Source organism: Aythya fuligula, chromosome 4 (genome assembly GCF_009819795.1).
Source record: "Aythya fuligula isolate bAytFul2 chromosome 4, bAytFul2.pri, whole genome shotgun sequence".
In the NCBI taxonomy this organism is placed as follows: domain Eukaryota; kingdom Metazoa; phylum Chordata; class Aves; order Anseriformes; family Anatidae; genus Aythya; species Aythya fuligula.
This window is the reverse complement of record NC_045562.1, coordinates 5,366,775-5,510,953: the sequence shown is the minus strand read 5'-3', so window position 1 is coordinate 5,510,953 and position 144,179 is coordinate 5,366,775. Positions and strand designations below refer to the sequence as shown.

General features: G+C 41.5%; 1 protein-coding gene and 1 long non-coding RNA gene across 2 annotated transcripts; both read right to left on the bottom strand.

Annotated features, from left to right (window-relative positions):
* Window positions 1–66,362: 66,362 nt before the first annotated feature.
* On the bottom strand, window positions 66,363–110,900 carry DKK2 (dickkopf WNT signaling pathway inhibitor 2). The gene is made up of 4 exons (XM_032186342.1): window positions 110,590–110,900; window positions 72,429–72,579; window positions 71,027–71,176; window positions 66,363–70,511 (listed from the first exon to the last, which is right to left on the bottom strand). The coding sequence occupies exons 1-4, from the start codon at window positions 110,845–110,847 to the stop codon at window positions 70,261–70,263; spliced, it is 810 nt and encodes a 269-aa protein (XP_032042233.1). The 5' UTR covers window positions 110,848–110,900; the 3' UTR covers window positions 66,363–70,260.
* A 1,904-nt stretch (window positions 110,901–112,804) lies between these two features.
* LOC116489286 lies at window positions 112,805–122,907 on the bottom strand. The gene is made up of 3 exons (XR_004253265.1): window positions 122,847–122,907; window positions 120,316–120,373; window positions 112,805–112,959 (listed from the first exon to the last, which is right to left on the bottom strand). It is a non-coding gene; the product is annotated as an uncharacterized LOC116489286 (long non-coding RNA).
* Window positions 122,908–144,179: the final 21,272 nt, after the last annotated feature.

Below are 144,179 nucleotides of genomic sequence, written 5' to 3'. Positions count from 1 at the left end.
CAGCGATTCTTCATGCATTTTTATTTTTCTGTAAAAAAATAATAATGTAAAACTACAGAAAAACTTGTTTTACTATGAATTCCCAATCTGTTTGCAGAGGTTTACCTGAAACAACATAAGAAAGGAATGGAGGAACATAAGTTAGGACAGAAGACTTTCAGGTTGCTGTAGATATGAGAAGAGAAAAAAGTTTAATGATTAATCTAGCAAATCACTAGTTTCACATTGGAAAGTGTCCATCTTTACAAAAGTTCTGATGTTTGGGGATGAGATTATATCACTGGGAAGTCTGTCACGGGGAGTTTATCCCTAATTCCTCCAAATCAGCCATTAATTGCTGCCTCAAGCGAGAGATTTCATATCTTTCATCTGTTTTTTATTTCTCTGTAGAATTTAAATGGTTTTGCTGTCCACTTGCATGCTTAATCTATCCTCCAGTTTTATCAGACTTTTGACTCATTTTTGAAATGTTATTTGTTAGCCTCTATTTTGAAAGGAAATTATGCTGGTGTGGTTTTGTATATTGTGTCATGATTGAACTTCCTTTGAATGTGGTCCTCAATACCAGCTAATTATAGCCCTAAATTTGTCCACAAACATGGAAGTAGCGATCCCTTGCAGAGAAGGATTTGGGAAAGCTTCATTCAGAAAGCATGAGACATAATGTGCAGTACGTTGGAAGCTGCCTGTGTGATTTCATAGGCAGCAACTTGTTCTGCATGGTATGTATTTGTTTATTTTTAAGAAAAATTCCTTGGATGTGATGCACTGGTTTCCTGGATGCTGCGTATTGGTGTATGCTGTAGAATATGACTGTGCAGTTAAAAACAAAACAAAACAAAAACAAACAAACAAACAAAAGATCACTCTACTGTAGGAAACCTAGTGATATGAATCCACTTGTGGTTTTTTGTTTGTTTGTTTGTTTTGTTTTGTTTTTGTGTGTGTGTGTGTTTTTTGTCCTCTCCCTTGTGGAGGCAGCGCACAGAGAATAGTAAAGGGATTTTCCTTCCTTCCCCAGTCTGACTGATGCTCATTCTCTGTTGCCATGGGCAGCTATCATTCACAGGGGCTCTGTGTTAACCTACAGGAGAGGGAAAAGCCTTGAAGAACTTTGTGCTGTTTGAGCAGCCACCTTTCTCTTTACTGTCATTTGGCAGGTTGCTTTGTACTCATGTAGTCTAGAGGGTTTTCCCATCCTGTTCTATAGCATCTAGATTTTGTTTTATAAGGCCTTTAAACACTTCAGCTTAATATTTTAAGGTCTCTGAGGTATCTGTGTATAAGTTTTTAAAGACTAGTGGAACATAGATGCGAACAATTAAAAAAGTACTCAAGTTGGTAAGGACTCTGAATAGACAGCAGTTGCGTCAAATTGCAGCTGGGATGGATTTCTCACAAGTGTGGAAATATCAGATGAGGACAATCTTTCACTGGACTATTAATCACTTGCTTGCTTTCCTGTGTCATAGACTGCAACACCTCATTTGTTTCGATTCACTTAACTTATCCTTGCCAGGATATACGTACTCCATAGCTGCTACCTGATACGCATCAGATAGCAGTAGGACTTCTTTGAAAGGTGACAAGTGGACAGGTGAAAAGTTAAATAGCATGCACTGATGTCCCTAGAAAACAGAGCAGAGAGCACAGCTCACCATAAATCTTATCCAGAAAGAGCTGTGCGTGGCCTTCTGAGCTACTTGCATCCCCACAGGCTGCAGATGCAGGGTGCAGCGAGGGCAGGCTGCCACACAGCCAAACCTCCCCTGCTGCTCACCCTGGCTCTGCTGCCTGAACTTGTGCTGGCTTTCACTTTCACAGCTTCAGGCTGGTAGGACTGAGTGGTATTAAAACCCTGCCAGCCTGAGAATCTGTTTCTTCTTCCCCACTTTTTTTTTTTTTTTTTTTTTTTTTCTCTCTCTCTCTCTCTCTCTGATTTAACAATAGCTCCACACAACAGATGCTTAGAAAGTGTATCATGTCAACATCTTGGTGGGTCTCTTCCAGGGCTTCTGTGTCTCTACAGCAACCTGAAGATATATGACCAAGCTTCAGGATGCTGTGACGGAGGCTGCAGGTCCTGCCGACCATTTGAGCACGTGTGCAGCACCACTAGTTTCTAAGGCACTGCAGCCATGTGCTGAAGTCCGTGCTGCTGCGTCAGTGCTGTTGCTAGCTAAATTAAATTATCACAGCAGCAAATTCTATAACCATCCTTCTGTTTGAATGCAGAGTGGAAAATAGTATTCAAGAGAGAGACAGTGTGCTACCAAGTGGTTATGACGTTGCTTTGTTCTTACTAGTGCAACTCTGTTTCCAGAATTGAGATCCTTCTTCAAGGGAGTAGTAGTCTCCCTTAGTAGTAGTCTCCCTTAGTCGTTTTGCAGTAGTCTCTGCAAATCCATAAAATATCTGCAAAAGTTTTTTAGCATAAACAGTAACAAAAAGCAGCCAAAAAGATTATCTTCCCATGCTTAACCAGACCTTTTGAATGAATTGATGCCAGAATAGCCTAGTGATTTCCAAATGTAAGTTACAAGGAAAAAAAAAATCGAGTGTTTGCAAAGCAGAATAAAATTCACTATTTAATTACTCTTTTCATTCTTTAAGTAAACATTAATATTTCATATTCATATCCCTTTATGCCAGTGATTATAACTTGCATCACATTCTATGTATTTGTAAACAGGTACAGACTGGGGGGCCAGAGGCTTGAGGGCAGCACTGGACAAAGTGTCAAAGAGGGCCATGAGATGCTGAAGGGTCTAGAGGGGAAGACACATGAGGAGCAGCTGGGGTCCCTTGGTTTGCTCAGCCCAGAGCAGAGCAGGCTGAGGGGAGGCCTCATGGCAGCCTGCAGCTCCCTCAGGAGGGGAGCAGAGGGGCAGGCGCTGAGCTCTGCTCTCTGGGGACAGCGACAGGACCCGAGGGAACCGCATGGAGCTGGGACAGGGCAGGGTCAGGCTGGGGGTTAGGGAGAGGATCTGCACCCAGAGGTGGCCGGGCACTGGGACAGGCTCCCCAGGGATGTGGCCACGATGCTGAGCCTGCTGGAGTTCAAGCAGCTCTTGGACAGTGCTCTCAGACACGTGGTCTGATTTTGGAGTGGTCCTGTGTGGTTGTAGGAGCTGGACTCAGTGATCCTTGTGGGTCCCTTCCAACTCAGGATATTCTGTGATTCTGCTTCAGTTTCTGCCTTGAAAATGATATTGTTCACACTAAGACTTTGGTAGCAGAATAAAGTTGATAGTGGGCTTGTATGCGTGATGTTTTCAGGCATTGTACTGGACAGTCTTCTGAATGCCTCGAAGAAGGATTTATTTCAAAGTAAGGCAAATTAGTCCTTTAAAAAATAAAATGAAAAACAAAAGCCAAAAAGTACATACTAAACATTACTCTTGCTTCAGTGAACCCTCGCTATTTTAACAAGGCCTTCATTTCTCTCACTGCTGGAATCTGTCTGCCAGTACTGTCAGGTCCGCACCCTGTCTTACAGCTCAGCTACTTCTTACCTCTAGCAATTCCACCCCATCAGCAGCCCAGCCCTACTCCTAATAGAAAGCATGTGGTATTGGTTGTGTCCTTGCTTGTCTGGCTTGTTATATGGCTCACAACTGTTAATCTGGGCACCTTGTCCTCTGACCACCGTTGGTTTGACCCCTGTGTTGCTGTAAAAACAAACAAAAAGGGGAGCGAGCTAACAACCCTGTTCCTGAGCCAAGGCACCAGCAGATGTTTCTGGGTGATTTCTTTGCTCTCCCTTGGCCAGTGGAGACCTCCAAGGCTGTGTCCTCCTGCTTACTGTGTACATGTGCCAGAATGGTGGGAAGCTGGGAAATTACGTGTTTGTGTAAGGAAATGTTTGACCACAAACACTCGAGTCTTCAGAAGGGCTGTCCAGAGTGTTGTGCTTTCAGACTCCCAGTTCAAGACTCGTGCCAGCACAGCCTTCCTATCTGATGCTGCTCTATAACCTTTATCAAGGGATAGAGAACTACAGCCTAAAGAACTGCCTGCGCTCACTGTTGTGCATCTCCAAAAACTTCCAAAAGATGTTTCTTCCTCCTCTAACAGGGTCTGAACTAAGGCCCTTTCCTAGCAAGGCAAATTTAAAGTGACAAGATGTTTTTCATTTTTACTGTTGACATGTGGAAGTTTCATTCCAAAGCTTAAAACACATCATTCTGAAGTCACATAGGTGTCCTTTCCAAAAATATCTCTTACTGACATTAATACTTCTACCCACATTTTTTTTTTTTGGAGTCTCAGGACACTTCCATTATTTATTAATTAATGCTGTACTGGGATGTGATGCTGCTTGTGTATCTCACTGGCTTTCTCTCCTCCCTAAGTTTGTGTAAATCTTGTTGTTTTATAACTGGGGAGAATTAAATCTGCTATTGAAATGGGCTTCCATCCATCCCTAGGAGTGCCATAAAATTTTAATGTCTTTGTTATTTAGTGTGCTGAGTAAGTCAGGAATAATTTTCTGTTTTTCACAACACCGGACAATTTCTTTAGCTCTGTAGGATCCCTATTCCCTACAGTGTTCCCATCTCCCCTAAATAAACTGATGCTGTCTTGTGGCTGCAACACTATTCTTCCAGAGACAGACAGTTTCACAAAGTACAGTGTGTGTGGTTAATATTCACGGCACATACTTCATTCATAATTTATCATTAACTTACTCATTTTAATTTCTTCCCCATGGGGTCTGAAACACACCAGTGTTATCCAGTTTCTTTTCTCTGCAGCTCTGGCCATCTGGAACAGTCTTGCCACGTGTCTTCACCTCAGCTACGCTTTACCACTTCTCAAAACACGTAAATAAAAATTATCAGATACAGGGTTCTAAAGCTTAAATGTGGCTTAATTTTGGTGGTCACTAACTGGTTAGGAAGAAAGCTGAATATCTTTTGGCCAGGAGGTTTTGAGTCCTGAAGAAGGCTTAGGCAGATGCTCTTATGTGTTTAACAGCTACCCTAGTGTGTGTTAGTGAGCTTTGGCATGCATCAGCGGCTCATCTGCACTTCCCATGTGCTGGTGCATGTTGTGGAGCAGTCTTACTAGCATGTGAACTGGATTTCCTTCAGTTGCAAGTAAATCAAAAGTACATTCAATGTGCTGCTGGGAATTCAACCCGTGGGACCAGGCTATGGCTACTCTTGAAGTAAAAGCCCCTGAAGTACCAACAGCGGGGATATTGTGTCTCCAGTACCAGTAGCTTCACTCTGTAGATCTGCTTCTATTATGCTATGCTACTTGCTTACTCCATATGCTTATTCCTGAGAAATACTTACACCAATGATTTCCTACTACTTCCTACCTACTGAAGACATTTCAATGTTGCTTTGAACAGAGGAGCAAACTTGGAGAAAGATTTGGCTCCCCCTTGCTCCTCTAGCTGAAATCATTCCTGTTGGTACCAACAGCACTTAGCTTTAAAGCACCATGATCTTTGGCTTCACAGTATGTTTGTTCTGTGTACCTTACCTGTTTTTTTTTTGTTTTTGTTTTTTTCTGTCAGCAAGGCTGATTTGAGGATACTTGATTTTTTTCTCAACTGGCAAGATGATCAGTCTGATGGTAGGGTCTTAAAACCTTAAGACTATTTTCCGGTAGAGGTGTTGGTCCTCACTTCTGGCGTCTTAGGAAGGACAAGCGGGATTTTGGCTTTGGCTTAGCAAAGTCTGTGACAATGTGCTGCAGTTCTTCACCATCTGTAAACCGTATCGGTCCATGTAATTACATGTTTTGCTGAATGGCGTCTTCCTCTATGCTATTTGATAATTAAATTTGGTTCCTTAAGACCTTCTGAGCTACACACGCATAAATCCCATAAGGAATTGATGCCACTACACCTGTGCTAGTTCAAAAACACACCAAAGAGTGCTTTCTTTTCCTGCACAGCTCACCCTGCTTGGGATTCCTCCCAGCTCCCGTGTCACATAGATACACTCCAGGTCTTTCCTCCCCTGCTTTGCAGAACAAAAGGTTTTCACATACCTTGTGTTGTTGAAAGTCCTGTGGTGGGACCTGAAGAAGCACAGTCACAGTGCTTCCTCAAGATGAAATAAAAACTCATTTGGACGTGTTTGGGAATGCTATTATAATATTGGCCAGGAGATTTCATTCTCGAACTTCTGCAATATACCCTGGGCTCTCCTTCGGTGGCTAGTAACAGTATTCATAAGTTGTACATAACTACCTTTTGTTTCCTCTTGCTGGCTATAATTTTGTCAGTATAGAATCTCTATTTTAAGGCTGTTTTTTGCACATGTGGAGCTTTATTGGATGATGACACTTCTGGGGCATACTTTGTGATGTTTCTGCTGTTGCATTGTTTTTTGTTTGTTTTCTTTTTTTTTTTTTTTGTGGAAATCGAGGCAAAAATAGGGGTTTCTGTAAATGGGAAAATGACACTTTTGCACTTCTACCTAGTTGGAAGTAGAAAAAAAGGATCTTTTATTAAAAAATTAGTATGGTATTTTTTGGAGCACGATGAATATATGTACTAAGACACTTATGGATAAAAATGCGATGTCGCAAAGGTGCACAAGAAGACTTCAGGGAGACTATTTGCAAAGGCTATTTCAGCCAATGTAGGCACGGTAATGCTTCAGGGATGCCTAACGGTTATGAACCTTGGAGCAGCCAGCATTTTACAAGCACCTGCAACACAAGTCTCATTTCAAATTATTCTTGGTCTAATTGAACTAGCGAAGGGGGTGGTCGCTGGGAGTGCCCAAGCACTGCTGTGTGAAGACCCCCAGATGAGCTCATTTACTCGACACAGTTTAGCTGGAACAGGTCTGGAGCACCTAGGGAGGAAGAGGATGAGAGCAAGGTTATAGAAACCTGGGGAGGACCCAGCATCAGGAAGAGGAACGAGCAAATGGTGTTGATGGTACACGCATAGGGAAGAAAACGGATGGCCTACAAATGCCAAGTTGTAGCCAGAGGAGGTCCTCAGAGACTAGTAAGTGCTTTTGGGACAGCGCAAGGAAGAGCTGTACTGGAGTTTCTCTTCTCGGATTTCAGCCTGCTAGTAATTGACTGCGTGTTCGGTTAGTCTGCAGAGGAAAGCGTGACCCTCTGCAAGTGGGATCGGGGCTGGTTTTTAAGAGGGAGAGAGCTGTGGATGCAGCTGGAAGAGGAAGTGCGATGGTTACCGGCTGCTCATCACATCCTTCCTCCCAGAGGTTTTCATCCCCTCACAGCTGCCAGCTGAGTTGGTCGTGTGGATGACCCCACACCTGGTTAAGCAAAAAAGGATCTAGGCTAGGTTAATTAGTTTAAATTGTACGCCTTTGGTAACCTGTCTCCTTTTGATTGAAAGTAGCCGGAGAAGAGTCCAACAGGCCAGTCAGTGGGAGGATAGCTTCTAGCAGCAGCAAGCTGTGGGAGACAGTAACCTCTTCAGGGGCAGCGGTACTTGAAAAAAAAATTAAGAAATAAATCCTTTATGGATCAACAGCTGCCATAGATGTTTATAAACAAGGCAAAGGAGTAAGGGGTTACTAGGCCAGGCAAGAGAGGTAATAAAAAAATAAAATGATGGGGTAGGGTAAGGAAAGAATAATTAGGGGGGGAAAACAAAGGTTAAAAGTAGGGAAAATAATCCATGCTTCATCAGTTCTGCAAAGAGAGCTCCTGGGCGTGAGGGAATTAGAATGTTCTTGAGGCTTTGTAGACATGCGTGGGTCTTTTCTTTCTTTTTTTTTTTTTTTTTTTTAAATGTGGTATGTTAAAGGTGACTGCATTAGCACAGCAATTGGAAACAATTACAGACTTATTTGGAAATGCAATAAAATTTAGCTCCTGTCCTCTGAAAACTCAAATTTCAGACCAACTTCTAAGTATTTGACCGTGCTTAGGCATTCTATTACTATCTACCTGCTCCCTTTGCTAGCCTTGGAAAGCTGTTTTTCATTCTTGCCCTGTCCTGCAAAGCCACCCCCTGCTCCAGAAAGGCATGTAATGCCATCAGTAGCCTATCTAATCACGGCTGCTCAAGAGTTAATTACCTCTCGAGTATAACGAGCCAAAAGGAAGGGGATCCAGCTCTGTTTTACTCCCTGTGCACACCTTGGTGGGTTTGAATCATTACAGTGCATCACAGGGGAGTTGAGCAGCGAGCTGAATGAACCTTTTCTTTTTTCTAAAGCTAGGAATCTTTTGTCAAAGTTTTAATCAATTTCTACTCTGTGATTTCCCCTCCAAATACCTTATGTGCTAAAGGGACCTATTGTATTTATTCAAATTGGACATTTTTACAAGAAAAGCTATTAAGAGGAAGGGCTCAAACTCGGTCCAATTTACCATGTATCCGGAGGCTTAACCAAAACTATTATTACATGAAAGAATGGAGGAAATTAAGAACAGGGCCTTCAGAATGCCGAATGCCAGTACAATTTTTTTTTTCTTAATTTTCTTTCTGTCTAATTAACTCTGTCAGGAGTTTGAAAACAATTAGGCACTAAAAAGGAAAAAGGGTAAAATAGTCTTACCTAATTCTTCTGTGCATGGTAAATACTTCCATGCTGTGTCACAGGCATCTTTTGGGCTTAAACATATAAAATAAGAAATAAAGGTTAATGAATTGTAGCGGTGCGTCTGGAAAAATCTTGTCCTCTTGTCCCCAGGTACTGAAAAGTATAATGAGACCCTCCTAGACAGGGACATGTAAAGGTCTGTAGGCTGTAGAGGTCAAGGAGTAATGTGTTTTCGATGACATTGTTCAGAAGAATATGACCTTAAAAGAGCAATATTTCTTTGGGTCATTCTTTCCAAAGGCATAAAATGGTGAGAAATGGTTTTTAGGACACCTAAGGTATTCTCTTTTGTGAGGTTAATCACAAAGGAAGTTAAATCAAATAGAAATGATAGTGTCTTGAGAGCATATAACCTCATTGTGTCATTAGGTTTGGTTATTACCAGGTAGTAAGCAACCTGGTTTACTTGGTAATGCTGTTACTATTTCTCCCTTTCCCCCCATACCATTTTTTTGCAGTCCACGCCTCCTGCAATCTCAACATCTGCATGCACTTTGATCATAGCATAAAGATTGTAGGCTTAATCTAATTTAATGAAAATTGTAGGGGACTTCTGCATGGGTAATGATGAGAGCTGGTAGAAGAAAAGTCTGTATGTTGTCCAGGAGTCAAAAACATGCAGTATGTTTGAATGCCTCTGCTTTTAAATTGATGAAGTCTGTGAAAAATCTCATTTCCAGCAAGATTTTAATTACCTCATGAAAATCTGCCTCTTTGTATGAAGTTCCAGCTGGATATTGAAAAGCAGAAGAGCCTGAAATCTCCCAGCACAGTCACGACTGCGAGGTTAGGAGGCTGTGAGTTTAAACTCATATGTAGCCCTGCACTTACTCCTTTATAGCAGGAGCAACTGAGTATTTTCTCCAAGAAATGCACGTCTCTCTCCTGTATGAGCCACAGTGGCTTCTGGTGTGACAGAGTGCTTCCTACAGCAACGCTCTTCTGCTACTGCTTTCTGGAGCACTTGTATGAGGTTCTGTTATGTGGCCTTTGGGGCAAAAGGAAACGTCAGAGGTATTAATGTTCACCCGTCAGCAGAACATCTCTTGTCCTATCCACATAAACTAAACATTTTGAATACATTTGACACAAGTGTCAAATGTATTTTTTGTGTTTTTTTTTTTTTTTTTTTTTTTTGTTGCATAGAAGCTTTGGTTCCCTTGCCTTTGGCTGTTAATTTGGAGCATTATTGGTTTTCTATTTTGGCTGGGTTGAGCCTGCTGTTCCCAGGCATCGTAGGTTGCAGGTTTCCTATGAAGCATTCTAGGAAAAATGGGAAAATAGAAATTGTTTCAGCCAGTAATGTGACAAGGGAAAGAATTACGTGACTTTAAATCTTACTGCAGCACTACTGTGTGTTAAGGACCACCATTTTTGTCTCAACCAATGTCTTCCACTTGTGTGCTTTTCTTGTATAAGGAAGGACTGCAGGACTTAAAGGAGTGAGTGGGCTCTTCGGTCTCATTTCTACAAACTCTGCTTTTAAATTATGGACTGATAACACACCCTGAATAGATGATGTGCTGCAAAACAAAACCAAGACCTGCATCACAGTAAGGGTCCACCACATGGTTCTCTACTGGGTTGGCTGCAAAGGTACTGAACCCTATATTTTTTTCTCTTTTGTAACAGGTGTCTTAATTTTGATTCTTAATCAGTGTGGTACCATCCTGGTGGTGAACTGCTTTGTGGCATGCATAAGTTGTGAATCTTGCCAAGAGAAGGAAATTATTCATTCTCTTCTCTAAGGAGTTTTATGGCCTAAGTACAAGAAAGAAACAGGCAAAGGGAGGGATACAAGTCAGGAGCAGATTGATAGGATGTTGACAGCCAAGGAAGCTGCACAACTGTTCTTTTTTAGTTTTCCAATTTTTGTACATTTTGTGTTAGAGTGACGGTTAGGGTGGAAAAGAAGAGATGTGAATTTGGGAGAGGCTAAATGCTTAATTCTGATCTTTCTATTCTTTAGTTGAGACCTGCTTTAAAAGGCTCTTTGCCTTTAAATAGATAATGAGAAATGTTACCTCTACTTCCATTTTGAAGCAAATGAGAAGCCCCTTGCACATGTTTGATTTGTAAATTAATTTTAGGCTTGTGATTACAGCGAGGCTATAGATATTCATAATCACAGGCCATCACTGCTTAAGTGATGATATTAAAATAATATGGCCTTTCAGAGTAACCAGTTGTCTTTCTTTGTAGCATCCTTGTTTTGGCTTAGCAAGTAAGTATTTTAAGACAGTATTTCTCTGTCTTACTCCTGTCTAACAAATGGAGTGCAAATAAATGAAGAACTTACACGAAAAAGTTCTGTTTGCTTAACAGAATAAATGCAGTCCTGAATTGCTAACTAGGTGTCAACAATGTTCATCTAAGTGTGAATAATAAAAGCAAGATGAGAATATTCTGACAACTCTTAATTGACTGGTAATCTGTAAATCTTTCTGTAATGTCCAGTAACATTTTTGTCTCTGTTTTAATCATCAGTTTGTAATTCTTTATTGACACTGACTGCCAAAACTAGAGCAGTGCTTAATCATTCCTGGGTCTTTACTGACACACACACACACACAAAAGTGGAGACTCCTTACAGGTTTTTCCTCTCTTCTCCTTTCCCCATATGATGTTTGAGGGTTGCTGCTTGAAATTTCAATTGTAGGTATTAGTAACCTCTGTGTAAAACAGATTGATCTCATTTCTTAAAATAAAGAGAAACTGCAGAAATAAATAAACAAGCAAATAAGCCCAAGAAATAAGAAAGCCTGCTGTGGATCTGTTGTGCTTCTCAGCTGAAGAACTCAGTCATTCCTGGCCTTTGACTGCAACTGCCTGTGCTTTATGGAATGAAAAAGGCTTGTCATCTTGAACTATTTGCACCTCTGCATAATATGTGAATGATCAAAGTATATTGCTGACTTTACCATGTACCTCCAACTCTCTTTCAAAACTGTCACAAAAATTTTTGCTCTTATGGCTAGCATCCAAAGAAAAAGTGCAAGCAACTTTTATCCCCAAACGACTGCTGTTTTCCTGGTCTATAATACTCCATATCAAGTGATTTAAGATTCTTGGAAAATAAGTCTTATTGTTACAGCTTCTACAAAAATTATATTTATTGCATGAATTCTTAGATTTGACTCTTAAAAGCTTTTAGAAACCTGCCAAATCACCTCGGGAAAAAAAAAAAAAAAAGAAAAAAAAATAAAGTTTTCTAACTGTCTAACTACATCAGTGACAACTGACAGCTATGGGTCAAAGAATAGAAGGACACCCGGGATCAATTATTGATGCCTGAATTTGATTTTAATCATCTTTGCATGTGAGTGTGGACTAATTTCTTTGTCCTCTGTACAGATGTTTTCATTGGCTGCTAAACAACACTGTTGTGATTTATGAGAGGTCATAACAAATTGTTGCAAAGAGGTTGCAAGATGTTTCTGCAGCTACTCAAATCCAAAATTCTTTTCCTTTATCAACGTATGTGTGGGAAAGGTGTGCCACTGCATTTCATTTCTAAGTAGTATGTACATATACTGTGGCTAGTAGTGCGGGTTGTGAAAATCTTCCAACTTCTGACTTAGCATACAAGATTCAGATGGCTTAAATACTTTTGTGATGTTAAGTAGGCTGTTACATGAGTCCATGAAGGGATATAGTGGAACTCATAACACCTAGGAGTCTTCCTGAGTGGTTTTGTGTAGGACCACATTCAACAGTCCTATATTTGCTAAGTTTCATCACCTGTATTTTTGAAAAATAGGTGAAGGATCAATGGTATATGCCAGTGAGGATGAATTTGAGTTATTTTCCTCTACTCATACTCAAATGTATTTTTTTCTCTACTCATACTCAAATACTCAAGTATTTCCCAAGAACAGGGATTGTGTGTGTTCCAACCTGTATGAAGGATGTTCTATGTATTTTCTGCTAAATTCTCATGAGCAGAAAATTTTCTTTTCCTCCAGTTCTGCATGATGGATTGCTCTTGCATAGTTTGTGCCTCCTTTCTCTACAGCCTCTCCATTGCCATCAATATGTGTACTCAGTAAAAACAAACCAAGAGGACCCAGGAGAGTGAACTGCATGATTAACATTCACCATTTTTTTCAGAGTTGACATGGATTACTACTGAAGTACTGTAAAATTATTCTCACTAACTTGGTTTCACTCTGTCCCTACACATATAAAAAGAAGACAGGATCTAATAACTTTGTACACATATTTTTAAATACAATGGCCTGAAGCAATCATGGTCTGATTGCAAAAGACCCTAGTAAAAGTCTGAAAAATAGGAACCCATCCTGATTTTAGCAGATCCATAAATCAGTACATAAATAAATAACTTGACTTACTTTTCTATTCCAGGTAGAAAGCACTCAGCAACTCCTACAGATTATTTGTCATGTAGTTTGCTGTTTTCCTTTAAAAATATTTGCAGGCTTGGGTAAATTAAGAACGAACTGTTGAACATTTACTGAACTTCTTCACCATATTTGCTATTCTAGATATTTCATCAAGAGCTCCCACAAAGGAGAATATAAATTACTTCTTTTTTTTTTTAATTTTTTTATGAACATGCTTATTTTCTTGAGCAGACAAAGTTCAGGGCTTTACTTAGCATTAAAGTTATAGCATAAAGCATTGACATATTACTATATTTTTGAAAACTAGAGAAGTTGTGCCAAATACAGCGATGAGAAAAAGAAACGTCTTCAATCTGAATTCACCAACTGGAAAATAAACTCTGTCTGAGCGGCTCTGATGGAGAAACAATCCTTACAAATGGAAAATAGTCTTTGTTCTTTTATTGCATTTAGTTTATAAGATGAACAAGAACCAATAGGGCAAATAGGGAATCTTAAGCAATTCCATTTGCTTTATATTTATAGTTCTACAAAACTAAAAATCCCTTCCTTTGGGAGGATTTATACAGTCTCTTACCATCCCTAGAGCAGCTATATTACACAGGATCTTACCCTTTCTTGGCAAAATTTGATGTGCCTTAGTCCAACAATAAAACACAGGGTAAAAGCAAAATGAGTGATTTCTAGAGAATTTGATTCTGCAATTAATAAAGTATTATTCTAAGAAAACCACAAGATTTAGGGCTCCTGCTCTAAAATCAGAACTAAAACTCATGTTAGATATCAATTTAGCTTCCACAAATGTTAGGTCCTATTATTTATGAGGATTACAGAGCCATATTTTCCATTATTTTCAACAAACTTCCTTATTTATGGATTCAGCTTCTTTATTCTTTCTGCCAACCATATAACTGCAAGAATTCCACTGTTTTGACTTTTTAATTGGCAGCATCTGATGTGTGGCATAAAATCTAGGCAAAATGGCAAATCCCCTTTGACTTAGTGACCAGGGTTTCACCTTATAGGTGCTAGGTCTGGCCAGATTCTGTTGCTGCTATAACTTCTTTGGTGCTGTGCAGGTTGACTGCCCACCCTGTTTGGAGGAGAGTGGGGATGGAAAAGCTAATAATGATGTGCAGCCCCAAACATGCAAAGATGATGCAAAAAAAAGCCATGGGAATGGCTGATCTCTTCCTGCAAGGGTGTGACACTTGTTCAGAGGCACGACCTTGAGGAATTTGTGGAGCCCTTTCTTTTGGAGTTTGAATGAGTTGGAAATAGCACTCTTTCTTTACCGTTACTCATAGCTGAAGCTGGCCCTGAGACGGATGGTTTCTCTTAGGTGTGGATCTTGTTACTGTGATCTATACATATGATACCTTAAGACAAGATAACTCCGTGTTGAACATACTGTAAACCTCTCCAAGTATGAGCTGGTAGTGGTGCAGTTTATGAGCAACATATGTTAATGGTGCTCTGTGATATGTGTCATCTGCCTGGGGTTTGAGTGCTGTTTGAATTGGTGCTTTGTATCGATCTGCAATTTTTCCCTTTTGAAATATCACCATTTCTGAGGCTGTGAAGCAGCAAAAATGTTGGTGTCAACAATTTTACTCCTCTAAGTATCATGTTCTTTCTGCTGTTCCCTATTAAGTACTCTGACTCTTCAAAGGCATTCTGGCCCTTTTTTGAAAGAGGAACTAGTTAGAGTTTGATGACCCATTGAGCATGTTACTAAATTGTTGCATCCCAGTTAATAGATTCCTTGAATTCCCACCAGTTTGTTGCACTGAAGATCTTGTTCCAGGCAAAAAACACACTCCTGATGTGCAAAGCCAAGAACTTACTGTTAGTATAATTGAAGTCTTAATTGTCTAATCAGAGGATTGTTACTATTCCAGTTACAGTAATGCTGACTCTTGAACTTCAAATTAAATCCAGTTACAATGATGTGTGCACCAATTTTCTAGTATCTGCCCCTTTCTCTAATGTTACATTTACTCTCTGGGTCCTAAGGTCATTGGTTTCAATCTTGGTGCCTAGGGAAGTTTCTGGTGAGTTGTCTGCATCCTGAGTATCCCGAGTCCCTCCTTCAGGAGAGTTTGGCATGATAGTGAGGGTTTCTCTCTCCTCACTTTAGGATCAACTTGCAGGTATTTTTGTTTGCTGACCTGGTCTACACCTTACTCCTTCTTCATTGGTCTGTAATTCCATTTGACATCAGAATTTACTGTATACAGTGTTTTTGACTTATGTCAGACGTGTTCTTTTTATCTCTTGCTTACCACTACATCTTTTTGCCCAGCTTCCAAGACCACTGGTTACCAGCAGCTTATGGCCCCGGGATCACCCTGTGCCCATGCTGCTATCCTGTGCCCACCATGCTGTGTTGTAGTTTTGATTCCTGGATGGTACTTGTTATTGCCAGCTTCTGTCTAGATGTAAGCCCTACACCTTAGGATTTTACAGACCTTAAGGTAAAGGTGAAGCCAAGTAGGTAATGGTCAGCAGCCAGTCATTACATTAATTGCTCTTACGACAGAGTGAGCTCGGGTGCAGCTCCAGGCAGGCCGAGACAACACCAGGCCCAGACCGACAGGTCCTGAGACCTTCACTGTTGGCATAACACAAAACCTGTGACCTGTTGCAAGCAAGGACAACAGCATATTTACTGAGCAGTGGGCCCACAGAACGGAGCTGGCAAGTGCCAGAACTGGTGGCTGGGGTCACTGAGGGAAAGCTGGGTGAGGAGGAAGAAGCATGCAGCCACTGCAACACGTGAGGAAAGAAATAAAGCATTTGTTTTTGGATGTCTTCAGATATGAAAAGGTATGGATATGATTGAGAATTACCTTAGTATAGGAGCTTTTCTGGTATGACCTTAGTTTTAGCAAACAGGATGTTTGATATATCTCCGTTACAGGACTCCGGGTTAGCACGGTGTAGGCCTACATGTGGATAAGTGGTTTATACCAATTACTAAGCAACAGCTGGTTCCCGAAGATTTAAAATCTGTCTTCAGCATGCCTTGCTGCCACCCAGATCTTCCTGGAGTGCCTCCTCCTGTGTTTTCTGTGGGAGGCAATAGCAGGCCTGGGGTTTGCTGAGGCTTCCTCCCGGTTGGACAGGGAGAGCAATCCCCACAGGTTCTGCCCACCAGTGGTGCTAAAAAAGCACCCTTTGCTGAGGTGAAATACTTTAACCAAGGCAACAAGTGAGACTTACAAAGCACTTCACACCTGTATGACCTCTGGGTGTTATGGCTCTTTATTTTTATTTATTTTGTTTTGAACAAAATACTGTCTTCCATCAAAAATGTGATGAATACACATGTATATAAGTCCCCTTGAAACACATGCACACCCATGTGCACAGAGGATATGAACTGCCCTTCTGCCATGAGGATGATACCTCATTGCATTTAGCAGTCAGTCATGCTGTGTGATAGCACTAAGATGCAGTTCGTTAAAAGGAAATACTAATTGCTGTTTCCTACTGGTGATGGCATAAAGATGAAATAACTGAAAGTGGTTGTTTTAGAAGCTGTTTTCAGAGCACAGCTATAGAGAACGGTCAAACTGAGTGGGGTTTGACCGCTTCTCCTGAAAATGCCATTTGGGAGAGGGTTTGATTGTATGCCTACTTGATCAAACTGAGGAAGGCTCAGGTAGCTCTGGTAGGAAAACCTTTCAGCCTAAAGAATTTGTTTGTGTGCCAGGATCTCCTCTGCCTCACATAAAAGACTAAGCAGAACATGAGGCAGTATTCTTACAAATACAAAAGGTATTACACATATTTAACGCTTTGGGATTGGCGTTAGAGAAAGAAGCCCACACAGAAATCTCTTCTGAACACTGCAAGCAAATTCCTGAGCTAGTAGTGACAAACGAGTGCACAGAAAGAGCTCATCAATCTGCATATTGCGTGGGATTTTAAACCCTCCTTTTCTGCTGGCCACACTCAAAAACTGTGCTAGAAATAAACTGTGTATCATGTACATTTATTTATTTTTCACAGCTTGCCTAGCACCTCTCCCAGGGAAAAAAAATATCTCCTGAAAACTAGCTGACCATGTTGGTTAGGGAAATCTCTTCAGCAGCGCTGGTTTAATCAGTCTGGTTTCCAGCAGTGCTTCAGCCAGAATGTGGTTAGCCTGAAGTTATTGCAGCTGCTGTTTGAGAATAGCAATAGGAAAGGATTGTCAGTAGTTTGAAGACCAGCTTCGTATTCTGGAGACCTGGCTGAAACTCTCTGTTTGGCCCCAGACTTCCTAAGTGCCTCAGTTGCCTAAGAGCAACAGTACTTTTTTACAACCAGGGTTTGTGAGGAAAAATAAAATTATTAAATGTTCTGAACATTTGATTGAGGAAAGAAACTGTAAAACATTTGATTACAAAATCTTTTTATCTGTGGAAAAAAAAAATCTTCTTGTGTATGTAGCAGTGCTTCTTTTTGTGTTTGCATTTTGTTTTATTTTCTCTCACTTGACTGTCTTTGCATTGGTAGAATTATGACCAAAAATTGACTCACGATGGACAACCTAGTGGGATGGTGGGGTTCAAAACATTCAAAAAATCCAGGAACTGGAATTCATCGCCACTAAATTATATGCCCCTTTCAAGAAATACTTTGAGCAACATGGGAACTGATTAGACTGTTCTTTAATGAAGAAAATCAAAGATGATGAGTTCTATAGGCAGTATTGAGCTAGTTGTCAGTAATTAGCTTCAGATGAGATTGTTGTCTTTAATGTGTCTTGACTATTCTTGGATGAGTTGGAACATACGATGAAAGTGTAATTACAGCCTTTGATTTTTTTGGTGAATGTCTCAATGACTTCCTGGAGAGAGTCCAACAGGTTGTTTGGCCAAGTGGTTTGTGGGGTGGTAGCCAGTTGCCTATATAAATAAAGGGAGAAAAAGAAAGCTCCTTAATTGTTCATGCAGTAAAAGGTCTCCTCACATACATTTTATGATGTGGTATTTTACATGCATCTAAGGAAAAGTCAATCCAATGAAGCAAATGCTTTTTGTCTTTTATGTGGATTATGTTATTTGTTGTATTTTTTATTGTATTTTTTAAGGTCCAGACCTTTTAATGCTAATTATTAAAACATTAAGTTCAGTGTGTCTAGTGTGAGGAGAATGAACGCTTCAAAGAATACAGTCTGTGAAAGTGGATTCTGATAGTGTGTGCATTGGTTTTGTGCTGGTGCAAGTACTGCTGCTTTGGGGTTACATCAGTCCATTGATAGTGCATATTTTTAAAAACAATTATATGTCATTTTGATTCGAATGTTTAAATTTTAGTGAAGCTGTAAGCAGTTTTAAGAGAAGATCTTGAATTTAAAGGCACGTATATTTTCACATTTCTCTGTCAGATTCACATTTAATCAAGCTTTTAGGAAGATGTAAGTTGGAAGGTATGGACTAGGTTTGAAAAGTTGTAGAAAAAATATTTTGGAACCTGGGAAAGGTAAGGGCAGATACGAAACAGAAATAGCCTTATACCTGCTGTGATCAGGTGGAAAGAAACAGGGCGTATTATCCCAGATTCCCTCCTGCAGATGCTCTATGGAGGAAGGAAAGAGATAAAGGTTTCCCATGGGTGAAGTACCTTAGAGCAGCATCAAAATATCGGGGAGGTGGGTGTCCCCAGTGAGGTGCTGAGCTGCCAACTGTCACCTTGTTGGGAAGGGCAACTTCATCTTTTTTTCATTCATTTTTTTTTCATCAGTAGATGGAGGTCTGGAGAAAACCCCCAAGCTTAGTTATAGTTTAGGTGATACCTGGTGTGTACAGGTAAACATGCCTCCCATGCTCATTTCTCCTTGCCTTCTCTGATAGCCATACCTGACCCCTCTCCTCAGTGGTACAGGAAGAACAGACAAATGCTGAAGTAATTTGTTTAATCAGGGTCATTTAATGTCATTTTTGCTCCGTGTTATCATAAACATCTTGGTCTGTGAGATAAACCTCTTGACAACAGATTTAGTGCTTCTACTCTGAATCACACACGATTAAAACAGTGATACAATGATACTTGAAGTCCAGGTTAGTAAGTGCTGGAAGTATTTCAGAATGTCGTTTTACATCATAAAATGATGACAATTTCTCAATTTAAACAAAATTGAAAGACCTCGTGGAAATCGTTCATAAACCTTATTTTTATCTCTGATTTTTTATTTTTTATTTTTTAGTACATTTTGAAAATTGACATACCTGAGCTATTCAGAGCAGCAGATACCTTCCCACAGCAGCTGCTGTGTCTATCTGAACAGTTTAGTGACAGAGGATTGTTCAGTGACAGAACTGCAAACTCCTCACCTTATATTTGCAGGTGACAGTTTGTGGCAGCACGGATATGGACAAGGATCTGGGATCAACAGATTTGGTTACATTTTCATTCTAAAAGGCCTGGTATTTTCCAGAATTGTTTGGTAGTGGAATTTACCTTGGGTGGATCAGTATAATGATGATTATTATAATGATCTTTTCAAGGATTTCTGGTGCATTTCAGAAACCCAAAGATACTTCCATTGGGCAACATCTTTTTCCTTCCAGTAATTGCTAGGGCATGGGCAGAAATGGGAGGGTGGGTTGGGGATGATACCTGGAAATCTTTGAAGAAAATTGAATTTTGCATGGACTTAAGCTCAGTACCATTGAAAGTCTTGCGTGTCAGCACACAAAATGGCCATCTGTTGTGCTAGTATGGCTTTAGCTTTATGAATTATCAATGGATTCAAACCATCCTTGGTTAGTTAAAGTTGCCAGCTGTAATTAAGAAAAACAAAAGCTAAATCACTGCCCTTAGGTAAAAATCTGTGGCCTTCTCCTTGTCTTCTTCCCCATACCCAGCCTGCCTTTTCTTTTTCAAATAAACTTCCAGTACTGTATTTCAGAAAATCTTTGTATAGCATGCGTACAGCTCTGAAATGAATTATCTTTGGGTTCATACTTCATAGATATTTCAAATTACTGTCACCTCAAACAGATGCCAGAATTGAAGCTTTTTGTCTGTGGGTGACAGTGACAAATGTAGAAGCATGCAGGTGAGATACAGAGGTAGGGATTAGGGAGAACAATCTATATGTCAGTTGCATCTGTAGAAACCCCATCACTTATATAGGTAGAAATTTGAAAAGCTCAAAAAAAAATAAATCTCTGAGATGCCAGTTTTGAGCACTGTATTTCAATCAGCCTAGGGGATTGAGGTGAAAAATGAAATGAATAGTTGTATCATTTTTCTAAGACTTTCAGCTGGTAAAAGTGGGAACCCTTTTTGCTCCTGTTTTGCTGAATATATTTATTGGACTTTTAGTTAAATGAGATTGTAATTGGGGAAAAATATTTGCTGTTGTATATTTTTTCTCATAATGTTGCTCTTCCTGTATGCAATAACAGGCTGACATGAAACTTCATTTGTGCAAATAAATGACCTCAGAATTCAAATTAATAATGCAGTCAAACAGAAATGCAATTTAAAAGACAAAGCCTTAACAGAATGCTTATACTGCATACAATAATTAAGTTCATGGAAAAAAGAAAAATCTTACAGTAGATGCAATCACCAATGTTAAAATTGTCCTTGTGTGGGGTGGGGAAAAACACACTCATAAATGACTAACTCTATGTGTTTTCTCTTGGCCATGTATGTCATGTTGTCTGTGCTGAATGTCTGTCATTTTTCTTGCCTCTTTGACTGGAAAGAGGATAAATAATGCCCCCTCCGGTATGAATTTCCATTTGCGTGTATTTGGCGTAACACAGGAATCCTAGAAATGAGAGAACATTTCTCACACATCTGGAAGATGTCTCAATTATCACCAATAACGTCCCACTACAAATGGCTGAACAAGACAGTAAGGCACTGTGTCAAACAGTCCAATTCTTTCTGCCATTAAATGAAGAACCACCAAAAAAACCTGAGGTCGTTACTGTTTCTGAAGTCCTATTTCAAATAAAAGCAATCAAATTTGGAGTAATGGCTTGTTTCTAGCTACAAGTTGGCTTGACTTTAAATTGGTTTCAAGAGAGTTTTATCCCCTGTGCGTAAGCCCATACGTAATAGATTACGTATTCTGTAATAACGCTGGTGTTTATACCCTGGTGATGTTCTGCTAAAATGTGCCTGAGATCTTATGGCTGCCTTTGGTGGAAGCCAGTCAGTTCACAGACTTGCTTGGCGTCTGGGAAATATTCTCCTTTCAAGATGAATGGAGCCATGCCTAGCGTTTCTCCTACCCTGCGAGCAGGTGGCTAGCACATTGGTGCAAAATGTCCAGCCAGGCTGCTGTCTTCAATTAGGATCCATTCAAATCTGACTCATCTGTTGCTGTGAGGCTCTTGTCAACCTGGCTGCTTTCAACCCGTAAGTGTTAATGTGGATTTACCACAGCACAGTTGTCAATCACTCACACCAACACCCTCATGGCAAGGACACACTCCTGAGGCTTCGCTGTGGAGATGGGACTCACCCAACCTGCGAGACGGAGGACCGTGATTTTGCTTCTTTGCATCTGTTCCTTTTATTTTCCATGGACTGAGTAACAATTTACCACCCAAAGAGATGAAGGGGTATATCCCATGCCTGTTGTGTTTGGATACCAGCACAAAGATGAGATGGTCTGTGGTGAAGTCTTGTGGTTTAGGAAATTGTACTGCATATTTTATTTTTCCAGCAGGGTAAATCAAAGAAATAAATAGCAAATAAGTGATTAAAAAAAAAAAAATCATTTTCCATTACCAAGGTCATACTTGGAGTAATTTATGAGCATGTCTTAATAAGGTGCCCTCCACCCCCCACGCAGTTTGCTGCTGTCCCGTTTCCAAGAGGCAGAAAAATGGGAGCCAGTCGGTTTTGTGGACTTTTAGCTGTTCTCGGGAAGCCTTCTCACTACTGCTAGCACCCCTTCATTCCTGGGTAGATTCATCGCAGCTGTTTGTGGCACAGCTTCAGCCACTGCTCAGCCCCCGCAGTTGAAAGCATGCCCTTCTGCAGCCCAAAGGCAAATTAGTCCATCAACTTAATTCTTATGGGATTGTGGCTCTTGATTACTGGGCTCCTGCCACAGAGGTGATTTAATACCTTCTGAGTCTATGTGGACCAGGGTTGATGGAAGGTCATATCCCAGCTCAGTGAGAAACATGCAAGTTTTTAGTACCCCCCCCTCCCAGTTTAGGCTCTGGTGACACTGATGCAATCCTCACCTTTTTTTTCCTTTCCTGTTCCCCACTTCTGGCTCTTGGAGCTTTCTCTAGGCTACAGATATGGATGGTGTGGGAATAATGGGCAAGTGTGCATGTGTGTGCACGTACACGTGCATGCACACACACATTTTATGCCTTATAAGCTTCACATTACCTATGTGGAGTACTTCTGCATGAATGAATAGTGTTAAATCAAAACAGGCTGCGAGAGGGGAACAACAGGAAATGAAAGAATGGCTGAGATAAGGTATGCGGCTACATCAGCTGGTTTAATGAAAATGTTGCTGGTACCTCTCTCCATAGATGCTTTGCCTTGCTTATATCCTTAGCTCATCACAGCGAGAAGAATGTGGTGAATGAAAAGCCCACGGGGAGGTGGATTTGGGGGGAGAAGGTTGCACAGTGAAAGAAATGCTACCTGAGCAAGCATCCCAACTTTCTGTACCAGTCAGAAGTGTCACACGCCTGTGGTTGCTTATCGTTGCCTTTAAGCCCAGGTGTTGCTTTAAGTTATGTTAATTATTAGTATAGTGCTCATAGAGGGTGAAGTTGAGGGGCCTGTGGGCCATCACTGCGTGCTCTGTCCTGCTGCAGAGGTTGCTGAGGGTGCAGGCATTGGCACGTTGATGCAGCACAGGGTTATTTGTCTGCTGAAAGCAACCAGCGGTGGTTCTGCCGGTTTTGAGGGCCTGTCTATAGCCCTGGTTTCATTTGTATGACACCTTTCCCTTACTGGCTACATGAGGGATAGAATTCAGGTGTTTTTCCTCTTGTTGGATCACTTGAGTACATGCACACGCAGAAAAATGTTGTCTTTTTGTTGTTTTACTCGGTTCCTATCTGCCGTGGTTTAGCTTGTGTCGGTCTAGGTCTCTTGGAGATGGAGAAGGTGAGATAATATACTTACTCCCAATGAAGCAGCAAAACCACTTTCAAAACCAGAATTTTTAGTGATCTGTATTTATGTCGGGACATGAGCTTTAGATATACGGGAGCATAAAGCTTTCATAAGCTTCTGCATTTTGTGCGGCAAATGTTAGAAGACAGAGCCAGTTGAAGAAATACATTTCACATTGTACGCAAGGGTGGGAAAACCCAAATCCTGCTGACACAAAACATATCCTGCACACTTGCTTGTTCCCCTAGCAGCAGGATGAGAGAGGGAGGGAACTGCACATGACTAGCAGTAGACACACAGCTATGTCCTACTGGAAGGCACATTGCTCTGAAGAGGCCATTACAGGGAATTACACCCACGTGGAGCAGGGCTGCTCACCCCAAAACTTAAGGCACTTTCTCTGTCCTAAGAGGGACAATAATGGAACTAAACCAGTAAGAGCAGAGTATATAGGACTAATGGACAAAGTCAGAATGTTTGGAAGACCTACTAAGGGATAATTCTGGGCTTCCCTTAGTTGCCTTCTCCACCTCTCCTGTTCTCCATATAATACAACACCATTTTTTCTTTCTACAGCCTCTTCCTTGCTTGTTCTTGTCTTTAGTCTGCCTCTCACTTTGGGTCTGCTTCAACCCAATGTAATTATTATTGTTTAACTGCCCTCTCTGGTTTTCTACAGAGTGCTGTTTTCTGTCCAGAGCTGTTTTTACTCTGTTTTACTCACTTTTTACCCTGAATGCCTTGCACAGTGGGGTCCGCTCTAGTGGTGGGGCTCCAGGGCTCAGTGGTAATGAAAATAATAAGGGCATGATACTTCAACATCATTTGCTTTTATGTAATTGTCGGTAATTGGGTCGGTGTAATGGGCAAAAAAAGGAGACCGACTGCCATGTTTTGATACTTTGAGTCTGCTTTGTGGCAATTATCTAGCAAAAAAACTTCGTTAATGCAGGTTATGTGGAAACCGCATGGCTGACAATATAATCAGACCCAAAACAGTCAATCTAATGGCACCCAGACGCACCACGACATCACTGGATGATGTGACTGTGTTTGTGCAATCACTCCTTCCATCTTAACGCTCCTGTGACCAAATAGATTTCCTGGTGATCTTCCTTACTGTACAAATTCCTGGAGCTGCAAAAGCTTTTTCCCTTGGTGTAGGAATGACTGGTGCACCACGGCATGACTGTGAGATGGGAGAAGCTGCCCAACTGGGTCTGTAATGTGCTCTGTTTGATTTCCCATGCTCAGTGTTGAAAAAAACAGCTCTTGGCGTAGCCAAGTCTAGCTAAGAGAGGTTTATGGTTGCTTTGTGTGCCCAAAGGCCTGGAAATTATGGAGAAAAAATTCATGTAGCAGTGAGTCTAACCCAAAATGACCACAAAAAAACATTTTGTTATATTGCTTTTGTGTGCGTGTGTAAAAGATAACCATATCAACGTTTATTCTCACTTGACAGCTTATATCATAATTATCTCCTAAGCTTACTCTTCTTAGGCAGTTAAATAAAAAAATAAAAACTGAACTCAGTTCTGAGTAGATGGAACAAAAGATGAACTGATTTTGATTTGATTTGGGCTTTCAGTTTGATGTGTGCCACCTCTCAGTCTTTATGTGTTGTCTGCTGGGATGTATTTGCATTTTTAAGCAATTAATCTTGAATGGTTATTTAATCTAAATTTAATTCAAATTTACTCCTAGTATTTAAAAAGATCTGAATCCCTATGGCACCGCTATCTGGAGGGATTCCATTTTAAAGTTTAAAGTCCACCTTGGTTAACTCAAGTTTCTTTCGGGCAAGTATGGATATTAGTGACTTGAAAATGTGTGTTAGATAACCGTGTCTATCCATCGTTTTGCACTGGCATCCCTCAGTGACTTCCTTGAGAAACTGTTACGTGGGGGTCCCCTTTGGCTCACTAGATCTACATTCTTATGCATGCTTAAATTGTTGAATCTAATACTAACTGAGCAGAGTATTGTGTGATAAAACATGCAAGATCAAACAGACTTGCAGGAACTGAAGGAGAGCTGTTCGTGTGGGAGTGGGATGAATAAAAATTGGGAGAGGGCTGTTAGGACCCATTTGTGCCCATACCAACAGTGTCAAGAATGGCTTTTCGCCTGTGCTAGTGTTAATCAGTCTGCTTGCAGAGAAAAATTGGAATTCTTTTAAACCTTTCTTTTCTCTCTCTCTATTATTTATTTATTTATTTATTTAATTTCCCCTTCAACTAGGCTGATATAAGCCACCCTGTTTTAATGTCCTAACCATCTGTTCTCTTATTTGTTCTGGTAGCTCTGTTCTGGTTTAAATAAACATTTTATTAGCTTGGCTGACCATAAGTGTATGCAGTCTTCCAGAAGAGGCCTTGGTAGTATCTCCTACCCGGACACTAATGTTTGTTCCTACTGGAAATTCCTCAAAACGTGTCCAGTCTTAGATGGCATAAATGGCTGAGGGTCGCCCTCTGTCTGGGAAATGTAGCCAGATTTTTCTGGCCTCTGTCATTTCCATCTGAGGAGCTGTCATAGTAGGAATCTGCACTAATTCTGTTCCCGATTTTCTGGTCTATTACATCAATTTTTTGTATCATGTCTTTCCTTAAGATTACTGACTTTTTTTTTTTCCATTGTATACTTCAGCCCTACACTATATTTATGCTCCTGGCAAACTCACTAGCCAATTTTTCCTGTTTGTGAAAATATCATTGAATGAAAACCCATTGGCTCCGATGCTGAATTCTTGAGGAGCTGCTGTAGTAACCTCCTGGTAGCCTCATACTTTCAATACTTCCACCCCATTAGTAGTCATGTCCCCTATCTGCTTTTCAATTCTGGTGCTAATCTCTATTTTTACCAGTTGAATTAATAACTTCCCGTATGGCACCACATCAAGTGCTTCAGTGAAGTCCAGTGGATTAGATTTTCAGTGTTTCTTTTGTCTAGAAAATGAATTACCTTATCAGATAAGATAAAGCGTGCTAGCTGTCTGGAGCATGTTTATGAGCTTGGCGAAGGAGCCAAAGGGATGGGGCTACCATCTGTGGGATTATGACTTACTGTCGTTGGAGCGCTCTTACTGATTCTTGGATAAGAGCTGTGCTAATAAGCACCTCAAATGGAATGCTTTGCCTTTTTTTGTTGCTGTTGCCTAAATGTTACCTGTAGCTTGCTTTTATTTCCTTGTTAAATTTTTATCCTTCCTAACATTGTTTTTCAACCCTTGAAGTTCATTTTCATGGAGTTTTGTCTACTCCGTATTAAACTTGGATATCTGCTGGCAATGTGATAGTATCTACTGTGTGAGTGGAGGAAGAATATGCTAAATGTTTAGATGGATTTCCTTCAGTTTACTGTACAGCAGGAAAAGTTCCCTATTATTATTACTTGACCATAAAATAACTACTAAAAACCACTTGGCTCCATTCTCCTGGTTTAATTTCTCTGATACTCTTTATAAAAATGAGGTCTGTGAAAACTTCTGCATCATCTGGCCTAATCATCATACCCTAAATTTTACTACTGAAGTGTTTATTAAGGGGCAGAGCCGTTACTTGTCCTGAAGCTGCACAGTCTTTGCTGCTCAGTCCTTTAACAGGGAATGTCAGTCTGTTAAGACTCCGTAAAAGAGACAAACGTCTACTGAAAATTTAAGAGAAAATATTTCCATTGTGTATTTGTGAATCTTTAGTAGCTGCTTGCAGTTACCAGCTTGATGGTAACCAAATACCATAGAATCATGGAACAGCTCGGGTTGGAGGGGATCTTAAAGGTCATCTAGCTCCAACCCTGTGATGGGCAGGGACACCTCAGGAAACCTTAGGTTTTTCTGAGACAAATATAATTATGCCTTTGCTCGTTAACACCACTGTGATACGGCTAATATTCAAAACTCAGGGATGGTTTTTCTGAAGAATGGGGCCAGTTGTTACATTGGTGAATATTAGTCTGGATAAATTAGATGTCAGTGATTCTCTCTCATTTTTAATCCATGATGAAGTGGTATAGTGTGGTCCAAGCTGCTGGATTCCTTTTTGAAAGGACTATCAGATTTTCCAAAATCTTTCCAAGTTTTTTGAGTAACATTCGCATTTTCATGGGAAAGCGCTAATGGTTTGTGCAGGGGATGAAAACTGAATGCAATAGAATTATCCTCGCAAACGCAGTCCTTAACACTCCGTGTGCGTCAGCTTCAACAATGGGAGCATTGAGAGCTCCTTGTACAAGTGTTAAGTGTGAAAACCTACTTGGCTTTTGCAGAAGTTTCCCCCTCCGTCCACCTCCTGAGATTCAGAAGCTGACATCTGTTCTGGTTCCTTGACCGTGAGCTTGGTTGAGGTGCGGTTGGTGAAGACTCTCATTCTTTATCGTTTATTCCTAGTGGTAGGCTGTTGAATACAAAAGCACATGCACTTGTCCATGTGACTGAAGGCTAAAATATCGAACCGTAGAGAATCATTAAACTTGAGAAGATGTAATACTTAGAGGTAGACTTGCATATTTGAGGCTGGAAGGTATCTTTCTGTGTGTATGTGTGTGCTTGTTTGTTATGGGGAGGCAAGTTGTACTCCTCTGGACAGGTTCCTTACCAGATGTTTCTTGCTACATTGGATGATTGAGGAACCAAAGTACATCTGGCTATTAAAATATCTTTATATGGTTACATGATTTATTCGGAAAGCATGGTTGGAACTAGTGAGTTTACAGCTATGTGAATAGCTCTTACCAGTATCTGGATACAGATAGGAAGCTTTGGAACTTAAATTAGACAGCAGTGCTGTGCGGTGCTCTGCATACTTACGAGGCGTGTTTGTTTATTTTTAAGATTATTACATTCAGGCAGCCTTCTATTTACTTTATGCTATTTTGGTATTTTTGCTGAGAGTCAGGGGACTTAAATAAACCCAGGGTCTCTATGGATTATAGTTATGTACTGTTTTATACATGCTGGAAAGCCATAAGCCTTCAGGCTGAGATAACTGCGTAATAAACATATATTTTATGAAATGATTCCTTTAACACATGTTGCTTGAGAAAAAGCGAGGCAGGGGGAGACCATTCACCTCTGTCTGCCACAACAGTCTTCTACCAAAAATAAATTTAGAAGACCTCCAGTTGTTCTCCTGGTTTTGGAAAGAGATGATTTTACCTGGGGTTTCCATAAGGTAGCAAGGAGCCCTTCTGAACAGGCTCCCTCTGAGAAGAAGCATCTCAGAGCATACCCACGGCTTCCTCTGCCAGCTCTGGGCTTGCAGGTGTTTCACCTCCTCAGCTTTGCTCAGTCCATTAGAAAGCAAAATGCCATGTCATCCTCACCTCCTCTGAGCAATTTCTGGATAGTGTTCCCATTCTGATGGCTGGATACTATCAACCAAATATCCTGTAGTGACTCAGTAACTGTATATGACATATAACAGCTTGCATGGCCTCACGTATCACAGCATTGCTACAGCTGCAAGGGTGTCGTTTTGCCTTGCTCCAGCGAAGAACCGAGTAAAAATGTTGACTTTTTTAGCCATTGTAGCTAAAATATGTTGCAATAAGTAGCTAAAGTTTTAAATAATAATAATTATTATTATTATAGCTTTGTTTCTCCTACAGATTCAGGTAGACCTCAGTGCAGCTGTTCAAATAGATATTTTCCTTTAAAGTACCTTTTTTATAAATGGAATGGCTCGCAACTTATTCATTTCTAGATGGTGGTTTAAATGCTGCAGGCAAAGAAATGCTCCTTCTGACCTTTTTTGCTTTTGATATTATATTCAGCCTTTGTCATAAATATCCACTTGTATTTCTTTCCTCTCCTCCTCCTCCTACTTTAAGATGTTTTTAAGAAATTCTAAGCTTTGAAGCAGAATTCCTGTCCCACAGATTAAATTCTAATGAGTAACTTAAAAGATAATCTTTTCCTTAAAGAATAGTGAAGTTTTACTCTTCTGAATTAAAATTTCCTTCATATCACAGATCGTGTCCTCCAGTGCAGTCAATCTAAAACTATAAAAGTAATTCAAACTCTCAAAAAAATGAGGTTTATCATTTTGTTGCCAAAAAATAAAACTAAGTAGCAAACCTGAGAATATTTCATGTTTTGACTAACATTTTTCTGAAATAATGCCCAATTCACAAATGGAAAAAAGTATTTTGGCTCATGCTCTCTCGCTCCTTGGAGGAATGTGTTTCTTGGTCATAGGACAATGTTCAAAATAAGCCAGGGACCCTCTCGGTGGTGAGGAGAACAGATGTATCGTGACATGCAGCCCAGCCTCTGGAGGAGAGCACTGGTTGGTGACTTTTACAAGGCACGAATGCATACAGATGAACAAAACCTAATATTTTACCAACATAGATTCGCTTCTAGGTTGTCATTTGTTATGCTTTCTAGTGACCTATTGGTATTTTCCCATGGAAAGCTGATAGTTTTTGCAGAAATATATCCATTAGTTGGGAAAACAAACTTCTGTCAGAGAGAGTTTTAAGGCTGAATGAATGTTTTTCCACTGGAAATGTTGTCTTTGGGGGAGTCAGCCACCAAAATAGCTACATTTTATGCTGGCTGAAGCTTGTCTACAAAGGTAATCCCAAATTAAAGGGTAAGGGCAAGGAATATCCAGACAGCACCATTGTGATGTATAGCTCAAACAGCTTGCTCCAGCAAACAGAGCGCTACATTTGGAGTATTGTATGGCTTTCTTAGGTTTAGTGAATGGGAGATTTCCTTGATTGTTATTTTTTATGTGACTTTTGACGGTCAGTTTGTTTGGTTTATTTGGATATGCAGGTTTTGTCTGTTACTTTGTGTTTGAAATCAAAACACATCTTTTAACAAAAGTAGAGCATGGGATGCATACGAAAACCTGGCGCCAGATGGTTTGAGAAATCCAGAGTTGTACACATCGTGGTTGCATCACTGTGGCTTCTTGGCAAGATGATTTCAGGGTGGAATACCCCCTAGGCTGAAGTCCAGGCTTTATAATGTGTGTATTCCTCCTAAAAATACACTTTTTTGATACATGAAAAATAGACAACACAATCTGTTAATTCTGCTGGTTTCTTTATACTCTTTGTACTCTTTAAATGAGTTTTACTGAACCATTTTTTACCTTGGTGTTCTCACATCACCCCGATTCCTGGTGTAGCAGCTCTGTATGAGCTCCGTGCATGAACGTAACTGGAAGCCACATTTTCCCAGCATATTGTTACTACAGAAATGTGTGTGTCCATTCTGTGCTCATTCACTGTGGAGCATTTCTCACTTCTTTTTTTTTTTTTTTAATTAATTTTCTTTAAATTATGTAGCAGTGTTGCCAGTTCTCATTTGGTTCATCTTATGGGAGGGGAAGGGAAGAAGAACAAGATGATCTTACACAACCATCCATGCAGGAAAGCAGTAAAAAATCACTCTCCAAATTTGTGTAGCTATGTATGTCCTAGATTCCCTATGTATGAATATGTTTATACATGCAACCATTCAGCTTTCTTTGGACAGGAGCAAGCATTTGCTGCTATTGCCAGTACTGTGTCTTATAAATTTATTTAAACTATACTGATGAAGAGCAACCTGATTGCCAGTATAATTAACTGCTGGTATAATACATCCCTAAGCTTGTTACCTTTGTTGGGAAAACATTTATGTAAAACAGCTTCCAGACGTGTAAAGATTTTGTGGTTGTGTTTCAACCACAGGAAAAAAAAACACACAGTCTTACAGGTTAAGATGTATTCAAATGGCTTTAAAAATGCAAGATATGATCAAGTGCCTGTTCATGTTATAAAACATGTTGAAAATATTTTGTGAAGTATAACCTCTGTGAAGCTGGTTCAGTTCCTCTTACAGTATTTATGGACATGCTGGGTGGCTGCTTGCACAGGTACTTGTGTTTTGGCTGGGCTGAAGGAGTGGCATGGTGGTGGGGAGTAGCAACAGCCACAGGTAGGATGGCTTTGTACAGCAGCCCTGTGCTGATGGTATTGCCTTGAAAGCCTGGATGAAGACAGCTGCCCCCTCTTCCCTGCTGGTACCCTATTAGGTGGGACCCTGGCTTTCAGCATCCAAAAGCCTTTGTGAGTGCAGCATTGACTTCTCCGCTCCGAGTTTTAGTCTTTCAGGCATGGAGAAACATCACACCGAGTGCAGGCGTGGGCTCAATTTAAACAGTTCATTCATTTCACGTTGTAATAACCTGCTCGTGCCCTTGACGTTTCCAGTGAATAGAGAATTGGGACATTATCAGTGACTAGTGAGGATGAAAGGAAATACTTCACCTCAGCTGTGGAAGCACCAGCATCTGTTATATTTTAGCTGTTATCTTTGGCCGGGGACCTATAACTGATCTCACAGCTGAGACAGGAACCATATGCACGGAGAAACTCTCTTTAACCCTCTCCTCGCCCGTCACTCATGGGTGCTCGCTGCATGTGCTAATGTGAGAGCCATTAACACTCCTTCATCAGGAAATGCCACCTAATAGGCAAAAGGTTAATGACCAACCAGAATATTTCTGATGATGGTGCAGGAAGAGATGCTTCCTTTGAGTGATCACACAGCAGCAATACGACCAAAGGGCTTTATCCAGTTGTTCAAGCATCTGATGTACACTGTATGTAGCTGTATCAGCTTCTTTCTTGCTGTGTGGTTTCACCTGGTGTTCATCTTCACTGAAGAGATTTATATGCAGCAATAATATCAAATTAATTGACCTATTTAAGGTGAAACATGGGTGAAAGGCAATTTGTTAGTTTTAATGGTATGTTGGTGGTTTAGCAGGTGGCTGATGTGTTTAAAATTGATGAATTGGCGAGGAAAGTGTTTGAAAAATAAGAAAATCGCATGGAGAAACCATGAAACATTATGTTAACGTCACTAATAATTTTTGGATGCTGTGGCTGTCAAATGGGCTGTGGAAGTAAAAAAAGAAAAAAAAGAAAGAAAACGAGTAAAAAGAAACTATTTTAATTAGAGAAAAAATGTTTTATGATTTTGTGTTTTTGTACTTCTAACCATTTCTCACACCATAGATTTAAGGAAAAAAAAAATCTGCTCACCTTTAAACCACCCTGTAATGTCAGTCAAGAAGGTTTTTCAGCTTTTAGTTCTTAATACACAGATGAAGTTATCAATGAGCTGTACTGTAGGAGCTCCCCAAGAACTGATTTGGGACAAATGGGAGGGGGGGGGGGAGAAAAAAAGAAAAAAAAAAAAAAAAAAAAAACACAACAAAAACTTGAAAGCTCTTTACAAGATGAAATTAATTACCAGTGATGGGGTTTTCTTTTTCTGTTGTAGTTTCAGACCAGCATTGCATGCTGTCTTGAGGTGACACTGTACAAGTCTGTCTTAAATGGTCAGGGAAAAAAATAAAAACAAAAGCCTAAGGCGAGCCAAAGCAAATATTAATCTTGAAACTATGAACTGATATCCACAATGAAGTAACTTCTTTGGCAAACACCTGCAGTTTTGGGTATAGTGTTCATGCTTATATTGAATAAGGAAAAAAAGGATTTTTGATAATTGGGATGAGAAGCAGTGATAAGAAACACACTATAAAGAGGCTTCATGTGCAGTGAATTAAGAAGTAAACTTGTGAAATTTCCATTGTTATGATTGATACACTCTTTGGAGTGACTGTGTAATCTCTATTTATACAAGTGCCAGATTAGATGCCTCGTTTTTGGATGCCTGTAGCCCTTTGCTAGCTCTCACAGCTTCAAGAAAAGCTTTCGAAGCTATTGGTTAGCGTTGTCTTGTTTGGAAGATAACGCTGCATGTTCCCAATATATTGTTCCTTTGTGTGCCGCTAGAAAATATCGTTAGAATTTTACACATTGTACAGGCTACGAAACAAGCATTATATGAAGTATTAACCCATGTATTACTTTTTTTTTTTTTTTTTTTTTTTAAGTTAAACTTAAGGCAAAATGTGCTTTCCAGGTGTTCCCCTAGTAAAGCAAGAGACCACACTACCTGGCATGCTAAATGGCTTTCTGATGATCAAAATTCATCACTGGCTCTCCTTGTACTTCGGAAACAAATTAGGCAGTTTCAGATGGTACAAAAGACATTCCCAGTGTAATATTAACGGTAGTAGGGAGATGTGCCTGCTTTTCAAGTAGGCTGTTTGTAGCCAGTTTCTGCTGACAATAACCACATGAGAAAATCATTTTTAATGTTATATTTTAGTATTAACTATATATGAAATTCAATGCGTCAAAGAAACTTTCGTTTGTATGGCTCCTGCAGGACCGCAGGAGAATTAAGGCAAGGACAAAAAACAGAAACTGAAAAACAGAACAAAACAAAAAAGCAACCAAAAACGCAAGTAGCCTATGCAGCCAATTCCCCGCTCCTCTATTTCATTTTGTAAAGATGAAATAACCCTTCTGCTTAATGTTGCCTAACACTTCCTATCAGAAGGTGCTTTTAGTAGAGATTCTTTGTTGACCCTAAGACTTCTGAGTTCCCAGCCTTTTCCTTATTTCTTGCTTTCCACCCTCCTTACCCGAGAGTAAAATTTCAGGCGAATGAATCCGTTTGTTCCAAAATTTCATTCAAGAATTTCAAGATTGGATCAAGATTGAATCGTTTCAAGATTGCATTAAAGTAAAACTCATTGTTTGCTTTTTGTTCAAGTGACTGATTCAGCTGCTGACTGAGAGGGTGATCTTTCAAGAAACCACTGGACGTAGGAAACAAAAGCAGAACTATCAAGCTCTTTCTCTGCTGACACCCAGGCAGTCTGGCAGCGAAGGTGGAAACTGCTGTACTGGAGCCCAGACAAGTCAGGGGGGCAGACAGAGACGGTCCCTGGATAATAAGAATATTCTCTCTGTTCCTACTAATGATTATTTTTAAATGGCAGGAAATTTTAATGTGCATTTGTAATTCAGCAAGGGAAAGGGGCTGCTGTGTAGATGTATCAGTGTGACAACATATTACTGCAGACCTTTACTACCCTTGCAATTATAAATGACTTTCATAAATGGATCCAATGTAATTAAAAAGTTATTCTCAGATATTGGGCAAGAAGTTGAGGGCTGAACCATAAAGAGTGCCTAATACCCTTTGAAATCAATGAGAGTTAGATATGTACTTTTATTTATTTTTTTTTACTGCAAGTCTCAGTTGTGTCCCACCCTGATTAGTCCTAAAATGACATCCAGGGAGCAGGCAGGAATTTAACTTCAGCTTCTATTAAAACTAAATAAATAACGTAACTACTATTTACAGACACGATTGTTCCCTTTGTTCACTGTGCCAATATATAGCTCACCTAAGCCTTAGGATTAAAATAAGTGATCCATGATACTAATTAGCAGATTTATAAATCATTCCGTATGATCAAGCCATTCATAATTTTCCTGTCACATGCAGGAAGGTGTGTGCAGTTGCCAGAAATGTATTACAAGCATAATGAAAACAAATAGTCCAAAATGCTGAGAAATCAAACAAAGTCTTATTAAAAATAACCTCAGTAACAGATCCAACAAAGTAATTATTTGCACAGTTCCTATAGCCCACAACACCTGAAAATTAGGTAATGCTTAACATATGTCAGACTGTAGGCCCAAACCCAAAGTCAATTGTTGAAGTCTTTGCCCTGGAGGAAAACCATAAATCAGACAGGATATTAGAAATGGTGGCTGCCTAAAGCTGCTCAAGAATCAGGACAGGCAGAGGGACTCTTAGCTGGCAAGGACAACACGGCAAAGTGCGTGTGCCTTGGTCGGAAGGTGTATGAAAGCGTTGTTCATCATCTGGTCCCAGCACCTGTTGAATAGCTGTCATTGTGCCTACGTGCATTTGTGTACAATGAAATGAATGTCTTCTAGGTTTTTTATAATGTTTTAACTTCAAATGATCTCTTGCTGCAGTTCAGCCTCCTGACTTTGAAACCGTTCTCCGGGGATAAGTTCATGAAAGGGTTGAAATGTTTTTAAACTCTATTAGTGGAAATGTTTTGTTGTTGTTCTCGGTGATTCTGACTTTGAAGCTAGTGACCGTCAGTGTTGAAAAAGTCAGGCTGGTTTTGAGGAGAAGAATGAAAAACTTTACTCAGCACTCATTAGACCACATCTAGAGTACTTTGTCCTGCTTTGGGGCTCTGGGACAAGAAGGATGTTAACAGACTAGAGCGAGCTCAGTAGAGAGCCACCAGGATGGTCAGGGCACCGGGGCAAGAGCCCCAGGAGGAGCGGCTTGGGGACCTGGGCTTGTTCACCCAGAAATAAAGGCATCTCTTGGGGACCCCAGGGCAGCCCCAGTGCCTAGAAAGAAGCTACTGGGGAGATGCCACCAGGCTCCTTAAGCCTCTTCTCCGTGCCAGGAGAACAAGGGGCATAAATTAAAGTGGGGCGCGTTCCCATTTGACACAGAAGGTATTTTTAAATGAGGGCAGTCAAGTATTGGACCAGGTTGACTGGAGAGGGTGTACAGTCTCCATCCTTGGAGGAGAAAGGCTGGAGAAAACCTTGGACAATGTGGTGTGTATTCAGACTTGGATCTGCTTTGTGTGGGAAAATGACCTCCCATACGTCTTGCCATCCTGAGTGGCTCTCTGATCCCAAATGAGGACAGCAGAGGAGAGAGGGGCAGCAAGGAGGGGGTGAACAAAATGACCAGTAAAATTTGCACGCCTTGCTAAAATCAAGTAGTTTGATCTGTTTATTTTACTTCATAACCGAAAGTGCAGAGTGACATAATTGCTTCTGACCATGACAATCCCCAGGCTGTCACAAAAATTGTAGCTCAACAAAGTTTAGCAGTACGTAATGTCATAATGCCTTGCATTTGTGCAGATCTCCTATCCAGTGATCTCTAACCCTGTACAAACTCCACTAACGAAGGCTCAATGCAGTCCTTTGAGGCAAAGTATGTATTGCTGCTAATTTCATTTCTGCAGATGCAGCTTGCAGAAAGTTTTCCTGACTGAAGTTGTGCTGGGTTAGGCTGTACGTTTATCTAGGATCAGGGAAACTGGACCAGATCAGGTGTAATGACAGCCAGCTCTCCACTGAGCAAGCATGGACTATACATTGTTCTGCCCATGGCTGAGCAGCTGATACGTTGCCTTTGTGCTCTGTTTTACCAGAGAAATCAGCAGTGGCTGCAAAGCACAGGTCTCTCCACTTCTTGACCGTTTTCCTTGCAACTGGAAATAATGGGTTAAACCTCAGCTCGTTGCTCACTGATGGCCTGACACAGGCTGGCCAGTACTGCATGGATAGAGCAAGGATAAGGTCTCCTTTTCCTCCAGATGCTCACAAAGGAGTCGGTGGGTGCAGTTTACAGCAGGCTAATGGCAGGTGACGTTATCATTTCCCTGTTGTGGGCTTCTACTACAATAATACATTTAGGCTGTTATCTATCAAATTACTATAGCATCTCTTTGCCTTGGCAGATTGTCTGACCTCTCTAGGATATGTTTTGGTTGCCTAGATCTGAGACCAGTGTACCCATCTCCACACACACATACACACACAATGGCGTTGTGTTCAAAGCATCAACAATTTATGTATTTTGTTTAGCTGTGTTTTGGCTTAGGTCTTGTGGACAGAACTGCTAACAAGATTTCAGAGTCTGAGTGATTCTGAAATTGTTAAAATTACCTTGTGCTCAAATTTCAGCTTTGCCAACCATTACATTAAAATAATCTTGTGGCTTGGCCTGGAAATGACTTAAAAATCAGAGACAAATGTAGAATCTATTGGCTTTATTTTTTGAAGAATAAAATTGACTTTAAGTCTGTAACTGTGCATATGCAGGGTGAACTTATTTCAATTTCCTGCTGCTTCTACTTGCTTATACAACAACACTCCAAAAAAAAAAACAACCATGTAAGTCATACCCAGCTGTGGCTTCCATGCTAACAAAAGAACAACTGCTGGCTGAGCAGCCCGGCAATTCAGCGAGAGGCACTCCTGGGGCATCGGCTTCAGTCTCCAACTTGTCAAAGTGAACCCTTCCTTGCCAAACGACCAGTGTGTCTGTGTCTCATTTTCTATTTGCTACCTGAGTTTCTTGGGTGTAGGGGAAAGGATTCTTTGCAGCCGGATGGTTGCAGTGCAGGCTTTGATCTCAGAATGCCTCTTCTGGCTAATTTTGAGCAGATTGTTTCTTCTGAAGCTGGATTGACCCGAAGTAGGCAGCACATGGAGCTGAAATTCACTGTTCCACACCTCAACTTAGCACCTTAACCACCAGCCTACACATAGATTTAAAGCCCGTGCCAGAGTGAAAAACCTCAAACAGGCAATGTCCGATTTGGCTGTGACCAAATGAAATGTAACTAGAGAAGTTCCAGCGAGTACTATTCACTGAACGACAATGCCCACCAACTTGTGAAATGATTCAACTCAGACTGTGTCCCTAAACTGTGAGTGGAAAGGTGATTAAAATCTGTATATTTCTTTGATTTGCCCAGCCAGTTTGCATTCCCTAAAAACAGCTGAATGATTTGTGCAGGGGAGGTTGACCTTTTCCTTAGGTCCATGACTGCCCCTTTAGAAGTGGCAGGTATGCTTCTTTATTGTTGTTTTCGTTGTCCTCCTTGAGCAGGGAAAGAAACTAAGCAGAAACCACACGCTTTTATCATTTATTTTATAAATGAATTGCAATTTGTCCCCATTTACTTTCTTTCTGTAGAAGAAGTCAGTGCAACAGTCCTCCAGTCTTGTAATACCGGCACCAGCCTGGGTGAAACCAGGCTGGTGGTGTCTGTGGGTGGGCTGGCTGGAGCCTGCGCTGGTGCAATGGGGACAGAAGTCTTTGGGGCTGCCCCGGTCGAGAGCCGTAGCTGGGTTCCCATCTCATCCCTTCCTTCCCCTTGCTTGCCTGTTAGGCTGAGCCTTGGACCCTTGAGAAAAGCCCTCGTTCTCAGGGTGAGATCGTGGCGCGGTGCTGTCGCGGGGAACGTTACCATCTGGTGTCAGCAATTCTTGTCGTCCCAACTCTTGGAGCAATTCATTTTTTCCGGAGACTTGGGTGGCGGGATTTTCTGTGGCTGATTTCTTTTGTCTCCTTAAACGCTCATTCTTCATTGCGAGCCTCATGGGCAGCGGGCTCTCCAGCCAAAGTGTGTAAACATGGAGGGGGGCTTTTCCACTAGCAAGCTTTTTACAATAGATGTCTATTATTCAAAATAAGGGAGGCAGTTTTATAAGGCCTGTGAGCGCACATTTCCCAGTCTGCTTCTCCTTAAATTACCAGGAATGCAAAAATAACCAATAGTTTGACCTCTTAAATCTCAAATTGGATAGGCTTACCATTAAAGGACGTTGTAAATGTGTTTCCCATTATTTAGTTCATTTGGTGTGTTCAGCAGTGAGCTTTTGGATGTTTTTTGTTTGTTTTGTTTTGTGTTTTTTCAAATTGCTTGCAAAAAATCATTTGATAACTTTCTTGGAGTTTGATTAGGTCCTCTGGACCTACGATAAGAGAACCCGAAGACTGTTTGCAATGAAGGTTGGGTGGAGCTGTAACCATGACATTCTTGCTATAAAAATGAATGGCTGCATATTCTGAAGTCTGGGCGTAACAAATGTGGTGACCTTCACAAGTAAGATCTATCCATCTTTTAGATTTGGTGACTGGAAACAAAGATTATACCAGAGAACTGTCCCAGATTGAGGCGTGCTATATACAGTTCACCAGAGATCACTTTCCTACCTAGGAAGGAAGTAATTTTCCTTGAAATTTCTGCAGAGGGGTGGGATCAGGAAAAATTCTGAACGCTGCTCTGATCTTATTCCCTCTTAAATCAATGATTGTCAGAGATATATCTCTTCTCATTTTTTCTTTTTTGATTAAGGTTTGTTGGTGGTGTTTTTTTGTAGATTTTTATAACTTGCAATTAGCTTTTTAAGAAGCAGAGGTCCATTCGCTGCAGGCGTTTCAATATAGAAGTAATGGCAGTGAAGACAATGCTCTGGTTTTGCAAAGTGTCCGTAAAAAGATATTTACAAGAGCACTTGCAACACGTTTCTGGCTGACACCGGGCTTGATTGGAAATATTTTCATTGCTTTTGTATTTTAAATCTTTTTACTCCTTTTTTTAGAATTTTTCGGTCTGCAGCCGTAATAAATTGCAAATGGAACAGGAAGGGGTTCTGATGGCACAAGGAGTTTCAAATGTGTTGTTGAAACAAAAACCCTGCCCTTCATTTCAGATTGATCAAGCTCTTTATAAAGAGAGGAACCGCGTGTTGTGTCTGTGCTGGAGGAAGGAGTTGAGAGAAATCAATGGGCAGTAAGTTTGGTCCTATGCTCAATGCAGGGCATAGGTTGTGATCGTGTTTTGGACCATAAAAAGGCTGGATTCCTGTGAAAACTTGATCAGCTCCTCAGCAGTTACTTGCTGTTGGTTAGTTAAGCATGTCCTAAAACACTTGCAGAGTTAGGGCTCATCTTTCTTGCCTTTGTGGGTGCATCTAGGAGGCTGCCAGACGAGGAGGGCAGCTCTTGTCCTTACTGCTGCTCCTCTCCTGTGGAGAAGACAAGGGCAGCAGCTTTTCTGTGGCTGAAAGCTCCCTGGGTTTCAGAGCAGAAAGGCGACTTCATCACGTGACTATGCTTAAAAATATTTAATTCCTGTAATGTAAGTGCTGCCCAGTTGGCTAGGAGGGCATCAGTGCAAAAGGCGACCTCCTGTTAGCCAAGCAGGCTGTGCTTTGAAAGTCCAGTGCCTTAGAGTGAATGCGAAATTAAGTCCTGATTTCAAAGGAAGAGAAGAGTTTACCTTTATTTTTCATCTGGGGGGCATATAAAGCAGCCTGCTGTCAGGCAGAGGAAATGAAAGAGGGATGAGATAGACAACTGGAAGTGCAGGTGGTTTTACTGCTTTTGTGATGAAACTGTCTCCTGCCTTTGTTCCTTTAAGGCGAGCATGCTGTACTGCATGCTTCTTCTTTATTTCAGTGCATGCAAAAGTAAAATGTGTTTCATTAAAATGAGCTTCTAAATGTGTTTCATTAAAATAAGATTTTGAAAAATACTTAGATGATGACTAGATTCTCAAAGATAGTTTAAAGAAATGTGCGCAGCATTCTGTGAACAGATAAAATGTCATCTGTAATTCTTTGGATATATTGCCTGTAATATACACTGTCGTCCTCCGTTTAAAGTCTTATCAGTAAAGCATATAGAATAATATTGTTATCAGTAACAGAACATTGTTCTAAAATGACTTTGTCAAATGAAAGGCAGGAATAAATAGTATTTAATGGGGCAGCTGCTTTTAATGGAGATATGCAAGCAAAACTCACGTAATAAATGTTCCTAAAATTTTGTTGGACTGTGTTTCTAACTTCTTTTAAGCTAACATATCTAAAGAAATTGTAGAGCAGATAAAACTAAGGGCTCAGGATTCCACTTTAAAGTGGTTCCATAGGTTGAAAGGCTACTGATAGCTCATGAAGTAGACTGGAGTCCAAGATGCTGCCTAGAAAAGACAGATCCCTGGAGTGGGTGGATACAGCAGTGGCAGTTCATGGGCATATACGATACAGAGAAAGGTGCTTTGCTGTCACAGCCTTTTCGCTGGGTGTTCTCTGTGTGCTTTTAGTCAAGTCTCGTGTATTTCCTATTTATTCATAATTTGTTTGGACTGTAAGCCCTAATTACTCCATATTTTACCATCACTTGATGTACAGCAAAATGCAGAACAAAATGACTGTCCGTGACCCTAAGAATTTATCATCTTTGCTTTAGACAAGGAAAAACGTATGCATACAGTGGAGGAGAGTAAGAAAAGAATATTTGTCTACGGGACACCAAGTGGTCTCAGCATGCAAGCAACTTAACCCTTGTGAAATTATTTTGGGAGAGCCATCTGTAAAAGAGAGATATGAGCCTTGCTACACACATGTACTGAATCCTGTGTAAATACCAAGGCTTTGGTGCAGGATGGCTATTTGGGCAATAAATCTTACTGGAACACCTCTTGTAACAGCTCAGATGAGTAGAACTTGGGTTTGCTGAAAGCTGCTGAGGACAAGGTCTGTTGTACGACTGGCACGTGGCTAATTAATGTCAGGTCTGTGCATGTCTACTGTTAGTTCAAATTCATCACACAAGCCCCAAAGTGTATTTATATTCAGATGTATTCATTGTCTTGAAATATTTGCTCTGGATAGGGTTATTGCCTATGGGAGCTTATCATGTACCTCTCTGTACCCATTTATACTGTCCTCCAGGGAAGGAGGAGAGCTGCGTTTCAGGGTCTTTGCCAGACTGGTTTCCACGTTGAAAGAAAATGCTAAACAGTGGGAAAACAAACATGTACACAGAAGTGATGCATATGTTGCTAAAAGAAGATCAGATTTTTTAGGTTATAATTTTATTTTTTTAAAATAAAGAATGGCATTTTTGTTGTTGCAAAAAGAAGTGAGGGAGTGGGAGCAGGGATGGTGTGTAATTGACAGTGGGAAGCCCTAAATAAAGGCATTAGAAAGTAGATTAGTGCAATGTCCAAGGGAAGAACGAATGGAAATGAGTTTTTGGGATCACAACGAATAAGTGCACTTCAAAGCATGGCACCGATTCCATCTGAGGGTTATCTGGCGAAGCAGTGAGTTCCCGTTCCAGCCTGAGCAGATTGGTTGTGATAACGTCCCTGGTGACCTGTGAAGCTTCTCTGAGAGTGGGAATGACAAGAGGGGGTGAGTGACCTACAGCGTCACCTGCGGGTGCTTTCAGCGACGGATGCTGATGCGCAGCGTCCTGGTGGAGAGGGGGAGGCGCAGCTCACACTTCTGCCTCCCAAAGTGATTCCAGCCAAATGTCTGTCATTATCAATACAGCTGTCATGCTGATCCTTACGGGTAAGAGCTAATGGTGGGTGTTCGTTTACTTTATGGAACTTGTGGGGGTTTTTATTGCTATGTGTTTTTTTTTAAAGGAACTACTCGACAATTCCCTTTATAGCCAAGCAGCACATTAGTGCACAGAGTAATAGTGCAATCAAATCCTTCTACGAGGCAGAGGAAAGCAATGCTGCTTTCTTCTAGGAATTTAGCAGCATCCAGTAATCACAGTGATATATGCTAGGTTCATGCGTTCTCCCAGGGAGGGAAGGCAAGGGAATAATAACAGATGCTAGGCTGGGTATCGGTCTCTTGTGATAATAAAAACAACATTGTAGGTTTCAAGCGGGGAAGGCCTGAATGCAGAAAGTGTTGGAAGATCTGGTTGAAGATTAGTCTTAAACCTCACGTGGGGGAAAGGGAGGTGAACTCTTTTCCATAAATCATCCGGATACTTAATTTGATATCAAACATGAACCTTAACATGTGTCATATAATCTGGTTTAATACACATGGGTCTTATTAAACCGGTGTGAGCCAAGGACTGTGCTGATTTAGACAAGTTTGAGCAAGTCTTTGCAAGGCAGAAAATGTACCTTCAATTAGAGTGCTTTCATTTAGAAGTAGAAGTTTGGACATTTGTAGCAATTTTAGTGGTTTTCCTTGTGAATGGGCTGATCCAGTGCTTGTCAGTGTCCTTGGAAAGGCTTCTCTTGCTTGGCAGAGGGAGACTCACCCAGGATTTCGGTGCTTATCGGAGGCAAGGTGATTCGGCAGAGAGAGAAGCTCCACAGGAGCATCCACGGACCCGAGTCCAAACTGGGGTATAAACCTGGGTGCTGTGAGCCCCTCTCCGCTTTTTCATTTTACGACTAACCCCTCTTGAAGGGCTGACCATTTCAGACCAGACGGTGAAGTCTTTGGTTCTGAGTGGAGGGGGAAATAGTCCAGGTTTGGAATAATGATGCTGTACCTCTGTGACTGGTAGCAAAAATCAGCAGGTTGAGCAGAACTATGCCACTAAGGCTCTGTTGGTCTGCATTGTCAGCCCTGCTTCTCTTGAAAGACAAGTCAGCAGTGAAGTACTGAACCATCAGCCAACATGCAGATCTTCAAAAACAAGCAGAGTAACTAAACCAAGCATACAAAGAGTTCAGCCTTGATTCAGCTGAACTCGTATTGGTCTCATTGCAGTCATGCTGGTGCCATTGTACATAAATTGCACGGTGTGAGTTAGGTCAAACTCTAGTTCATTGTGACTTTCTTTTTTTTAATTAAAAAGTTTGAAAATACATTTGGAAAGCTAAACAAAATTAATATGCAAGAAGACATGAGAAACTTCTGAGACAGAGTGAAAAAAGGGAGGATTCAATCTGTAAAATATTCTGAAGCATAAGATGCGTATAAAATATTTCTAAAGATACACCAGTTTATAAAATTGTGTCTCTAACAGCTTAAAATTGAAGTGAAATCAAGGAATAGAGGAGCAGCAGAAATCCTGCAGGAAGAGAATTGCTGCTTGCGGTTGAATCTAGGAATTTTCAAGCTGCCCTGCTTAAGTCAAAGGACAGAAATAAACTTTTTCATACTCTGACATTTTACAGAATTCCTACAGGAATGCTCATTTAAACAAACACCAAAATGATGATGATTCTGGCACGCTAGAAACATCTTAATCTGACCTGTGAGAAAAGATTCCTGAAGGAAGCTGGAAATGACAAAGATCTTAATTTGAAGGCAGGAAAATTCTGAACTTCTGTGACCGAGGCAGAGGGAACTCAACACTTTTTAAAACCATTTCTGTGCTAAAAATATGGATGATTTATTGCCATTGTTAGTTGTAAGGAAACTTTAATCTTCTGGGATACCAGATTGGTATTTCTGATTTAATCAAAGCAAACACACAAAAATAAGGTTATGTCTGTACAATATATTTGATCAACACTATCTTTGTAGTGTTTGAAGCTTCATTTATTTTACTTCTGACATCTTGTAAGTATTTCAATCCTTTGCATATTTTTTTTTTTTTTAATTTTTTTGTAGCATCTACAAAGCTCTGTTTCCCAAGTACTGATCCTAGTGAATAATTTATCTTGTGGCAGGATGCGATCCAGAGCCTAACTGAAGTAAGGGGTACGCTTGTGTGGACTTCAGCTCCAACTGAGTCAGACTCAAGGTATTGCAAAACTGAGCCTTCGGCAAGCGTTTCGTAGTGGCTTGGAAATGGGAGAAGGATTAAAAGTGATTTGCTGTTATCTTTCCTCAGGCAGAGCATTTTTCTTTACTTGACAAAAAGTGACTTTAATGGGACTTTTGATAAAACAAGGTATTAACGTCAGGATTGTAACAAAGTCTCATAAATTAATACAAACAAAGGTTGGTGGTATTTCTTTTTATAAGCAAGACATTGTTCTGTGATAGGATGTGGAGCTGCTTTAGTTGTATCACTTCTTATTGCGAGTAGTCTCACAAACACCATGCATAGGGCTGGTGAGGGAATGGCTGTGTGGTTCAAGAAGGTCTGAATGGCATCACTCGTGTCCAGCTAACTCTTCACAGTTTGCTTTTGTTTAACTATTTTCACTGAAATGGAAATTAAAGTGAGTGTACTGTGCTTAGTTGGAAGGTCACTGGAATAGCTGCTTCAGTATTTTCCATAGAAGGATCTGAAGATGAAAATACCAGAACACAAGCATAACATTAACACTTTAATTTTAGAAAATTCAGTATTTTTTTTTCAGTTAAGGGGAAAAAAAGTTACAAGTTGCCTTAAGTAGGAGAGAATATTAAGGTAGTAGGTTGATTTTTGAAGCAACAGTGATGATTTAAAGCAACTAGGATGCATAGTCTCCTTGATTGAAGGAGAAATACAACAGGTGGCTTTCTTCCTCATCTTTATGGCTTTTTTATTCACTGCTGTGTGCCCAATTGCTCTCTTTCTCCATGCACACATGTTCTTTCTGTGCTGTTCCTTCCATTTCCAAAAATGTACAACCTCATGCTCACTAATTTCCTTTCAAATATTCTGCTCAGCATTGCCATATATAATTCCCCCTCTACATCAGCTTATCTGAGTAGCTTTGCAGATACCTTTTTTGTCAGGGAGGTCTGCATTTTTCATGTAGAGATATAAATTTTCAGTGAATGCTTAATTCTTTTTCTTAACTGAAAGCAAAGCAATCATTGCACACAGCAAGGTCAGTGGAAGAGCTCTGATGAAATCACAGAAAATACACAAACTTTGTGAAAATTAAAGGAAAAAGTAGATTGAAAAGTTACAAGAATATTTAAAACTTGCATAGAAACAGTTTCTTTTTATTAGATTTATATTACACATTTCCAATACCTTAAACTTAGCTTCTGAGAGGTGTTTTTGGTTTTGGGGAGGGCTGTTAAGACTGTTTTAGTCATTAGTGTTCCAGTTATAGGAAATCTTGTGTAGTTAAGATAATATATATGAATATGAAATTGTATATGACACCTAACAGTTGTAATTAAGGTCCGATATATTTTTTTCACTTTCTTCCCTTCTGCACAGAAAAAAAAAAAAAAAAGTTACACTGAAGGTACTTCGTTTTATAGTGGCTGTTAGAAAACAACAAACCTTGCAAAGTTTAGTTCATGATATGAGAAAAAGCAGCAGCGGTAATAGCTTGTAAGATTTTGTTCATACAGTGGCTTTGGATTCTTTTTTCATGCTGATCATATACCAAGGTAACTGTTCAGAGGAAAAATTCTTAGTTTTTATGGGTGCAGGCATCTGGAGAAACAGATCCACCAAATAAAGTTCTGGATCTCCCAGTCAGTGGCAGAATTTAGCTTATCTGTCTTGTAAATATTCTGTAGGTGATGAATTACACTAAAATAGAAAAAGAATAAATGTTCTTGACTGAGAGAGAGAAAAGGTCTTTACAATAAAAGTACAAGTAGATCTGGTTTGAGCTGGTTAATCTGATTCTTGTTACAGAATATGTTACACGGGAGTTTGATTTGTATAGAAATATTGTATTTTTGATTGTGCAAACAGTCAAATTATAAATATATACCTTATTCCTGGTATTTTGAATGGAGTAATTATGTCCTTAATATAATGTCCATGCTTAGTTGCACTAAATGCACGTACTTCAGTTTAGTATAATTTTGAGCAGTCAGAAATATTGCTCCAAAATCCTTTATTCCCATAACTCATGGAAAATGTGATCCATGGGAACAGATTTTAACTAGTTTACATACATGTATATGCATTCTATAGGTTTATCACATTCATGACTGTTAATTTCCTCCTCAAAAATCTTCCTATTGTGAGAAACTTGATAAAAATAATAGAGAACAAGCAGTCTGCTCTTTAAAGATGCTCATTTTCCTGGATGTAAGATTTTCTGTATTTAACTTCCCACAATTACCATTTTGTATTAATTTCAGAACAACGTCAAGTCAAATATAAGACCTTCAGACCTGCAAATGTTAAGCAAAATATTGGCATTTAAAAAAATCTTAGGCTACAAAGTGTATTGAATAAAACCCCAAATTTTCTGTACAGCTTTTTACCACTTTCTTTTTTAAAGTCTCTATGGATAGACTTGTATTCTCAGGCATTCTTAAATCAACATCTTCCTTAACTGCACATGGATATATTACAACTGCTCGTATCCTTCTGGGTTTTATATGTAAAAACTGCTATTAACACACAAACACACGCACTCATAAAGTGAACAGAATGCTCAATTTGGAGAGTCACGCTGTAGAAGCCATTCAGAAAACGTAAGTCCTTTTTGGAGAAAAGACATTTGGGTACAAATATAAAGAAAAACAGCCCTAGAAATGTAAGTTATAGGAAGGGGAAGCAAAGGAATTGCTGCTTGGGGATTATTTCTTAATTTGTATTCACGGTGTTGAAATATTTATAAAATATTTCTTCTAAAATCTAGGTAACTGAAAACTTTTATAGCAGACCAGTAATCTCACTGAATTTTCTTTAACAGTGTATTTTTTTTTTATTTTTTTATTTTTTTTACTAACGCTGACCTAAGGCAACATAATGGTTGACTTAATGTAAAATCTTGCATTTGACATTTTAAATAATTCATGCAAAGTACAAATATAAGCAATTTCGGTAATTTGTTATTTTTAGTTATATGTAACCAACGTTTCCCCCCATAATTACACTCCTGAACAATTCTTTTCTGGTATATGCTTAAATGTTTGATAGTTAGATGGATTTGGATTTGTTATTTATGGTGTGCATGCTTTTTCCGAATTGTCTAAATTATGTTGGATACAATTTTATATCTTGAATGGGGAAGCTGCAGCATGCATATATCACAGGTCAGTAAAGTTAACAGTTATTTTATTGAGTTCAAAATTGTTCAGCATGCCGAGGAATGCACAACGTTGCTGTGAAAATGAGTGGATAACGTCTTTATCTCATAAATCCCATGCATGGTTTTTAAAAGAGGGGTTCACTCTCTTTTCTCACCCCACCGATAATTTTATTCCTGTTTCCAATCCCAAACTGAATCTGTATCGATGACTCATCATTAGGGGAATTTTTCTTCTGCTTAAATTTAGCGTGTTGGGGAACACTGTCAGTTTACGTGAGCTTAAATTCTGACCTGTGGTTTATGTCCCAGTATTGCTACTTTTGCTTGAGGCATAAAGCTGAGGACTAGAAAGGCCACAACTGGGGAAAATACATTCCTATGCAAATTTGGACAGATAACTTGTTCATCTTTCTGCTTCTCACTTAACTTGCAAAAAAAAAAAAAAAAAAAAAAAAAAAAAAAAAAAAAAGGAATTAATAGCACTTACCCATCTCAAACCTTTTTTGAGTAGCACTGCATTAGGAAATCAATAATAATATAAATAATTAAAAAGAAAACAAACAACAACAAAAAAAAACCACCACAGTATTTAATCCATTTGTCTTCTGGAAGTAGATTCAGATAAAAGCTCTGTAGACATGACTTTGTTATAAAGCCTTCCTTTATGTACATTATGTTAAAGCACAAATCAGGCTTAGTGTAATCATCCATTGGCATATATAGACAGCACGCATCACAGCACTAAAAACACCTTTTTATTTAAACTTGTAAGTGCAGTAACAAATATTTTTTCCTGCAGTTGCTTCTGCGTTGGAGGCGCTTGCAAATTTGGAACAAAAAGCTTCTTTAGGACTTGATCCAAACAGATAACAGATTATAATGTTGCTTAAAAAAAAACAAAACTGTCTATAACACAGTTGCCAAGTTTGAGAAAGAGCCCAGTTAAACCTATTTAAGTCTTCTCTCATATATCATTAGAGATCTCCCATTCAAAATCTCCCCATTAATGTTATTTATGGACCATTCAAAGTAATATTATTTTATGTTTGGGGGAAATAAAACTTTGGGGATTAAATATTTTACTTGTCAGTGTTCATTCCAGTAAATGTATTTTTCCCTAGCTAAATCTTAGAGTTCTTAAGATAATAGCTTGCACTTGTAAATACTTGTATCTGTGACCCTGATCTCTCCTTTCTCATCAAAAATGAAATAATTATATTTCACAAACAGGTCAGCCAGGTAACCTTTGCTACGCTGTCCCACCAGTTCTATTTTGGTTTTGCTGTAAACTGAAGCTGACTTTTTACAGTGAAATTAAGAACACAGCTATGAAGAATTCACTCCTTCCAGCAAGATGCTGGCTATGAATTCATGAAAGCGAAGGTTAATTTGGTTTCATGCCTCTCTCTCTTGATCAAGTCCTGTTGGAATATACGTTGACCCATAGGTGGACTGAACACAATTTCTTCTGGTCTTAGATTTTGGAGGGAGAGTGGCTGGCCCAATTCCAGGAGCCAACACCCAGCTCCACGATTTTGTAGGGAAAGCCATTCTCTCCATCTCCAGCCCTTCCAGTTACTTTGTGAGGTTTGCTGAGTGAGTGGCAGTTTTGGTTGTGATTGTTCGTTATGTATGATGATTTTCTATCTCCGTCAGAGACTTTATGAACAGAAAAGTGTACGCCTGCAGTACGTGGGACGTGAACAGCCAACTTTGTGTCTCTGACGTACATCAATCTTACTGCTTGTGCACTTTGCAGTGTAAATTGGCCCTAGAAGGTGGCTCTGGTGAGCCCACCAAATCCATCCTGGGACTGAATCTGTGCATGCTGTGTGGGGCTGATTTTGGTGCATCAACTTTAGCACACCTGGTGTAGGTTACCTGCCTCTGAGCTGCAGTGTTGGTCTGTATGTGAGCAGTGGAGATTTCATGAGGACTGAATCTGACAGCCGAGAGCCAGGACCTCAGACAAGCTTGCCAGACACCTGCAAACCCTGAGCAAACATCTGATGTCTTCTGGGTGGTGAGAGGCTGTATGCTGGAAAGCCTGGACGTAAGGTAGCTGTGTCCCACACACCTATCCACTAAGAAGCAGGCAGAGAACATCCACGTGTTTTCTACATGCTTGCTGCCTGTCTCGCTGCTAGCTGAGGCTGTGCAGAGTACCAGACTGCAGAGAGCAATGCGTGTGACAGCTCTTGGAACAAATGCACTTTTCAGTATTGTTAAGGGCAGAATCATTTCTGGTGGCATGAGCATGGAAATGTCTTCCTTCTGCAAGCGTTTGCTGCTATGTTGACACGCTTGTCCACAGCTGGAGTTGCAGAATTGTTGTTTCCTTTTTGTCAATGTAATTTATTTAAAACAAAACCCTAATTTTTCCTTGAATGATGTGGAAGGTTCTTTAGACTTGTACCAAAACCAGAGGACAGAGCAGACTTTGAAAACAAGAGCTAGTTAGAATCATAGCTCGGGAGAAGGAATATTGTTCTGCATTACTGCTTTGTGTTCCCAAAAACTGTTTGTAGGGGAGGTCACATTTGAGCTGGTGGCACTTCTCAGGCACCCGGCCTGCCAAGCTGCAGATGATGAAGGACCGTGGTGCAGTGCTGTCTGGTTGGTGCTGTCAGGATCTGGCTGAAACACACTGATGGAAGTTAGTGGGGAGGTAAGACAAGGTCAGAAATGTGTTATCCCAAACGGGAAAGAACATCTGATTGGCACCTATATGCTGGAAAGATCTTATGGAGGAAGAATTGCTTCATATTGTATTAAATTTTCCATGGAAGAGAAGTAGGAAGCAGTTTCAATGAAGGAGTCATTACGAAAAAACAATTGATTAGAAAGTCTAACTTAAACTGTTTTTTGTTTGTTTGTTTGTTTGTTTGTTTGTTTTTCTGAGACAAAATCAATATTGCCTTCTACAGATAAATTTCTTCAAGGTTACTTAGTCCTAGAAGGGGAACACCAATGGACCTTCAATTTCAGGCCAGTTTTCTTGTTCATTTTGTACTACTACGTATTTATCAAATAACAAGAAGTGAACAGGTCAGAAAAACATTTCCAAGCAACGTGTGCACGCAGAGAAAGGAGGCAGTTTCTGTCTGATACCTGTGATTAATCATACAATGCAAGGGACCTGTGCTTAACACCCACCAAATCGTGGGTTGCTTCATTGACGTGGAGTAGATCTGTGAGAGTGCACTGACCAGTATAAATTCTGGGTTGATTTAATATGCAGGTTACTGGGAGAAAAAACTGTTCTTGAGCTGGATAGGGATCTTTCATCTGTTATGTTACTATATATAAGACCTTTTTCTCCTTGCATACTGTGAATGTATTTCACATCATGACATAATGCATCGCGTTGCTGTGGGAACACAATAATGTTATTTTGGTTGTCCTAGGAAACACAGAAACAACACCTGATAGCGGCTGTCATACCAGTTTGGATGGATAGATGATTTTCTCTTCTGTCCAACAAAAATGTTCCATCCTCTACCATACCTGAAATAGCTTCTTGTGATGATGATTATCTTTAAGTATCCATTCACACAACGTGGGCCAGGCACTTCATACTTGAAAATACTCCGTCTCTGTCGTAAGTTGGTGGCACTGGTCCAGCAAGTCACTTTTGCCCTTGCTTAACATCAAACCTGTGAGAAGTCCCATGGAAATCGATGGGACTGCTCATGTGCTCAGTTAACTGCGTGCAAAAGTGCTTTGCTGGCCCCGTGCCGAAGGAGAAGTAAACGGCCGGCCTTTGGTTCAGAAAGAGTGCGGGAGAAGTTGAGAGAGGTGGTGGCTATCAATTTTGTTTTGCAAATGGGAAAGGATGTACTGGCTGTTTGTGGGTTTCCATGATTCCAGCAACTCAGTAGTGAAGAAAGTTTTATCGTTTGGGGGGAAAAAAGTTGGAGGGTAAAGTTGAGGGGCAGCTGAAGGAGAACTGGATGCCTTACACCAAGGGAATGTGTGTGTTGGTGGGGTTGTTGAGATTGTTTTCTGGGTTATTTTAGCAAATGTTCAGCTTTTGTCTGTTCTGTGGCTCTTCTGTGAAAAGGAAAGCAACAGGTTAACATCATTATTATGTTATTTGATTAGTAATGAAGGCTTGTGCGTAAATTGTAGCTTTTTGACCACATGCACAGTTGTGGATGAAGCTTTGATTTTTCCCTGTCTCTCCATAACATCTATTTTCGTAGAGCCCTATGGCTGAATAATTATTTTATAAATAAACTTGGATTAAATTTATAATGCTGCATGCATATATCAAATGTGCAAATAAAACTTTTCAGTAAAATCAGGTTCATGCTCTATTATGCATAGAGAAAATTTTATTTTGTTAGAGCGTAGTTTGTGTCTTATATACTCTTGCTCATATGTCCGTACATATTTACTCACATTCATTCTCTTATGACTGTATTTGAATGCCTGTGGCAAAAGCAAAAGCCAAGCTTTTCAGCATGTAAGAGTATGTTTAGTCTGTATTTATACACGGACCAAAGTTCCTGGAAGAAAACGTTGAGAGGTTCAAGCATGAGCCCGGTATAATGATAAATTCTGACTCCCTGTGGATTGCTTAGTGCTGAAAGAAAAAATACCTTGGAATCCTGCTGGCCTTTTCCCAAAGGCCCTGACCCCAGGTACTCCCAGTTACTGGCTCCAGATAGCAGTCAGTGTCAGTAAGAATAACTGTTCTTTATTCTGTGTAAAGCCTTGCAATTTACCCAAACAGCAATGTATGCCTGTGAGATAGAGGCAGGGAGGAAGAGGGGGCTGGACTTGCACTTCATGAAATAGATTTATTTATTTTTCTTTCTGGAAGTCACTCCTTCCTTTATTATTATTATTATTACTATTTAGCATTCCTTTCCCCACAACCGCTGTTGGTTTTTGCTTACTCTAGGGCAAGCAGTGTGTGAAACAGACGATGGACTATGCAGTAGCCAAAGTATAATACTTGGAAAAGATGTTAAGTGTCTCTGAGAGCATTTTTCACTAGAAACAATATTCAGTGGGGGCTTCATTCAGGTAAAGAGGCCGCTAGGGAAGAAAGGGGAAACCAGAAAGCAGTAAATAAAACCTAGTATTCTTACATGCTCTGTTTGCTGGAGGAAGGGCATAGCTGTCTAATTCTTCAGAGATGGCTTGGGTGTGGTGGACTTTTCTGGCTCTGTTCTCGGTGGACGCGGCGTTGGGTGTCAATAGCACGCAGAGCAGCACATCTGCATTTTCTGGCCGGGGATGGTTTATTTCATTGCTACATCCGCTGGGGGGGGAGTAGAGAGAGAGTGAATCTGCTCCTTAGGGGAGGAAATCCACTGAAACACTTGTGCCAGAGCTGTTCTGTGCTCAGTGCATAAACTACATAACGCTCAAAGCTCACAGTTGAGCGCTGACTTCAGTTCTCTTCCATATTAAATGAATTTATGTAGGGTTCTTCAATAACATGTTTTAATTTTATGGCGTGAGTGTGAGAAAGGAATCTTCAGAGGAAAAGCGAAGGCGTTCAGCAAAACCTGCGGACCCGCATGATGCTCTCCTGCCTCTGTGGCTGTCTGGAGGACGCGGCGGAGGGGCCATTGAGCCTCGGTGCCGGTGCTTCCTGCAGAGCCGGGGGACCTGCCAGGGGATGACTCAGACCACCTGAATGAAGGGCCGAGCTTGCTCCCAGGGCTGTCAGGAGCCCAGCTTCCTAATGTGTAAGCGCTTGCTGTAGAAGCTTGTAGGAAGCGTGGATTCCTCTGATATTTCTCAGCCGCAGGTTTGAGTCTGAAACTGGTGGATCCATACACATGTAGTAAATCAGCAGAGCTCAGTGTCAGGTTTAATTGGGGATGAAGTTTGCTGGTGCGGACAGATCAGTTTACCACTAAGGCTAAATTTATTGTGGGGCTTATAAATGCATAGACACAAGCGGAAATCCTAGTGGCACTGAAGCTATGGGCAATATTTCTGTTGACCTAATGCCATGGTGTATAAATTACTGGGCTTTAGTCTATGCTTCAGTTGCACAGAGATTAATTTCATCTCCTGTCAGCTTGAAGGGGCTGGAGGTCTCACATCTCTGGAGAGTACTTACTCTCTCTTCCTTGCTGGCCTTCCTCGATAATTTTTCTGACTTGTTTTCTCTCTTCAGTAGATTAACAACTATACTGTGCCATCCCATGAGATTCCCAGCACTTTCATTTTCTCAAAGACCAAGGAGCTGTCTTTGTGTCATTCAAATCTCCTTGAAGCAACTTCCTTCTGTGCAAAACTTTCCCAGTAAAACAGTTTTCTTCTCTGGTGTGATGCTCCTATTTCTTCGGTTTTCTTGCATGCTTGTCTGGTGAATGAGATGTGACAGTAGTATTTCCATTTCAGTCTTTCGAGGCATAAATCTTTATCTTGCGTCTTGGTGTCATGCTAGATATAGTTATGTTTCTCTGCTCCTATTTTTTTTTCCTTTGATTTTCTACAAAAGCAACTCACAGTGTCAAATCATAATGAAAATGAACATGTTGTCCATAAAGAAATATTATTCTAAGATAGAATCTATGCCCGTTACAATCAAAGGAAATCTTTACCATGGTATATTGGCATGAAAAAAGATCCAAAGATTTTTATGATTTATAACCCTTGTAATAGAGACAGATATAGTCAAAAATACCATTTGATGTCATAAGGCCTGATCCTATGTATGACAGCTCTCTTTCTTCGATGTATTATTTTTGGGGCACTTGATTAGGAAAAAAATATCGGCCAATCTAAACAAGCTCAAGAACAAAGACCCAAAATGTATGAGATGAAAGAGGAAATTTAGTCCCTAATAATAAGGTATGATGAAAATACGTACGAACTCAGTGATGATGAAAGGATACAGTGCCTCAGTACTTCTTGAAATAACATAGCTCTCTTAGCAGAACAATGTGTGTTCCTTTCAGTGGTCAATACTGCTGCCATAATCATTTCAACAAAACACTGTTAAATGTAGGGCATGAAATTTCTGCCCATTTATTTCAAAGTCATTTAGTACAAACGCTCTGGGTGAAGTCCTGACCCCATTAAAGTCAGTGGCAAAACTCCCACTTACTTCAATAGAGCTAGGATTTCACTCTCTATAGCATTTTGCTTTTGTTTTTCTTTTCAAGTAGATGACAAAACTTAAACTTTGAAAACAATGTAAGCATAAAGCCAAAAAAAAGATCTGTTTTTAATGGGTAACCAAAGCGCAATACACAGTTCTGAATTGCTGCTTAGGAGGTTTAGTTCAGAAAAGTTTAGTACTCTTATTTTGTTCAATGAAATAACTGAACATCTACATCATACTTAAGTGCATACTGCTATTTTCTTTGGCTTCACGAAAAGGTGTGCTTCCTTTGTGGACATGTATTCATCCTTGAAGCAGTGAAAATGAAGATTGCCTCTTGGGTAACTGATATGAACTGAGCTGAATTTGATCTTAGTCCCTTGCAAGGTTTCTCATCTCCGTTTCTTTCTGCACTGCCAAGTAGTGCATCCAGTAGGAGTTGACCTGTAGAACAGAATGGTGCTGAGGGTCTGATGGTCCCATTTTAGAGGTGAGCTTTAATTTGCTCCCATTAGCAGTTGGGGCACATCTGCAGCTTCAGTTCCATCCAAAAGGCGTCCAGCTTATACACTTCTCCAAGGTTGTTCTTGGATGTGAACTGAAGCATGGTAAGTGCATCAAAACCTTGCTCCTGATCCAGACTATATAATGAATGCATGTGTGATGGCTGCAGACACACCTCTTTTTGCCTTAGAGAAGTTTTCTTTTCTTAGTGGTTTTCTTTATGTCTGTCTTGTCTTTCTTTCCTAATCAAATTACTGTCATCTTATTCTACTAATTTTATCTTCGTGCTGTGATATCTTCTCTTTCCTGCATAATTCCTTCACTGGTCTTTCCTTGACCATTTGGGTTAGTGCCATATCTTTTATCACAGAGCAAGGAAGGAGGCATCTCTTTGTACCATAAGGCAGAAGATACATGATCTGCTACGTCATTGTCAATTATGGAAAAAAATAGGTCTAGGCTGTAAATTTGTCTTCTCTATTACTGTTATTAGAAAAGCATCTGTCTCCGTTTTCACATGTTTTCTGGTTTTTGGAATGATGATGACCATTAATGAGCACCAGAACTTGGCTATTACACTGACAAAACGCAAGGCATTGACATGCCTCTAAGGTGGGTGGGTGAGGTAGGTAAACAGATAGGAATACAAGACAGCCTTTGTTGGATATAAATAAAGCTTTGTTGGATATTTATTAAAATTTTTGCAGTTTGAATAGTCTATAGGTTACTAAACTATAGTATAGTTTATATAGTCTGAAGGTGAGCATAATTCAGAGCAAAAAGCAGATCTGCAATAAAATGTAATGGTGGTAAGCGAAGGAACAAGTTAAAATTAAGGAAAACATTACAATTTACACATATAAAAGCAAAGTGATGTGATAATGATCAGACAATATGAAAGACCCTGTAGGAAATAGCTGCTGCTGAAAGCAAATATAAGCAAAGCAGAAGACCCCCGTATCTCAAGCCTGAGACTGACAGGAGAGCTGCAGGTGGTCTTCAAGCTTTCTCTGCCTGTCTGTCTTCTACAGGCTCATGTTGTCTTCTGTCCTTCCCACAAACTGGGAGTTAGTAAACTGAGTATTTCCTCACCCATGGGAGAAGAAACCTGAGATTATCTAAAACGAAGAAGAGCCTGAATGAATTAGCAGTGATGAGCTGAAGGCATGGTACTTGCAGATGAGTTTAACAGTTGGGCTACTTAGCAGCGTAGACGTGTATTTATAGCAGTGCAGCTAAAGGCACGATCACCTGGGGATTTAATGGGTTTTTACTCACAGAAGTTTGCACTGACAATAATTTGGCCTCGATCAAGTATTTGTTTTACAGGTAATACAAACTGTAATGGGTAACTCATTAGAGTGACAAGGAGCAGGCTTCTTACTTGGAGAGAAAATTCAGAATATGGTGAAGGCACAGGTCCTACCATCCTCCCGTCTCAGGGTATATCCTTCATGAGTTGAGGTACCTCACTGTACCCCACCTAACAGCCAGGAAGCAGCTATTAGCTTATCACTATAACTAAAATTAATATGGGATGAGAATAAGCAATACACCGGGGGACTCATTATTTGTCTTCCAGATGCAGGGGGTGAAGAAAATATGGGAGTAACTGTTTGCCTTACAATAGCTGTATTCTGATGGCCACAATCCAGGCCCTGACTAATGACTTTGAAATGCTGAGGACAGAAGTTAAACAGGCATCTAGATCCTGGACCCCGCTGGGGAACCCCTGATTAGCGTGTGGAGGGCGAAAAGCAAGGGAAGCACTGAAACTTGAAACCAGGCCAAGAGAATAAAACCCAAAGGGCTTGTGGCTCTTGCAGGTAATAACAGGGACTGTGTCCATAAGAGGGTAAAAGAGACCATCCAGAGCAGGGTAAACCACGAAACCAGAAGACTTGAACAGGCAGATTGAGGGGTCTGGTGAGAGAGGGTTCTTGCACATTTTGGCCATGGCTTAGGGAAGGCACAGGCACCGAGTGATGGATCTGCACCGAGCCTTGCCGATCCAGGCACCTCGGTCATTGCTGCATCAGAACGTGCGGAAGAACGATGGTCGGTGCTAGGGGAAGCCCTGGAAAGCCATAAGTGCCTGTTCAGAAGTCCAGTGGGTAAGAACATTACCAAACCTGACAAACACTGCTGGGAGTCTGTTTAATAGCTTTGCTGAAGGAAGTTTTCCAGGTTTCCAGAATGCTGTGCTCTTCTCATGCTGTCTGATTTTTCATTGTGCATCTTTCTTTCTTTGACTTACAGACAACTGAACATAAAACCAGAGATTTCTCCAACTCTCTGGCAGTCTCTGCTGCTTTTGGGGGCAAAAACTCGGTAGCATTCTGGTAATCTTTGAATTTTTCCCCACATATCTTTAAGAAGAGGTGTTTTTTAAGTTTCTGTTGTAGAAGTATGTGTGGATAAGCATATCCTTGGCACAGCTGAAATCATCTGAGGTATTGCTGTAATTATTTTGCAAAGGTTATCTAGATCTTGGTGACATTATTCAGTTTAAATGTGCTATTGAGCAACAAAATGTGTGAATCTGGGAAAAATGGATGTCTGGGTTACGTTCTATTTTCTCTGTTTGTAAGTAACCATTGTAGATGTACTGTCTGAATAGTAAGGAGAAATTCAAAGCTTAAAAAAAAAAAAAAGTAGGGAACATTAGAAATGGAAGCATCTTATTAGGCCATGAGTGAAGATTCACAGCCTGTGCTATGTGTGTAGACATCTATCCCATCTGAGTCAAATGGCTAATGGTATAAAGTTTCTACGTGGTGAGACCATGGTACTTTCTATAGGAGTGGAGCTTGAGAAAACATCTCCTTGCTGCCAGAAGCCTGTGGAGAGGACGTTTCTGTGCCTTTCTTCTTGCAGAGGTTTCACTGTTGGTGTTATTTATGAGAAACCCACCAATGCCAGGCCTGATTTTGCTGGACAGTATACAAATGGTACATACAGTAATAGACGGTTTCCCTGCCTTGAGGAGATTTTACATAAATACACAAAATGCAAAGGAAAGGGAGAGGGGTAGAACACAGCTATCAATGTTGTGATGATAAACGATATGCTAATACTCCATTTTTGGCAGGGAATTGTTATTTAGGGATTAGAAAGACAAGAAAAAGGGGAGAGTTGTGGAAAACAGAAAAGGGGAGGAGAGGAAGATAAGGGCAGCTGTGGAGTAGAGCAGAGGTGAAGGGACTGTGAGGTGAGAGTGATACAGGGTTGGATTAGAGGAGACCGTCTCTGCAGGACACGTTTCCTTTGACTTTGTGTTGTCCAAGTGCCTGGTTTCACGCTGCAAGGCAGGGAAATTGGCTTTCCTTCTCTAAGCCCTCGAGAAGCTGTTCTCACAGCCTGAGTGAGAAAGCCTGAGCCTTTTGAGTGTAAAGGATCTGTTTAAAAATACTGTTTATTTTCCTAGAACTGTAAATTCAATTAGATCATTATAGTCATTTTAATATGATCTCATTCAGATATGTGAAGATTAGTTCAACTTACTGCATGTATAGGGAAAACCAGAGTAGAAATCTAGCCCTTGACATTTGGTATATAAAGTTTAATTCATGTAGAAGTTAGAGATTTTTTAAGTGCTAAATACAGATAGTTATTTGTTGGATATGTATTTTTAGATTATGGCTAAGAGCAGGCATTGCCCGAGAACTGCTAAGTAACAGAATTCTCTCTCTATACATTTTATTTTTATTTTATTTTTGTATATTATGTTAAAGTGGCTGTCTTTCCCTACCTAAAAGCTCAGTCTCCCATTGGTGTCCATGCAGAGCTGGGTCCAGCTTTGTCCCAGAGCTCCAGGCTCAGTCAGTAAATACCAGCAAACGAAAGCTGGTGGGTAGCCTGGCTGCAGCCTTCCTGGTTCACAAGTCTTCCTTCCCTTTCAACCACAGAGTACATGTAAGCAAACACTGAGAAGAGAACTGTCCTGAGGCACAGCAGCTTTCCAAAAACTGAAATATAGCAATTCCAAAGAAAAGTAGCCGGAAAAGCTGACCCTGAGGAGAAATCTTGCCCCTTTAGAGAAAGGAGTGATCATTTTGGTGAGACTTCTCAGTTTCTAATGGTTTTTGCTAGTACAGAAAAGGCTGATAACATTAAGAAGAAGTGAGGGAGGAAGTAGTTACGTTTTTATTCTACTTAGAAGGGGGGAGGGAAATGACAGTCATATGCAAGAGGTCTTTCAGTGCCCAACTTGGGTTTTTAAGACTGGCATCACTTTATGGTCAAAAGCTGTATAGCATTCACTGCATTTATGGGCAGCAAGTACTGGCTTCCTTTAGACCTTGTTATATTCCATATAATTTAATGAGTTCCTGTTTTACAAAGCTTATTTTGGCTTACATTCTTTCCCTGAGCTGGTAGATGAATGTCTCTTAGTGGCCATACGAACCAGCCTGGCAGGCACGGCACCAGATAGGTGCTGAGGCATCAGCTACCAGGCCCCAGCTGCACAGCATCCCTGAACTCCTGCAGGGTGACACCTGTATGGGTTCGGCACCCTCAGGGCCATCCCTTTGAGCTGGGAGACACCTGCAGATGCACAACCCCATGTAAATGTGGCGGGGCTGAGCTCTTCTGTCCCCAGGAGGTGTCCACAGGCCTGCAGGCCCAGCACATCTCCCTGAGGGCTGTGTGATGGCTGTGAACAAGATCACGTCGCCTTGCCGAGCACGGATATGCTCTATCCCTAGGAGAATTTTGGGGGGTTTTGATAGGAGTGTGGGAGCACACAGCCCCTGAGGAGACCCGTCCTCGTGGGCCGTGCCACCTCACTCAGCAGCACCTGCGGCCCGACTCTGGCATGCCAAGCGGCCCCTTGGAGAGGCACCTGTCAGGAGGAAAGAAAGGATGTGTCTCCCAAGCTTATTTCCACCCTGGGCCTCATTAGAACAAAACGAGGATTGCCAGTTGGACCAAAGCTGAGCGGAGCTGGGAACTCTCCCTCTCTGGGAAGGGGTCCAAGACCACCGACCACCGTGCGCGCAGAGCGTTTTACCAGCACATCATCAGGACAAGCTGGATTCCCCCGGTGGCGGCTGGACCTGCACCGGGGTGCTTCAGGTGGAAGGTCCCAGGGTTTAAAATTGCCTTGACAAAGCACCCTGCTCTTACCCCGTCCTAATTAATGGTCCTGTCTAGGCCCTTCTCACAATCGGCTCCGCCGCTGGAGCTGGCCAAAGCCTGCACCTGTCCTCGCTCCCCCTAGCAGCCTGTTTTTAATTCACAGCCCCGGAGTCGCCCTTCCATTGTCCAGGGTTAGGTTGCTGCATTTTCCAGGCAACAGATTAGAAAACGAGATTGAAAAATGAGTTTAGCATATGACTGTCATGCATCATTTATTTAAAGAAAAAAAACAACTAACTGGAAGGTCCATCTCCTGCTTGTTCGCCTTGCCTATCTGAGAAATGGAATTTAAATTACCATGTTGCTTTAGGAGCAGTTTGTAATCCCACTGTACCAAAGCCCTTGGTTTTTCATGGGATGGGAACAGCAGATAATCAGAGTTTCTGCAGTTAGCAGAAGTGATGGTGAGTATAATGGCAAGATATGCTCTAAAGCATTATTGTTGGAGGTGGAAGCATCCAGCTGCAGAACCAGCCATCCTGCCTGGCTGGAGGACACACCAAAGGACTTGCTTGTATCAGCTTGCTAGGATCTGCAGGGTGTGTATCTTCTGATACCCACAGCTTGGTTCACGTTCCCACTGAAAATGTGCAGTAGCTTCCCAGAGCCTGTAACAGGCTCATATTTACAAGGAGTATGAGAGTTTTCACTTTTAGCTCAGTGTATTACTATCCTCTTTTTAATTTGTAAACTAATATATTTTTTTTTTTTTCTACTGCTGGCACCAGGCATGCTTTCTGGCGTAAGATCCCCCCAACATGGGTGTTTCGTGGACCGCAAGTTGAAACCTACTGTCATGTGAGGCAGGGCAGTGCTGTGTTTTCATTTTGTTTTAGGAATAAGGAACATAATGATCCTGCTTGGTCCTTGGCTCTAGATCTCCAAATATTTTTCTTAGTATTTGACCCTCTCTTCCTTCCTGCTCTCCTCCATATGCTGCTTAAACCCCGCTCCCTTTTGTGCACCAGAGGTACAATTCGTCTACTTTACCCATACCTTTACCCCTCTGAAAGCTATAGGTCTGATGTTAAATACTTTACTAAGTGGAGAAAGAGGCAAGCAGCAGACAGACATCTACAGGAGCAGCCTCTAGAATGGAGCAGGCTTGTCTGTATGGCTAATTTTGCTGAGAAATCTAAATTTCAGATGGTTAAAATTAACTGAAAGGAATCTTGTGCCAGGTCTCCTCTTTGACTAAATCCCTTATTTAGTATCTACATTTTTTGAAACATTAGAACTAACAACTATAACAATGTAGTGAAACTTCAAATTCCCAGGGATAGCCAAAACTGCTGTTTCTAGAGATAACATATTTTCTGACCCTCATACCAAACAGAAGAAAGAAAATTACACTCCATTTCTCATTGCTGATGAGAAATCAGCAATCAATTCTCATTCCTCAGAACTGTAACATTATTTCTGTGATGGATACTTAGAGAGGGAGAACCAAAGTTTACAGTGTTTGCTATGGCCTGAAGAAATTTTCTAAATATCAAGGTTGCAGTATTATTTTTTGCAAACCAGATGCAGCATAGGTAATGAACACTTCACTAGTATAAAATGTATGTTTATCTAGAGCTGAGGAAACATAATAGTCCACAATCAAAACTTCCTTCTACCTTCAGATGGAAGAAATGACAGAAAATAATTAATCTGCACAGGTTTTCCTGCCAGCTCTAGCTCTGATGAGCTTTAAAGTGCAGCACGTATCTAAGTGTCTCCACAGGCGCAGGTTTAAATGTCAGCAGTGTATGTATACAAGACTCAGCAGATACAAGTATGTAACTGCTGAGCATTTTAGCAGTTACCATGCTTATCCCAAAAGCCAAAGCCTCACTGATTTTCTTAGATGTAAAAGCCTCCAGCACCCTCTGTACAGATGTCAAAACCTCCTGCTACCTCTCTTTAGCTAGTCTTTCATGCTAATATGTCCTTTCAGCAAAAAGGGCCGTGTTACAAAGACTGTGAAGAAGATTGAGAAGTGAGTAGCTTTCAGTGCAGAAGTACCTTGATGAGGAGAAGCTAGGAGGTTCTAGATATTCCCTTAATCTGGCAGAAAAAGTCCAAATAAAAACAACCAGAGACAAGCCAGATGTGTTTAAGTAAGGAGCAAGCCACCCCCTCTCTTGGTGACTTCCAACTGAGAGGACATTGAAGGAAATACAATTTGCGCATGAGCTCAGATAGTGCTTTAGGAATATGTTCATGTCTGTGCTTAGAAGGGCTAAGTGGGTAAAATACGTTAACTTACTATGCATGGGAATAATGTGATAACCCAACATTTCCTTCTGATGCTCTGAATTTTAAATTCTGGTGTGATGGTTACCTTTTCTGTCTTGTTATGTTATAGCACTTCATCATCATCTTCACAGTAGTTTTCCTCCCAAAATAGCCAGTTAACCCTTAACACCCAAGCCCAGATCTACTTATTTCTTGTGAATCTATTTTCCTACAAATGTTTTCTACCCCTGCAATATTCTTGCTACTGATCTCTGAAGTCTTTTCAGTTCTTCAGTGCGTGTTTTCTGGTTTTATATTTTTCAGGAAAGGTGACCTGCGCCACATGGTGACACGAGGATGTTGGATAATATTACACAAGTGCTGCACCTCAGCTGCTCCCACTGACATCTATGGGACTTTATGCCTATGGGATCATCGGTAAGTCAGGCTCTGTATACTGTAAGTGTTTATGTTTCAGAGAGGTGTTGTAGGAAAAATACTCAGGCTGTACTGAAAGAAACAGGAATTTTAATGTTTAGTTCAAAATGACCTGTTCCAAAGTTCATCTCACATTTTCTTTGCTGTTTGTGTTCTCAATTTGTTAGTGCTCAGTAGAAAAGAGAAACAACAGATCTGCTCTTTCTTCTACATTTCTTGCAATTATGCTGATTTAAATTCTGCAATTAAGCAGTTGGAGGTGAAATATTCCTGAAAGATTCTGCAAATTCTAGCAGGACTTTTTAAAGGCAGAAATGCAAATCAGTATCCAAAAATAAATTTAGACTTGAACTCTTGGATTGAAAATTACCTTCCTGCGTTGTTTCTAGGACATGTAAAATTACTCTGACACCAGCAGAGGAGCCCATTAAATACATGACTGGTCATGTATAAATGAACCTCTTTGCTTGGGCGGGGAAGACAGTGACAAGGAAGATGACCTTTATTAAAGGTAAGACACAATTTAAGTAATTCTGTCTTTTGTTAAAATGTTTTTATGCAAAGCAAAGTTTTGTCACATGAGCATCTTCCTATATGCTTATTTTGAAAAAGTGTTTCACCAGTGGTGATAATGACCATTAAAATATGAATTATATTGGTAAGAACTTAGAGATTTATGGCCTTGTGGTGGAAACTGCCTTTTTATATAACTAGTTATTTTCAAGAAGTAATTATCACGGCACACCCAGAGTGAAACTGTGTTGCTGTAAATGCTGAAGGGTATACAGCAGTGGAATGCATACCTTGATGGTGATTTAACAGCCTTGGTGTCACTCAGGCATTCAGCTGAGTTGTACTAAAGTGTTTATGTACTTATAGTTTGAGTCATTAGGATAGACTCTGTACAATACAAGGCAAATACTAAACAGTTTCAATCTGTCATGGTTCACTTTTAGTCTTCAGCATTATCTTTAGGTGGAAATTTTCTTCTTTTGATTTCTTCTGCTTTTTGAAGATGTATTTATTCTGTGCATTGCACGATATGGTCTGTAGTTGCAGTTGCAGAATGATGCATTTCTACAAAAGGTTTTGATAAATGATTCTCAAAATGTTTGAAAGTTGATACTTGAATAAACATGAAGATTTCTGGATACTGCTCTGAAGTATTTAAACCTTTTGAGTATAGACTTTGAGCTGCAAAATTCATGAAAACAGGCTCTGCAATGGGAATTACTTTTGTAAGATTCTAGTTATCAAACCAGTGATAATATGAGAACTGTATTTTGGTGTTTCCTCATCAGACTAAATCCAGAGGTGCAGAGAGATGAAAAATAATCTGACAAATTCACAGTTTATGATATACTTTGAGATCTCACTGGACACTAGTAGTAGAGGGAAGGCCTCTCAACCAGTAGTTAGTTACAGTCATCCTGATGAATTTCTAATGGGGATCATTTTTGACTTGTAGACTCCCACAGACGTTGAACTCCACACAGGTTAGAAGGAAGCTCCAGGATATAAACAGCAGCTTTCAAGTAGTTCAAAACTTGAATAGATTAACTCAATAGTTTTGGAAATTTAACGCAGTATTATCAGTTAACAGCATTCTGCTTTAGGAACAGACAATGTTGCCCCTTCTGAACTTATCTCTATAGAAGAGTTAAACATCTTTTGAAACAGAAGAGTCAATGCTTTTTTTGAGAGCATACACATAGATATTTTCTTTTATCATTATCCATTGTTCTAAAGAACCATTGCTTACAATATCCTTAACTGCTCAGATAAAGAAAGAAGACACTACCCAAATCATTTGGGAGTAGATTTTTCTAAAGTTTTCCAAAGCTTTGGGCAGTCATTGGATTCATTAATATGGGATATTCCAAAATTCCTTGCAAGTTTCTTCCAGAGCCATATTACTCATTATTTTCTGTGTGTATATATATATATTTATTTTTTTACAACTCCATTAAAGATTACAGTCTCTAAGGAAAAAAACATCAATATCTGTGAGATCTAGGCTTACAATTTTACTGAATTATGGAACGTTTGATTTGTAGTTGATTTTTTAAAAAAGTTTGCAAACCTATTGAGTGAATGTTGATGAATAACGTACTCTCAAAAATAAAGAATAGCTTGTAAGAAATAGAAATCAGCTACGCACATCATAGCAGTTGCATAGGTATGCATTTCTGATTTGTTGACCACTGCTCAGACAAATTTTATAACACCATTGGAGAATTACATCATAAGGTTTGCCAAGGACTCTAAGACTAAGATTTGTGCCAGGGAGTCTTGTTGTGTTAATTATGTGTTCCTTCCTATTCCTTTTCTATATAGAATTTTCCTGAAAAAATAAAAAAAAAAAAAAAGCATGCTTCTTAAAATGTTAATTTCCTCTAAAAGATTATTTCCTCTGCTTCAGGAAGTTGGCATGCAGCAAACCACTTCTAAATCAAGCTGCAAGCCGGTACTGTAAAAAAACAAAGAGTTTATTGGTACCAGACATTTGTAAATAAGTAATTGACACTCATGCTATAACAATAAGCAATTCCAAAAAAAACAGGGAGCTGCCAGAATAAACAAGTTTGCAATGAGCTCCATCCAATGCTGTATATCCATCAGGGTCAGTCCCATCAGTGGTGGTCAAAATAATAGCTCTGGAAGCAGCTGGAGTTCTGCAGCGCAGAAGCCCTCTCCTGTTTTTGTCTTTCTTCCCTCTCTGCAGTTTTCTAGTAGGATTCCTAGGCATGGGCAGGCTCCTAGCTATAGCAGTGCTGTCTGAACAGTGGTTCAGAGGGTTGGTGACAAATTTGAAACCTCTGGAATCACTGGGGTTTGGATACGCAGAGAACCAAGGTGAGATGTGTGCCTGGGGCACAGTGGCTCAAGGCTTGGGATTTTGAGGGAACGGAATCGCTCACCACTGGGGCAGCGCTGTGGGGACAAGGCTCAGGAGCAGTGCAGGATGTGTTTGTCCTTCCTCCATTCTTGGTGATTGCACAGGGATATGGTGAAAACATGGCTTTTACAATAGCATTTAATTATTTTTTGAGGCAGAGTCCCCTTCCGCCCACATTTCAGGCTTTTGGTTGTCTCTCTCCCATCCACCCTTTTCAGTGCTCTCTCCTTACCTCCTGCACTTCTGCCTTCAACAGGTCTCTGAAAAGCTGGCAGAACCATGAGAGGGGCCACAACAGACCTTTGCAGTTTTTCAGCAAATGACAATAATTATGCTAAAATTAAAAGTTAAATGTCACGTAAGAATGCGTGTAGGGTCTGCGTTGAACCGTAGGCACTCTTTGGTAGCCATGGACATATTAAAAATGTATTAGATGATGGGGCACCTGCGCATAAAGTTTCTGTTCAACGGAGAGTGAAATGTTATAATCTAAATAGGTGATGGTGTCTACACAGCTCTTTTAGAAAATAAATTTTTGAGAGTTAGAGGATGGATCTCAAGGCTCCTAAAAGCCTTGGCTTGGTGTACCTGCTATATGATGAGTTTCTGTTGGCCTTGACCTTCAAGATACTTTTTTAAAGTGTTGTTACTAGAAGGAAAGACAACTGGAAGGGATGAAAAGAAAATTATTTGATAGAATTTAAGTCTTTGATTGGGGGGTGAGGTTGTAGATCTCTGAAGTGAAAACAGAAAGGGCTGGCAGGTTGTTGACAAGGAAAAGTTTAGGAATGTCTCTTCTTACTCTCCAGGTCTCTGTCCAAGAAGGGTCATGTGTCATGTGTCTTGTTCTTGTCTTTTTTTTTTTTTTTTTTTAAGTTGGCACAAATAGCAGAAAAAAAGCCAGAAAACAAAGAAGATGTATAGAAGATATACGGAATTCCAGTGAATTGTATTTTGGTGTCAGATTGGTGTATGCTGTTGAAAGTAAGTGCATAAATCTATTTTAATTGCTTGCATTAAAAAATAAAAAATAAAGTTTAAAATCATAAATACTATAGGTTGCAAACAACACAAGACAAAGCAAATAGTACAGTAATAGATACACGCCCACATATATACTGTAAATCAAATATATGCTGCTAGACAGTAGAAATCTATTATTTTTTTTGAAAGTTAGTAAGTTTTTCCAAAGAGATGTTGCGTTGCTGAGGCTATTCTAGGCTAATAGGAAGAGTATTTTAATTGTTCAGCAATAATCTCTTCAGTACTTGTGTCATGACAGCAGATTTCTGAAATGTTACTGAGCCAAAGTCACTCTTAATTCCTTTGATGAGTGAACCAGTGAGTGAGAGCAATTATCCCCAAATTTAGCTGTTCTTTTATTCTTAAACTGATGTATAGTTCCCCAAAATATTAACTGAATAGCTTCTAAACACTTCAAACTTCAGCCTTGCGAAACTGCTTGCATGCTATTCAGTTCAGCTATGTTGCTCAGTATTTGTGGTGTGCGAAGAACTGCCTGTGCCTATTGTTTTTGTTCCCAGATTAAATCTCTGAAGGCTTTGGCAGTTTCAAACTCTGTTGAAGTCACTGGGATCTGAAGATGCTCACAACTTTGTAACCCTTTTAACAAACAACACCATAATAATAATAATAATTTTCAAAGGACTACCCACCAAATACTGTAAGTAACAGTAGCAAAACCTTTTCATTTTGTACAAACATCAGTGCTTCTGGGAGACCATTCCATTCTCCAAATGTACATATGTTTGAGCAAAGGGTTCCCAGAAACAAGCAACAAGAATATTGAGACCATTGCTCAATAACCACGGTTTTTATTTTGCAATAGTTATTGAGATCTGCAGGGGTTTTCCTGGGTTCAAAACTTGGCTGTTTTTAGTAGCAATATTTTCAGTTGTGTCATATGAATTGTTTCATTTTGTTAGAGCTGAATGCTGTTATCTGCCATTTCGGAACTGCTAGCTATGTATCTTGGAGCAATGTAGTTGTATGCTGTACAAATGGCAAAAACCTATAGCAAAATGCTGTGTAATTTGAAAGTTGGCTGTAATCTCTGTGAGTCTCTCGGGTTTGTATCACTATCCAGGGGATGTATCTGAGCACCTTTGTTGTTTAGCCTGGTTGATTGAACATTATGCACCTAGATGCACTACTTTCAAAACTTATTCTTGAATGTTCAGGTGGAAATTCTCTCTCAAGAGATATTTATTTTATTTTATTTTTTTCATATAGATAATTGCCACTTAAGCCAGTTTTGCGGAAATGACACATGGAGATTTTAAGATGACCTTCACATGTTTTACCGAAACTTAGCCTACATAGGGTTTTGAGACACGAGTACCATCAGATTCTTCTTCTTGTACAGCTAAAGCATATATGCTTTTTTCCAACAGGTTTGCATAGCCTTCCAGAAAGAACTACTCTTCTTAAGCAGCAGGTAAGGAAAAGAACTTGGGTAAAAGATTTGGGGAGGAACAGGAAAGGACATTTAATATATTTAATCTTATTATACATTTTTCTACATTAAAGTCAACAGGCTGCAAATATATTCTGCTACAAAGCTTTTTGTAAGAAATATCTCTATAAGAAAATACATCTCATTAAACATTTCCTGTAAATAAATTATCCCAAATAACTACGGTTTGTAAGAGGAAAAGGGAGGGGGCTAGGCCAATGATAGGAAAAGATAAAAATTGCTGAGAGCCCATTTCTGCAATCCCCCCTCCCACCCCCCCACCCCTCGCTCAAGCTGGGTTACATTTTCTTTTACATGTCATCACAATGAAGGCAGTAGAGCTCCTCTGTCAGTGTAAACAACACTTGCAGAATTGGTTCCTGTATTTTTTGAGTATTTGAAGTGATGCTATTTGTAAGTCTTATTCCTGCTTCAATTATGCGAGAAAAACTCCTCTGAAATAACCAGAGTTAAACTGGTAGGACTGTGAGATTAAAGTCTGACCGAGATTATTAAAAACAGAAGAAACTATCTCAGAGCAGTCCCTCTAGACCAATAAAAACCAACTCCAGTAGGGAAAGAGGCTTGTGAACTACTCTTATTTATACTCTTATGAAAGATAAAGGTAACGTAGCTGAGGTCTGTGTTCTAATTAGGAAATCTGAGTAGGGGTGTATAAAAGCTATAGCTTTAAAACAACCACTGACAGAGACATGTCAGTGGAAAAAGGTGTTTAAAGTATGGGTGACATGGTCTTAAAACTATATACTGGTGTCCTTGCTTTCAGAACTGATTAAACAGAAAGATCTCTTGTGTTATAAAACATGACAGTGGGTAATTTTAAACAGCTAATTATGGTTTAGCATTAGGTCAGTTATAGAATTGGACTTTTTAAAAAAATTATCAGTCTCTTTACCAATGTCTATACAAAGGAATACTTGCAAATAAGTAAAATTAAAAAAAAAAAAAAAAGTTTGAAAAGACCTGTGATAGAAATCAAACGATGTAGGCTGTCCTTTTTTAACCAGTACACAAACAATGTAGAGTTGTTAGCTGTTTTCACAGTCCATGTACTTCCATCACTCCTGGCAGAACAGTCCAGACTGAGAAAAGATCAAGTTCAGGTTGGATACACACGAGCCTGGTGTGCTGCAACATCCCGTGATGCTTAACAGGTCAGTGTGGTCACACCATCTTCTTGCAGCCTTTTCTGCTGGAGAGGAGGTGCTCACAAGAGCCAACTCTTTTTTCTTTGCTACCTCTAAGAAACAAATCCATTTACGCTTCTGCAGAGTGCAACCAGATTGAACACTGCCAGCAAACTGTGGCCCATTGCTACAATTAAAATGTAAAACTCTGAGTTTATAGCGCTATGGGCTAAATCCCCCAACGAGTGCCTACACTGTCTGTTACAACAGCAACAGTGGCACAATTTCATAGCTCTTCATGTTATGTACTTCAACACTCTGCTGTCTCTTTTGGAAATGTCTATAATGCATGTATGTTTAGGCAAAGAAAGTATATTTAGGACTAACGAGCAACTGCCTGTATATAATTCTGGATTCAGCATGCGTGTATTTGCTTCATCTGTTCAGTCCAATGTATACTAGCAGTAAACCGAGACAAATACAAGCGATTAAGTACCATACTATGACATTGAACTACATAAAGCATTTCAGTTTACCTAAATATACGAAATAAAACCCTGTTTAAAGGCCTCTGACTAGAGAAATTGCTGCTGTCTTGGAATTGCAAGATGGCAAGTTTTCACCTCTTTTGCGAGGGCCTGCAAAATGTAGCACTCGTGTAGCACTCTTGTCCTGCAGGAGCGCTTTGCTGAAGTGTCAGCCCTGAATGACGAGAGTGTATGGACATTCACAGTAACTGCATTTCCCTCTCTCACACCTGCCATGTGTATTTTAGTGACCAATAACGTGTTGACAGACAAGCCTTCCTGGAATGCGCTGCTTCCTATATGTACAACGTATACAATTTATTTAGCAGGCACTGTGATGCTGGAAAACCCCTGTAGCCCATACACTGAACCCCGGAACATCATGGGACAGCACAGCAAGGTAAGTGGCATTAATTTCCACCGCGCTTGTTTGCATACTAGCATTTCCCACAACCTGTAGGAGTTATTTACAGAAGAACTGCACAGTGGGAAATCTCCAGCTGCTCTTGTGTTTGCCACCAGCTCAAAAAGAAATGCGTTTGTGACTTCTTTCTACTCCTACCCTAACTGTTGCTTAAGCCACTCCTCTTTCACGTGCAGTCCTTGTTTCCCACCATGCTGTAACGCATTAAATACATACAACCACAGTCACTTGATGCTGCCTTCCCAGTCCTCACTCAGATTTTCTGACATACGTGAAGTCGTGATTTAGAAGAGGAGGTCGCGTCTTTCCATACTTTGCAAGACAGCCCCTTGGCACAGTCACATCGTTGGAAAATCTCCAGTCCATGGGAGCCTTTCTTGCGCTGTTTGGTGCACACCTCCCCCTGGTGCAACACAGGCTTGCAAATTTTGGTCCAGAAATGGCGAGCACAGCAGTGTCCTTCAATACAGTCTGATGACCGCAGGCAGGGATCGCCTTCGTGTCCTAAAAGGAGTAAGCAAACTATTTTACCTCAAGGGAAAATGTGAAAATACAGGTTCAGTGCAGACTGATGCCAATGAAGCTCAGAAAAAGGAGAGATGATATTTCCATCTGTGGCTATCTGAAGGACATAAACACAAAGGAAGAGATGAATTAGGAAGGTTTGGGAGGGTAATTGGTGCAAACTCTCCCAAGACTTAGGAAGGAGACTACAGGTTTGTAAGCACAATGCCAAGTGCTTAATTACATGACTGTTATAAGAGGAGGATGTGTACCGTCTTGCACAACTGAAAAATGAATTTTCGGTCCCCTCTGATACAGAGAAGACGGCAGATGCTATTTCAATCACAGGAATTGTTGGTTGATGTTACATCACTTCTGGAGTTGTGCTCTGAATTCTCACGATAGAGATTCATGACCTGGGAAATGACTGTTGCTGCTTTGCATTGCTGTACTTAAACAGCAATAACAGGAGAGTTACTAACTAACGAGACAGTGTAGTGCAAATGTGCTCTTACCTTTTATGTGTGACAGCTTGGACTGTGGCCTCCCTAAGTTTTGCCATCCCAAATCCTTGCTAGCATAATGACCGTTCTTCTTGTTGCGGGGCCCGTCTAGAGCAGGGATGTGAGGCGTAAGGATGCTTTCAGTTACAGGTACGCAAATACCTGTGGGGAAAAGTTGGTCAGTCGTAGATTTCAACAAGAGGAAAAGCAGCTGAGGAACATACTTGGGCCAGGATTGGGACTGGAACCATGAAAGCGAGGGCGTGCTGGGCTCAGCTCCAGCAACTCTCAGCTCTCATCACGGCTCTGTCACTGATCCCTGGCCCCTAATTTCATCACAGCAGTGCTTCACTCACTGTCACTGTCTTGCTGTCACACTGGCTTTATGGTGAGCATCTGGAGACTGCCTTGGAGACATCTCTCTCTGATCTCAAGAGGAGAGTGTGGGAATGTAAACAGTACAGTTAGAACCCCCCCCCCCCCCCAGGGAAAGTATCCCTAGGATTGATTGGGTCTCTTCTGCCTCCTTACAAATATGGATTCTTTGCAGTTTTCCTGCAAATCAAGCCACATTGAATGTAGCACTTGAAAAGATGCTGTGATTTTTGTCAGTGGCTTCATCATCTGGCGGTTTCCCCAGCCCAGAGGAGGAAAAAGTCTGGTTGTACACAAGCCTTAAACGTAAAAACTATTATAGATAATGAAGTGGAGAAAAGGTTTAAAGATACATTAAAAATACATACATATATTCCTTGCAGTGCAGGATATTAGAAATGGCAACTGTGGCTTCCTGCACAGGCGTGCTTCAGGGAGGGGGAGGAAGGGGAAGGAGGCAGGGGAGATTGAACAGCCTCTAGCCTGGCACAGCTTTTGAATTTCAACTCATGCTGCACTGTCACAGCTGTCCCTCTTTTCCCTTCTTGCCTCTCTTCCCTTCCCCTTCCAAGCTAGGCACCATCTGGTCCTGCATTGATATGACAACCATGAATCCACTTGGTCTAATTTTACTCTTTAACGACCTCTATTTCTCTTGGCTCGTTCAGCATAAAACTTCCCCTGTCCAACCACACAATGGATATGCAGTTATTAAATGGAGTCACAGATCAGACTGGTTTCCTATGATTATTAGATCTTGCACTTCTCTAGAATTAGAAGAGAAAGAAGATCACTCAGCATCTTTTCTAAGCCAAAAGAAAAAGACAAGTAAAGCTTATAGCTGATGATATTTTCAGCTTCAGTGAAAATACTGGATAAAATCCCTTTAGTAAAAGGGATTCTATTTTGATTTAGGAAAGAAACTGGAGTTACCCAGAAACAAATACTTCTGCTGAGAACATTTGGAAATCTCTTTTCAGTAGATACTATCAAAATGCTGATTTTACAGAGGGAAAAGAAGAAATGACCAAAGAAGTACCATTGTTGCAGCGATTCCCAGGGCAGCACATTCCATCTCTGTGGCAACGCTTCTTCTTCCTCCGGCATATCATGCATGCAGATGTCGCTTGATGAGGACTGTGACAGTACCGCCCGACTTCACATTCCTTATCGTTGGTGCAAGGGTAGGCCTGGTGGGTAAAAAGAAAAGTGAATCAGTGTGCAAGGGATGTATATAGTCCATTTCTAAATAAAATAAATAAAAATGAAGAAACCTGCAAGTGAGATACCATTTGCTTCGACTAGGAGATAGAGGTAGGGACACTTTACAGCAATCCTTATGCTTAAGCTGCTGGTGGAACTGTATGACAACGTCAGGAATTACAAAAATACAACCAGGTCCCTTGGTGATCATCTTTTCTTGCCTCAAACATACGTTGGCACAAGAGAACTTGTAGTTCTGTGGGTTCCAAGTTCTCAGCCCTCTGATTCATAGACGAGAACTTAAAACTCTACAGTGAAGAAAAAAACAGAGCCAGAAAACTTGTCTCAGTAGCTGGAAGTCCTGATACACACTCTGCAACAGGCAACGTTTGAATTTGTCTTAATTCCATGAAAGAATTTTGCTTTGACAGGTGTCAGGTAGGATAGTAAGGTCACTGTTCTTACAGTCAGTGTCCACACCACACTGGTACAAACTCCCTTGCAATTGCACCACTCCCCACTGACCCACACCATTTGGAAGAAAACAAACATCTCCATTCAGCATTTCACTTTGATAACCTTTACTTTACTTATGTGCTTAGTATACTCCTTAAACCTGCCAACTGTTAGACAACGTCCCAATGGCATACAGCACAAAATCTCTTGCACATATAATTTCATGAAAGCAGAGAGAGACATACAAATTTTTCCCATTTTCATCAAAAACAACATTATCTTACAGGAAAACTGTCTCCTAAGCAGAGGGTTAGAAGGTTCTATATTCTCCTCTAAAAAGAGTGAAGGGCAAGTTTATTGCTACAAAAGGAAAAGCCACGATGCTTTAAGGACACATAATGACACCATCACATTCCAGGATCCCTTCTGCTGACTCCCACACAGCTACAAACTATGCTCACTGTCTGCATCTAATTTTACTGCCTATTAAATTAATCATAGATTTTTTCCATTCCTCAAAATTATACTTGAGGAATTTGTTTAGATAAAAAGATGAGAATAAATTTTGGGCACTTTCTGGAAAATGATGTTTACACTTCCTCAACTAATTTTCTCCAGTGTTTTAAATGAATCAAATTGTTGCTTTTATTGTTTTAAAAATGACTCCTGCAATTATTTAACACAAACAAAAAGCTCAATTGACTAATTTTCAATGTAGAATTATTACTTTTTAAATATTTTTAATCAAGACTTGATTTTATTGTTCTCAGGAAAGACAAACATGGGGGCTGTTGAGAATTTAAACTATTCTTTTACATGGAGAAGTACCTTTTTCTGTCTCTGTGCCATTCTCTCAAGAACTGGAGAAGAAAGAGGTCTGATAATAAAAACATGCAAGATTTTCTAGCTGGGTGGACCCACGCCATTTTCCATGTGATTTCATTAGTTGTTTTCTTTTTCAAAATGTATTTTACAGTAACAAAAGAGCTGCCTGGATATTTCCAGAGTGCTGCTGCTCTGTTACTCCTGCCCTCTGAATATATGCATCTTTGAAGAGTGAAGCTAGAGTGCAGCTGTTTGGAGTAACTAGGCGTGTGCATAAGGCTTTCTCCCTTAAGAATAAGCATTTCCTCTCAAGTTCACCCTCATTCATCAGAGGAGGTCAGATCTTTTAGCTAGGAGTAGTGATAAGAGACAAATGCAAATGCTCACCTGCATGGTACGCTCAAGGCGTAAGTGGATTCTACCTATTCTAGCAAAGCAGACCTAGATAAAATGCTCTCTGCTCAATCTTATCAGTCCTTCCTCTTGGATTTTTCAGCAAGGAATAATCACCAAAAAATTATGATATAGCTAAAGTAAGACCTTACTAAACTAAATAACTGAAAATGCAGAAAAGTAATTTTGTATAGATCTGTGCATGGTTTTACTGAGTTTGGAAAATACTAACACTGCTAGCAGAGGGAAATGCAAATAAAAAACAGATGAACTAGCTAAAACCTGGAGATGAAGGCATTTTAGACCCTTGTCTGTCATCAAGACCTTCATAACCGCATCTTTTTTCCAATATGGGCATGTGGTATACACCTGCAACTTGTCAGCAAGAAGCCTACTTGCAGTTTTCTTTTGGTTCCTCAAATAGCTTTAAAAAAAAGAGTTCCCTGATTCTGAATGGTGCTAACGAATGCTCTTGCGTACCATATCTAGTGTCTGTTTTACTTTTGGCTTTTAGGCCGAGTGACATTTAAAAGACATCTAAGATATGCGTCTCTCAACTTGATCTTTAAGAACGGTGAAAGTAACAAAAGGCAATTTTGACATTCAAAATTGCCAAGAGAAGCAACATACATGTAACTCAGCCTTTAGTCCCACTCTAGAGCCCTGTCCTAAACCGAGATGACATTTTTGAAATTAAAAATAAGCCAAAGCATTCCCCTACCACAGGCCAACAACTGCAGCACATCCACAAATCATTTTGTGTTACATGAAGCTCGGACAACAACTGGCAAGTCCACTCAAAGCCCCAAAAGACCAGCTGCCAGCCAGCTCTGTGAAAAACCTCCTTGCAAATGCCTGATGCCATCAGTTGCCTTGATCTTTCTTCCAAAACCGCCATCCATTTGGCATCTTAGCTATCAATCACCGGGAGCTTGAAACAAAAATGTCTACATAGCCGTGTCTCCTAGTCACTAGACATTCACTGGAATAACTCCTACCTCCCACAAAGTTATTTCTCCCTCTTCACCGTGCTCAGTATTAAAACACAAAAATAAAACAAAATAATATAGTGTGTACATAGCCTTGGCTAACACGAGGGAAGGAAAATGTGTTCATAATTGTCCCATTGCCAGCAGTAGCTGAGCATCTAAGTATAAATATGTATATATAGTTTAAGATATAGGATAAAAAAAAAATATTTGTAAAAACATACAAACTAACAAGAGTCCATGCATAAGTCAAGGTTTTCAGAAACTCTTACACCACAGTGCCTAAAACACAGTCTTTACGTTTGGAGAATAGCAGAGAACATTTCCTATATACAATGCAAAGACACAAATCAGTCCCAGATGGAGAGGGAAAAAGCAAGCTGTAAACCAGCTCTACTTCCCCAGCAATGATAACTAATTCTACAAGGCACTTCATCCCTTCACATTCTTCAGCTCTACATATCATTTTCTGGTCGTAAATCTCTATCCACTAAACACGGCTTTGATATTATGGGAAACCAGATGAAACTGAGATAAAATATGTAGCACTCCCTGAAGCTGCATTTAAACAATCTTGCTTAATTTTTTTTTTTTTTTAGCCCAGATTACATGCAATCAGGTCACTCCTAGCATGGTACAACCTAGATTTGCCTGTGATAGTGTCACATTTCCAGATTGTTTTCTGATGAAGGGCATTGTTTGCTGAGATGTTTTCTCCTCAGACATGCCAATTGGTTTTGTATCCTCCTATAAAATATACTGCTGAATATCTGTCCCAAACCAAAATGCACAGAAAAGATGTACTGGATTTTATGTTGGGGGTTTCAGGCTAGGTATTTAAATGGGTGCTGCTCTTTCTGAGCCAGGATGTCCCTTACATCAGTCCACTAAGACTAACCTTTACCAACTAAGTTATAGCAACACACAAACATTATCCTTTTCTATTTTGAGGCAGAGGGAATCTCCATTCCGGTCCTTCCTGAGTTTGTATTCAAAATGCCAAGAGTACATGATAGAAATACCCAAGGATGCAGTTTATAAAGGGGGAAGTGTTTTTTGTTTTTTTCCTCCAGAGTTGAAAAAGTCCTTCCAGAGCCACTACTGAGGCTCTCTCCTTTGTGTTAAGTTCGCAGTGAGGCTGAGGAAGCAAGTGATTATCTCGCTTCCATGACTAAGTGGCTAATGCCGTGCCTTTGATTTGAGGAGCCTACAGGAGTGAGGTTTATTTCTAATTTCATCTTCCCCTTTTGCCAGAGGAAATCTAGCTTAGCACCTTTCCTCAGCTGACTTGCAATGAGGCTTTCTTGATATGTTTGCTGGAGTCATTTGCTATCCCGCACATTTTATGTGGTCGCCCTGAACCACGGAGTTTCACCACAAGCTGGAATAACACCGAGTGGTGGGGCCGTGGTGCTGTGCAGGCAGGCAGCCCGAGTCTCTCTGTCTGGCACTATAAAACGTAACGCAGAAGCACTCCAGCAGAAGAGTAAGACAGATGCTGTAATGTGCTGAAGGGTGAGTGAATAGCCTGATGGCAGGCACACGTTATAGAGCTGTGGGAGATAAGGGCTTGAATTTCAGCGTGGCCTCCAGCAAATATTTGAAGACAGTATTCCCGGCCAGTGTCTTAGTCACCGGGCTCCCATTTGCTCATATTATGATGTCTCATTTCTTTTTATGCTGAAGCTACTCCACGCTGTGCTAGCAAACTATGTCAGAGAAAAGTGAGAAGAGCAACTGGCATCCTCACCTAGGCTGTGTCATCACTTACCCAGCACAAGCAGTCCCAGACACCGCTGGCTGCAGACCCACCTCCAACACCGAGAGGAGCTGTACCTAAATAAGTGGTTTGGTGTAACAGATACCAGTACGGAGTCCCCAAAAGCAGTTAAAGCTTTTTCTTTTTTTTTTTTTAAACACATCATAAAGTCCTGGTGCAGAGTCAGTCCTGGCAGATGATCACGGCTACTACCACTCCCAGCAGAAGAAACAGCAAGAAGGTTATTTGTTACCCTCTTACCGTGGATCCTGAGCAGTGCTCAAGAAGAGAGCCTCAGTCTCACGTACCGCATAAATGACAAGCTCACTCTGGTTACCACACCAGACACTTGGCCAGGTTCTCTCTAACAAACATCCCACATTGGTTACTGGGAACTGACCTGCAGAACGGGAGAAAAGCCTCTGTCAGCAGTAGAGCTGGCAAGTGAGAGCACTGCGGAGCTACCAGGACAATCCTTCACTGCACTCCCCCAGCAAAGAGGCAGGAGCTGCTGTAAAGGTGAGACAAAGGGCACCAGGAAATGGATACTCACGTTATCCTAGGAATAACCCTGCTACCTAGGTACCAGCGTAGTAGCAATCACATTTAGGCAACTACTTGCACATCCCCGGTGATCCCTAGTCGTTAATACCCTACAGGAATACCCGTACTGTTAGGTTATGCTATCACATCCAGCAGAAATATTTTTCTGCTGTCAAAAGACCTTTTTTTTCATATCACCTATTTTCACACCGTGTCTGTGAGACAGCTGACCACAAATGAATTAGCTGTTCCTCACTTGTTCCTTAAGAAGAAAAGCTTATTTTCCTTATTCCAATTAATTATACATTTATAAAATTTAAAACAATGGCTGTCGGAGAGGTGGAAGCTGACCTCTCTACAGCCAGTGTGCTAACTGGATGATCGCATAATTTATTGATCGCATAATTTATTGATCATGAACTGAACTGTAGGTGAGAGAACAGGGTTTCCACCCTCCCCATTAGAGCCGAACAATAGAGCTCGCTGCTCTTTGCTCTCAGGACTGTGCACGTTGCTCAATATCCCACAGCCATCAGGCACGATGAAGCAACCAACTGGCTCAGTCATGGTCCTCTCGTCCTGCTCTGGACAGGGCAGAGCTCTCTTTCTGAGCAAGGACTTTGTTCTCGTAGAGCAAACGCATGAAATAGCCACAGGGGTGCCAGGTCTGCTTTTGCTTTTCTCTCTCTCTCTCTCTCTCTGAGAATTAATTCAAAGTAAAAGCATGCCAACAAATTAGGAAATGCAAACATATGCTTTCACCAAATAGCCTGATGTCAAGAATAATTACAGGGAATACAAGTCACTGTTTGACTCCTTGGGTTAGGCTTGATCCTGAGCAGAGATCTCAAAATTGTTTTGTTTTTTAGCAGATCAGGATTGATGGGGCAGTTGCATGCAACACGTGGCCTGTAGAGCTGGATGAATACATTGCACAATGGATTTGTCCCAGTCAACTCTGGAGAGGGAACGAAGATCCTCTCTGTGCAAGGCAATCAAAAGACCTAATGGGATCTCACAGGACACAAACCTTTGTAACAATGGAAATAAGAGCTCTTTGCTCAGAACCACATAAATTGGATAAAAGAAAATGGAAAAGAAAAAAAAAAGAGCACAAAACAAAACAAACAAACAACAAAAACCCTCCTCCTATAGCTTTTTTTCCTGCAAGGTGACTGAACTGCTTTCTGATAGCTTCTCACATGTGTTCAGACAAATCCACGTCTAGCAGACACACTTTGCCTCGCTTTCTCCTAGCTGTGAAGCGAGCATGTAAATTGAGATGCGGATGGGAAATGACCGCCATTTACTACTATTTTGTTTTTAATCCCAAATGAGAAAAGAGCTTATCAGCAGCCATCTGGAGCAGTGCACTTTTCCCACAGCACTGCTGATGTTGCTGTTTTCTATTCTTAGCTCGACACAAGCATAGATGATAGCGAGGGACCTCACTGTGCACAAGCAGAAAGCCACGGTTAATTTATCCCATGGAGGAAATCACGCTGTGCTCTCAGACAGCTCCAGACATGGATCCTGTCTCAGACTGATCTCATCAGAAACTCTCAACTCTCGGTGACTGCTGTGGCACAGACCCTTCCTGAAAGCAAAACTCACAGTAGTTGCAGTGAAACAGATTTACTCCATTCAGTTGCCATGACAAGCTTAACGATCCAATCTTTTATTTTTTTCCCCAAGCCTCTTTCTTGTTCAAACATCTCTGACCCACTTCTCTGCCAGACCCAGCGAGAACAGCACCATCTTCTGCCTCTAGGTTAAGCACAGACACTTTCTTCGAACAATAACTTATTTTTAACTCTTCAGCTTAAAACAACACTGCTGTTTATGAGGTCTGATTCAGTCTGACATGGTGCTACATCACGGATGTGTACATTGCAGCCTCCAAAGATCATTCCTTCAAACTGTGTGGCTAATGGCCCCAGAAGCCTGCCTTATTAAGACAATAAATATTCGTGTTTGAAAGTAATACTCAATCCGCTGCTAGACCACCAGGGGAAGAACATTTCTAAAACATGCAGTAGTCCAAGCTCTCACAATTTGCGAGAGCCAAAGAAAACTGAGATCTTAACAACCAAAAAACAAACTTCACTGAGGGCTCTCTGAACCGGCACGGCTGCAGGACTCACGCGGGTCCTGACTCAGGCTTTCCTCATCCCAACAAAATGTCGTGGAAAACAACCTCCTGCTCGGCCAGCGACAGGGACTTGCACGGGGAGATGTGCTTAGGGAGGAAGCATGTGGCTGCAGTACCTGGGGAAAGAAGTCAAACACCTTAAAATAAATACGGGAGCTGTTGCCCTATTGCACACACGGCTCTCCAGCACAAATGGTACCTCTTCCAGTGTGGCCAGAAGACCTCCAAAGACCTTTCATCTAATGGAGTCTCAATCGTACTGCGATCTGATGCGATCTTCCAGCCATACAGTGGTCAACTAGCATTTCTAGTCGACAGCACAACCTCTTGTTCAACAGCTCACAATTCAACACCTGTTCTTACCTGTTCTCTGGTTTGTGTCCTGCTGGGAAGAGGTAAATGGGTGTCTCTTTATAGCTGGCCTTGCCTTCAGGAGGACATACAGAGAAGCCAAACTAGAAGGCTGTAGTGCTGAACTGAGTTACTGCAGAGTCACAGAGGTGCAAAGTTAAAGTGGCTCAGTTGAATGCCTGGGTAAATACCGCTATTTGCACTGTGTTGGCCTTAATTTAGTGTGTTCCACATCAGCTGTGAAAGTATAAACTCATAGGTTTAAGACACTTACACTAATACACCTTAAAGTTTATTCACCTCGATGCTCCTTTGATTCCCCATCTATAAAACCTGGAATGAGCTCTATTTCCAAATGACTTAAAGGCCAGCACACTATGCCCAAAACATCTTCAGATATATATTATTTATACCACAAAACAGCATAAAACGACTGCCAGGATGCATATCCACCAGGATATCATAGTTCCCAAGGCAGCTCAGCTCTGAGTCTTTCTGTGCTATCACACCTTTAAGGTAAGTTACCAGCCTCAGGCTCATACTGGTGTCACTGCTGAATCCTCCCACGTCAAAGGAAGCATACCACGTTTCCTGCACTATGCACGCAGGAGCTCAAGTTTCTCCTCCCTCCCTTGCATCACAACCATGGGACTGCACAGCAATACTCAGCCTTTGGAGAGACCAGGAGTCTCCTACACTGCAAACACAAATCTTGAGTCTGAAGGAGACCTCCTCTTCCATAAAACTGGTACCTTACAAAAGAGATGACTAAAAAGGTTCAAAAGCTTGGGGAAGAGTCATTTTGTCCCCACATTTTAGGGGTTTTGTCCCAGTGTACATGTATGTGGTTCATATTGCCTGGTAAACTACCACCAACAGCACGACAACAGACAGCATCAAAACAACGTTAGGTAATCCTTGAAGCCAACAATGTAGTGCTAAATCAATGTGACAGGAAGCCTCTAGGTCTTGATTTTATGTCATTTTCGACTGCATCACCAAAGACCGCTCAGAGAATAAAGGTTTGTTGACACGCACTTTGTTCTATGTCCAGCCTTCGCAGCAGACTCTTCTTGTCCTTTTATCTCTGCCTTTTCCCCACCCCTTCTCTAATGGTTTTGCTTTTTAGTTTTGTCTCTAATTGGCTGTTCCAGAGTAGGATTCTTCTGGCTTTTTGGTCAGCGTGTTTACTGCTATGGATGAGCAGTAGGTTGCCAAAAACAGTTTTCCCTCGGGATCTATTAACTCTAGAAGTAGGGGTTATTTTATTCATCTCAGAACATTGCCCAGATGGAAGCAGCTAGCAGATCCTGTGGCACAGAAAGTAGCAGGCACTAAACTGCAGGTAGGTACTCAGATATTACGACTGGGAGTAGAATAACATTGCTGGGAACCGGCAGCAAGTCACTGTTCAAACACCTGGATCTGCATGTCCCCAAATTGTGATACACTCTCAGGGTGGAGCTTTTATTGGGAACCATCCCTGCAAACATGCATTCAGCAAGAAAGATGAGACAACAGCTTTACTTTCCGAAGTACAGCTACTGAGGAAACACACTTCCTTTGCTCTTACACATCCACAAAGTCTAGGAAAAGCAAGGGGGAAACCCTGTCATATTGAAGTCGGTGCAAAAATTCCATTTGTCTGCTCCAGAGCCTGGAGAGAAAAACGCTTCCAAGTTATAACCATTTGTGCAGTGTCTGCAGTCCTCATCCTGGAAAGGACTCCTAGGTATTCCTTGCAGAGTTCACTTTGCACTGCAGAATACACAGCGTTTAAGACACTAGTTTTCAAAATGCAGTTTCTCTGGCCCTCCTGTTTAAAAGGACAGCCCTGAGACGGCCAGAAGACGACGAAGAAGACAAAGGATGTTTCTTCAGATCTTACATTTGGTCTGCATAAGACTAAGAAACAGGAGGAACCTGTAACGCAACCTGGCTTTCCCCATCACAATAGCAGGAAAAATTACAGTACAGGAGCTGCAGCTCCTCATCCTGACTCCTTCCAGCATCGGCTGTGCTTGCAGCAGGGCCAGCAGTGCTCATCCACTGGGACAACCTGAAGAGCTGCCACCCTGGGGCAGGGCTGGGGCACGGCCACCCCCTGTCGAGTGGTGAGCCTTGGGTTGCTCCCTGTTCGGCTGGCTCCTCAGCAACAGGGAAAAGGAAAAAACGTAATGCGAGGCTATTAAGGCAAATTATCACACTTGACACAAAGGAGGCCAAAGATGGCAGAAAAGGAAAGGACCCTTACAGCGTCATTAAAAAGTCATCATGCTCTTATTAGATGATTAAGTTAGGGCTGCCTACTCGACTTCAGCCTGTGGTAAAAATCGTAGCAATCAAGGTTTCAACACTATTTACCCTTTTTTTTTTTTTCTCCTTTTCTTTTAAAATGCTCCTAGTTAATTTTGCACAAACAAGCAAGCATGAACAACACAGCAAGGCAAGAATAACTTGTGAGTAAAACCAGATGAACACTAACATATTTACATAGTGTAATGACTTCACTATTAATTCAAACAAACCCAGGCCCCAATTCTCCGAAGAGAGAGCTCAGCACATGCAGTCCAGGAGGCAAGAACAGGGTGGCTTCAGACTACATTTCTGTCTGCAGCCCCGGAGTGAGCAGGGGCTGCTCTTGGTTTCAGCCTGCAATAGCCACCGAGGGACCATCTTTCATTCCAGACATCGCACTCTGACTACGCCCTCCTCTCGCTCTTACGGGCCCCTTTCCATCTCCAGGCAAGACTTCTCTCAGCGCTAGGGACCATAGCACAGAGGGGATGGGACAAAAATGTGGAAATCCCTTAGGGTCACAGTCAAGCGATAAAAAAAAGAGAAAAAAAGTAGACTCAGGTTTTGTATCTGCAGGGGATGGGGGTGCAGAATAGTGGCAGTCGTTTCTTGATAAAGGTACCAAAAAAAGTCCAGAGAAAAAGATTTAATCCTATGCAGTTCATAGATCAAGTCAAAAAGGACACTGTGCTCTTCTAGTGGTGATCAGCACACAATTACCTAGGGTTCTGGCACATAGCATTGGATTAACGATAGGTCCAGCCCCCATCCTCAGAATAAGCTGACTCTGCAGCTAAAACTGCAATTTGTCCTCTTCCCCGCTACATTTTGCCATATTTTCTGGACTTATGTTTTCAAGCACTCTCGTCTAGTCTGAAAATAATATTCTTTATGTGGAGTTATGGAATCTCCTCTTTGTTCCTAGATGTCTTGGATGTTAATCAACATAAAGTCATTAAAAAGTTTAATCCCCTATGCTTGGCACAACATCAGACTGCGAGCAGTTTCTTTGTAACAGTCTTTGGAATAAATATCCATTAAAGATTTGTTTTTTCCTTATACTGGTCACCCACATTTTATAGTGGGTGGCCCTTTCGTTTATCCCCTTACTGTATTTCCATTTCTGAAGCTAAGCCAGATGCAGCAACCTGATCCCATTTTTCAGTTCACGCAAGTTTATTGTAATGAAAAGTTCCACGTCTATCTGAAACTTGTTAGGAAAGCCAAAGAAACAGGAACCATGGCAAAACTGCACCACCTTCTTGACAGCTTTTATTCTGCATGAGTTGGATTCTCCAAGGTAGTGCATGCCTCGCTGGCAAGCATTTTTGCATTTGGATGCCCCAGAGTGCAAACAAAAGGGTCAAGCCATTCCTGAACTACCCTTGTTGGGATTATTTGCATCACAGCCATGCCCAGAGGCAGTGTCTAGGTGCTGTGCTCCCCCACAGTTCTGTATGGTCAGCTTTTCAACTGCTGGGTAGTCTTCATAAGCAAGACCAAACAAGGGCAGAAAAAACATTAAGGTTGTTGGTTGGTTGGTTTTGTTGGCTTTTCTTCTTCTTCTTTTTTTTTTTTTTCTTTTACACAGATGGAAACAGTAGAGGTGATTAAATGGCTCGGCTATGCCAAGGCCACATAAGAAGTCAACTATACACAAATAATTTTTTTTCCAGCCCCCACCCAATTAACTGCAAGATTCTTTCCTTTTTCTGAACTTGTACCCTTCCTTTCAGATGTGCACATTAGAAGTGATTCCGTACCTTTGGCAATTACCCCTTTTATAAGGGGATACAACTACAAATCAAGGCAACCACGTTTACCAACCAAGTATGAAAATATAAATTCCTACTTTCAAGTCTTAGCCATGATGTGTATTGTACATAAATAAACTGATTACCTAAAGCATATTTTACAGTTGAACATATTCAACCTGTTTAAAACTGCCTTGTATTTCTTAGAGCATGGACATGTGCACAACTTGCCGTAAGCTCCGTGCTGAAATGAACTGTTGACCATGGCTATCTGATTGTGGCAAAGGAAGATTTCCTTACTCACTTCTTGCTAGAGTGTTTGCTGGAAGATATAAAGGAGATGTGATTTACTATTTCCCTTGTGCTACAGCAAAAATAAAATAATAATAATAATAATGTTGTATTATTTTAGCTAGAAGTATTTATAACTGAGTGCTGGGTAGTTCAGCTAGCAGCAATGCAACTTCAGCATTCAAATGCCGAATGCTATTTATCTGTTTGTGCTTGTGAGAACATATGCATATTTGTAATGGCTAACTATACACAGAGCATGATTCACCTCTTAGGCAATGGATTATTTCCCTTGTTACATTGCAAGGAGGCAAAAAAAAGCAGACGAGACTGACAAGAATGAAAAGTACTTCATCACTGAAAAGTAATGAAGTGATGCTGGATGGCTTTCCCTGGTCATGGGAAGGGTATTTTTCCCACGTCAAGCAACTCCCTTCCATTTTCCTGCTCTTCATAATCTCCAGGAGACAGGGCTGCACAAAACAGTTCACACCTGAAACAAGCAAGACAACGCAATGCCATGGCAGGGCACCCTCAGCACCGTGCTCTGACGAGCTCTCAGGCTTGAGGATTTCTCTCCCCTTGCACCGTACCAGCAGTGCTGGTGGTGGTGGTGGTGCACCCACCCTGCTGCAAGAGCTGCAGAACCCACCAGGCAGCTCTTCACATTTGCAGGAGTCTAAATTCACCCGTTTACGTGCTTTGTGAAAAACAATCAGTCAGTCAAACAGAAAACGTGACCTTGCACGTAGACCACTCAGTCCTGAAACAGACATAGTTCCCACTGGCTTTACAGGATTTTCCAAGTAGGAAAATCAGCCCATCCTGCTAATGTAGCAGAACATCGCTGTTAAAATGCTACAGCATCTTCTAAATCAGGCGCTTTAACTCTGCAGCTTAGCATTTTGAATCCTGTCCAGAGGAGCACGAGTAGAAAAGCCCATCCCTGGAAGCACTGAAATTGCCATTTTCATTGCTGTTGGTACTGTCAGTGGCACCAAAAGTATCAGCTTCTACTGCATCCTGCTTTGCAAGTACCAACTCTCCACGTTCAGTGTGGATGCAAAAGCTAAAGGAAGCAGGAAGGACTCCCTCTGGCCCAGGGGAAGCAACCCCAGTTCCCACAATGGGAAGCTGCTGCTCTGAACACTCCTGTAAATCCCTGTCCAGCGCCTGGACTCTCAGAGGCCTTGCTGGAGTTATGTTCTTACGACATTTTTTTAGACCTAAATGGGCAGGCTGCATTGAAAGCACCGGTTTTATTCCCGAAAACCTGTCCTTGTCCCTTCGGTGCACTGTTCTCATTTCAATCAACATTCTCTGGACCTGGCCCACGGACAAGACAGCGCTCTACCTTATTAACCTTAAAAAGTTAACAATTAAAATCCATACAGTGGAGAGAGATGCTTTGTCACTAAACGAGAACCATTTTCATCATCATAATTAAAATGATCAGTCAGAATTCTTGGCTTGAGGGTGTCGGGCCACCTTGCTGAGCTGCCACAGAGTATATGAATCAATACATATGAATTACTTTAAACTTAGTATAAGTTGTAGATAGCATATAGGGTGCATATCGAGACTTGATATAATTTAAATATCTTTAACCAGGTTTATTCAATGGAAGAGATCTTTTTCTCCATTAAACCAATGCAATGATGCTGAAATCTACAGCCTGAACGCATACAGGAGCATTGGGATCACTGGTAGCAGTGCAGATACTGAGAGCAGCCCCTCAGCAAGCCCCATCATACAAGAACTGCTCCTCAGTTAGGCTTTGGCGCGCTGCAGAATATTGATTGAACATGAAAATGCTGCCACGTTACTGCTACGGCATTTTTCTAGCACATTTTGAGAGAAAATAAACACTAAAACACTCCTTCTAAAACACTCCTTTCCAAATATTTTTGCATTTTCCCCCATCTTATATTGACAATGCAGTGCCTCTCCCAGCTACTTACACAGACCTTCGCCGACCTTCTTTCCTTGTTCCTTTTCAGTGCCAGCTTCTTTTTTACTTACGGTTAAACCACAGTTGTTTACCGTATACCAAAATATTCGAGTTAATTATCTTAAAGTCTTGAAGTCAAAGTACATATGGTTTGGAAACGAGGGTCTGTCTTAGGCCTGCCTTTCATGTAAATACGCGCACACGCACACGGCGGGATGGAAAATGCCTGCATGGTACAGATTTGCCGAGGAACGTGCAGTAGTACCCTTATCATCCTTATCGGGTGTAACTCAAGAAAGGCTTTTGAAAAGTTCAAAAGAAAAGCAGCAAATTATTGTTTTAATGAGGCTCCATTAGGCAGGACTCTGTTCATGCCTCTCCCGGATCCCTGTTTTCATTAGCACGCAACATGAATAACAGCAAAGCTATTTGTACGGCACTCGCTGCTCGGGCGCAGGCTCCCACTCTTTCTAAGAGGAGCCCTGGCTTTCTTTTAGATGTACAATCCAGCCCTGCTGTTATCTGCTCTGGGAGAAAAAAAGAAAAAAACACTAATGCAAATTAATGGGAATTTTGTGGCTGGCCAACAAAGGGGCTTTCCCAGCCAAAATCAGAACAAAGGTTTTAATTTACTAAGTAAATCAAAAGCTAGAAGGCTTAATCTTGCAATCTCTCCCTAATGTGAGCAGTCCTTGCTGTCATATGGGATCTCATGGTTTTGCCGGGCTTCACAATGGGTTTACCCATTAAAGACTTCACACATGAGTTAAGATGTGCAGAGCAGATCATAAATACATGGCAGCACAAAAATATTATGCAATGTAGATGTGTTAGTTGGAAGCATTCGCTTCTAAGTCGGAGCAACTTGGAAAAACTCTCAAAAAAATGCAAACAAACAGTCTGTTTTGTTCACAGAAAAGCTCAGGCTCTGTGCGTCAATTTTTCTGAAACCCCACATCCACTCATCTGTGCACGGAGCAATGTCATGGTCTGACAATGCCTTCAAAAAGTCCATTTTGTACTTCCGAAATGAAACCCTTTCAAAGCTTAAATAATCTGCTTTTGTAGCCTAACCAAGCTCATAAATATTTAAGTCATTAGACACATTTGCAACTCTAAAAATATTTTTAAAAACATCGCTGTGTTCAGAAAAAGCAGCTGTACAGCACTCCATAAATCTACTTTTTCTGCGTGTTCTGAGCAGAACCTGTTTCAATTTCAGTTCAGCACTGCAGAACAAACACATCTGAGAGAACAGGCCAGTTACTTTTTGATCCTGAGCCTCTCTCCATCTGCAATTACAGCTAAGGCAGCGCTTACGTTTCGGCTGCTCCATGCGGCCACCAAACCTACCCTAGAAATCAACCAAAGACCTACAAGGCGTCTGGTGCACGCATGGCCCCGTTAGCTCTGATGGGATCACCGGCCGAAGGGTTTGCCCTATGTGAGGGAATATGGGAGCTCTGGGCTCTGAATATCAGGCTCCTTGGGGCAAAATAGAAAATACCTGCAGAGCCGTAGTCAAGTCCCAGCCAAGAGAGGTGCTGGGTCTCTGCCCACTGTGACAGCTCTGACTTGGGCACCCTGCGTCGCTTCTCCATGGCCCACCAGGCAACGAGCCTTTTAGTGCTCCAGATTCTGCCTAAGTTTTGCCCCAAAAAAGGGCCTAAAGTGACTGGTAAAAGGTTTGCTGTCCCGGTCTCCCCCTGGCAAGGTGCTTTCTGCCAAGGGAGCTGTGAAGCCACCCCACAGGGGGGCACAGCACCTCCCGAGCATGTCTGCACCCAGCGTTTGCTGCTAACAACACCTCAGCTCTTGGCAACGTGTCGCCACCCTTCAATTTCCAAGTAACTACCAAATTCAGCATGAGGGAGGGGATGTTGTTTTCAAAATTCAGGAATTAACACACTCAGAAAACATTTTAACCACTTTTGAACATTTAACCCTACCCAAGAGTTTGCAAGAAGCAGTACCACTGAAAGGCTACCTACCAGCTCTCCGATGTGGACTCTCAGAAGAGAATCACCAAGCAACACAAGCAAGAAAAAACTTTTTTTTTTTTTTTTTTTTTTTCCAATCTGCTTTTCTATAACAGCCTTAGGAGTATCATATCACCAAAAGGAAAAACGACAACAAAAAGTGCTAAGAATGAGCTTCAGGTACTGTTTAGAGACTGGTTTGCATCCACAACCAGGGCTGATGACTTCAAGGGAGAGTTTCTCCTAGAAAATCCTATTTAGCACGAGGCAGTGTGTCACAGACTCCATATTAAAGCTACCACATTCAGGATTTCAAGGGAGGGAGGCTAAAGCCTGTACACAGCGAGGCTGATGATTTCATATTTAAAATTCCTTCACTTATATACACATGACACGAGCATATAGCAGAGAGATAACATGGGACCATCCTGGCATGTGGCAAATAACAACAGAATATGACAAACCCCCATCATTTTCAAGTATCTTTCTGATAATATTATTTATACTTACAATTTCTGTCTATTGAGAGGCAGCTGAGGAACCTCAGTTTCAGACAAGACCTACATTGTCCTAAGCAAGTGGGAATAGGAATTCCAGTGTAAATGCCAGAAGGGTTCAAATCTAGCTCTGTGGTGGATTTACAAAGAGCTGAATGAGGTCCAAAGTCTTTAAGGATATGTCAACAAATCAAATTGAAAACACAGCTATTCCAACAAGGGATCTGTATGTACTTACATACCGCATATTGGCATACCTGCCATGGGAGAACTGGGTTTGGTTAACGTAGTTAGGAAACTCTTCATTTAAATTTTATTTGCTTCTCTCTTTTGAAAACAGCTTACTAGTTTCTTTTTTTCTTTTATGGGCCACCAAATTACATGTGACCAAATGTACCTATTTAGTGAAAATGGGTTCCATTAGTATGTAATCTTATCCTTGCATTGTTTTCTTCTGAAGGAAAATAATGGGGAACAGGTGGTGATGCTTAGCATCAGGCTCCTGTTTCTAGAATTACAATCTACTGGGAGCCACCAGCAATCTCTGAAAGCTGTCATAAGTGCTCAGGAACTAGTATGATTCAGAGCACACTCAATACATTAAAGCGTCTTTTTGAAAATTTAAGTAGGTGTGACAGGAGAAAACTGGCTGAATGGTGCAGGGATCCTAACGTGTCCCTGCAAAGGGTCGTGATTTCCTTCTGCATCCCACAATAAATAACTCAACCTGGCCTCCATTTCCACAGCAGAAATTAGACATTTAAAAAATTCAAATAGGTACCATATGCACTATAAACCTTTCTGGTTTAGCATTCAAACGGAGCCGCATTCACGTTGTTGGAAAATATGGGATTTAGATTCTCCTAGAAGAATATTAAAAAGCTGTTCCTTTACACTTATTTATCCTTTTCTCAGTATGACAAAAACAGCTGTGTTGATAAATATCTCCCTGATTTAGTTTGAAAACCTACTGATGTCACACCGCGCAAATTCACCCCGTGGGTCACGACACCGCGTGACGAATGGACATTTCTTTGTTTTATCAATCCCATCCTTGTCTTACCAAATGGGAAGATGTTGGGAAATAATTCCATACAACTGACGACTGTGTTTTCCAATGCCTTCTCATGATGAGCATGAGTCAGAAGCAACACCAGCTAGAAAGGAGCTAAACAAGCAAACAAGCATTATAGCCACGGTTTAAAATTTGGCACCAAAGCCAAGGAGTAGGACAAAGGCAACGTGCATTTGGCATGGCAAGTTCAGTGGACATACAGCTTTCCAGAAGGAGATATTGGAGGCTGGCTGATATCCCCAACTACTGTTTTGCACTAGATCTGCCAAGATACACACTTGCACGAGGAAGCACTTAATGCAGGTTTGTTCTCCGGCATTACAGTCTGGGAATGACAGAATTCAAAAGGAGATATTTGCAGGGCCAGATTTTGTGTTGGTGGCAATTGGCAATCACCCACTGATTTCTACAGGCATGTGTCAAATTACACCAAGCAGTCAGATTGTACCTCTTGCATAGGGACATGATGGCAATGTTGCATTTATTGTTACTGTACTTATTTCTTTTGGGACACCTTGGTCAAAGTCAAAGCAGTCCCTGCAAGTTACAATCATTTGAAGCTAGGCTTAGCGTCAGCAGGTTTGGGGCTGAAGCATGTGTATTTTTGCTATTTTTGTTTTCACCTGAGTTAGCTTTCCTCTAAGAAGGCAGCATGGTAAGCTGCAATTCTACAGGAACCACATTCCAAATCAACAGTGCTCAGGAAATGCTTTTACTGCTCCTCCAAGTCCTAACGCAGAGAGAATCACCTTTCTCCAAAGAGACTCACGTATGTGGTTCTCCTCATGAAGCCTATGGCTGTAAGAAAAGAAAATGACACGGTGCCCATTGCTTTGAAGACACAATAGCAGGAAAACCACCTTATAGAAGCAAGACAAGCCCAGTCCACAAACCAGGGAGCGATGGCCAAAGACAAAGGTGTTAGGGGAAAGAGAAGGGCAAATATTATTTGCCCTCTATGCACATCATGCTAACAACAAAGCTTTTCTCTTTAAACTCTGTTTAAACAGAACTGTTATCACAGATTTTGTTTGTTTTGTTTTTAACCTAAGAAACACTAGTCTGGAGGTACGAAACCGCTAAGTCTTAATTTGCCTTTCTACCTGAAATCAGGCAGCAGATGTAAAGGGCTGTGTTAAACTGTCCCATCAGATCTATCCCGAATAAGCAGGGTTCTGAATTTTCTTAATAGAGCAAACATTTCCCACACTTAGCACTCCTGCTAACCTGCATCCAGCTACAGTGCCTGAAAACACTTCTGGCATGTGCAGCACCAGCAACATTCCTGACCAAATGGACAATCGCAGAATTATTGTTACTGGTGGTGACTGAACCAGCAAAAGTGCACAGCTTGATCCCAGGAAAGGTTTAATCTCCAGAGGATGAGATCATCCTCAGCCTATTTTGTGAGCTGACTAAATTTAGACACTGGCAAACAATTCACATGAAAGCAGGTTATGCCATTTTTCAAGAAACATGATTCAGAATAACTTTACTTGAATTCCAAACTTCAAACTTATCTTCTTATCTAACAGTGTTTAAAAAAATGGCTATTCTTTGATCAGTGAATAAGACTGAATACTGATGTTTAGCATCATGAATAATTTAAGTTTTGAAAAGATCTAATTTCTGGAAGGCTTTTTTTTTCTTTTTTTCCTCGTAACAAAATCCAAAGGTTTCATGTCTTTATCAAACTTCCCAAGAATATGTCCTTTTGTGAGTTTGTGAGAGGTAAGAAGTAGAAAATAACTTATAACCTTCCTGCTTAATCCATAGACTGTAAATAGTATATATTGCACATATATGTATATGACCATAAAGTTTTAAGTCAGCTGTAATGTACAAAACAAACAAACAAACAAAAAAAGCTATTCCAGTGGAAAATACAGACGTCGTCCTTTCTATACTATTTCTAAAATTAAGTCCTTGGCTAAATTCTTAGAAGATTTTAAAGCTAGAAATGTTTTAGTCACTTTCTGAATTTTTTTTTTCCACAGCCTGACTGATCACTCTCTAAGTCAATTGCAGCATAAATTCCCCTAGCCTGGAGCACAATGATTTTGGATTTAGCTGTCATAAATATCACAAACTTATAAATATTGTACTGCTGAAACTTAATTTTTTTAATGTGTGAAGCAATTGTGATGAATCCTACCATGCAACAACTATGTGAGAGCAAAAGATAAAAAGGGAATTGAATGCTCGATTTCCACGGATCTCCCTTTGTGATCAATTTTTGTAGCCTTCCAAGCACCAGATGATTTTACCATCTTTTTTTTCAAAGAACAGAACTCTTCATTTTCAAAACCATGTGTTGCCAAATGAATCTCTAGTGAGTTGTATTATTCTGAACCAGCTGGGAGATGGTACATATACAGGCATATACATATTACATAAGGGATGGAGTTCATGGTACTGTGATTTCAACAGTTTGCTGATAAACAAAGTGATTACTTTTTGCCAGGTTGCATTTCTCCACGAGCAGAACATGAGCACTTTGTGGCAGCACACTTTGTAGACAAACTGCGTTGCCCTGCATTTGACGCAGTTGTTCACCCCTCTCAGTTTGTAAAATCTGGATCCAATTTTCAAATGAAAGATCACTTTGCTGAACATTTATTTTTACTGTGGAATTGCTTTACCAATGTTTGGTGAATAGGCTCTTTTCAACCTCGGAGATTATTTATTTAGATATTTTTTTTTTTCTCTTCAAAACGTTGGTGGAAAATGTTTGCCTGCTGGAGGGGCACCACATGCTTCTGATCTGAAGGTTGACTGACTTGTACTGCCTAAAAAGCACCTTGTCAGCAAGCAGAAGTACAGGCAGGAGGTTAAATGGTTGTTACATATTGAAACGAACTGGGAATTGCAGCCCGGGCTTCCAATGTCTGTCAGATGAATTGAGTTCCAGTCTAATTCAGAGTCCTGGGAGCTTAGGTTTCTATACGCTGAGGAGTTTACAAAACTGAAAACTATAACATCGCAAAGAGATGGATGAGCGAGAACTAAACACACCAGCGTGAAAGCTGTGAAGGATGAATGTGGCAGTAACCCACTGATAAAAGAGCAAATACAGGTTCCCAAAGCAAATACTTTTCCTATCTGTGACAAATCGTGGTGTAGGAGAAGGCTTCTGCTTAGAAACCATAAAAGGATTTTTGAGTACTCCACATTTTTTTCGTTGTAGGCTTAAAAAGAAAAAAGAAGCTTTTCATCCCAATATTTTTTATGGGAAAATGGACCAGTCTCAAAGGAATCTTGCTCTTTCCATTACATGTCTTTTTGTTTCCTCTTAAGAAATAAATGCACTAGGTTCTGATATTTCCAGGAATACTGGAACCAGAATATTTTGTCAAAAAGTAGAATTCTAAAAGTAGGATATATTAGATATGTATCTTTTAAAAACAAGTATTTCCAAGGCAAATTTAGAAAAGCTGTTTATTTAAACAGTATCATTTTCAACCACTGTGCTTCCTATTATACTTTATGACATGTCACACCATTCTGTATTAATTTCATCTGTGTCTTTCTTCTCCGAAACTACCCCGATTACCACTGTGTAAATGTTTGGATTGGTCATCTGAGTTATCATCTCCCGAATGTTTTGCGTTACTGAAAATATGAATTTATTTCAGAAAAGAGCATTTCCACATACCGGGGAATTTCAGGCGGCATACAGTGACGAGATTTTGGAATCAACCCCATAAAAGTTTAGTATAACTGATGACTCAGTAGACCAAGCAGTGGACTTTAAAAGACAGGCTTTTCCTCACAGGCCAATCAAGTGGTCCTTTGTGCTTTTGAATGAGGTGGTCATCCATCGAATGCAACTTCTGGAGCAAGTTTCACAGCATTCGGTTTCATTTGCACCCCCAAACCAGCAGACCTTCTGGGAAGGTAATCCCTGCTGTTTCTCCAATACTTCGTGCACCTAGAATTGTTTGAACGAGTCGGTTCTTTTATTGCAATTTAACTTCTGCATATGTACCTTCTAATACTGGTAATGCAATGCTTTGCAGACATTGCAACACTTTGGAAGCTATAAGAAATTATTTTAACTATTGTATGAAGCCTTACTGAATCCCAAGAAGAGACTTAAATAAGATGTTAAATAAATAATTATTTAACAACAGTTCTTTGCTTTTAAATATACCCTCTTGCAAAGGCATAATACCACTGTCCTATGGGAAGAATTTCGAGTTTTCAATGAGTTTTTGAAAACGCTGACATGAGAAGTGACACAGACATGTTGGGTTGCCTGTAGACATAGCACCATAGAAACATTTAGGTTGGAAAAGACTTGTAAGATCATCAGGTTCAACCCTCACACAACAAGTCCACCACTAAACCATGGCCCTAAGTGCTGCGTCCATGCATCTCTTAAATACCTCCAGGGACAGAGGCTCCACCACTTCCCTGGCAGCCTGTTCCAGCGCCCAACCACACTTACCATGAAGAAAGTCTGCCCAATATCCAGTCAAAACATCCCCAGTGCAACCTGAGGCTGTTGCCTCGTGTCCTCTCACTTGTCACCCAAGAAGAGGCTGACACCCTCCTCGCTCCTCTCAGGGAGTTGTAGAGAGTGGTGAGGTCTCCCCTTAGCCCACGTTCCTTCAGCCACTCCTTTTATATCTCATTCTCTAGATGTTTATGACATCTAAATAGGTGGGATGATTTTCCAAAGTGATTAAGGTAATCATTGCTGGAATCTCAATTTGAAAAATCAGCCAGCGTACCTAAAAAAGGTCCTGTAAAAGGGCCCTGTCAGCCCCACATTAGCCAGAAGAAAAAACAAAAACAACCCAACCAAAACAACAACAAGCAAGCAAGCAACCAGCCAGGCACTTGTGGCCCTTGTAAATACTATATCACATTATAAACAGTGTGCTCAGATAACCAATATAGTATGTATGCACAAAACTGGCAGAATAAACGTATACACCATTAGTTGGGATTTTCTTTTTAAAATGTCGTGGTTTAACCCGACCGGCAGCTAAACACCACGCAGCCGTTCGCTCACCCTCCCCCCTCCCTCTCTGGGACGGGGGAGAGAAATGGAAAGTGAAGCCCGTGAGTTGAGATAAAGACAGTTTAATAAGACAGGAAAAAAAAAAATAACAAAAATAATAATAACAATAATAATAATGATGATACAATGGTGATAATACGAAAGTAATAACAGTATGTACAAACAAGTGATGCACAATGCAATTGCTCACCACCCGCTGACCGATGCCCAGCCTAACCCCGAGCAGTCCGGCCCCCTCCCCCCGGCTAGCCACCCCTATATATTGTTTAGCATGACGTCAGATGGTATGGAATACCCCTTTGGCTAGTTTGGGTCACCTGTCCTGGGTCTGTCCCCTCCCAGCTCTTACTGCACCCCCCAGCCTGCCCGTTGGCAGGACAGAGCAAAGGCTGAGATGTCCTTGGCTTAGTATAAGCACTGCTCTGCAACAATTAAAGCATCGGGGTGTTATCAGCACTCTTCTCATTCTAAGCCAAAACACAGCATTCCACCAGCTACTAGGAAGAAAATTAATTCTGTGCTAACTGAAACCAGGACAAAAAAAAATAATAATAATAAAAAAAAAAACATGTCCTACATGTATAACACTGTATTTTCAGGCTGTGTGAATTCCCACCTTTGCGTGATGCAGATGGATATCTGGTGACATCAGCATCACAGTGAGGAAAGACAACCCCACCACCCCAGCACTTACAACACAGTGGCTTTTAGTTAGGCTCCCTACAATTTCTGGTGTCATGGACCTGAAAGATGAAGTGAGAGATTCTTGGGTTGACTGCCATCCTGAGCTGCTCTTTGTTCTCAGCTGCCTGTATCCATCTGTAGATGGAGCTTCTGGCACCAACTCAAGAGGAAGGGATAATTTGCTGTTGAGACCAAGTTTGCTGACCTTATCTATGGGAAGCTCTGCCTTCAGAGATCTGAGCAGAAAAATGAAGGTGGATGCTGAAGGCAACTGTAAGTAAATTCATTGGGCTACAAAGAATTTGCCATAGAGGCACCCCACAAAGTTACATGATGTGTTTATGAAGTTTCTGTAAAATATGAAGATACTCAGCCCTATGTATAATGATAACCCGGGAGGACAGAATTTACTCACAACCACAAAAGAGCTTGAGGAAGTAACAAAGGAAAGCCCCTGCAACCAGAAGACTCTCCCCTCCCCAAACAAAAATGCTCATTCTGAGTGATGAATGGTTTGAAAATCTGAACCCTTTCTGAAAGTATTTACTTCCTTTAGCTGACCAAATGGTAGCAAAGTTGTTTGAAATGTCTACCCCCACTTGTGTGTGCTACATACTTTGTAAATCTGTCCTAAGCCTCTTTGTCTATTGCTTCGTTTTTCCATTTCCTTTTCATTACAGTCATGTTTTCCATTCACTGCAGTGATCTCTCTGGAATATTAATGCGTAGTCTAGAAGTCTCTCTGGATAACAACCCCACACCAAAGTTTGTGGGAGTATTCACACTGATTTCAGTGGACACTTCTGGACCTAAAGCTCCAGTCCAGCAGAGTACTTAAATATTTGCCTAACTAATATTTATATACATGCATCGTAAGCTTGATGAGCAAGCCAACATCATGAATGCTTACATTGAACCAGATATGCTTAAGTTTCTCGATAAATTGAAGTAACAGGCTGGGTTATTAATGATATCGATAACAAATTGATACTAGTTTATGACATTAATATAAATAATGAATTTATATTGGTAATTTGCTATAGTGTTTAGTACCTACCAGTGCAATCTCTCTTCTCTGTGTTTGTCTCATCTCTGAGCAGTTCCATATGGCTCCCACAGCACCACGGGGCGACAAGCTATACCATATGAAATAGTAGTTCCTGGCTCTCTGATAACTGCACACTGTCAGCTCTTGGTTCTTCTAGGAAAAATACCAAACGATAGCTCCCCACTCACCCTTTTCCATGACATTCACTATTTTCTGTCTTTCGGTCCTGTGCTCCCACAAGACCAAACTGGGTGATGTGTCCCATTTAAGATCTCCTATGTTGAAGCACTTCTGCTCTGATTACCCCTGCTGTCCTCCTTCCCCATCCATCCCAAACTGCTTTATATATATAAATATGTTTTAATTTATTTTATTTTACAAAAATGTGTGCAGTTTCTCCATAAGAGCAGCACAGCAAACTTAAAAGGGGTATAAAAATGAGCTTGTTTTGTTCTCACTTCCTGTTATTCCGCGTGGCGCTTCCCCCCATCTCTCTTTGCTGCTACTTCAACATGAACTGACTGACTCCAATTTAGAAGTTATCACTGAACGTGTCCAACTGTGGTCACATTAGGTCCTGTACAGTGTTATACCTACAGAAGTGCAATTTAACCCAGGGTTTTATTTCCCAGATGCTCAGTATACCGGATTTTACTGCAGATCTTTGTGGACTATATAAGTTCTTATTGTTTCGAATATGTTTCATTAAAAACGTATGCGCCTCACTAACCCACTGTTTTCTAGATAATTTTCCAACTGAGCAGCACCAATCTCTAAAAGATTTGTGTAAAACTTCACTTACATCCTCCCTGCATTGTGAAAGCTGGCCATTTAGTCCCCCTTATTTTTTCCTGTCTCCTGATCAGATATTAGTTATTTTAATCAGGTCTGAAATGGGTTACCTCCTGGCAACTCAGTTTCTTTAAAGCTTCGGTACTTGAGCTGTAGCTCCATTCACACAACAACTTGACAAGCAGTGGCAAACTGCTTGCCAGAAACAGCATCGCTTGATTTTGATCTGCCATTAAGCCTTGTAAAAGAGTGCTACTTTGAAACATTAACCTTGATGTTATTTTTACAAATATGATTAAGGCTGAGTATTAAGAGAGCATTTTGTGAGGCAGGCTGGAAGGAAGGGGGAAGCCTCAGCCTCACACATGTTATCAGGACAGCAGAGCATTTGGGGTTTTTTGTTCTGGAAAATATTCAGGTGAAACATACTGTGAAAATAAACTTTAGAAGAAGCAAATGTTCACAAAATGTCTTCTCGCAGCTACCGTTTAAATTAATTTCCTGCCAATGGGGTCATTCTGGACAGGAGGGGATCAAAAGTAAAAGCAGTGTGAAACTTTGCTAAGTTTTCCCAGCATACAAGCACGAAGACTTCCAGGGAAGTCAGCAGCCCCAGGAGCAGCCGAGCTCCTGATCCTGCGGTAACACAGACACGTGTTGGGCTACCGGCAGTGCATGAACCACGTTCCCGGCTGGTCTTGTCTGCTTGTGCACGGCTCATCCCAGCTGAATTTCAGCCCTGCACCTCCTAAACGGCCCTCAGCTCCTCTAGAGACTGGTCTAAGGGTAAAGCTCAAATTCAAAGTGCTACATCTCAAAAGGCTTGCATGTCAGGGGAAGGAAAAAAAAAAAAAAAGAAAAAGAAGAAGAAGAAACAACAAAAACACACACGCGGAAATTGAGACCCAAATACTGACCAGTACAGAATACAATACAGCCAGAAGGAGCACTGGAGGTCAAACCAGGGAAAGAGAGGAAATCAAATCCAGAAACCAAGTGTCAGATTCTGTTGTGCAATCTGTTTTCACAGAATCAGCTAAATCTGAATTAGCGAATTGCACATCGGCTTTTGCTCCTGCCACCGCTACATCCATGGGATCTGGGAAATGGCTTAGACACATCTCTGGAGAACAGCATGGGTCCGGTGCTTCCAAAAGGCCGAAGTCAAGACGTTCATGTGTCAGATACATGTGCCAGGGTAGCCGTCCCAGCTGCACAACACATGATGTGTCAACTGCTTTACATAGGGTGGGTCAGGAAGAGGCTCATTAAAGAGAAAAGCTACAGCTCTGCTTGCAACATCTCTGCATCCTTGTCCGGTTTGACACCAAAAAAAAATAAAAAATACACTGCTTTCAGAAAAGGGTTACTCTGGATGGAGACTGAAGTCCATACAGAATGGCCAGATGAACCACGTCTGGTACATCAGATACAGATCCTTCACTGACATTTCATATCATTATTTCATTGAGGGAACAACGTAAATTATTCTTACTTAACTTTTTGTGTAGTAATGATTATAACAAAGTACCCTAATGAGTAAATTCTGACCATCTTATGTAGGTGGTGAAAGACAAGAGCGCTTCTCCTTGAGCATACTTCGCAGTGAGGGAGTCTCAACCTAATGATTTCTTCTGAGCTGAATTTCTCCCCTGTCTGGAAGTGGCCACAGCCCCTCTCCCTGAAGGCCCCCACAACCTAATTCCCACTGGAAACACTCAGAGAAGTTGGTACACAAACACGGACTAACCTCTGAGGTGGCTTTCCACACTGCAGTGTGTTTCACCTCTCGGGTCAAATTTTGCAGAGTTAGGAGCATTCGCATGGCATTTCTGGGCAGCGTCAGCTTCTTTCTGTGGCCACATTTTTCTGGTGCATCTGCTGGGAAATGGTGCTGAAGGGAAGTGAGTTACACCACTTCTTTGGGTGCTGAACTGTCACTGCTGTGGACGCACCCCTCAGCGGACCTGGAAGCTATCCCTGCATGACTGAAGGTACCATCACACGGCTGTTATAGAGGATAACCAGGCTGGGCTCCTTTTCCCCAGCCTCGACCCGTCTGTTCTGACCCTTCAGGCCACAGAGCATTGCGGGTGAGAAACCCCTTCAGTCCCACTGAAGTCGAGAGTGACAGCACGTCCCAGACCTGGAGCTCACGCATTGCCATCATGCTTGCTTGTACAATGAATACACCAGCTTCTATTTATCCAAAACCTTTAAAACAAAGCCAAGATTGGAAGTGTTATCCTGCTCTTCATCTGTTTGGTCCTATCGGAGGAGGATTCTGCGGGTAGCTCACCGAGACAAGAGCCTGGAAGTGGATGCCCCCTCCAGTGCTGAGTGGTATCTCGGCTAGCCCGGCCTGTCTGTGGTCCATGCCTCTTCTGAAAAATGAAAGATTTTCACAGTGCTAATCCCCGTTACACAGGCAATCTGCAGCCCATTTGCTATTCCTTTTTGGCTTTATTTTTAACAGGGCCTTAAAACATATTTTTCCTTAAAATGACAACATTCTTTTCTGCCCTCTTTGTTCGTGGGGCTTTGTGTGCTCATAAACAGTTTAAGAGTTCCCTTCACACCTGCGATGCACATGTGTGCCTGTAATAAAGGCTCTCTTATCTATCCTGCGCTGATAACTTAAGAGGACAGTGTTGAAGAAAAGGCACCGTAATTGCGACTGCGATAAGCAGAACCAAACCCAAACCTACAGCAGTGACAGTAAGGCCAGCGTGCCTGGGAAGGAGGGAGCCTGACCCACGAAGCTCCTCAGAAATCTGTTTTTCAAGGTGCCCAGGGTGCCTTTGGTTTGGCACTCTGGTGTTTAAACTCTCCGTAACCTGAGCTCACTGCAGTGCAGAAATAACAGAAATCCCCACTTGCATTTCAAATGAACATCTGCCTGTCAAGCATCTCCACGCGCTCAGGTCTTTAAACTTCCTACAAATGTTTTTTAATGAAGCTGTCCAGACTTTGATTCATTCAAAATCATGCCTCCCTGTTTGGAAAAATCAGGAAGGAAAGTGGGGAAAAGCTAATCCTGAAACATTTGACTTCCAAATTCATTGTTCCAAGTGCCCAAAGTTTCAGCACTCCTGCCAGTTGATCACCCTACGCTTCAAGTGAGATCCAAAGACAAAATCCACTCTTGTGCATTCACTAACAGTAATAATATTGCCTTTCAGCTTTTGGTTCCTCTCCGTCTACCACTGCTGTTTAGCCAGTACTTACACCAAGATTTTCATATGCACACAGACAAACATACAAGCTAAGAAAGCCTGAGTTCCCATGTCTGAAATCCTTATGAAATTTTGCACAGCCTTGCACATGTTATATGTGTGTGCCATACCAAGAAGCAGAACCTCTTTTTTTCCCCACATATCAGAAGAAGGTCCTTTTTTCCCCATTCAAGTCAATTCCCTAGGGCAACGAAGGGACACAGTCACCCTTATCCCTCCTCCTGGCTCTGAAGTGGCAGCTGAGGAGCCGTGGGGAAGGCGAGCAGACCTGCGAGCCCCGGCGAGGCTCAAAGACGCACGGGAGCAGCCTGCATCACCCCAGGGTCTTGCTCCATCCTTCCTTGAGCTCCCTGCACTCCGTGTCGCTTATTTGGAAAACTGTGCCAAAAATGCTTCCCAATTAACGTAATCTGAGCTATGCTGCAGCTATGCTGCTACTCAGAAACAGCTTGCTCAGACAATGCCCCCTGGAGACTTGTTTACACAGCGTGGAGCAGATCGGCACGCATCGGACGGCCACGCCGTGCCTTCTCCTTTCGGCTGCCTCCTGGAGGTTATGCTCTGCTCCCGCTGCCCTGGCTTCAGAGCCGAGGTCTCAGAGGAAGGAAAACCCCAAGTCGGACTAACCACAGGATGGTTGGGGATCTGCAAGGCTTTCCTGGTCCCTTTTAGCTTAAGCACTGGTACGAAGTCTGAGAGAAATTTCCCTCCGCAGAGGAAAGCTTAATCTTCTGGTTAGACACCACCACACACTACAATTTGATACTTAATAAATTCTCTCAAAGCTATAATACAAGTATTCACTTGGTCACTTATCCTTTTAGCAATAAAAAACAACCGAGAGTGAAGTTCGGTTGCAATTTGTTGCAGCTGCTGTGGCAAGGACCCCCTTGGAAAGCAATTTCCAGAGGATTCTTCTTGTTAAAAACCCATTTCCTTCGCGAGGAGTGGGGTGTCTGGAAGATAGCAGTGGGGACAAAACCAAGCACAGAAGTTTACAAGCATTCCTGAAGAGCTTTTTAAAAACCCTGTATTTATTCAAACAATTACACGAACATTTCATGCAGCTGAGCAGCTTAGCCTCTCCACCAGAGACAGACTTCTAAGCCTGACTTTTGACAGACGTTTTTCCCCAGTGCCCCCTGAGAAGACACGGGCGGCAGCATCAACACTTGGCCCCACCATGGAGAAGGTGTGGATGTGATCTCCTGGTGTCCCGGTCCTCCCATGGCTTCCAAGATTTCCCTTCTGCAGCACCGACCCACGCTTCCTCACCCTTCCTGCCACAGGACCTGACTGAACCGCTTTGCCCTGAATAATACACACGGTGAATTTAGCTTTGTTGGGAGAAACAGGGACTGAAAGGGTCTGGAGGAACAACCCCACAGCGTTCAGCTCACACTTTATGGCGCACGGTCAGCTCTGAGGCTTAGGTGGTGTCGTTATTGCTACCCGAGTGGATGAAACAACTTGCAGAATGAAACCAGACTGAAACCTCGGGATGACAAAGCTGGTAAAACCTTCAGGATGTGCGAAATGCATGAAACAACTGCTGTCTTCACATTTACTCGATGGTTCCCATCATCCCAGGCCATTAATGAGATGATCTCCCCCTGAAGAGAAGAAGAACGATGCCAGGCTATTTATAAACACTCACAAATTTACCCTCAGGTAGCACACCAGCCTTCTCTAGCCTGTCAGATGGACACCCTGTTCGCTGATGCAAACCCACGATGGTAGCAGCTTTTTTCACCACCTTCCTGCTTCTTCAGTTATTATTATCCCTTCATGTCTTTCACCGTACCCTCCATCTACGCACGAGAGCTGTATGTTAATAATCTAATCACAACCTGTAACTCTTTCTTTGGTGAGGAATGCCATCGTCCTCTCCACCCCTAAACGAGGAGATGCTCATTTATCAGCTCCTGTCCCCTTCCATCTCTCCTAAAAAATGTCAGGGGAGACCTGGCGTGAACAGGACCCCCCCCCCAGCTCTCCTCCTACCCAGGAGAAGTGGGAGGTTTACAGCTCAGTCTCTGTGTGCTGGACAACCTAACGCCCCCCCTATAGAGAGATTCACAAAATTTTCTTTTTTATCATGGAAAAGAGGAGCATCTCCCAAGCAAGGTCACCACGAACTGGAAGGGAGGCAGGCTCTGCTCTTTTGCTCTCAAGCCACCAGAGAAGAGACAGAAACAGAGCAAGTTCTGCAGCCCGGACCTGTGCTACCCTGCCAGCTAAGGCCAGCAGAAACCCCATTTAGCCATTTTTTTTTACCCAGCTTTTGCTCAGGACACAAACTGTCTGCCGAGCCCAAAGCTCCTGCCTGCAGCTCTATGGCATGTTGGACAGAGGTTTTCCTCCTCTAACATCTACGCTCTATGAGAGCTCACCCTGAAGAGGGACCATATAAGCAAAAGCACTTTTGTGTTAAACTCTGCATGAACACAGTCATAGTAAAAAAAATTATGGAAAGCACCAGTAAATCTAGCCACTGGAAGAGCAGGTGGAGGCTTCCTTGTAGCATCGGGAAGCCCCAGAGCTCCTTTCAGTAGTGACTTCAGAAAACAGCCCAAGGTATTTGTGATGGGAGCCAAGACCCAGATTTTGATGGCTCCCTCTGAGTTGACATGAGTGCTTGAGACTGGCCACCAGAGCACTGGGGCTGTCCTCTGTGAAACGCTACGGTTTCGCTGTTTAAAAAATTAATAGGAAGGGAGAAAGTCATATGAAAGCAAAAAGGTTAAATGCAAGATGGTAGCACATCTGACATTGCTTTTTTTTTTTTTTTTTTTTTTTTTTGACACCGTATGAACCTTTCTGATGCTTGTGGGAATGAGCTGAACTAGGTTAACTCCAACGAGATTAGTCAGGCTTAACATCTTGCACTTCTGTTGGTGGTTTTACATATGATGCTCGATCCCCTTTCCAGAGACCTTGTTTTATGCCAAAATGCCTCACTTCGGGAGCTTTGCCGAAGAGATGCACCATTTTGTGTATGCAAAAAATTACGATATGTTTACGTACAGTAAATCATTTCTGACAGCTACCATGCCCTGTGGATGAAGGCAAAGCGAAGGAGCTCTTCCCTCACAAGAGGCATTACTTTCAGTGACGCAATGTCTAGTTACGAATGAGAGTCCAAGAACAAAAGTTTCCTGCTCCACCACGAACACATCCCGTTTGCAATTCCTTTCCAGAGATCTCCATTTTCGGCATCTAAGCCTTGGAGGGAAGAGATCAGAGTGCCAGCAAGCCACTGCTTCGCTCGGCGCAAGCTGCCAAAAGGCGCAGACCGCTCTCCCATTCACCGGCCCGACGAGTGCGCTTCTAAAAGCATGCACAGCCTGGTTCACACTGACATGATGCACGGAGAATGAGGCAGAGGGCTTGCAGAGCAAAGCAACACCTCATTCCCGAGCATGTGCAGCACAGCCCACCTTCGCTCGCTGCTACAAACGCTCAAACAATGCCATTTGCGGTACACATGTGCAACGTGCATGTCTCCGAGATTCATTACTGTGCAGATGAAAATTCAATCATATCAAAGCTTAGCTTGAGGAAAGACCCAAGGGGCTGAGCTGTGTGCTTATGCACTTTGAGGGGGGAAAAAAACAACAACCCTTAAACTTTTTTTTTTCTTTTTTCTTTCCTTTTTTTTTTTTTTTTTGGTAGAATTATTCTGGTATTTTCCTTTAGTAAGAACAAAATAGCTGCTAAATGATTGAACTTCACATCCCCTCTGCTTCTATCCATCTATTTTCGTAACTCTTTCGTTTCTGTACAAACACTAACGTATAAATCATAGATGGAGTTAGAGTCAATCCCAAGAAAACCGTAACTTAAATGAACAAAACTCATCATTTTGTTTGAAATCTGCTGTGTTTTGGTCCTTTAGCACAGCCATACGTATCATTTTATACTCTTTCTCACCTTACTTTTTGTAGCTCTTTGTAGAGCAGAGGATTCCACAGTTTGGAAGGCCTGCAAATTCACCTGTTTTCATTGCAATTTGAAATTTGCTTGGTTTTCATCAAGTTTGACATGAAGATAAATCTGCCCTTCATCAAAACAGAAAAATTGTACCGAAGAAAAGTGATGGTTTGGGGACACACTGTCAGCATACATCCTGTACTTGACCAAAAAAAGAAGAGATGAACATACATGTTCTCTGATGAAAATAAAGACTTTTGCAGGGAAAATTCATTTTAAACATACAAAGCCAACCTGATCTTAGGCAAAATTAATATATATACATAAAATCAACCTGATCTTCTTGGCTTTTGTAGAGCCCTTGCACATCCATTGGTGTAAAGCTCATAGAATTTGATTTCAATCTAAAGATGTCAGAAGATGATCTTGAGGTCTCTTCCAACCTAGAAAATTCTGTGAATTCTGTGAAATGCAACCTAAGACAGCCAAAATGCAAGTATTTTCATAAAAAGTTATCCTCGGTTTCCTAACCTATTATCTAAATCCACAAGGAGCATTACCAGTGGAGCAAAAGCAGAGAGGCAGTTTCTGTTTTTCTTCCCTGTTCCGAAGGATCACGGCAACCTCTCCTCCTGAGATCTGTCACAAATGTCCAGGGACTGCAGCGCAGGCACCGCGCCACAGAGCTCCCCGGCCGGGGCTTCTGCAAGCCCAGGTGGGAAGGGAAGGTCTCTGCCTTGAAGCAGAGTTCTCCAAATCATTGCTTTTACATATGTAAAAAAGGATTGTTCGGATATACTTTAAAAAAAAAAAAAAATCCCAGAAAGACAAAACCGAAGAGGAAAGCCATGCAGGCAAAACAAACAGAAGCAGGAGCTTGATGGGACTCCTCCTTTGCGGAGTTAAATTCCTCCTGAGTGACATTTCCAGGGTGAGGCATTTGTAAGTACAACTGTAAAAGGACCAAGGCTCAACTGACAAGCCATGAGATATGAAGTGCTTGCAAGACGCATCCGGTGTTGAGATAATTAAAATCAAAATTAAACTCGAGCTCTACTTGCATCTGTGAAGCATCAGTTAATCAAACATAATGAGTTAATCAGACTCATTTTTCGGAGGGCAGAACGTAATCATGCATCATCTTTTGTCTTGTCCTTGGACTCCGACAGACGCTAACTCTTCTAAGTATTTGCACACCCGACAGCACGTCAGGGTCCTGGACATTTTCTAGGCACTGCCGCGGCTTTAATAGGAAGGAGTCCTAATAAAGCCACTTTATAGGAGCTTTTACTCTATATTAAGAAGTCAAACAGTAATAACAAATTAACGGGGACTCCAAGCATGACCCGAGAAGGAGATAATACCCTGCATCCCATATTTTTGCAATCCAGAGACAAGCCACTCAACTATTTAGCAAGACTGCTGCCAGTAAACCAGTGTCTCCCAGATTCCTAACAGAAAAGAAAAAGAAGAAAAAAAAAAAAAAGAGCAAAGAATACATTTTCTGGTGACCTCTGCAGATTTAGCAATCCTGTGCTTTTTTGGGTTCTGTTTTAATTTTTTCATTTATTTATGTTTTAAACTGCTGCTGGATGTAACTTCTAGGTATTGTAATTAATTTATTTTTAATCCAGTGGAGAAATAATTCATACTGGCTTGGTTTCTAGCTATTCAAGATATTGCGGTTACATTTTTTGGTGTCTTTGGTACATTTTACTGCAACATTCTCAGGGCGCTGCAGTCAATTACTAAATCTCATGCTGTTTTACTTGCTCCAAAGCATCATCCAAGCATTTTCTAGCAAGTTCTTGTGGGCTGCTATGTCCTGTTTGAGAAACACATGCGTGTCCACGCGCTGATAGGTACGAGATCAGCGTCACTGCAGACGTTTTGATTAATGCCTTCTCGGTTTGGTTTCTGTGGGCTCGAGGCTCCTGGCTCAAGCTGGGATAGAGTAGAAAAAAATATAAAAACCTACATTTTAAAAATTAAACCAAGTGCATTTGAAAAACAAAGGCTTAGCTGGTATCTATCATGCCTCTGCAGTGTTGTAACCTGTCCCAGCTTGGTCTCTCTCTCTCGGGCACCCCACGGCCGTCCTGCTTCTCCCCTTCACTGCTGCTGCTCCCGCTGTGCGCGTGGGGGAAGTGGGAGGGATGGTCCCAGCGGGAAGCACAAACCCAGCCAGCTGCTCGGCGGCAAGGGGAACGAGAGAGAGGACTTGCTGGGGATAAAGAGCTGAAAGAATGGCTTTTGGGAAGGGCAGAAGGGCAGAGAGCTGCAGATGGGAGAGAGAAAGTGGCTGGAAGGAAAGCCTGGTAGTGCTCTGCCCACCAAATTGCCAAAGGCTGCTGAGCACGAGGGAGTGCGAACCCCAGCAATGATGCAGGTCACGGAGAAAAGGGTGGACTACAACCCAGAGGCAAGAAATCAAGAAGGTGGTGAAGGGAGTCAAAGGAGCATCACGCAGAAACCTACGGACGGCAGGGACTGTCGGTCCCAGCTGTGACATGCGGGGATTTCTCTTCCACTTTGCGTCCTGAGGACGCAGGAGAGCTTGCCCCAGCGCAGCAGAAGCTGTGCCTAACACGCAGTAAATTAACACACCACTGTTGCTGATCCGGCCTTGTTATTTATGGCTCTATTTGCAGCCTTTTATTTAATTAGAGAGATGATATATCCGTAATGATTTTCTAGAGGGGCTAGCTACTGCAACATTAGCTATTCCTGGAAGCCGCCCCTCTAAATCAAGCTTTGAAGGGGAATTGGTGGCAGGCAGTGCGCGGTGCTGACCCCCCTGAAAAGTAACAGTCCAACACCCGCTGTACGATCCTATTTCCGAGCATGTTTTTCCCCTGTGCAAAGGTTGTAGACACTTTGTGATTCCCTGTGAAAACGGGAAAACATTAGCAGTTTGCAGAAAGGGGAAAACAGGAGTGATGGTGAAGAACAGCGAAGACAGTGAAATCTCACCGCTTTAGCACGTCAGTGCTTCTCATTCCCTGCTGATCCAAGGCAGTAAAGGGAATAAGAACAGAAAATAAATAATATTCCTCAGAAAGACATAAAAACGCAAGTCTTACTAAAACCCACGCTTGCCCTGCTGGTCTCTCCAGCAAGCCAAACCAGCTTGCTTCGCTCGCGCAAGTATTTTCATTAATTTGAACTGGAACTTTGCCTGACAAAGGAGCACAGGATCTTCCTTTTCTGGGCAGCAGCGCTGTAACCACCAGCTGAAATACATCAACACTCCAGATAAGCCATGAACTATTGTATCCGTTGATTTATAGCTGATTAAAGACTCCCAAGTTGCTCCTAGTCCTACAAATTAATGGAATTGAAAATGTGGCATTAACGTATTAAAGAAGCACTCTGAAAGCGTGTTAGGCTACCAAACTAAATGAATAAACAGGTTGCAGGCTGATGACCCTCTGGTCCTCGCAGTAGTTTCGGTGAGAGTCCTCCGATTCCCACCGCACGTATCAGCAGAGAGCTCAAGGCACACCTCAGCGCTGTCACAACAGCCCGTGCAAAATCCTGTTAATTTGGCTTGAAGCTGCATGGCCCCGGTCCTTAGTGAAATTATTTCCTAGTCGTACGAGGCACTCAACTCACTATTTCATGGCACCGAGATAGGAAAAGTACTTCCATTTCTAATATTTTATAAATTCCATTAATGCAAAAGACTGTTTGGGAAGGAAAAGCGTAGGCAGCTCTACTCTTGACAAATGGCAATATGAAACTTCAACACAAAGTCCCATCACCTTAACAAATTGAGAACTAACCTAATGAGAGAGCAACTTCTAAAACTTATCACAATGTCATGTCTTAAGTGGTTGAAACCACTTGTGAGACCACTGTAAAAACACAGCGGCTTACCAACCCCGCAACTGGAAGCATCGCCAGAGATAAAGTCCTGTCACAAAAGCAACTACTTTCTTTTTTCCTTCTTTTTACTGCAATTCTGTGTTAACTATTTTGCTTCAGGTTTAGGGTCAAAAATAATATCTACAAATATTGCTAGTGAGTCTGAGTCGTTTTCCTGGTGCACGCTGGTGTGAGCCCACGCAGCACAGAGAGAGGGAAAGCAGCACTGACAGCCCTGGACAGGAGGTGAGGCGTCTGATCCTTCGGGGGGTTTGCTCAGGGGAGGATGGCAGAAAGAGGCTCCCACAGGTGAAAACATGGTAAGGGCTACCAACGGGATGTCCTACCATGCGTGCCAACTCTTCTACCATTACAGAAACTTGCAGTTTTGTCTCTGACTTGTGCGTTCATGCCGATAACTAAAAATCCACTGCCAACAGCTCAGATTGGCAAGCTAGGGTCAAATCTTGCAGATGCCACTGATGGGCAATGCAACCTGTTCTCCAGGAACTAGGCAAGTTGTACTCAATCATCCTCATCATTGTACCGAATACCCACGGAGGGAAGAAGGATGGGGAAGGGTGGCAGGACCTCTCCCAAAGGCAAAAAGTCCCTGTCGTGCCTGGGGCTGTACACAGAAAACAAAAGAAAACCCAAGGAGAACATACAATAAAGCGTGCCACGCTCCTGTATTTCCTCTAGGTGATTTAGCATAATAATTATTACAACGTGCACGAAGAAAGAAGGCAGTACTTCAGTAACATGAAACTGCAGCACAGCATCTGTTACTGAACTTTGCTCAGAGGTAAGGAGAGGCGACCAGATTCTGGGTGAATTATAAAACAATTGGGTGGTTAGGGAAAAGAAAGCTTGGAGAAGTTTAAAAACAAATTTCTCCCACGCAAACCCCAAAGCTACCACCCCTGTTATTATGCCTGCACACAAACCCAAATGATAACATCCAATTATTAGGAAGCTGATGTGAAACACTGCAATGAATTTACGGGGTTGCTTGAAGTTGCAGCTTCTCTGCTGCTTTAAGGAAAATGTGGGCAAGACAGAGACCCTTAAGGCACCGAGTATTTTGCCTCTTTAGTGCTGAATGCTGGCAGCTCCCTTGCTGCTAACACTGTTTGTTGCTTATGAAAAGCAGCTGTCTTTTGAGGTACTAATAATACCCGATCGTAAGTAATCTATATTTTCTGAAGTAGCCTACCTCCTTCAAGAGCAACATTCATACCATCCAAGCTGAGGCTTGATGGAGAATCGGAGGACTGATGGCTTAAAACACTGCTTTATGGGTTACCACAAACAGAGTTGAGAGAACATTTCCTATCAGGCTTCCAAATTTCAAAGCAGGCTAGAGAGACAAGAAGACTCTGTAGTTCAGGAGCATGTTAGGGTCTCCTTTTTCATAAGGTTCCCACAACCTTTCATTTTCTCCTTACACTCAGACTTTGCATTCAGGGCTGTTACTCCCTGCTTATCTCATCTGGATATAAGCGCACGGAACTTCTAAAACCACTGGAGCGTACTGGAGACGAGAAACCTGGAATTTATTTTCTGTCATATTAAGCAAATGAATGTGCCCAGACCGATACCACTGGGACAGCATGACTTCTCATTCTCACATGGAGAAACACCTCAGAGATTAACTTCCTAGGAGGGATTTTTAAAAGCAAATTTCTTTTGCCACTGGAAACACCACGTCCACTTTACGGTCAAATTTTCCTCACCTATTCAAATTCAATTTATTCAGCGTCTTAGAGTTAACAAGAAATTTCTTCCTTTACTTCCAGCAACCCTTTGAAGGATCCAAACAAAGAAATACTGAAGATGATTTTCTTTAGATTACTCTTTCTTTCATCAGTTACTGATCCGACAGAGAAAAACTAAAGGTTTTAAAACCTTCCAGCTACCACTTGCAAAGTTCCCAAAGCCTCTTTTGAGACGACCTTGTCCCAGACAACCCGGATGAATAAATTAATCAGTGTAATACAGTAAAACTTTGCAAGCAACATGAGAGGGGGACGAGCAATTCTTTGCATATAGCACGCAGACGGACAGACACTCGAGCAACGAAGCGATGTCCTACCTCTCCTTGCCGGTGATAGTGCTTGGGAGGTTTTCTCATCTGCTCTAGCATTTTGCCCTTCTTACTGCTAGCAAGCGTCAGTCCCTGGTGGATGCCTGCGGATCTGTTGGTTGCCTGAGTTGGAGCCTCCCCCATCAGGGTGGACTTGATGGAGTTCACCTTGGCGCTGGAGCTGTCTAGCTGGGAGCTCTCCACGATCAGGACCGCGGCTAGTAAGAGGAGACAGCAGGAGCACTTATTCCACATCAGCATGATCATCTCCCCTCCCCCCAAAAGGATTATCTTTCTTTTTCTTTCTTTCTTTTTTTTTTTTTTTTGTTTGTTTTTGTTTTTTTTTTTTTAAGGCAAAGTAAAAGAAAAGAGAGGTGTAAAAAGGTTCGAAAAAATCTCTCTCACAGCTGCTAATAAGGCAACGGGTTTCACAGCCCCGCACTCAGGGAAGTGCTGTTCTGAGAGAGACGGGAGAAAAGCAATAAAAAAAAAGAACTCCCCTGGAAGAAAAAAAAAAATAAAATAAAAATAGGTGTCAAGTCTATAGGCACTGAGCAACTATCGGGTCTGTGCAGTGGTGGCTTTTTCCTCCGGGTCCTTGAGAAGTCCAGGCAATTCTGTAGTGCCAGCGAGCAACAAGCTGTGAGGCAACTGCGCCCGGGCAGCTCCCGCCAGCGCAGCCCCCAGCACGTTTGCTCCAGCTTCAGAGGCAGAGCGAGCGAGCGAGCGCCTTCCCCCTCTCCTCCTCTCTCGCCGCACAAGCCAGCAGAGAGGAAACTCAAACCAGATCCAATCCGAGCAGCACCGGCAGAAGCTGGGCTTCGTTTTCTTTCACTCTCTCTCTCCCCCTCTCTTTACTTTTTATTCCCCTCCTCCTTTTTTTTTTTTTTTTTTTTTTTCTGTCTTCTGTCTCAGCCTCTGCAAACAGTGGGAGCGAAAGCGCACGGTCTCCTCCTTCTCCTCCTCCTCCTCCTCCTCCTCCTCCAGCCCGTCACCACTGTGGGACGAGGGGCTTGGGGTGTGCAGGGGACCCCAGGGCAGGCAGCACACCCCAGGGGCTGTCCCCCACCCACGGCAGGGCCACGGGGCTGGGGACAGAGGCAGGCAGGCACCCACGCTGCCCATTGCTCCCCTCGTACCCATGGGGGGCTCTGGCAGCTGCTCGCTGCCCCCCAGATTTTTATAGGCACCCCCAGCCCAGGGGGGACACCCTGCTCATCCCCCCCAGCTCCCACCTCAGCCTGGTGGGGCCACAGATGCTCGGGTACCCAGCTGGCTGCTGCCCGGGCTCCCCAAATTTTGCCAGCTGGTGGCCGACCCCCAAGCCCCATCACCTGGGTGGCTGTCACCCCCGGTGCCACAGCACCAGCACCACCTGATTTGGGGAAGAGAAAGGTGACAGACACAGGGAGCAAAGCCAGCAGGGCTGGGGTAAAACCAGCTCCCAACTGGATTTTAAATTGTTCTACAGAGTATGGTGCTTGCTGTCACCCAAGTATCAGATGAGCTCGCCTCTACTGGTTATAAAGTTAGAAACAATCTCATTAGAGCCTTAATTTCTGAAAAAAAAAAAAAAAAAAGTAATTTTCTGAGTTTAAATTTCGCTTTTTCCTGCACTCATATCTGCAAGGAGGAAGAAGTGGCAACTAACTAAGTCAAATTAGAGCATTTGTCTTCCTCACAGCCGTTTCCTTTTTCCATCTTTGCTCAGCCTTCAGTAAATTACAACTCTGTCTTCATCTCTAATAATTCCTGACAACATTTGTAAGGGAATGTGCCTAGAAGTTCAGAAAGCAATTTGCAATCGCACAAGGCAGCAATAAAAGCCAGTCCTTTCCGATTGTTTCTGACTTGGCCTTTGACACCTAGCCCTCCCTGTGCTTCAGCCCTGCCAAGCCCCAAAGGCAGCGCGAGCAGCTCGCAGGGCCGCAGGAAAAGCTCCAAGAGATAATTTCATCAAGAGCTGGCCACGATCCACACCACCACCACAATCTGCAGAAGAGCATCCACAGAGCAGCACCCAGCCCACACGGATGCACGTGAGCTGCCTACACACACGAGCACCCACCCAGGCAGGCTCATGCTGAGATGGGGAGACACGAAGCGGTGACAGCTCCCAGATTTGTCATCAATCCCGAATTTCCTCTTACTGCTGTCACCGCCTGACGTAGCCACATTTCGTGTTCTTGCTGGGGCCAGCACGAGCTGTAGCTCTCACCTCTTCCTGGCATTCCCCATAGGTGTCACGGCGGAGCCTTAGCGCTGACCTGTCCTGCTTCGTGGCTGGTAACAAATTCACAAAAATACAGCTTCTGCAGGTTTTGCTGCGTTCTGGGCTGCAGGACCACACACTGGCATTTTGGCTGTGATGGACGCTCTCTAAAAAAAAAAATAACAAAATAAAATAAAAAAATCCACCCGTGTTTCTTTTGCAGAGGAAGCAAGAGAAATGTGTAAGTCAGCAATAGAGCACTGACCACCAAAGTCGCCTCGACTAAGGGAGAATTACAAAGAGAACAAAATAAGCTGATGAGGCACACAAAGAGAATCCATGACAATAAAAAAACACAAATGATGACCTCATGCGAGTACCATTCAGCTCTTCTTGAAATAAATGGACGTGTGGTATTAAAAAGAGCCACGCAGCACCTAAAAGGACCAGACTGTAAGCGTACTGTGTCTAAATTAAAGATAATATCCATTAATTACTTAACATTAACATTACTTAACAAACATAAACATTAACATTACTTAATAAACATAAATAGCAAACTGCATCCCAAATCCCTTGACATAAATCAGAAAGTCCCCCAAAAAAACATACCCTACAGAAATGTGAAGAAAATGGGGTAGGAATGATCACATCTTTTCAGATATTTAAAAGCAGATGCCCAAACTCATTCCTTTAATCAGGCTGGATTCAGCTAAGGATGAAGTTAATCAGTCAGGGGGCCCTTCCCTTCCCTGATGGTAACTACAAGTCGGGTTTGCTACCACAGTTCTTGTGTGGTAAGGATAGGTAGTACTCAGAGAAACAAGATAATTGCTATTTTTTTTATTTATTTATTTTTTTTTTTTTTTACTTTTAATCAGCATTTAGCCCATGCTTCAGCCTGGTCAAATGCATCCTTCCAAACTTGGCTGTGGATTTCCTACGCTCCTCATTGCCTCAGTCATGCCCTTTAACGGCAGAATTACTTGACAACATCTACTCAAATAAAATGGCACGGAGGCAAAAATCTCAAGGAGCATCCCTGTTTTCCAGATGTATGATTACTATGTGCTACGACCTAGAATTTCAGCGACATGAACAACTTCTAAAACACATAAGCATGCAACTACGCCTTCGTATCTCTCCTCAGATAAATTAACGTGCCTTGTATAAGAAAAGGAGGCTTGCCTTTTGTCTTATTTGCTTCCATAAACAGAAGAGACACAACGAAGCTTGTACATATAGCCAAAATAGACGCTCATACCCTGCAAAAATGTTGGAGGTTTCAGTGCTCCAAACACATTTCTGATTTACAAATGCTTTGGTGTTTAATTACACTCAAAAATTTAACGGAAAGAGTTGAGTGGCCTTAAACAAACAAAGATTTTCGTATAGTTTTTCCAGTTTCACCACTTTCTCTTGCCAAAATCAAAAACGGCCAAAAAAAGTATTTCCATGTGTTCATATTTTCATTGAGAATCATCAAAATTTTAATTGATTTTCTGCTATACATTTTTCTGTATGAAGTTGTGTCCACCCCCTTTTATATTTTTGTCCAGGACTAGATCCATTGATCCAACTATATCCAACTAGATCCATTGCAGCCTTTTTTTCTTTTTTTTTTTTTCCCCTATGTTTTTTAGGAGGCAGAAGAGGGGATTTCATGTGGGTGGGAAAGACATGGAAAAGATGAGTAACCTTTTTTTTTTTTTTTTTTTCATTTTTTTTCCATTTTCCTCTGAAACTTTTATTTAAAATGAATTGTTTGGGGGAAAAATCTAGCAGAAATGAAGATAAAGGCAATAAATAAATGAACATAAGAAATTAATATATTCAATTCAAGGACAAAACCAAAATACAATAAAATGAGGAGATCCTTTACCAGACCTCCTCCAAAGGGCCAGAATTGTACACTGCAATTGCAGAATATTGCAGGCCAGATTATAATCCTGCCTACTTTATAGCAACTATATTTTAAGTCACTTGACTTCAATTGAACTGGTTTTGATTTATACCAGCCTTGGTTCAGCCTAACGTCCTATGTTTTTCTTTCCCTTAAATAAACAAAATTACCTGTTCTTCAAATTAAATCTGGTTTTAATTCTGTATAAAGCATTTTGGGATCCTTGTTGTATGAAAGACTTTCCCTGACATAGAGGTGTATTGTTTTTTGTTATTATTTTTTGGGTTCACCAGCTGCACTGAATTTCCATTGCCCCTTACAGCAACTCTCACAGCTTGGATATGGCCAAATCTCCTTTAGCACTGCCCCTGGGGCCTACTCTGTGCTTTATTTAATTTCTTACTTAAAAAAAATAAAAAATAAAATAAATGCTATCAGGGCTATCGAGCAATAGCGAGTTTTTCTAAGACTGTAGCTCAACAGTACATCATTTTACTTTAAGAAGGATATTTTAGTAGTTCCTTCCTGCCCTCTGTCCTCATCTCTCTGTGGGGGTGCATTTTGGGTTTGCCTCTTTCTTTTTCCACTGCCTTTGTGAAGAGGGTGCAGGAACTGGGCATCGGGTGGGGACAAAGGGTGAGGGGAGCCACTGCTGTGGCATTTCCCCCGAACGCCTCATGTGCTGGGACCGCAGCCCCAGAAAAGTGCCCAGAAGACTTGTTGAGGTGTGCAATACCCAAAAAAAAGCATGGCAAATGGGTGTCAGCTCCAGAAGTGCACGTTAATGCAGTCTATGGGCACCACGAAACCCTTCCCAGGTGATAATTCCATATTAGCAGCAGGGGAAGCACTCTTTAGAGCTCAAGCCGTGTTTCCACCAGCATTTTAAGGCCAGGGTGAGATCTGCTGCCCTGAGAGCTGGCCTGCTCGGCGCATCCCCGAGCACCACACCGCAGCACACGCTACCAGCAGGGTTTGTGGGCCACGTAGAGGGGTGCTGGCGGCAGCAGCACGGCTGCAGCATCGCTCCTCGCTGAGCTGCCACCACAAACAAGCCCCAGCAGGGGCTCGCCACCAATTTCCGAGCAGCCCAGCCACATGGAGAGGCCCCAGCTCACCTCTCCCCCTAAAGGTTCCCGGCTCCCCAAAACTGCCGGCGAGCGCGGCCGCTTGTGCAAGAGCCTCAGCAGGAGGCACGGCCGCAGCCCAGAGAGAGGCAGGCTCGCAGCGTGTGGCCCCGGCCACGGAAACAGGGACAAATATCCCAGCCTTGGAGTCTTGCTTTTTTTGGGTCCGATCCCTAACGCCATGCTCGTCATGCGCAGGAAGGCAAAGGATGCCATAAAGCTGTTTTGAAGTCCGTATTTATGATTTTTGCTCCTGCTGATTCTTTTTTTCCAAAAAGATGAGTACTGAATGTTATTGTTATTCCTCATAAATAACTCCTTTTCTTGATTAAAACAGTCCAGGACAATGTCACAGTTAATTAATGACACGGGGTGCGACTGGCTCGGTCACTCCCGGTTCGGGATTTCAATCAGCCCCGCCGATGACCATTAACCCTTCGGAGGGGGAATCACCGATTTCTTGAGGGGATGACAAAAGCAGAGGGAAACAAATCCCAGACCACCAAAAATAGTAATTACTGACCAGCGCTGCCAAATACAATAACCAGTCAATTACAATTATTTTAAGCTATCTGATTATTTTCTCCAAAAACTCCTTGATACATCACGGCACCGCATACAGCCGAGGCAGCAGGTGTTTTGGCACCAAGCGGAGGGGAGGAGGTGCTGTCCACACGGAAAGGTGTCAGCAAAGCTGCAAAAGATGTGGGTCTCACGCACCTGGAGCAGCAATGGTCAGGCTCCGGCCTCAGCACGACACAGCTCAGTGCCCAGCACGTGGTTTTCCAGAGGAGCCCGACGCGCGCACACAGACACGAACTTGTGGTAGCCCAGAAAGATGCTTGTCTTGATATGGAAATAGCTGAAATTTCAGCGTCCCTCCCCGCAGCTGCGTATGTTGGAAGGTTGTTAAAACCATAAAAATACTCATAATTAGCCATTCTACGTACACCCATTTTCTTTGCGATATTCTTGGCAATATTGGAGCCGAATTACTCAAACTTTCCGAAGAAAAATAACTGTAAGGAAAATTCCCTTCTCAGGAATGAAGGCAGCAGAGAATTCTGAGGTCGAAAAGGGAATTAGAATGGAAATCATTGTGCAACCTTAGCCATAATAAGTACTGAGAAAGCTGATTGCTATTTATTATGTTTATCTCGTGCTTTCTGATAAATGCAGTTGAATCTGAGGACTCTGTGTCAAGCATATAAAACAGCAGCTGTAAACATATTGCTTTGGCTTGCAAACCTGACTTAAGCAAATGCTTCTGGAGCTAGGACATTGTATCCACAAGGGTGTAAAAAAAATCTCACTTTCAGAAAAAGAGTAGACTCTGCTTTGCCTAAAAGTGAGATGGGGAAGGTTGCTTACTTCTCCGTACGATTGCTCAGTTTTACTCCTTGTCTTTATTTAAGACAACTACTCAAAGACAAAGAGACAAGTCTTCTAGAATGTAAACTCCTGCAAGTTTTTTCTAGTACACAGCCACAGAATGAGGGGATAACATGATACCTGATAACATGATACTTAGCCACAATACAAAAATTTAAGCTGAATGGTCAGTTCATTAAATAGAGTCAAAATCAATCCTACTAGCAGCCTAATACGACTCTACTGGATAAAATAAGGGTCTCATAAAATAAGAGTATCACTTTCGAAGTTCCCCTCCAACTGGGTTGCATTCTCTGAAAAAAAATGTAGACTTTAAAAACAATTGTCCTAAATAAGGGACATCCCATTTCTGTTCTTAATGACATAATGTTCCAAAGGTCATTTCTGATCAATGTAATCCTTTTATCCTCACATGTATACAATAATCTACCATATTGTTTAGACATTTATTTTATATATATATATAAGTAACTTTGAAAAAATATTTGAAGTATTTGATATTTGCAAGTGGGTTTCATCTCTTGGGTTATTTTTTTTTCCTCTGATCTGTTTCATTTGGAACAGTTTCTCCATTGAAATGCTGACATAAAGGCTGGTCTCTGATCACCTGTAGAGGTGTGCTTTCCACGGGATGTGATGGTTGGTGTGAAGAGAAACATCCTATATGCAATTTTCCCCAAAGTGGGAAAAGAACAAAGAAGTATCCCACTCATCAGACAAAATAAACTTCAAGACAGTGCCACAGACAACCCATCTCTTTGCTCTGCCTGTTGTTGGAAGCAGACAGAAAAAAAAGAGGTCCGATCCATAATGGTTTAATGGTGCTGCCTATAAGGCTGTGAAACCAAATAGTAGCAAAGTCAAGAATTATGGCACTATTTTTTTCCTACATATTATCTTCTGAGAGGGCAAAATTAGGGTAGCCATTCAGTGAGCTATGCAGGCTGCATTCCTAGCCAGCTGCACGAGTGATGGAGAGCAACTGCGAAGCTCAGTAGCTGCAGATAAGGAGAATGCGTTGCAGTTTTTCTCTTGCACGCATTTATTCTCCATTTTCTGGTTGCTGTGGTTTTCCCCCTTTCCTCTCAGCACAAGGAGAAGACAAAATCGATCTGAAGGGGAAGGAAGGAGATCCTATTCTCTTTGGTGCACGGCCAAGTGCGATAGAGAGAAGGGAGCCTGCTTCACTGCTCAAAACACAAATACCCCAGGGAGCATCTAAATTTATTCCCACTCTGGTGTTTGGTAATTCAAAGACAATAACTATGTAAACCTCAGCCTAAGCTTCCATCCCAAAGCTTGGCTCTTCTTAGTGCTGTGCTCCAGGGCCTGCGGTGGCCCAGATTCTTCCAGCCGAAAGAGTTAACGGGACTGTTTTTGCCAGCCTTACTCAGCAGATCACCCCTCCGAGCCTTGCTGGAAGAATTTAGCACCCGAACCTCAAGCAGTGACTCGAAGACCCCTGCCAAAGGAACTTGTGGTTTAAGCCCATGGACACTGATGGAGTTCCAAGAGGAACAGAACTGGTCCTTTGCCTTTTTTGCTGGTATCCACAATAGGCAGCTCTATTTTTCTGCATAACAAGGACCAGAATACTGAGCGGATTAGCTGCCAAGAAATGCAGAACAAACAGACTTACATGTTTTTCCCTTTATTTCCATCATCTGACCTTTGCTTTTTATGTCTTAGGAGCAAGCTGCAACTTTATTTACATGTTATAATCTAGATGAAATGCTAGCTTGTGTGTAGAAACTATGTAGACTTTGATCTTGGAATTTGATTTTCCTTTTTTTGTTATTTTCTTTTCAAAGAAAAACACGATGAATTGATGGAAACACTGAAATGTTAGGTTTTAGGATGACTCTCATTTCATATTTCTGATTCCTTCAGCCCAGGCTAGATCTTTTTGGGTTCCCTAGAGGCTTGAACCATTAGTTCATAGTTCACCATATTAACTTGCATCCTGACATAATAGGTACTGAAATGGCTCATATTGCCCAATTCGGTAATGATTTTGAATCCCTGTAGAAACACTTCACTGCAAGAAAAGGTGTTATTATCCACCTCAGAATCGTATAAAGTACCAGCAATTAGAGAACAAATGGGTAATGATTAGAACAGAACTCACACGATGAGAAACAGAGCAAAAATTAATAGGGATAGGGAAAAGGTGCAAGTAGAGTCAAGAGGAAGAAGTAAATGAGAAAATAATCTAGGGATTTTTATGGATATTTTATAATAGGTTTTACTACCCCAAGATTTCAAACCTGCAGCTTATTACAATGACTTTTCTTTTTTTCATCACACTGATGAATTTTGAACATTTTCATTTTAAAAACTTGAATTTTAAATTCCTAGGTATCTGCTTAGCCTTGGCTCTGACTGCCTCTGTACAAAGAACACCTCACTTCTTTTATACTTCTTTTATCCCACGCCATATGTCTGGCCAACACTATCTTCCTAACTTTACAATGAAAATTATTTGCTGCCGTGCTAGGATATTCTTAATTTTTCTTGGTGAGGGATTTTCACCAAATAGCAATAAATAGTCTGCAACACTGATCAGGGAGGAGGTGATGAAGAAAGAAAAATAAAGTGCTAGTTTCTACATACAGTTTCTTATTAAACCAAGGCATCATTTCTGATGTTAATTTTCTAATTTAAATGTAATAAAATATATATAGATATTTATATCCACATATCACAAGCATACTCTTGTGATAAAACCCATGCTACTTTACCTAAAACTCTGAGCGAGAGAAGGTTCTTCGTGGGAATTCTATAAGCAAAGTGAAATTAATACGGATTTACTGTTACTATATCTGTATTATTTTTTAGCAGATGTATTTAAAAGATCTTCACGTCTTCTCTGTTATCTCTGTCTGCACTGGTTTACAGATGACCAGCAACTCAGGACTACAGGGACAGGAGCAGGAAACATCTTTGTGGAAATAACCCCTTCCCAACTTGCATGGTACTATTTTGTGACTATTTTGTGTACAGGCTAAGAGACTTTGCATTCGCTACCACCCACACCCAGCAGTGTCACTTACAAACCAGTTACACAATCCAGGTGGCTACTATCAGTGGTAGGTACTCACTCAGCAAAAGCCGCTGCCTGATATCATGCAGTCAGTGCCCAGGAGAGAAAATTCCTTCCTGGGGAAAAAAAATAAATAAATCAAGGTGATTAGAAGCTCTCACACACGTGCACGAGTTGACTATAATATTATAAAGGTTACCGTTCTGTTCCTAAACACTGAATTTACAGATGCCTAGCCAATTGCAGCAGCATTTGATAACCTTCTTATTCTGCAGCAACACTGATGTCACACCGGGTTTCGAGGTGGAGCCTGAATCATTTTCTGATCACGTTGATTAAACTTACACCACATTTAATTTACTCTAGTTGTAATTCCTCAGGTGATCTTAGAAATGGGGAATACTTTGTCAATACTAAATGTAAAACCTCTGCAAACCAAAGGGGAGCAGTGTGTGTCCTCGTGTCTCTTGAAACCTTTTCTGAAACCTGTTTTGGAGGCCGCCTGTCAGACACCAGCTCCCCGAGACAAATGAAGCGCCGCTCGTAGAGCAGGAGTGCACGTAACCTGCTTTCTCCAACCACACGTGCTGCAAATGAAGCTATCAAGTGCACTGACATTGCTGCCTTACGGCTTAAAATAACATCCGCGTGACGCCTCTGCGCCGTGCCCTTAGCTCAGCTGGGGATTTTCGGAGCGCTGGGTGTGCTTTCAAAGAACACCGCTCCAGTTCCTGTACAAGACGCGAGTATCCTGGCTCTGAAGCTGGGAAACAAAGTTAAGAATGTGTGGGTTTTGGCTTCAAAATTAACCATGCTTTAGTAATCTGGTATACCAAACTGTTTCTTATTAATGTATCATGCAAATACTCTCCAGTCCTCCCACAAGTCTGACACTTTCCCAACATATCAATAGCAAATGTTCTGTGAAATGCAACTTTTCTGATGTAGGCCACCCTGACTTTCAGTGTGATCTCAACCCACCATCCCAATCTTCATGGCAGATGCCGAGCGGGGCCGTTCTTTAATAAGGGAAACAATATTGGAAAAAATTGTTTGATACATCTTGTTCGGTTTTCTTCAGTCAAGAGCCAACTGCCTCCCTCCATCCCCCTCCTTTTTTTTTTTTCTTTAATGAAGGCTGAATGGATTTAAGCTCGCTGTGTTCCCTGAGTCAAACCGTAAGGTAGTTTAGGGAGTGGCTGGCACCCGTCCCTCTTTCACGTACTGTCTCGAAATGCGTCAACTTCAACCCAGCTGCTTTCTGTCTCGGTGCAGACGAGTGGGAGAACTGCCCACGGGCTTTTGTCACACGAGAAACGAGCTTCTCGGAGGCTGCGTGGCGCCTGTCCCCCTCTCCCAGAGCGCTCTGATTTCACATTGCTGCTGCCACATCACCTGGCCACACTAAACAAGTCTATAGGCCCTTTTCCAGACGGTGGATGTGGCTAAGCCAAGACGTGGCAATGCCACATCAGGCCACCTTCAGGCACTAGGCTGCAGCCTGAGGCACACACATCGCCAGTTTTGGCCCAAACGAGATAGTCTGAACCTACAGATGAGGGATAAGGGAGGAGCAGATAGTCAATGGATGTTTAGTTTTCATATGCTTGTGCTTTATGTCTTTTGCACTGTAATTAAAGCCATAGCGTTATCTACTCTCCTCTGCCGCAGCCGTATCATCTTTCAGAGGCTTTTTATAGGCTCTACTTGCAAAGAGAACCTCAAGGAACGATTAGGACAGATAACCTCCTCTGGTTTTTAGCCATCCAAAGCACAGCTTTTCATCTCCCCCCTGTTTTTAACGTTATCTGTGCAGATGCACAATGCGCTTTTCCCTGTAAAACTGTGCCTGGATGGACACCAAAGGGAGATGCAACAGCCCCAGCAAGCAGTGAAGTTACAGAGTCCCTCTGCAGGAGTCTTTGCTGCTACATCCAAGAGAACTGCTGGTCATTTTTTGCCTGCTGTCTTTCAGATGTAGCTCTTGGAGCTAGGAGATGAAGGGCAATGTTTAGGAACAACACAGGCTACCGCTCAAACAAGCTCTGTTTGCACCAGTACGTGTTGGAGTTAAAAACAAAACCTGGGTGAAGAAGCCCAGGACTTGATGCAGGGCTTCCAAAGCAATGTCTTCTGCCATATTTTATTTACTCTTTGCTTTACCAGTCAGTGCAATACCTGCATCCCCTCGCTGGAAGTTGTCACAGCTGCAGATGACAAATGGCTTTGCACTCAGGCATAATTCGAGATGCAACAGAAAAAGGAGGGGGAAAGCAGCTCTGCTAGGCTTACTGGATTATGCCTTTTTAACCCCCCAAATTGAAAGCAACTGGAAATACTTAGGAAATTCAGGAGATTTAAGGCTTGTTTATACAGCAGATGAAAACAACTGACCCAAATGCCTCTACATTTAAAAGCTCTGAGGTAGAAGAATAGCTCATATATTAAAAGTCACCAGGCCCTCTAGGTTCGATCGCCTACAGAAAACTAAAACCTAATATAATTGTTTTTTAAAAATTGATTTCCTTTAACATGTGTACAAGATTAAGTGGTTGCAAATAGAAATGCTAGATATTCTGAAATACTTACGGGGAATATCTGAGTTGCTTATTCTGGCAGCTTCCATAAGGAAGTGGATCAGTATGGTATCTGCATTTCCCTCCCCACCCCCTGGAGAAATATTAAGGAAAGAAAATATTAAGGTAAGAACAAAGAACTGGATAAAATGGATGCAGAGATGATAACAGAGACTGAAAGACTGGTCTAAATGTTTTTTTTTTAAAGTCGAATTAGCAATTGAAAGAAGCAGACTGCAAGTTTTCTGGTTGCAGTGCATCTCTGTCTGATTTATACCTGGTTTATTCTCCTCCATCAGAATTTCTGTAATTTCAGGATTATTCAGCACGGTCACGCGCCCTCTAGTGAGCTACACAGCGCTTGCATCTTGCTGGCTGGGGAGCTGTCATCTGAGAGTCGCTTCTTTGCAATGCCCTGTGCTATTTTTCTCTCAGAGGCTCTCACCGTGCCTTCAGCCTGAGCCTCCTGAATCATGGGGTTCTCTGTGAGCCCCTCTCTTAAGGGCAAAGGCTGAAATAATCCAGTATCCTGAATTAGGGAACACGAATACTTACCCCATCGAGCAACGTTGAAAGCAAAGCTAAACTTTGGCACTGTGGAATCCTAATGCTCCACGGTAGCGAAGTATCAAAGGCACAGCTCAGTGTTTCAGGAACTTTTTCATAAGATACTTCATATCCTGAAGGGAAAAACAAAACAAAACAAAACAAAATCTAACTTGAGAAACAACGGCACTTGGCGTTACCCATTCAGAAACTGTAGTAACTGTACCAATACACACGGTACTGTTATGTATATGCCCTCTCCACAGGCACTCTGCTTAGTGAAGAGGACTGAAGTGTCTTCCCTGTGAAGAACATCTTCACCTCTCCGAACATCTCCTATGATGAGACTCTGAACAAGAATCTCCTGCATTATGCCCCATAAGGCTGGATCGTCTGTCCACTTTCAGACAGTAGCCATTTGGAAACAGAGCCCTGCCAGGCGAACAAATGTCATGACTGCTGAGCAAACAGTGCTCACAGCAGGTTTATGCTATGCTATCGCTTGGCTGGTGGATATTTTTCCTCTTTGGGCTCACATCAAACACATCGAGATCCTTCATGGGCCTCACGTATCTTCTGTGGCACTGGCTTGGCAGCTCCCACTTCAGAGCAATGCTCTCTCCTGGCTAGGTAATTCAGGTCTTAGTCACCAGCTTCACCATTCACACAACTCAATTTTAACACTCTTAAAACTTGAAAGGATTGGATTCAAACAAAGGACTTGCTCAGAGCTTACCACAGTTCCTTATTGCTCATTTCTGCCCCCAATGCATCATTACCCACATCCTTACAAAGAGTTACTCTGCCATAATACATAGCATTTGGCTTGATAGTAATAATGACTGATTCGTATGAAAAGAGCAATTGTTCTTCCTATTGCCAACGGTAACAATAAAGCATCCTAACTCACTCCATACAACATACAAATGCATGAAAAACACGATTCTTATTTTATGAAAACTATTATAATTCTCCATAATTAATAAAAATTGCACTATATTTATTCTGAAGGAAACAACAAAAATAAAGAGAGGCATATGAAATATGAATACTTTTAGTGTTAATGCCATGTCTCTAGGTATACTCGGAAAATGACATAACACATCAAGAAAACGAGCTGCTGACAGATTAAATATTACGCTTGGAATGCCAGTCACATCTGAAAAGTATAAACTATCTTTTGGAAATGTTAGTTAATTTATTTTTTTTTTAATAGAAGAGAAACTGTTGCATCCAAGTTATGCAGTACAAGTGATTGTAATTCACTGCTTTGCCACACTACCAGCTTTAAAAACAACAACAAAAAAAAGCAGCATAGCAAATGTGTTTTCCAATCCTTGGGCTTTGGCATATTTTCCAGCCACTAAGTCCTGACCTGCACACTTCCATTAAGTCCTTCTTCAGCTCTGTTAGGTTCAGCTGTGCACTTAGACTGGTGGTTGAAACATATTTTAGTCTGATTGTATGGGCTCACCTAATTACAGAGATGCATCAGCCCTAAAATCCCCGATTCTGTAGGAAATAGCTGCTGGATTACAAACATGTTTTTCACACAACCCTATCTCCTCCACGTAGGAGTTGCCGTAGGAGTTACTAGTGCTGTCTGCAACCCTCGTCGGCCCAGCCGGAGTGGTTGGAATTTCTCCACGCTGGGCAACAACAAACGATCTTCGCACGAAGACACGGATCTGGACGCTGCAAGGTAGTTATTCCAGGGGAAATTACGGCTGACAGCATAGCAGAGTCTGGTTAGCAATCCAAGTGACGTTCTGGAGTATGCAAACGATTAAGTAATAATGTCTGGACTGGACCAGAGCAAGACACATCAGACTCCACTGGGAACTTCGGTGGCTAAAAGAGCACTAAATAATCTCAGGAATCTATCTACAGATTAAAGATGAAAACAATGCTGTTACTTCGCTTATATCCCTTCAGTCTGGTTCACAGCTTTGTCTTTGGAGGATGCCTCTTTCCCCAGCTAATGTCTAGCCTGGATCTGTAGCCAACACTTTATAGCAATAACATCCATTGTTTGGATGAAGAAAACGTATTGGTTAGCAACGAAGTCTGATTCTTATCACAGAATCGTCTAGGTTGGAAGAGACCTCCAAGATCACCTAGTCCAACCTCTGAGCTAACACTAACAAGTCCTTCAGTAAACCATATCAAATATGGTCTCCTTTCTTTGGAGAGTCCATCACAGGCCATACCCAAAGGAAAATGAACACAAACTTTTACTGTTCTAATTAGAAGCCCTCATAATTGATGGACGCTTATTTCCAAAGCTTTCACTCAGCAGTATAGATCACGATGTGTGGGCAGACACAACTACACGTATACTTGGGAGAACAAGTCTCACCTGTGAGGAAGGAAGATCATCTCTTCTGTGTAGACAACACCCTGCTGAGTTTCCCACTGGTGTTCTTGCCAAAGTAGAAAGCTCATGATCCAAATACAACGCACTGCTTTTGGAAATCTTGCCCAGGGCTCCTTGACCTGGTGTAGGCAGACATTATTTTTACAAACGCGTGTTTATTTTTCAGATCAGGCCTGCTGTCTCGCCTTCCCACCTGAGCAAGAAGCAGAGTTTTGGAAATCATCGCTGCCTCTTTATTAACTTCTCTGTGCAAAAAATGTTTTTCACATTTCCTTAGGGGGAAAGAGCATAGAAATAACATGTCCTGCTTTACCCAGGGCATAATTTCACCTAAACATACAACCAGGCAACATAGTATGGCAAAAAAAATTCTGAATAAAACAGCACAGAAACTACCCCTCACCTCTCACCCCATCTAAAATCTTGAATCCCTGCCCTTCTCGTTAATTTAGTAATCTGTTAGCACCATCAACCCACTGCTGTAAAACACTTTTAGGGATGATAATTGTCAGAATCCCCCGAGTCTGGCAAGCATAATCATCTTGGGCAATATGGTAATTTGGACTCTGCTTTCAAAAGGAAAAGTTGGACACTTCCCTCTGAACATTTCCTTTTCTGTTCCTTCTTTTTGTTTGTCCATGCCCAAGTTAAAGAATGTTGCATGTGGATTTTGTAGCTGCTGCCCCCCTGCAGCTCACCTGCCTTCAAGAAGGTTGTGCTATTCCTCCGACACCCAACGCATCCGAAGAGAGCAATCACAACTGAAAATCTGAGTTAGGGTTATAGCTGGAGTGATGGTAGAAGACAGATATCAGTGCTCATCTCCTCCTCCTGCAGTGATTAACTCATGTTGCCTTCTGCATTTGAGTTCATATGTATTTTAACTGCTTGAAGGTAAATAGGGACTTTGGGGTTTTATGGACATGGTCAATAAGAGAGACATTTTCTGAGCATTAAGAGTGATGTTAGACCCTTGGTCTATCCTACCTGTCACCATCTGTTGTTCTGATTAGAGGTGGCACAGGCTCACACGCTGCCCTCTAAATATGAGGGATCCTACCATAGATCCTGTGCATCTCCATATTAGGTCTCAAAAGCAGTCCTACCAAAGTCTTACAGTGTAGGACAGGAAAGTCTCTGAAAACACCCTCCCAGGCAATAAAGGATAATCAAAGGTGTTTCAAAAGAAGTTAAGCAGAGCTCTGAAGACCAAAGAAGAAAGCAGTCTATGTACATAAAACTTGTACTATGTCATAAATCTAATCCACGTCTCTCATTCAGAATTAGCTGCCCTGCTCTCGCTCTAATGAAGTACAAGGCCAACATATTCTACCCACCTTCACTGAAAGCCAGTAATGAAGCCGTGTGTGTCTCTGTGCAGCATCAAAACAGATTTCACATGATTGTTTTAAATAGCAAGAGGACTGCATGGAAAGATGTCTGTATTTTCTTAATAGCTGTAACCACACTACATAGCACATGTCAAAATTCTGAAAAGAGAACAGATTCCTGATGCTTTGTACAATGTATATAGTTTCTTTGCTTTGATGTCTCCGCTTCTTTATTGTATTAAATTATCTGGATTAAAAAAGACAAAAAAAGAAGGTTGTCTTTTGTCTTATTACTGAACTGTCAAACATTATTTGAGCTAAGAGAACAGCCAGGGCCTCCAGGACAATTTGGGGAATGGAGGAAGGAAGGAGGAAAGTAGTTAAGTGACCTGCCTATTTGCAGATACTGCAGTCACAGAGATTGCAGGGGGATGACATTGTTCTGAAACTTGCTAGGAGCAACTTCTTTTTAGCTTACAAAGAAAGGGATCCTACCCCATCACTCTTCACGGGAGTTCAGCATCCCTCTCACATCATCTTTTTCTGCAATTCTACCTCTCCTATATTCCTCAGAAAGGGTTTTGAGCAGCAGGATGCAGTGATGATCACAAGTGTCTCTGGTCACTGCTCTTGGAGTGGTGGAGGAGATTTCTTGCATGCTTTGTCTCCTAACAAATAAGCATGACATAGAGAAAGATCCATTTCTCTCTATTTTTATTATTTTTTTTTAATGTCTAGGGAAAAATGTCTGCCAACAGGACTTATATTCCTTCCACTGATTTTTTTTTTTTCTTTACCTGGAGCATCCTTACAATTAATACCAGCTGTTGCGGAGAAGAATTTTGGTGCCCTAAATAGAGATTTATGACTTCAAGGAATAAGCAAGAGGAGCACAGAAATCTCAGAGAGAAAAGATCCTGCTGCCATGGCAGAGAGCTGTACATCAAATAGACCTGTCTCTGCAGAGGAGCTGAAAAAGCGCTCCTTCAAATCACTCATGCATTTGTAGCTCTGGATAAAAAGCCTAGCCCTTTGAAGTCAAAGGCAAAACTCCAGATGACTTTAGTCTGGCCACAGTTTCAGCTTTGGACTCGAATTCAAATGCAAATTTAACAAATCACCAGGCATAATATGGTTCGGGTTATTACAAACTAGGCACAAGAGAGAGAGAATCGGCTCTGCCGGGTCGACATCCTGTGTGCTGGAGCTGAGGCTTCTCTCACCCTTCGCTCGGACTCATTCACTGCAAGTTCCCACAAGCTCTGCTCACCACACGGTTCAGTCGAAGCACAGATTCCAGCCTCTAACCCTGACAATAGGCTTGGGTTTTCTTGAACTGAATAGTCCCTTTTGTAAAAATGGTCCCTGAAGCTCCCTGTTCAAGCAGCTGGGAGACTGGGGTTTGCTGACCTGGCCCGAGACCATTTGGGCCCCGGACATGCACAAATCTCTTTCTATAACATCAGAAATGCTCAAATGCTAGCAGATTGTGATAAATTGCTACGTTGAGGTCCTAAGAGGGAGAATTAAAAGTTTAAATGGAAAAATGTTAGTGGAAGTGACATGAACTTACAGGTCTGCAATTGATCATATTTAATAAATGTTGCTCGCGTATTTCTTGATCTGGAGCCAGTGGTTAATACAGGCATGAAGAAATGTAAGCTCCCCCACCCTCCGTGGGCTGCTTCTGAGCCATAAACAAAGCCTGACAAAGAGCGGAAGCGGCTGAGGTTGGTGTTTAGCACCGCATCACGAGCCCAGCGGAGGGTAGAGGCAGGAGAGCACAAGGTAAATCCATCCCTGGAGGGCTCCGGGTGGCAATGGCTGCACTGCTTCCTGGAGCTCCGGGACATGCTGCTGCTCCCCCTAGAACAGACAAAATGCATTTGTTGTCTAGTTCTTAAGCAAAATCATCATTACGTTAAATAAGTAGGGAGATAAAGATGACTGCTAGACACACAGCATGCAGGAAGCTCCAGCAGCAGCAGCACCGTGGGTCAGCGTGGGACTGGAACAAACCACTGGAGGCAGGAGGACAAGAGAGAGCAGGATGGTGACGGCTGATACTGCACCTGATCCACTACAGAAAATAAATGAGACACAAAAAAAAAAAAAAAAAGGTTTAAATTAATTTCTTACAGCCACACCTAAGTATTATGGTTTGCCAGGCTGGCAGTATGAGCAATTTTGCAGCCTGCTGTAGTGGAGGAACACCCTCACCAACAGTAAGGGCAGTGTTTAAATTCTGAGCATTAACCTTGCTCCTTTTTTCTTGCCTACCGAAACAGAATGACTCGACTAGGGTTCCTTTCAACAAGACCAAGAAGAGTAACATTTCTCGTAACAAGGAACCTATTTAAACTGAGGCTGGAAAAAATGGTGCCAATTCCTTCCATTCTCTGAAATGCTTTCTCCTTTGTACTTGCTAGAATTTAGGCTGCGGAGGATTTCCGTGTTAACGCGGAAAGGTCTGTTGACATGCAAAGACTAACACTTGAGAGGTCCTGAATTTATTTGGTATTGGGATAAAATCACCAACAAGTTCACTCATATTAAGAGGCTGTGTAAATATTGCCTCATAATTCCGTGTGTAACTTCATTCTCGCAGAGACACTTGCGGCTTAACAAGGATTTTATTTGCCATGGAAAATTAAAGGACGGCGTCCAGCAGATTGCACAGACTCTCCCAGAGATACATGTCACACACAAAACTCCTGGCAAAAGCCAGCAAAGGGAGAAGCTGCTTAGCAAGCAAATAATAGCGCATCATTGCAAGGTCACGGAGCTGAGTTTACAGGACAGTGCTCACCATTTAAAATTAGCCCTGAACAAAAGCTATTGCCAAAACAAACCCTTTTCTTCTGCTGTCCTTAGGAGATGGACACAACAGCCTTGGGGAAATTCCAAGCTGAAAAATCACCCTTGGTGGTTTTGGCCTCAGCCACATCCTGCTGCGAGATACGGGATAGGGGCTGCCTGCTCTTGCAAAGCAGGAGGCAGCTGGGGAACACGCTGTCCTTCCTGCCAGGAAAAGGAGGAAAGCTGAGAGTAACATGGCACACCGGCTCTTGTTTCGTGTATAAACAGAAAAACAACAACTGCCTCTGTAATTTCACATGCCAGAAAAGAAGAGTATTGATTATTAACCCTCACTAAATCTTATGCCTACAGGAGCTCTCTTCCCATCAAGATCCAGCCGATCCAGGTTTTGTCCATCAATTTGGCGATGAGTTGGAAAACCATCCCTGAGGCAACGTTATTTAAAACAAAACAACCTCTTATGCCTCTTGAAATCTCCTTTCTTTACAGTAAGCACCTGGCCTACTCTGCAGTAAAGATCACCATATGGTACGTGTCTGTCCTGCTACTGCTCTGTCATTTCCACTCCTATTGCTCATGTTCTGCCATCTTCTTAAATAAATACCCCGTCAAATATGCATATACATTGAATGTATATGTTGTTTTTATAAAGGAAGTGAGAACAGAGATCAGCGTGTGGAGAAGAGCATGGAGGTTGTCCTGCCTATTAAGACCTTCCTACATATATATATATTTCATGTTATGCTTTGTTTTGTATCTTCTCACTTGTCGGGTTCTGTCTGCAGTTGTACTCTGAGATGGCATCAGCACATCACGCTCTGAGCTTCCACCTCTCCTTGTGATGGTGTTTTCACGCAGCATGATGGAGAATTATAGCCTGAAATATGAACGCCAATACAACTAGCGTGACCCCATCATCCTTCGTAGCAGGGCAGCCAACCACCCCTCCTTAATTGTCTAAGCACAAATGTTCCTTCAGAAAGGAAAAACAGTCTTCATTATGCCTGGTAAATTAAAATCTAGTTCTTGGGACTGTGGATGTGTTTAATAACAGGACCCTACATAGGAGCTACACAGGACCTATGGCACAATAAGAGGGCACTGCTAGCATCCAACCTTTGATTGCAGGAATTCCTCAGACACAGGTGGCAGGTTCTCTTTGATCACGAAAATGCAAATGCACACCTCAGGTTCAGCGCGACGTACTCTGAGAACTCCCTGGGAACGTCACAATCTGAAACCAAGGTATTTCTATAAAGTTCGGACCCGACAGCTGAGCGTTTATAGAGCTGTTTTCAATTACAACATTAAGTCCAACAGTTTAAAGCCAAGACTCCTAATTTACAACAGTACTTGTTAATTTACAACACTGAGCTTGTATAACGTTTAAGTAAACACTGCACTTCTGGATGACAGAAAGCTAAACAATGAAATAAAACTTCAGAAACATATCTACTCCTGCAGTTTTCAAAGAGCTTCCAGTTCTCCAAAAACAAACAGCTCCCAGCTGCCCAGCATTTATGGTCATGCCTCCTGTACTGCTAAATATGTAGAGAGAAAGGGACCAACAGCTTCAACATTTTTCATTCAGATGATCCTTCCACCAAATCAGATTTTAAAGGTAAATTCAACTTTTGCCTGCTGTAATTCTGTTTTGGTTTGTGAAGAGAAGGAAATAGAAGAGAAAAAAAAATAAACAAAAACAGAAAGACTAAGGATAAACAGGAAATGTACTTTATTCTTACCACTGAAGAGCTAGCTCAGTCCTCAGAAGTCTGTCTTCCACTGAAGCTAAACCCTCATCTTTTTCTTGAGCCTTCCAGCTGGAGAGGACTCCCTCCCGTTTAAGACTTCTGTGGCTGAAAGTAGTCAAGTTGCAGGCTCCTCATCCTAATCAGCCATTGCCTCACCTCCTTTCCCACTAAAAATCTCAGCTACCCTTTTTTTCTCTCCCTCACATGCCACTCTCCTTTCCTCACTCTTGCGGAGACCTCAGAACGAGGGATGATCAAACAAGTAGGAGCTGTGCAGGACGTCAGTTTTTGAGAAGAACACAGAATCGTAGAATCATGGAGGTTGGGAAAGACCTCCACCTGGTCCAGCTGTCCCCCTGCCACCAGTAACATCTACAATATATATGTCTAAACATCCAAGACGAGATGGAACACAAAACACTATTTTTCGATGAATTATTGCATGTGTCACAAGAGGCATACGCTTCATTTAAGACATCCATGTAACTGAAATTATCATTTATTTATTTATTTTTTTTAACTCATCCCAAAAGCCTGCTGTTTCCAAAACTCTGCTGAGGACGATTCCCTTTAAGGTCTCTCTTGGTTTTCCTCTCAAGCCTATAAAACCAGAGCCCTCAGAACTTTTGAGTTTTATCCTCAGTAATGCGTTTGGGAGAACATTTCAATATGGAAGCCCTCGAAGGGGCAGGAATGCAGAAAATGTGTTTCACAACAGCCTGCCATGGTACAGAGTATGAAGAAAGGACTCGGAGACTGGAAAAGCTGAGGCATGTTCAAAGAAGCTGAGAGCCTGAGGGTAGGTTTTGCAAAGCCCGAGTAATGACTTGAATAACACTGGTGAGCCACGGAATAGGACCAAGAGCATCAAAGGCCTCTCGGGGAGAAACAGGAGAGGACAGTGGCTTCACAACAGCTTCGTGAATACGCGCTACTCGGGATCTATAATGCCATAACAAATGAAAAGGGTTTAATAGACAATATTCTTTGGGGGTGGGTGGGTGGGTGGCAGGGTGTGCTGCGTTACCAACATTTAGTCCTTTGGGAATATTCGGCATATTTGTGAGCAAAACATTGTGTAACAGCCTAGGAAAATGCCCTCCAGACTCTTCGCCAGGTCTCTGGAGCAATCCAGCTAGAAGCATATACAGCCTAGTCCAGAGAAAGGCCAAGAGCGACAACTCCTTCTGAAATTAATGGGATTTTTGAGTGTTCAGCATCCCACAGCTAGCTGAGCTCCTTTATGTGGCAGTAACTGCAGGCAGCTCTCTGGCTAGGGCAGGGAGAGAAACTCCGAGTTACCAGCCCATACAGCACCCTGCCCAGCTGGCATTCAGCTGCCATCACTAAGACAGAAATCCTGAAATTAATTGCTGGCTCATTTTTGAAGGCAAAATTCCCAAGGACACCAATGGGACTTTGCCTAGGATAGGATGTTAGCAAGGACTCCAGGCTTTGAGTTATTAGTGATAGACGTTAAAAAAATACCAAGGGATGCTCTCCAGCGAGATCAAATACCACCCGTATAGCTTTAAATTTGGAGCGTTTTGTCTATTTTCTTAGCATCTAGAACAACGACCCTATTTATCTTTGTTCTACACACAGATACATCACATTGAGGTTCTCCTATAAAGAGCGCAGACCCATATTTAAGTGGAACTCTGCAAGTAGTAAACGCTTTAAACATACTAAAAAGAGCCACATTCATTCCCTACCAAAATAAACAAACAAACAAAAAAATCCCAAACACCACAAACCCTGCAACCCAGAAATAGGAAGAGCATTATCACAATACTTGAGCGGGACTGAAAGGCGAGCACTGAGCGATAAAACAAATACTAAGACACGGGATGTTTGAAGCAGAAGGCTTAGCATGAACTGGAGAAGAAAAAAAAAAAAAAAAGAGTGTAATGCTACCAAAATGGAAAGCTTAGTGTTTTACAGAAGTAAAATTAAGTTAGCCTAAAAGACACATACAAGCCACGTCCAGCCGAAGTGCTCTCCTGTAACAGGATACACACCTAGCAGATAGTAGAGATGCAGTAAATGTCACACAGGTTCAGCAGAGCAAATCTTTTATACCGTCTCCCTTGACATTTTCATAAGCCACCAAGGAAGACACAGACTAGATGAAACATCATATTCAAGGAGTTCTTAATGGCTGACTAATTGGAAACACATATGCAGATGTGTATATACAGAGACATTCCACAGGAGCCCGTCCTTAATTGGTTATTTCCACTATTTTTAATAACAGCTTGAATTATAATGTTACCCATGGAATTAAATAAATGTCCTAAGTGGAAAAGGACTGCAATGACACTGGGCAAAACGGTCATTTTTCACAATAACACTGATATTACAGAGAAATAATCTAGGTTTCAAAAAATACATAAAAAGAAGGACAGACATAGGGTTGGGACTAAAAAGTATGAATTATAGATAAATATCCTTTCCTTCATTTAGCAGAAAGAGAAGGCACATGAAAGAACATACTGCTGATAAAGACTACCCATAGTTAGGCCACATAATGTAAGAAGCCTAAAAAAAGACAAAAATGCATCATTCCCAATTAGTAAGAACCCATGGGGCTTCAAGCAGGACTAGACAAATACCAACATAAAAGCATAAATCACAGCTAAAATTATATTAATAAAGAGGCATAAAATAGGTATCTGAGTTCTTTCTCTCTCTCCTTTTTTAAAGCCTCTTTTTATGTCTTGAAAGTTCAGGAAGAAAATTCATCTTCCCGTTCCAGTCACATTTCACCCAGAATCGCCCCAAGGTCACACGAAAATTAGTGGCGCTGGCTAAAGGTTGGAAACAGAGGATGTAACGTTGTGGAGGGATGCTACTAGGGAAAGAGAGAAGGGGCTGTCTGTGGAAGCATGGCACAGCAAACTCCAGCACTCCTACCTCCTGCAGGGAGGAGGTTTCCATCAGCCCAGTCTCTCTCCTCACTTGCCCTCCCCGCTGGGCTTAGAAAACCCTCTCAGTATGCACATTCCACATTCCTCTGGCATATCAAAGACATATTAATACATTCCTAGCATGGCACTCGAGGGAAAAAGTATGCCCAAGAGATGTAATTGTACTCCCAGCTCTCTGAAAGTGAAATACGGTCCATCTCTATCAGGAGGTACAAGCAACGCATAGGAAGGAATATATTTACTGGAGTAAAGATGGCACGTGAAAATGAAATTTAGCATGGTTTGTTTGAATGCTTTTTTGTTTGTTTGTTTGTTTTGTTTTAAATTTGCACCTCCTGAAAGCACTAATAAGCTTCAGAGATCTGTACCAGTGCAGAATCCCACGGACAGCAATGGGACGGCAAGGGAGCACGAGGCTCACCCAGGTCTGCACGCTAAGAGATAAAAGCAACGCCTGAGCGTCTGGCTGCATCCAGCACCTACGGACCTTTAACTTACACTAATTGACATCAGAATGTCCTCTTGCAGTAAATCAAAACGAGTTTTGTATCGCTTTGTGGATGACTTGGTTATCAAGTATTGGACGCAGGCCCAGACCTTGCACAGCGAGCTGAGCAGCGCAAGGGTATGTCAGCACAATTTGCAGTGAAGCCATAAATCTGCTGAGTCTCTCTATGACACCAAACACCAAACTGAGGTGAACGCCGTAGCCTAGCAAAATAAAACATTTTATATAAATTGCTTCTACAGCGTGTTGCCTTACATTGCCATTTGCACGATAAATAAGAGAGTTTCAGGTCGTACACAGAAATGCATAAGGAACTGTTTTAAGGAAGAGGATTCATCCCCATGGGCTATGAAATAATGCTCTGTTATGGTACCTTCAAAATCTGTTGGAGTTTCGCTATTGAACACAATGCAAGCAGATTTGGACTTCAGTGAGCGGATTTTCTACAACACCTGTGGATGTTTTTAATTCCTGCAGTACACATGATGTCCCAAGACTGCATTTGGCATTGGAATGAGATGATTTTTGAGGCAACGTATTCCCAAAGTATTCAAACATTCTTCCTTTTCTCTTTATTTTCTTCGGTAGTACCTGCTGCATCACACCAGATTTCATTCATATGTTGAGAGAACACAGGATGCTGGAGGTACCCGCTTGGGCATCTTTCCCTATTCATCTGAATTTTTATAGACTAAAACAGCAGCCTTTGCTTAACAGCATTTCATCTGTTTCTTAGAAGACAAGGAAACAGAAAATGACTGGAAATGTACAGTATAGAAAGCATTATAAGAATTAAAAAGAAAAAAATAATCAACCATGGTCTATTTTTCATGTTTCAATGTGCTATTCGTAACAGCCTAGAAAAGCCTACTCATTAACAGCAGTTGTTCTAAAAACATGCAGCAGTTACTAGTCATGAGCATATAAGTGAAGGAATTTGAGATATTTATAAGCAAGCTTTTGACTTTGTAGATTCCTCAGTGGTTTTCCAATATTAAAAAAATAACAAAAAAAAAATTAAAAATTACCGAGCACTTGCTAAATTATTAATCTTCAAACCACAGAAATACAATATTCATCTTGTCTGCCAAATAAACGACGGATACCTTCCATATCAAAATATGTTTTAGCATATACTCCAAAACACACTGTACAAAAGAGCACAGCTGCTTGTTCCATTTTACGAGTTTCAAATAAATGCTCGGATGATTACGAGGAAAAGGGGTCGGAAAAAGGCACAGACAGCCAAAGGAGAAAGTAGGCATGCATTATCACGACACTAGTCCACTCGTTTCTTTAATGCATCCCAGCCTGCGTGCAAAAAGCCTTCAGAGGCTCCACAATCAAAACTTTGTGCATTTTCTCACTCTGAAAATCCTAGCGCAACAAAATGAGCCTTGCAATGTGACCCAAAGGACAACAAAGAAAGTTTTTGGCAAAACGATAAAAGATGCAATTTCCATAGCTATGGCCCTCTAACTGAGAATGTCCCTTTTTGATTAAACCAACTATGAGATCATCTCCAGCGCTGAGCAAACAACTGCTATATTGTCATGCCAGGAGTATGTTGCTATTTGTGCTAAGGCAGGAAGGCTTTCCACTTAACACTTAATTTATTTTTATTTAAACATTACATAGCTCTAACATAAAACAACGAGAACCTGGTGCTGACGGGTGTGATGATCTCTGCACTCCTGCTCTTCGCATCCAAAACGGCTTTTGGTCTTTTCAGACATAAGTAAGTCACTCATTCCTCCGATGGAATGAGGTGATTTCTGAGGCAACCTATTCCCAAAGTATTCAAAACTAGTTGCAGACAAAATTTGCACTTACTTCCTCAAATCAGTTTCTCTTCATGGTTTTGGTTATCTTGATCAAAATCTACCTTGGGACAGATATTTCTGAATAAGGTGACTTAGTTCTTAATAAAGGGACTTACATAGCAAATTTATGGAAGATTTTTTGTTGCTGTTTTGTGATTATTTTTTTTTAAGCTTTTTTTTTTCCTGCTAAAAGAGTGGCATAGGAGGTAGTGTAACAGTCATCAAAAAAAAATCACTGATCCAGGCTAATGTTATAGACGTAAGGAAGAAAATGCTTCACAATCAAAAATAAGGTTAGGGGAGAAACAAAACAAAAAATCCTGAAGTGTTAAATTGAATAGAAGATAAACACAAATGCATTGTATTGACTGGACTTATTCTATCTGCTTCCAGTGCTATCTACAGATCACTAATCAGGGGTGGTATGATTGCAGAAATATAATAACTGTTATTTCCTCCTCTTTATTTCCAAGAAATAGCGCTAGTGTTCAGAAAACCTGGCAGAAGTACACAGCAATAATCCAAAGGCATAGTTTTACATTTAAAAGCCTACAATTTCTTAACTTGAAATCTGCTATTAGTGCCAAATTTTACAAAAGGGCTAGAGTTTCATACTCTTGCTTGCTACCAATTTTCATCTCAGGTCTTAAAAAAAATACTCTTCTCCAGCTCGAAGGATGTTTAAAGTGAATGCAGAGGTATCTGAGAGAGGCAACGTAATAAAAGTTGCCAGCAAATGTTGTCAGAGTTGCTACCCACCAATCCTACTGCAAACTTGTGCAAATAGAAACGGATTAAGCAACCATAATTTGCACAGGCACCTTCACCCCTATTACAGAAAAAGGGACATGAGGGACATTTGTCTCCTTCTGTAATTTTATTTTTTTTTCTTAAACTTGCTGCAATCATCGTCTACCCCTCTACTATGTAAGAAATGCAAGTCTGATTAAGAAAAATTGCAAGCGAGAACCTGGCTGAGTATCCAAATCGCTGACCCTCTCATACCTCAGCTTCTGTGAGATTTACGTTTGGAAACGTAAAGCCATGACACCCTTCAGTTTGAAGAAGAGCACAGCAATATTAAGATTTTGTTCAGCTGCACTGTGTCCTACAGTTATAAAAACCTGGTTTGGGGTTCAGCTGGGAGAGAGGGATGACAAATATTGTCACTTGCCCAACGCCACAGAGCAGGAACGCAGCAGTATGGAAATAGCTTCCAGGCCACGATCAGGCTCTGTATTATAAGCAGTTAATATCAGGTACCCCCAAAAAAAGGTTTGATAGCTTAGGAGCGACTGGCTGTGCTTTGATGACATGAAATATGTGCTGCCTTATCAGCATTTAATGCCATCTCCAAATAATAAAGCGAAGGAAGAGAACCAAAGCTGACAGAGGAATTGAAAGGGGACCAGTGATGATGTCAGTGTAGCTAACTGCACTATCTAGATTCTTTTTATTTGATCCCTTTCCCATCAGTGATCTGGGCTGGCACAGAAAAGCTTTGTGGTATTTCAAGTTGTGATACTTCAAAGCTCTGTGCAGTAGCAACAGCAGAGCATAAAAAAGGGAACTTGGATCAGTGGCTTCAGCTCAGGACGATAAAGCAACGTGCATCAACAGGGACGGATCCTGGAAACTGCCTTCACCCCTCCACGAGAAGCCCCTCCCCAGTGTCCTGACCTCCTGCAGAAGATCTCCTTTAGAAATTTTGGAACACAGGCTCTAATTCTTGCTCTAATGGTGCTTTTTCCTGCAGATCACCTTGCCTCTGTGCAAAAGACATTAATATCCTACTTACCATCCTCCGGGGACTCACCGTTGCCTTAATCACATACAAAAGTTCATTACAATTGCTAAGGTAAAAAGCATAATATGGAAGTTTTCAATCAAAGCCTCACAAATCAGTAAAAGAAATGAGGGGAAAAAAGGTTCAGTTGCAGACATTCCTCTTCCAAGTGTGAGCTGCAACTAATTTAAAGTGCATGTTAGAAAGGAACGCATCATCTCGCTTACCAAAGACCAGGGCAGACAAATGGCTCCTGAGAGGGCGATTCCCAGGGACAGCCCGCCAGCAATCCCCCATTTTAATCCACCACGATCAATGACAAGAACTGTATCAGAACAGTCAGCTCTCCCTTTTGCCTCTTACTTTTCATTACAGGAATTAAGCTGCTTAAACCAAACGTTGTGCTGGTTCATGTTGGCAAACCTAGGACACCTAAAGATGTTCTCTGCATAAGATATTATGGCTAATTACAAATTGAATTGATATGATATTTGGAAAGTATCTTTGTGTTTTGAAATCAATAAAGTTAATGGATAGCTTTGGGGGAAAAAAAATAAATCTGTAGGGCTGTAGCGATTCAGTGCAGCCTTAACACAGACCTAAGAATACGGTAACAATTTTACACCATTTCTGAGAGCTTGGGCTGTGGACATTTGTTGTGATGGGCAGCAGGTGTAGGGAAATTGCCAGCGAGAAATTCCTGTGTGGTAATACTCTCACCCGGCCACCGCTACTGACCCAAGATATGGTTTTCATCCTATGTTGTTCCTACACAAACAACCTGGAAGCATCGTAAGGTGAAATATCATGTAACATTTTACACCACCCCGGCTTACTTAGGGGGGTAATAAAGCTGGATAACGCTGGCTCTTCTACACATAGCCTGCATGCTTCCTATGACCGTCTCACAACCATTACTGTCTCTCGTTTTTTCCTGCTGATGAGAGCAACTTGCTGCAGAGGTACCTTGCCTGGGCTGGGACTTTATGTGTTTTGTATTATTAGCCTTGCAGAAAAATAAGGAACAAGAAAAATCTCTTCTTTTACCCTGCGACAGTGCAACCATATTCTGATTTTTTGGTTTTAATCTATATTCCTTCCAGTACCAGTATTAACCAAAGAGGCAGTATTTTTTTTAAATAGAAGCCCATGAGCAATATGCAAGGGAGCTGTATAATTTTGTATCTAAGTTTGCTTGGAATACGCCTACCAAAAATACAGGAGTGGATAAAGTATTAAAAAGGAAGTTAAAAGAGTTTAAATAGGCATTTACTATATTTTCCTAAAGCAAACAGTAAGTTAACCACTTCCATGGTTAAGCTCTGCTGTCTATTGTTTTCTGATTACAAGTACAAGTCATTACAAACTGCACTTTCTTAATAAAGAGTCCTAGAGCAAGGATTTTCCGCAACAATTGTATGAGGTTTTTTTTCCAAGTGGAAATAATTGTTCATCTATAAAATCAAGGAAATGTGAAAGTCCAAAAATCTTACCACCTATTAGCTCCACAACCTAGGTAGAAACTCAACAAACACGTTCCCACACTGGACTGGGGGAGCAGAGCCTTGCCAAGCCAGACACATACGTCCCTAAGGAAGAAAACATAACACCTTTCATGTGCACAGGCTAAAGATAACTGGCATTTACTACATTTATGCTTTTTTCCCCATAAATAATTATTTGCACACCAGATTAACAATTTAAATTCACTCAGAGAAAACAAACACCCTCTGGGGAACCGACCCTTAATTTGCCAATAGTGCCTTCATTCTGCAGCTACTGTTTTTCATGGCTCTTTAAACAGGAATACATTAAAAAGCCAACGGGATGGTTTGAATTCTGGTATCTCTACGACTGCAAAGCTATCTTACAGCTCTTCACGTCTCACTCTTTGATGCTGGATTACCTTTCTTTGGCCTATCTGCCAAGGGCTCAGTGTGATCAGTGTGCCAGGAGCCTTCCCCAAGCCTTTCCCTGCAGTAGGCAAGCAGCCAGGACCCTGACATTACCTGCGCTCTCATTGACTTTGTTTGATGAGGGTAGGGCTCTCCAATTTCTCCACCCTGCCGAAGGGCAGAGGGATGCTACCAGCTTTTAACATATCATAAGGAGGCTATTCTCATTCCATAGATTATCTCAGCTTGATGACCACAGCAGGTCCGTTCCTCATCCAAAACAAGAGGAACCAACCTTTTAGCACCACGAAGGTCTTGGGAGAGTTTGGATGTTTTCCTGCCCTGCTGCTGGCCCTCGCGTACAGTAAACACCGGCATCTGGTGGCAGCTCAGAGAATCACAGCCCTGTATTTCCAGAGGCACAGCAGGGAATATAAAATAGAAATATGTCTTTAAAGATGGTAGCTTATGCATGAATTGATACTCAATAAGATGACCAAACCTCTAATCATGACCATCAGCTAGATCAACATCCTTGCAAGCTCCTCGTGACAGCATATTTATATTCTTGGCAGGAAACCCGAGTCAGCCAGTTTCTAGCGCAAATCTGATACGAGTGGTTGATCTGAACCCCATGGAAAAAGCTCTAAATATAGTGCCGATGGACAGGGCTTCTGCTTGTAGAGAACTGGATACTGGAACTTAGACAGTGCTGCAATTTGTACGAGATTAGTCTAAGACTAGCGCCAAGTCATTCAACTGAGTTCATATCATCGATATAAAGCTGTAAAGTGAGGGTTTGTATGTGCAGCTATTGTCATTCCCATGTATTTTTATGTCTGTTTCAGTATCTCCTACCGCATCTCTGCTGCAACACCAGGGAGCTTTTCTTCTGCAGAGTCCAGCCTGATACTGAATATTTTACATAGTGTGAGGAGTTTGGAATGAGGTTTGTTTATGTGCCTGGAGTTATATGTCCTCATCCGAACCAAAGTGCTCATACTTCTGAGCTTCATGCATTATTGCTCCTCAGGAAGCTGTCTCTCCAGACATTATTCCCAATTTAGAAGAGCAAGTAAACACATTTGAAGTATGGCAAAATTGGAAAGGACTAGCAAAGTAAGTGCAAGAATGATGCTAGGGCTCACTTCAATCTAGTTCATTCGCTTTCTTCAAAAGCAAGGTTAGAGAGGAGTAGACGGATGACCTCGTATGCCTACCTGAGAAGAAAAGGAGACTGATAAAGGCTATTGAAACCAAGCAGGTAAAATACAAGACACGGTGGCAGAGTGAATAAATTCAGATGAAACATCAGAAGGATATTTCTACTGAGTGAAGGTGAACCATTCAACCAGCCAGTACAAGGGCAGCATTGACTAGCACTTGAAGCCTTTAATTCAAGATCGGATGTTCTTTAAAAATATGTACACTGTCTCAGATAGTTCCTCACATGCCATAGAAATCATGGATTAATAATCTATGGCCTGAACCGTGCAAGGAGCCTGACCAGATGATTTTAACAACTTCTGGCCTTAAAAATGTATGCGTATATGGTACCAAATTGAGCGTGTAAATAATTCCTTCCCCGTTTGCTAATTGCAATGATTTCAACAGGCCAATTGAACACCTTTAATTTAATTATGGGATTACATGTAATACTCACAAAAGACCGTGATTCGGATCTGTTGGAGGTTACAGATGTCTGTCCAAATAAAGTTGATCATATGGCCATTCAAAGCCCAACAACATTCTCAAGCAGAATAAAGAATATTACCCAATGCAAATTGACTTTTTTTTTTTCCTCCCCTCTTTGGACAACCTCTTTAGAGGTTTGGATCTGCATAACAGCTGAGTCAACTTCTCTTTACAGAATCTGTTCTGATCAGACATTTAAAATTCTTTGAAAGTAAAAGCAACTTGGAAAATTAAATTGTGTTTCGATTTATCTGACTTCATTCCAAGTCTATTACATATCAGATGGTTTATATTTGAGACTCTTTTAAAGAAGCAAGCAATATTCTGGAGGTCCGTATAATTTTTAACTTGATGCATCACAAAAAGGGGCTTTATAAACAATAATGACTCATTGGTGCCTAAGACATCACACCACGTCAAAATTATACCACGTTTTTTCCCAAATTCTTTCTTGCTTCCATCAGGCATAAAAAGCCATTTTATGCTACAGAAGTCTCTCATTGAGAGCCTCAGTGCCTTGTATAGGTTTTCTGAATTCTCCATTTCTGAATTTAAATGCATAGAGGCTACACATCAAAAATAACCTGAAGGCCTTTGGTCTTCCTCGTATGAGAAATGTGAAGAAAAGACTCCAGTCACTTCGCTTGTGTTTGAGTCTGTCGAAGGAGAGGCAGATGGATAAACTAGACCAATGTTGAAATGACTTGCTTCCAGCACCTCCACAGTTTCGGAGATCACATCTCCCTGAGCACCTCAGATATCCTTTTCCTAGGCACACAAAAGGATGCAGACCTACAACAAAGGAGCTTTGTGGGTTTCGCTACCCACCATAGGCATTAAACTCTTAATTGGTGACATGTCTGGAGCTGAAAACTGCTGGCAAAACATTGCTTGTTTTTCTCTCAGTCTAGGAAAAGGAGATATTGCTTCTATATTAAGGTATTCCGAAATGAGTCACCTACAGCAGCGTAACCTGCCATTTCCATTTGGTAACAACAGAAGACATCAATTTTCAAAATCTTATCAGAAGTCACCAGTCCGTAAGTATTAGTGGCACCTACTGAATGTTATCCAGGGAGCTAACTGAAAACATCTGCTCTTTTACTTCACAGCAAATCAATAGATTAAATCAACGTTCTCTTTCCTCCTTTATTCTGTTCAATAAAGGCATAGGTTTTCTTTCATTTCTCTTCTATTTCTTTTAATAACCCACTTCTTCTTGCAAGTCAAATCCAAGTATATTATAGAGATTTCTGTGTCTCTTTCTGGGCTTACTTGGGGAGACACATATCTATGCTCTAGCAGAAGACAAGAAGAAGTAATTATTTTTGAGGCATGTATTTACAAAGGGCTTGGTAAAATTATACCTAGTGTTTGGACTGCCGCCCAGCAATACTAAAAAAAACAGTAATAAGTACTAAAACAAAAACATACTAGGACGAATAATGTTTATTGCCTTTTTTTCAAGTCTATAATTCATGCTATAAAATTTGATGTTATTATTAGAAATACCCACCTCTGCTCTCATACATTTCACCAATGTGATACAACACCACAAGTGTGAAGCATGACGTGTTTTGCAGAGTCACCCACATATTTAGGCAATTTCTGACTAGATTCAAAACTATATTTGCATGTTTGTAGATACTGTATCATCCCACCAGTACCACTTGTTAGACTTGCACCAGGATGTACCAAACAATACAGCCCAATACCCAGACTAAAGTATTTTATAAATGAAAAGCACACTTCCCTCAAGTAGTAGACAAAATTAAGCACTTCTGGACTGATGAAAGATTAAAGTAGAAGTGGTCAAAAAGCAGAAGGAGGAACTATCATTTCTACAGCACAGTTGGTATTAAAAATTATTACCGAGATAGC

Coding starts and splice junctions, on each gene's coding strand:
- DKK2 (XM_032186342.1), bottom strand. CDS start 110,847: ATGATCATGCTGATGTGGAATAAGTGCTCCTGCTGTCTCCTCTTACTA. Junction 71,177..72,428: donor TGGGAATCGCTGCAACAATG/GTACTTCTTTGG, acceptor TTTTCCCCACAG/GTATTTGCGTACCTGTAACT. Junction 70,512..71,026: donor CAAGCTGTCACACATAAAAG/GTAAGAGCACAT, acceptor TACTCCTTTTAG/GACACGAAGGCGATCCCTGC.